This window comes from Vidua chalybeata, chromosome Z, assembly GCF_026979565.1.
Source record: "Vidua chalybeata isolate OUT-0048 chromosome Z, bVidCha1 merged haplotype, whole genome shotgun sequence".
Lineage (NCBI taxonomy): Eukaryota > Metazoa > Chordata > Aves > Passeriformes > Viduidae > Vidua > Vidua chalybeata.
The window spans coordinates 43746114-43888407 of NC_071570.1; the positions used below are offsets into that span (position 1 = coordinate 43746114).

At 39.9% G+C, this 142294-nt stretch overlaps 1 protein-coding gene across 1 annotated transcript; it reads right to left on the reverse strand.

The window, feature by feature from the left end:
* Positions 1–28414: 28414 nt before the first annotated feature.
* On the reverse strand, positions 28415–95812 carry SLC44A1 (solute carrier family 44 member 1). Its single transcript, XM_053931547.1, has 16 exons — positions 95727–95812; positions 78934–79023; positions 76720–76862; positions 69151–69287; positions 56151–56244; positions 51208–51377; positions 49309–49398; positions 47077–47204; positions 45869–46055; positions 43748–43913; positions 39257–39413; positions 38729–38812; positions 37523–37660; positions 34856–35092; positions 33225–33305; positions 28415–31027 (listed from the first exon to the last, which is right to left on the reverse strand). The coding sequence occupies exons 1-16, from the start codon at positions 95751–95753 to the stop codon at positions 31004–31006; spliced, it is 1953 nt and encodes a 650-aa protein (XP_053787522.1). The 5' UTR covers positions 95754–95812; the 3' UTR covers positions 28415–31003.
* Positions 95813–142294: the final 46482 nt, after the last annotated feature.

Below are 142294 nucleotides of genomic sequence, written 5' to 3' on the forward strand. Positions count from 1 at the left end.
ATCTTCATAGTAAGAATAAAGCCAGATGAGTGACCAGACTTTTCTCTGGGCTTCCTGGAGCTCTCTAATATTATCCTTATTATTAGAAAATAATTATGTCCTGGGCTGCATTAGGGGAAGTCTTGCCAGCAGGCCAAGAGAGTTTCTCTTTCCCCTTTCCTCAGCACTGCTAATGCCACACCTGTAATGCTGCGTCTAGTTGTGGGCACATGGAGAGTATTTTGGGTACTGGGGAGAGTTCACACCAGCATGAAGATCTTTACAGATCTTTATTTCCTACGAGAAAAAGCTGAACAAGCTGGGCTGTTTAGTCTGGAGAAGAAAAAGCTCAAGAGGAATCACCTCACTGTGCACAAATACCTGGACGCAGTGTGTACAGAAGGTATTCTACTGTATTATACAGAAGTATAATATCACTGCTGTGAAATTATCAGCAGTGCCCAGTGACAACATAAGAGGCAATGAGCACATACTGAAACATAGGAGGTTACTCTGAACACTAAGATGTTAATATTAGCAATAACAACATCAGGAAAATGTTGGCAGTTTTTTTTTATCTGAGGGTGACCAAACACTTGTGGACATTGCTCAGACTGGTGTTGAGTCTTCCTCTTTGGAGAGGAGATTCAAAATCCATCTGGGTAGCTGGCTCTAGGTGTTTCTGCTGGACTTGAGGGATTGGACCAGAAGACATCCAGAGCCTTCCAACCTCAACCAGTCTGTGATTAAAAATCAGGCTACTGCTGTTTTATAGAAATCTGTGCATGGAAGTACTAGAGAAGGCAGCCAGCACGAGTAATGTTCAGAAATGCTACCACCTTGTGGTGGCTGAAATGACTGAATATACTAACAGTGCTCTGAAACTCATCTCCTTACCCGCATGGTCCGTGATTACAGGTAGTGTCCACACACCTTCTGAAACAAGATTTCAGAGTGCTTTTTTGTTCCTCTGCACTATTGAAGTAATTTCTTTCAGTAGATTAGGTTGTTTTAGTTTAACATTATCTTCTTATTCATATGGTTTAGATAGGCCTGCAATGAACAGGGAGTTGGACTCAATGATTCTGAAGATTAGTAAATTTACATGGATTATGTAGCAATTAGTGTTCTTTTATAACCTCACCCCAAATTCAGAAACCTCATATCCTATAGGCGACGTCAGTGTACCCTAGGTGAAGGTAGTTTAGCAATTATTATTATTATTATTATTATTATTATTATTATTATTATTATTATTGGTGTTTCAGTGCATTATGACAGTAGTGGCAGTATTAGTGACAGCACAGACTGAAAACCAAGAGAAAGTAAGTGTCATCCTTGGGAAATATCTAACCAAATACTTCTGCAAAATGGGATCCAAATGGGGCAAGAACTAGGTTAATTCAATAACTATTTTATCCATCTGTACAAAAGATCACACAAATTCAGGGAAATACACAGTAGAATATACAGCAGACCAGTTTTCCCTCATGTAAGTGTGGAGTTGTTTAATTTTTAAATGCAATCAGCTATGTGCAGTGAAGGAAAGTAAATCCTGCAGATGTGCTAATGTTATATTCCCTGATCGACTTCTTCCTGCAAGACTTTATAGCACCTTTTAACAGGGCGTAGGTGTCCAATTCCAGAAAAAGCTGGAACTTGCAGTCATTTCAGGACAGTTTTCATGAGAACTCTATTTCAGCAATATATCAACTGATAAGTAAAGGAAGAAATTTTGTGCCAGAATTGATTAGTTTTTGCAAATAGTTTGTGTTAATTCTGGTGTAAGTTGTGGAAAATAATGACCACTGAATGCTTCAACTGTATTTTGACATTGAAAGTTTTTTACACAAAAAATCTGATACTGAGCATAACATAAAATATCGTAATTAAATATTACATCATATATTAACAAACATTGAACTGTAGTCTATATGCAGTGCTTGTGCAGGATTTTGGTTATGTTTCCAACTGCATGTTTTGTATTTTATTAATGCCTAGGACATTATTAATCTAATAATTTATGCACTTTAAAAGCAGAATCAGTATTATGAGCTAAAAGAGTAAAATATTCAACTAACTTAAGATACTGGTGGCCTAGACAAAAATAATTAATATCAGTGATAAATGTAAAATAATGCTGTGCAAGCAATTGCTGCACAGCAGATTTTCAAGTGCCAGTTTATGAGCAGGTTGTTATGCACTCAATAGTCAGTGTCTGGGAGCAGAAATGGATATAAAATAATCTCATTTAAATGTGGCTTACCTTAAAGGAAAAGTTCAAAGCAGAATGTGCTCAGGCATTGTTACCACTTTTACAATATTTTTAATGAAGCAAACACTGTATTTTATTCTCAAGCTGAAACTAGCTATGGTTTAGCTGTTTTCTCTCTTGATCTGTAACATGCCTGACTTCCTCTTCATACTGCTACTCCCATTTCCCCAATTCCCAGATCATTTTGGTTTTGGCTCCTGAGCTCAGTCAGTCCGCTATTAAGTTTGCCAGTTCATACTCTCATTTGGCAACACTTGTGATAAAAGCACACTTGGACAACCCAGTCATTTCACACTGATGCTGAGTAGCTGCCAGGTGGCAATAGCGTACCACCATTACCAAGCAAGACTGTTTCAAACTGAACAGCTAGCACGAATTTTTCTTGGTAACTGCCTAAAAACTTGCAATAATTGTATTAGAAGTTTAGTAAAAAGCTATTAGTTATTTTAAATGTATTATGAATACAGGTTCCTGAGATTTTCCATTTAAATGATTCCTTGATGTTACTTCAATAAAGCCAGGCTTTTCTGTGCAGTTTTCTATACAAGTCTGGGGGAAAAACAAAACAAAACAAAACAAAACAAAACAAAACAATATACCCAAACCAAATACAAGGACTTCTCAACATAACAGAGTGCAAGTAATGCAAAAATTAAATAACTCCCTGTTATTTAATTACTCCCTAACTCTTAAAAGCCTCTTCCTAATGTCTTTCTGCAAACAAGAAATTGAGTCCAGCAAAATCAAGTGAAAAATACTGTCTTGGAGCCACAAGGAATGCCAGTTCTTTGTGTCATTGTCACTGGGCCTCTTCATTTCTTCTAGAGTCAAGTCAGAGGTTAAGAAGAATGACTTTCAGTGTGTCTGTTTTTCACAAACCCAATTAACCATGGCTGGAAGTCATATTAGAAAGAGCCTACATGTGGTCTGCTGGAAACCTTCAAGACCGATTTTATCTTATATCCACGTTTGTATGGGAATTTTTTTTTTTTGTTGTGGTTTATCTCTTTTGATTAGGATGAATTTTTTCTCAAGATGGCTTTCCAACAACCACCCCCCACCCCCAAAAGGGACTATATTTTTTTTAAGTTTTGGGTTTGGTGGTTTGTTTGTTTTTTTTTTTTTTTAAAGAAAAGGTGGGTTTTTTGTTTTTTTTTTTTTTATTTTGAAGTTTTATTTATATTTTTTAAAATTGATTTTACCTTCTTTGAAAGGAATTTACACATGTCCAAATATTAATTGATTAGTACTAACAGATTTTATGGTAGTAAGTCTCTTGAGTTATCCCTTGGCGCTGTCTTTCAGATGCACCGATAAACCCTGGGAGACAGGAATCGCCTGGCACTCATTGCCACAGGAAAGGGAATCAGTGTGATCGCTGGTTCCCATGAATGGCATAGCTCCGCCAAGCCCCAAGTGAGAGCGGCCGATCCTCCCACACCTGGCATAACGCTGAGACACCGGACAGAAAACACTTCCCTCTTTCTACCTGCGCCTTCCAAGGGGCTTCAACCAAAAACACGTACACACACACACTGCCCGCAGGAATGCCACCAAATCTGAACAAATGCTGCTCCAACAGGTAGGGGCTTGGGTCCACCCTTAGGACTGATACTGGATCTACTCAAGAAATTGCAACCACGCTTTGGCTCCTCCCTGCTTCGAAGATCCCAGGTGAAACCGGGGACTGTCGCAGCTGCACACCCCACACTCCCCTGGTCAGACCAATTGCTCTCACCAGCTCGGCCACAGGTTTTCCACAGCACATTCCCAGACCTCTCGTGTTTTGGAGTGTTTTTTGTCGTGCTGCAGCGACACGAGCACAGCTTGAGCCATTGTGTGCATTCCAATCCTGGTGTTTAGTCTGGGGTCTCTTTGTGTCCATCGGCTCCTGCAGAGTCTCGGGATGATTTCCCCCTCATCCCCTACCCCGCAGGGCCCGTGCCCTTCCTTAGACGCAGAATCCTCCCCTATTCCCGGCTGGCTTCCTACCATCCAGGCCACAGCCTGCAGCTAGCACCTTGCACACCGAGCTACCTGCACCAAAGGTGTTTGTTGAAAACTCCAGCACGAAGACTCTGCTTTCATACCAACACATGCAGAGCAAAAAGGGGATTTGTTCAGCATCACGATGTAACCAGCTGTTTACTACAACAATAGTAAACAAAGACTTGTAATGGAACCACAGCCGGTGTAATTCCCATCCGTGTTGGCAGGCCGGGGCTACATTTCTGAATGTATATTAGAAATAAATCACAACAAGCTCCATTCAAATGAAGCAAAACAGTGTAATTATGAATTAATCAAGTATGAAGGGCCAAAAAAAGGCTGCCCTGAAGTCTCCACTTGTCCTCATGTGAAGAAGAGCTACCTCCTTCCACAATTACACTTAAAACTATGTGAATTGCTTTTGCTTGGAGATATATGAGGAATTTTTTACTGAAAGCAGCTGAAATTAGTCAGGAGAAGGGGAAGAAAACAGCCCTGCAGTCTGCACAAAGTGTGCCCACAAGTGTGGGCACAACCAGCCTCAGCTTGCTGTGTGTCTTTAAAGGATTTCGATGGTAAGGGTGGTCTGTGCTACCCGGGCGCGGGGGTGGGTCAGTCAGCACGGTTGGTCACCGCTTCCTCGAGTACTATTTTAGGGACCCTGGGGTGCTGTGCCCCAGTGATGGAGCCGGGTGATGCTTGTCAGCCCCGCCGGGGAGCGAGAGCTGCGCGCGCAGCGCTCTGATATTGGCGTCCCTGTCGGGCAGCCCCGCGGCAGCCTCGATATCCTGCTGGGAAACAGCAGAGGGCAGCCCTGCCTGCGCCGCAGCGCGCCTCCGGGAACCGCGCGTCGCTGCCGCCACGGCCAGTCTCGGGCGGCGGGGACGACCGGGCCCAAACGCACTGCACTGGGATCTGTTCTCGTCGGGCACGGGAAAAGAAAGGTAGTGTAGAACTCAACAATCCTGTGTTTTGCTTAGGGCCTGCAGTCCGTTGGTAGACGGGCGGTTATTTTTATTTGTTTTAATTGATCCTTGCTTTTTGAAGGTTTAGCCTTGTCTTCCCTGGGGGGTACGCAGGACAAATGATAGGGAGTTTATAGATTCAACTTCTTATGAGTTGTACAGCTCTATTGTGTGCATATGTTTCTCGGGTTTTTATTGCAAGGATTGACGTTGCTTGCTATGTCTGCTTACACAGTTTATCTACTATATGTATTTATATATAAACTACATTTATTTCTGTAATTCTTTATTACGTGAGCAGTGGATGGTGTTTGTGATGAGCCAGTCATAAAATGACATGTCATTTTACTCTTCCCACAGGACAGATTTTTTTTTTTTTTTTTTTTTTTTTTTTTTTTTTTTTTTTTTTTATGTTGTGATTATTTTTTCCTGTCTGTTTTGAAGAGATTCAGATTTCAGTCAAAAAGTGAGTTGGGCAAGATACTCCCAAAAGAAAGGTTTAGGATCATGACCCCAATGTCGGCTACAGCTAAGAAATAACCATGTGAGGCTGCAGGACCAGGTTGTACGTTAATCCGAATGTACAATTACAGATCCCTGCAACAGCTACAGTCCTTGTGCCATCACTGCCTGATATACTTGCCTACACAATGCAATGGGAAGTTGGATGTAAAACTCTAAAACCAAAAATAACAGAAATTTTAAAAGGAACAAATCTTGGTGAATCCTTTTGTATGAAAAAAAGTATGCTTATATTTATATACATCCATTAAAAATACTTAACCTACAGAAATCTTTATCTTTTGCATTAATTGAACATGCCGAGCTGTTGATTGTTACCGTTCTCCATCTCCAAAATACAGTTATACCCTGACTGGGGTTTTTGTTATATTATTCCATTAGGAGTGATATCTGGCCAGCTGCACTGCTCAGGAGAGATGCCACTGGACTGCCTGGAAACAAGTAATTGAAAGTGAGAAATAAAGAGCAGTGATGCCATCAGCTCCTGGAACATGTGCTGCCCTTGGGTCTTTGGAAGGAGATAGGCTTGTTCAGATTTTTTTAAAGGCAGTGAAAAGTCTTGTCACAGATAACCTTCACTGCCAAGTACAACACCTCTGAAGATGCTTTGCAACTACTTTAAATGAGACACATTTCTGGTTTTGAAAATTTCCTTCCCACCTAAAATCAAAATTCCATACTGTAGAGCAGTAGTCCCTAGTCCCTCAACTGATCTCTCAGAGAACCAGGGGACTGAATCCATCCTCAGTAGAAGCCACATTGGCTAACCAGGCTATTTCTGCAGTTACCAGGTATCTCTCCGTCATCTGAACAAAAACCCCACAAAACCAGTGCCAGCAGTAAGCATCACACTTCCACAACAAGTCCAGAGGAGTGCCACAAAACTGGTGAGAGGGATGAAAAAGCTCTCCTATGAAGAATGAGAGAAGTGAGGTTCTTCAGCATGGAAAAGAGAAGGCTCCAGGGAGACCTTAAAGCAGCTTTCCAGTACCTAAAGGATACCTACAAGAAAGGTGGAGAAGAAATCTTTACATGGGCATGTAGGGACAGAACACAGGGAATGGCTTCACACTGACAGAAGGCAAGGTTAGATCAGATATATAGGACATTTATGACTCTTAAAGTTCTAAAAGAATCCTAGGGTATCCTGAGTTGGAAGGGGACTACAATGATTGAGTCCAGCTCCTGGCCCTGCACAAGACACCCCAAGAATCACACCAGGTACCTGAGAGCATTGTCCAAATGCTTCTTGAGTTATGTCAGGCTGGTGCTGTGATCAGCTCCCTGGGGAGCCTGTTCCAGTGCCCAGCCACCCTCTGGGTGAAGAACCTTTTCCTGGTATTATGAACCTAAACCTCCCCTGACACAACTTCCTCAGGTCATTCCCTCAGGTCCTGTCACTGGTCACCACAGAGAAGAGATCAGTGCCTGCTCCTCTTCTTCTCAAGAGGAAGTTGCATTCTGCTGTGTCCTCTTCTCTTGGCTGATGTAAGCAGAGAACCTCAGCTGCTCTGGAAGGGCTTCCCATCTGGACCCTTCTTAATCTTCATAGGTCTCCTTTGGACACTCTTCAACAGCTTTACATCTTTTTTCACACTGTGTAACCCAAAACTGCCCCCAGCACTCGAGATGAGGCTACACCAGTGCAGAGGAGAGTGTGATAATCCCCTCCCTTGCCCAGCTGGTGATGCTGTGCCTGATGCACCCCAGGACAGAGCTGGCCCTCCTGGCTGCCAGGGCACTGCTGACTCACGCTCAACTTGCTTTCGACAAGGATTTCCTGGTCCCTTTCCACGGCACTGCTCTCTAGCAGCTCATTTACCAGTCTGTAAACATACCCAGGGTTGCCCCATCCCAGGTGCAAAATCCAGGACTTTCCCTTGTTAAACTTCACACAGTTGGTGATTACCCAAACCTCTGATTTGTCAAGGTCTCCCTGGAGGACCTCTCTGCCTTCCAGGGAGTCAGTGGCTCCTTCCATTTTAATATCATTAACAAACTTACTCAGTATCTCTTCAAATGTCCAGATCATTAATGACGATGTTGAAGAGCACAGGGCTAAGGATGGAGCCCTGTGGAACCCTACTAGTGACAGGTCACACCAGTCTGATGCCACCCCATTCACTGAAACCCTTCGTGCCTGACCCTTGAGCCAGCTGCTCACCCACCACATGATGTGTTTATCCAGCTGTGAGCTGAACATTTTCTCCAGAAGGGTCCTGTGAGAGACAGTATTGAAAGCTTTGCTGAAATTCAAAAAGATCACATCAACTGGCTTCTCTTTATCAACTAGATGGTTAATGACAACCTTTGCATTACCCTGGGAATCCCAGGATCCATGTCTGTGTAGGATGGGCTGTCCCATTACTTGTTCTTGCCTCTGGATTTCAGAACCATTTAGAGCCATTATTTCAAACATTTATCTTTTATTTTAGAACTGTATTATTTGTTAGTTTAAAGTCTGACTGCAAGATAGTGGCAAGTGCCCTGACTTACACAATGGTCTGCCCTTTAAAATTTTGTGAGGTGACAGCCCACATTTGCTATTCACAATGCTTCTTGTTTACCTCACTGGTAAAATCCAAATGCATCCAGACATATCAGGCCAGTCTCTGCACCATTTTTTTTCCTGTTTGGTTTTACAGTCCGAGTTTTTCCTCTCTACAGCCCCACTAGATGGGGGAGATGGGCACAAGGACATTTTGCATTTGCAGGGCCCAGTAAAGTGTCCCCTTGGTCCTGCCTAGCAGTAGGAGAACATTAAACCCAGAGGGAGTTCTCTTTGCACTTTTGCTTTGCCAATGGTTGTTTCATCTGCGTGTTTAAAAGGATGGGCCTCCATACTGAGGAAAAAAAATAACAAGGCATCATGGTTTTACCACAGCCAGCAGCTGAGCACCACACAGCTGCTCACTCATTTCACCCTCCCACTACCCTGGTGGGAGGGCAAGGAGAATCAGGGGAAAAAAAAACAGTAAATCTCATGGGTTAAGATAAGATACAGATCATGTCCCTGGGGTCCCAAGAACACTGTACCCAGTGGTGGCACTGACAGGGCCAGCAGAACATCTCCTTTCTAAGCAGAAGGCTATGGTGTGATACTGGGATCAGGGGCCTTTTGGATGAGATGATTACAAGCATCCCAGATTTTTTTTTTTCTGGGGAAATTTTCAGCAGTAAATTTGGGGGAAAAGCCTTGCACTGGTTAGGACATCCAACATGGGTTGTCCTCTTACCGCTTGTCTTCTATGAGTGGGTTTTCCATAATTTGCCTATAAAGCCAAGAACCAAACTAACCTTGTGGCTAGCATTGATAAGTTCCTGATTTAAGTCATGGTTGCAAGAGAGTGGAATCCACCAAGTGAATTGAGCCCTTAAAAAACAGCCTTCTTAGATGTATGCTGTGCTGGAGGGAGGCGTGACGGGGACACGCAGGATGGCAGTCAAAATTCACAAGGTCGCAGTTTAACAGAGTCACCTACTCAGAGCAGAAGCAAAACAAGCCAGTTGTTATGAATACATATCTCTATCTTCCTACCATTTTAACAGGAAAAAATGTAAATGCCAGGAGCTTTCAATAACTGTGCTTTTCATAGTGAGATGAGGAAACACAACAATCCTGATTTGGAGCAGATGAGAAGGTGTGTGTTTGTGTTTTTTCCTATGCGTGCTTCTAAAATCTGAGAATGCACTTCCCCTTCTCACTCTCCAGCCGCGAGAACGATCTCCACAAAACCGGATTTCTCTCCACAAGCCCAGTAACTACACACTCAAGAGAGGTATTGGTTGTTTATTCCAGAGCTGCGCAAGCCTGGTGGTATTCCAGAGATGGAGCGCGCCCTGCCGAACTTTCCCCTATATTATTTACACGGACAAGCTCGGAGTCAGTGACTTTCCAAGTATAGCCCCGCTATCTCAATTAGTTCGGAAATTTCCATACACTACATACCCCAGATAACTTCTACGCATGCTCAAAAGGAGGGTGCTCAACTGGTCAGAGCTTTTTTGCTCTACAAAAAAAAAAAAAAAGGCGTAACTTTAAGTTTTATAATGCACATAGTTAAGCTATAGGACACATAGACCTTGAGCGTATTGCCAAGTTATCAATGTATACAACAGACATACATTAACATCCTGATATACTACATCCTCAAATCTCGTCAGTTCCCAGATGTCCTGAACTAGGCTATGCTAGCCGCTCCCTGTTCTACTGATTAGGTCTCCTTCCTTGCTGATTAGCCTTGAAAGTATACAAAGATCTTACACCAAAGCACATCCTGACTTAAGGCGGTCTTGATACATTCCACATTCTGCGACAGGAGGGCAGGTCCGCCCTTCCTCCGGAGCGGCGCGGGGATGCAGGCTCCCGCAGCCGGCACAAGACGTCCTTCGCTCGGGATGCCCGCTGGGAATGAGCAGTCGGAGCCGGCAGCCGGCAGCGGGGGCGGGCTGCTGCCCTTGTGCCGCTGGTTCGAGTTCGGGGTGTCCCGGAGCGGGGAGCCCGTGCCCACACCCTGGGTGTCATGTGGGATCGCAACAGCTGCAGTCACATGTGAGGCTCGGCTGTCCTGCCATGGGTTCTTTGAGGTCCCTTCCAACCCCAGGCATTCTATCTCTAAGTATTGTGTATACATGTTTACTTTGCTTAATCACAGAGTTCATTAATCCAAGTTCTAAAAAGGAAGTATGAAAACTTAAAAAAAAAAATCCAACACCACAGTGTTGAAAGGAAACTGTAATTTCATAATGATGGTGTTTGACACAGACATAGCCGCAGAACAGCCACTGGTGTGGAGTGCTATGGTGTTACAGCAGCTTTGAACATGGTGCTGGTATTAAAATGCATCACCACGCTTGTGCCATCTTTGGGACGCTGCCCTGCTTGTTTCTGTTGGGTAAGTTTGAAAAGGACCCAGCTGATTAGAATTTGGCCTTTCATTTCACTTAACTACTGTGAATTTAATTCTCTGCCTCACCCATGCAACTTCTGCTTCTTCCCCATCTTTGACAGAGGGAATTCTTCAGTGCCCAGGATATATCGATATAGGTAGGATAAATCCCTATGCACCACTCAAATAAAACAGAGTCAAGGGAGTTCATAAGAGCTGTTGGAAAAAAATAGAAGATCTATTATGTGGAAAAAAAAGTATATTGCTCAGGAGTCATCCCCCTCTGAAGATGAAGGCTGAGTTCTTTGAACCACATAATTTTGTCATTTTCTGAAGTTGCTCCTTTCATGCCAAAGTGTCTATTGGAATAACCTTTGACCATGTCAAAAAGCAGTGAATAAGTACATTTTCTCAGCCACTGCCTATGAAAGCTTGGCCCAGAGCCACACAGTCCAAAAGTCACTTCATATTTTAAAACCAGATTTTGAGAAGCCCTGCAGCCAGCCAGGACCGGAAAGAAGACAGGCAGAGTTAGGAGATAAACTGAGAAGTAGCAACAAGAGAAAGAGCAAAAAGGGGGAGGTTTTTCATGTGGCATAAAAGCAAGCACACCTGTGAAAAGGCTCTGCTGCTGCCTGGTTTTTTTTTTTTTTTTTTTTGGTTTTTTTTTTTTTTTTTTTTTTTTTTGGTTTTTTTTTGGTTTTTTTTGTGGGGACTCAGGGGGCAGGAGTTAAGTGGGGAGGAAGAAATATGAGCTCTCACCTCCAGGGAGAGATGTGCTGGCACACTCCACTAGAAAGACCAGTTACAGTGTGGAAGAGAAGGAGCATAATTACTGAGGCTTCCAGGGCTGCATGCACTTTGCTGGGCTGTACAGTCAGTTGTAGAGCCCTAGCTGTTAAAGCTTAAGGATTATTGTTCATCCAGCCTGCTACCTGCACCTCCCCTTTCATTATAAAAGGTTCTCAAATCAAATTGCAGGCAAAAGCTTTTGTCCCCATAACACACTGCTGCTGGTGCCAGGGTCACTGCTGCTGCCATGCCTCTGCCTTCATGTAGCAAATAAGTGCTGGTGGATGGCAAGGTGCAGAATGGAGAACAAAAGGCTCCCTAAAGCTGCTTCTTAGAAAGAATTAGCTGCTGCCCTCTTAAGGGACTCAATATGTTCTAATCCTGCTTTTGCACCGCAGACTGGCTTGCCCTCCTCACCTATGACAGGCATACACACTGCATGCACTGCTCTCTGCCACTAAAGGCTCGTAGTCACCAAAAGGTGTGGTTTTATGGAACCCCTGCCTTTTGGCAGGGAGGTGGCCCGAACTCTGGACAGGTGGCTGCAAATGCCCAGCTGATGGCACTGTGTCTTCGACAGTCTGCCTGTCTGGGGGAGAGCGGTGGGTTACCTGCCTGTGATCAGTGCCTAAAAAGATTGCTGCAGCATCAAACATAGTCCATGACCTGCTGGTTTACCCTCTAATTGAACAGTGAGCTGGCATCTGAAAACTTGGCAGAGAAAGATGCTCTTGTGCATGCAGAGACCCTAGCCTAGGCACAGTGGAGTTGGAGGCTGTAGCAAGGACAGTGTAGGGAAAAATTCATGTCACCAAAAAGGAAACAGAAGAGTCCTGTAACTTTATTCCTGAACAAAAGGAGAGGCCATGGGCATTTCCCCATGGGGTGTATCAAATTGTTGGAGGATGCAGCCTCCTTTTTTTCCTAATTTTCTGGCTGCATCACCCTCTTCCTTTTCCCATTGGCTGAGGTACATGCAAGCTACAGACTTCCAGATTCGCCTAATGTATGTCTCTCTTAATAGGCAACCCCCTTTCGTACATTAAATGATATTCATATTCTATTAAGTCTTCTTTTTCTCTCACTTACAGGAATTCTCTCAGGAATTTAGCATGACATTGGCTGAGCAGCAGACCATGTCAATTAGTCAATTTTCTGAAACTGATCGTTTCTCCCATTACTTCCTTATCTAAAAGTCCCTGGCCCTGCCTACAAGGGACAGTCTGTTTGTAAAGACACAATCATCTTATTCCTTTCAACAGCAGTCCTGGCTCTCCTTTTGGGAGATGTGGGTGGTATGAAAGCCTGAGAAGCAGCTGGTGACAGCCCCACACTCTCCTCTCCAGGACAGCCAGCTACAACTACAGCAGAACACCATCAGCACATTCTAGGAAATAAGGAGATGCAGCCATTCCTGATCCACTTCTCCATGGCATCTGCCTGCTTTCTGGGGGAGAATGAACCATGCTGCACCTAGCTGGAGACTTCCCATAGCCATGGTGGCCACCCTGATCAGAGAAGAAGCTCCACAGTGTGCTCCTCTAGAAAGTGTAGCTGTTGCCAGAGCCTTGAGGGAAAGATCAAAACCAAACACACCCATAAGAGAAATCCATAAACCCTCAAAACTTGAGATCCCCTCTTGGTCTGAAGTTGAGTTCTTCAAAAACTCCTGTTGAGTTTGAGGATATCCTATTGCGTGGCTCCATGGACTGGGGCTGGGCCCAAGCAGTGACCTGAGTATTTGGGGGACTGGGAACAACCTTCCTCCCTCTCCTCCAAACAAAACCCAAAGTGAACACTAAATATGCAACAAGTCTATTAGTTGTGTTTGCTACATATATTAGGCCATGAAATCCATGTTGTTCCTTTTCTGGGGTAGGCAAACCATAGCTCTGCTCTCAGATGAGCTGGGACCTTGTACTAGAATCTCAAGTTGTTTTGCCCTGGGGTCAAACTCCTCTTTATTGCTGGGGGCTGGTAACTGCCTCTGATTTCCAATGTTGTACAAAGCTGTTTTACTCTGAGGGGTGGAGAGACAAAGTGGGGTCCATGTCCACTTTGTGGATGGCAGATGATGCCTGGGCAGACTCAAATCTTACTTCTGTAGTTATTTTAGCAGAGAGCTGATTCTGTAAGTACACTGATTCACAGATGGTAGCCAATGCTCTGTGGGGATGGCTGGAGAGGTGGAAAGAGGCTAATTGGCAACATAGAGGAAAACCAATTTGGGCTGCTGAAGAGTGAAAAGACATTGCTACGAGAGTAGGAAGGCTACCTGTGAAAGTCTGCCACGTGGATGCCCATGTCCCCAAGAGCAGAGCCAATGAGGAGCACCAAAACAATCAGCAGGTATACCAGGCTGCAAAGATAGGGGTGTCAAAGATAGGCCTAGATTGGGAACACAAGGGAGAGTTACTGGGTCCATGATGCCTCAGGCCATCAGGGTAGAGATACCACCTATAAGTGGGCATGAGACCGAGGGGTGAATTTAACCATGGACAGTATTTCTCAGGTTATCCATGACTGTGCGACATGTGCTGCCATCAAAGAGGCCAAGCGAGTGAAGCCCCTGTGGTATGGTGGACAGTGGTCCAAGTACAAGTATGGGGAGGCCTGGCAGATTGACTACATCACACTGCCCCGGACATGCCAAGGCAAGCGCTACGTGCTCACAATGGTGGAAGCCACCACAGGATGGCTGGAAACCTACCCAGTGTCTCATGCTACAGCCCGTAACACCATCCTGGGCCTTGAAAAGTGGGTCCTTTGGAGGCATGGTACCCCTGAGAGGATTGAGTCAGACAATGGGACTCATTTCAAGAACAGCCTTATCAACACCTGGGGTAGGGAACATGGCATTGAGTGGGTGTACCATATCCCCTACCATGCACCAGCTGCAGGCAAGGTAGAGAGGTACAATGGACTGTTAAAAACCACCCTGAAAGCATTGGGTGGGGGATCTTTCAAAAATTGGGAGCAGCATCTGACAAAAGCCACCTGGTTAGTTAACACCCGAGGTTCCACCAACTGAGCAGGTCCTGCCCAGTCTGAGTCCCTGAATATAGTAGACAAAGTCCCAGTGGTACATGTCAGAGGTTTGTTAGGGAGGACAGTGTGGATCAATTTTGCCTCGAGTACAGACAAACCCATTTGTGGGGTTGTCTTTGCTCAGGGACCAGGGTGCACATGGTGGATAATGCAGAGAGATGGAACAACACGATGTGTACCTCAGGGAGATCTGACTGTGGGGTGAGACTCGTATGCAAATATCACTGTTTGCTGGATGTTGTTACTGACATTGTTTGTACATTAAACCACACAGACATGAAATAGAAGGAAATGTCTGTGTCGAAGGTCTGAGCAAGTGAAAGATGGAGTTTTGAGTGAGTAAAATGAAAGTGGGGAATCCTGCAGCTCTATAGTTGGGGGCCTGGATTCAGTGGTTCTCTGTGGGGACGCTACAGGGGCATGATAGGTATTACTTGTAAATTTTGGGGGGAACAAATGGAAGTTTTTAAAATGCATGATATTTGGTAGTAAGTTGATGATATGGGGATAAGGGGTGGAATGTCCCAGGGTGATGTTATGATGCTCATATCCCCCAGTCATGTGTTCTGTTTATGCTGGATATTCTATTCTGTGCCTTCAAGATGGGCTCTGAGAACGAAGGTGGGGAGAAGAAGAAGCACAGAGTTTGTTATCAGCCTGCACTAACTTCTCCACAGTCTGCTGGACACAGAACACTGTGTTGTCTGGGCACGGATGGGACAGGACACCGCGCTCCTTCGCTTTCTAGTTCGTTTAGCTAGCTGAGGCAGTCCAAGTTTCCCTGGACTGGTTTTCTTTCCCTTTTCTTGGATCCATTCAAACCTGCTCCAGACTGGGGCCTGGGGAAACACCGAGAGCTTGCACTTTGTGGCCCACCAGGGCCTACTGTGGGCAGCAGCAGCCTTTCCCAGTGCCGGAGGGACTGATAACAGAGCGACCATGCCCCAGAGAGATTTTTTGAATTTGTCATCTCTTCAGAGTGACAAATGAGTTTTGTCATCTGGCATTGTTCATTTTTTTGTGCTGGGGAGTGCTTTGCCTGTTAAATAAACAGGTTTTTCCCACTTCTCTCTGAGGAAATTCTTCCTGAACCAATTGGAGGGAGGGGCTGTGTGGGTTTGCTTTCTGTGGGGGGCCTTTTTGAAGGTTTTCTCCTAAATTTGCCATAAAAATTAGCCCTAAACCAGGACAAATAAGTGGTGCCCAATACAGGGCCCAAACTCATGCCCCTGAGATTAAGGGTCCCATGCTCTACCGACTGACCTAGCCAGGCCATGCAAATCAGACAGTCATAGGGCTCAAGAAAGCATCTGTGCACTGTGTACACCTTCCTTCACAGGAACAGTTGACTACTACTGCTGTGATTTGGACATACCTGGCTTGAAAAGCCTGCCATTGCTGGCCAGCTGGTCAAATGGGTGGCTTTCTGATCACTGACAAGCATTTATAATTAATAGCATTTTTACTGAACCCTCCTGTGGGTTCAGTAGCATGTCTTCTTTTGAAGTAGTTGCAGTTTTGCTCAGGCAAGTAGAATTTTACTAAAGTAGCTGGGGACATTTGAAATACTTTGTAAAAGGTTCAAAGAGCAGAGAGAAGGCAGGGTGATGGAGGTAGCAAATTTGCAAGCACTTTTGCTGGTTTTGCTGTGACCTGTGTTGTCTCAGGGCGTCTGCCATATCCCCACAAATATCCCAGAACTGGGTACCAGGAGCACTCATTGCTGCACTTCCTGCCCCCATCATGCCCCAGTGTCCCTCAGTACCTGCCCCTGCAGGCATCTCTCTGGCCCTGAACTCCACAGCCCTCACCCACCTGGGGATGCTGAGGGTCTGTGCAGAAGAGGACACCATGAGATGGCTGCAGGGACACACGTGCCATTAGAAGAGCCTGCACGTATGTTGGTCTGTGTGCCCAGGGTCATGGGGGTGTGACATCTGCCTCTTGGAGAACAAGCGGGTAACAACACATGGCACTATATTCTGCTAATGTCACTAACTGAAGGAAATTTTAATTTAAAAATGTCATGTACTGAAAGCACTAGTCACTTTAGGGCATTCTTGATTTTAATTTGAAAAGTGCAATAAAATCCTGCAGAAACCAATGTCAGTCTCCCTGTGTTACTGGAGCCAGTGTGGAGTGCCTAACTCCTCATGTCTTCTCAAAGTAAGCATGCCAAATAAATCACAGTGTTTCAGTTATAAGTGGGCCCAAGACAAAGCACATTATAAAGCAAAGTTTTAGGTTTTTAGATCTGAATCCATCTATCTATTCTATCTCTGAGTGCAACGTAGACATTGCACATTGTAGACATTATGGGTTTGTTGTTTGTGCCAACAAGGGACCCTGCAACTAGCAAATCCATTTAAATGCTTCTTGAAGAATCAACTAAAACACACCATGCATAAGTCCTTTGGGTCCTTGTTCAACTCATTTTAGGGTGACATGGTCAAAAATACTTGATTGTGCATATCTGCTCTCCACTCTGCTTGTAGTGCAAATAAGTGGGGGGGCAGAGTCAAGTGCAGTTGAAATTCCACCATAACATTTTATATTGGAGTCAAACCCCTGGTTTACCAAGCACTACACCTACAAAGACAGAGGAACTGCAGGATGCACATGCAAGCAGGTAGCAACACATCTGTGTCTTGTTGCTAGCATTAGGGACAAAGCAAGGGGATCATAGTTTAAAATAGCAGCAGAACTACGTGGCCATTGATTGATCCTATAAAAGGCAGTACAGAGATTGGAAGCTGTTGTCCATTTGCCTATCTTCACTGAAGTTACTGGGGCAAGCCAGAGCTGCAGAATGCACACAGCTTCTATTTTCTGTCCTTGAGGATGTTTAAACTGTGAGACACTCAAATTTGATGTCCAGCTTGGAAAAACAAACAAACAAACAAAATAAAAAAACTGAGACAGAGAGAGAGGGAAAGATGGGTATGTTTGTCCCAGATGGCAGCACAACTATGACAGTGGGACACCTTAGGTTCCAGGAGATCTGGAAGAGGAGAGAAGTATTATGGAGGCAAGGTCTGGGTCAGGGAGAAATGTAGATTATGCACACAACTCGAGGCTCGGAGCAAGGGCTTGGTTTTGGATAGTCACAGAGAACAGCAGAGAACTGAATGCAGACACAGCTGGGCAATGTTTGGATGAGTGAAGAGAAGGGTTTAAGGTAAACAGGTAGAAGGGAAGTGGCTGAACATGTGGACAGCAGAAGCACAGGGTGAGTTTTTTGTGTGACATGAAGATCAGTGGTCTTTTCAAAGAAGAGAAAAAAATAGGACCACAGTGATTGATTGAGGTGAGGTAAAAAAGGTGGTTCAGGGATGTCATCCTGAAGGAAAAAAAGAGTTATAAAAGGATTGAAAGCCACATTTCTGCACTTCTGTGAAGGCGATGTTGCATATATTTGTTGACCATTTCAGGGAGCAGTAATGGATGAAGATCTGACCCTTTAACTTCTCAGATCTTGCAGTGAATTCTGGCTGCACAACAAAACAAGATTCACAGCAGGAAAAAAAAAATACCCATAGCACTTTTTGGGCTTGATGAGCCGTAACTCTCCTTAAGCTCAAGAAGCTGGGGAGCATGAAAGGGTGTTCCAATCCTGTCCTACACTTACTGTAACTGAAACTCAGAGGCAGCAGATCACCTTTGCCCCAAATGCCTATTTTCTGCTACCTCCTGGAGAGCAATAACCTCTGGTGTATCACCTTTGGTTGCAGTCTGATAAGCCAGCAGGAGGAGGCAAGGACAAGAGCTGGGAGAGGTCAGGTACTGCCAATGCCAGTGCTTTGTGCACCATCTCCTGACTCTGGGCTGGGCCAGTCAGGAGGTGAGCTTCTGATCTGTTCATGCTTCTGGCAGCACTCATAGGCTGGCTGTGTCCAGTACAGAAATGATGTGAGGTGTGTGCACCATGGGCTGTGGGGAGGGGACAAATGCTGACACATGTCAACCCTGCCTTGGAAGAGGAGGGAGGAGGGGCACAAAGGGTTGACATCTGTCAGAAGGTCATCAAGCTGGAAATAACCCTTTAAGGCAGGAGGCTGGCAAAGCTCACAGCAATGCTGGCTCATCATGAGCCCACCCTCAGGACAGGCTCAGAAGGCAGAGGGGGGACTGAGAGAACACGTCTCAGGAAGGGTCACTGGAAATCACACCACCCAACTGTAGCACTACATCTCATCTCAGAACAAGGCTCTCCAGAGCTGGAGCTGGCCCAAGACGTGCCTTTGAAGACTGGAGACTTCATTGCACTGGGATTATTTTAGTGGTGAAAGACTTCATGTTGTGTACTCTAAGGAGATGAACTGCCCTTTGCTGGTTTGTTAAAAACCTAGACTAGATAGAAAAGAGAGCAGTTTGTTCTTACAAGAGAAACTAGAGGAGAAAAAATGCTGCCTTTTCCTTTCAGAGAGCTGCTCTCAGTCTCCAGCTGGGACCATGAGAGAGAGCACCACTGCTGGGGAGCTTCCAAACCCAGAGAGTGCTGTGCATCCATGTATGCAGTGGGAAGCGGTTGTACATTGTCAGGGCATTAAAGGACGTTAAATTACATTCCCTAATAAGCTCTGAGCTGCTGGTGAGATCCAGCAGCCCAAGCTACCTTCATTTTCTAGGAGCTCACTCAGTTGAGCATGACCCATTTGGTCTCCTGATCTTCATGAATAGGGGTAAGAACAGGCCCAGTGCCCCACAGCTCAACACACACTGAGTTGAGCTGAGCTGAGTTATATATGGAGGATATGGCAGAGTGAGTGTGCTGCTGAACAGCTGTGGTGTTTCTTCCAGCTGAGGTCTGTGAGGGAAGCTGTGGGCAGCCTAAAACCTTCACAGCTGGCATGTGTAACCATGCCCTTCTGGCTCTGCTTAAGGGAAGGGGACATGGAAAATTTTCTCGTCAGCATGGGTCTGAGCAGAGAAATTGCTCCTGCTGACAGCCCTCAGTGAAAATCTGGCTTCTTTGTAGTGTTGTAGTGTTGCTTAATAAAAGGGACAATGACTTGCAGTGAATATGCATTTCCTGTGATGCTATTTTGGTGTCAAAATTACTTTATCAGCAGCCTATTTAAAATGGGGTTATGATGGAGCACCACTCTTATTAGCCAATTGTGCTTGCTAGTCTGTAGCTCTGTATTTCACAACCACATTACAATGGTTGGCTGATGGGCTCTGCAGCCAGGATACTTTTAATTCCCCCTGGAGTTCATTATTGTGACTGCAAAGGAAGGAACAGAATAGCAGATGAAGCTATTGCTGTTTAGGCTTATAATGCTGCCTATGCCTTCTACTGAGCTGTGCCCTTAGGCTGAATGAGTTGGCAGGATTCATCTGGAAGAATGAAAACAAAGATTTTGTATTTGTCTAGGTTTTGTGATACAAAAAAAATTTAACCCTTTGACTCAGGAGCAGTTGCTCTTTCTTTTCCAAAGAGTAGACTACTTCAGTGTAAAGTGCTAATCATTTTTAATAGCTTTCACCTGCACAAGCACATCATAGGTATATCAGGACATATGTGACATACTCAGTACCCCATGCCTGATGTGTTACTATTATCACACCAAAGTGCTCTGTGTCCTGGCCTGCAGCACCGCATCATTTCTTACCATGCCTTCTTAATGTTTTTAATACCAGAACAGGCAGCAGGGACAGTTTTGCCCCTTGAAAAAAGTAAGACACTCAAGGGATGGTCTCTCCAAAAGCTTCTTCTGCTCCAAATCCAGTGATGCTCAGACAGCAAGGGCTCATTTGTCTTCATGTGACTTTTCAAAACACCTCCATGTAAATGCTTATTTCTAGCCAAAGCAACTTTTTTTTTTTTTTTTATTTCCAGTAACAGTTCATTACAGCAGTTATAATTGGTAAATGCAAGCACAAATACCCTGCAAAGAAACACTCCCTTCTCCATTGCCCTCCCTCTAGTAAGCATGGCACAGATAATGCTCTTGGATCCCCTCTGAGCTTTCTAGAAGCCCACTTCTGAGAAGGGTCTCTGAGTTCTTGCACCTCATTTACTACTTATTGCCCCTTCCATATTAGCTTTTTCCATTGCATTTTCCCTACCTACTGATTTTCTAGCCTGATCCCTCCAGAAAAGTTAGCTGGAAAACATCTGCAGGACCACAGTGGGGGTGGCAGAGCTACAAGGTGCAAATACAAGGCTGCTCCACAGCAGCCTGGACAGCAAACAAGGTTTTGCCATTGCTGAGACTTACCCCAATTGATGTCATGCCTCTGTCTTGGCAGGTCATCAGTCCATTCCCTCCTTCCTCCTACTTCCTTCACTGTGTCATGGCTGGAGCCTTTCTGGAGCCCAACTCCAGCTTGTGGCCACATATACAAATGTTTAGCTTATTTCAAACAAGAGTTTGTTTTGCCTCCATGGCTCAAACCTTAATTTGTGCTTTTTACTTGCCTTGTTATGTGCTGTTCTTAAAGTAAGTCCAGATAGTGATTATGGAAAGGTGGGGGGCCCTGGCCTATGAACACAACAAAGTGAACAGAAATTCAGGTTTGTGTATAGTTCTCCTACACTCTTCATTCAAGCTTTGATTACTTATTATTTCTTTAAGAAGCTTAATAGCTTTTCAAGCTGTTCATCTTCTGGGAAATTCAGACCTGCAAGTGCTTATGCTGGTTTTTTTGGGGGGAGCAAATTACATTTTTATAAAGCTGTCAAGCTTCATCTTCATCATAAACAACATGAACCTCACATGCTCTTCTGGCAGGCTGGTCTCCTGCTGCAATGAAATACAGACTGTTCTGAGGTTTTCTTGTCCTTGTGTTATCCCATAATGCACAGATACAACACCACAGCTTTCAAAAGCAAGCCATGATACTCCTTGCCCGGAGGCAGTAGGGCTTCTGGGCCCATAAGAAGGAAGAATTCCTCTGCAGACCTCTTACCCAACCTTTCAGAACAGGCAGAAATCCCTTTACTTCATTCAGCAATGTTCAACATTAGGTACTAAAGTTAGGTTTGTTGTTGTTACTAGGGGCAGTGCAATTTTAAGAGATTTGAAAGGCACTCGGCACGCCTTCCAACAAGTGCATTTTTCTTCTTGCAAAAAGCAGGCACAGTGAAGTACTAAGACCCACTAAAAGACTGGAGGGGATTTTCTAGTGGAGGATTAAATTTTCAGATATTTTAACTATCAGAAGAGCAATGAGTGTGAGGTGTTCATGTCTGTATCATTTCTCTTGCTTAGGATGCAGATTCTACCCAATTCATTGCCTCTTGCAACTGCAGAGGCATTTTTACATCCCAATTTCACACACAGCCCCTTACCTGCCCCTATTTCATTAATCCATCCTCTTGCAGTATCTGTGTACTAACTGATCTTTAATGTACTCAGCCTTCACTGCATCCCCATCTTTGAGGAAAGGGAGGCACAGACACAGAAAGTGAGAAGTCCCAGATGACACAGGAGGTCTTTGGTGGATAAGCAGTGTGTTGGCCCCGGGCAGGTCTCCAAATCTTTGAGCCAACCCTCTCCTACCTGAAAGCAAAGATGGGGGGACATGGAAGGTGCTGCAATCAGAAGTGGCCAGACCACTGTGTCCTATCTGGCATTGCCAATGCCTAGCAAATATTTTTTGTCCAAGGTTTGTATTCAGGACTTAATATTTAAAACTAGAATACAAGTAAGAGCTATCAGAAAAACAATTAAAAACAGGAGACATCACTATTTCTGGGACTATGACAGACTTTTTTTTCCTAGGGCACAGGGTTCAGGTCTGTGATTTCTTCTTCAGAGGCCTGCAGTGTGAAATACCTGCTCACCCATTGATCTCCCACTTGATTACTGTCAGCTGAGGTAGTGAGATACAGCAATTCAATAGCTTCTATCATAGGCTTTATTTGTAGCTTTGACTGTTCTGGTAAGGGTCTCAGAAAATCTGCTCTGGTGCTGGATTTTCTTCCACTTTATTTTTAGTGTATTTAAGGTAAACAGGAATAAGCACTAGAATAGGATGATGGCAGTAGTTGTCAGAAAAACAGTCTTTTTATGTTTTCTGTGTGCAGGAGTGCGAAGTCAATCCATTTCACACATTCATAATTTAATAGTAATTAGAAATTCTAAATAATTGCTCCCTGGACACTAGCTAATCTTCATTAAACATCTAAATATCAGTGACTAAAACTGGGTCAGTGGCCCACAGTGGAGGGAAGGAGCCATGCCAGACCCCAGCAGCACAGGATTTGGGCTCCCTGGCTTGGACAAGGAGCCCATTTGCTGCACATTAAGTGCTGCATGCAGAGGGTCCCATCCTCTACAGCAGGAGAACAGGGTTTTCTTCCACAATCCATCACAGTAATCTGATATTTTCCTTCTAAGTCCCATGTCCCATTCTGTTCTCCCTGCATATGCTTCTCTCACTAGCCTTCTGCAGCCCACCTTTAGGTGCTTGCTTTTTTTTTTTTTTTTTTTTTTTCTCATGGAAGTAATGAAACTTGTTTCAGAGCATTGATCTCTGCAGGCAGTGCTTCAGTCCCTCACTGCTAGAGAGGGTAAATAAAGCTAAAGAGCTCCTGTTCTGCAGCTCTGACAGAGGCAAAATACAGTGGAAACTAGACAGGATTTATACAACCTATATGTTTCATGCCTCCTGCCCCTAACACATCTACTGATGAAGGATATCTCTGGAGCCTCTTTTGCTCTGTGCAACTAAACCCATCTAGCCATGCAGCTTCACTGTTAATAAACCATGAAATAGACACTCTGAGCCAAGGAGACGTACCTTCAGTGGAACTGCAGAACACTGACATGCAGCAGAACACTCTGGGTCCACATCATGGACCCTGCCTGTGTGCAGAGGTCCTGCCTAATGGGCTGTCTGGTCCTTTTCCTCCTGATGGACTGATGATGATGACTGATTAGCCACAACAGCATCAGTCTCTGTTTCAGAAGCAGCAGTAGTCCAGATAAAGTAAACCATCTCATGCAAATACAGTGCTGAAGTGGTTTGCAGTAAAGAGCAATAGAAACAGAAGACATGGTTCAGCTTGGCTTACTTGTGCATTAGTGTATTAGTGTAAGAAAAAAGTCAGCAAGAAGTAGAAATATGCTGCGCTATGGGAGAGAGAGGCGAGGGGAAGAAATCTTTGTGACTGTATATGCCTCTGTTATTGCATCTACTCACCATCCATCTTTAGATATCCAAGCTGGTAGAACAGCTGTGCAGAGTGGGGAGTGTGTACAGGTCTTTGAAGAAAAAGGTAATGGTGCTACAAGAGGTGCTGTGCTGGGATATGCAGCTTGCATGGCTTAAAATGCATAGCAAGATCTCTTTCATGCCTCCCTACTGTTCATTGCCCCACAGCTGTCCTGGTAAGGCAAAGCATCTTATGAGCCAGTATGCTCCAGATAGCTTTATGAGCCCTGACAGTCCTGCTTCCTAGGTATGAGCAAGGACCCTTCTACATGTGTGACCACAACCTCCCCTTTCACAGTGAAGAACTTTCCAACTGTATGTGACTGACCTTCAGCACACCCTGCAGCCTATCAGAGAGGCTGAGGAATGTGGTGATGGGTGTAACTGTTAGCCTAAAGGGGCAGTTTCCAAGACACTGGAGAGAATCTGAGGAGCAGATGTGAGAGGATCAGTGAGAAAAAAGATAGCAAAAAATATCCTGCGTTTCCTCTCCCAAACTCCATTAACACGCTCATGTCAGAAAACATTACCATCAGAATGCTTTTTTTGGCACCGGAACAGTATGTCCAGTGTTACTGTGGCCACTCAGCTAAAGAGCAGGCACAGAACAAAGTAAAACTTCAGCAAAAATTTTACTTGCTTCTCAGGAACATGAGATTGAATTGTATTGAGTAAGAGCATGTCTTATACACACCACATGGAAGATACAGAAATTTCTTTCTTACTTAAAAGGAAAACTTTATTTTGATACATTAAAAAATCTATACATTTCGTAGACTAAAATACAGTTTTGCATCAGTATCCTGGCACAATGTCAGTTTACACAGAAAATCTAAGATTAGATCAGCACTGTTAATTTCTTTTCTCTTCCTGCATTCACAGCTTGCAGTATAAAATAGTTTAAGTTCTCAAGACAACAATGAACAGTGTCACATTTACTTTCCCCATTCTCAAAGGAGGTGGCATTGCACTGGAAAAAGGAGCACTTGTTAGTTGATCTCGATTCAATGTAAATCACTAAGCCAGTCCAGGGGTTTGATTGCCCTGTTAGAAGTATGAGTAAAGGAGGATGAAAAATTCATTTCCAGATGAAGCTTTGATGAACTATGACAATGCAAGTACTGTCAAGCCTTTAAAATCTGTTCAGAAGATTTTCCTTTTTCCTTAGAGTAGTTTCTGTAATCAGCAACACCATTCATTATATAGAAATAATTATTTTCTATAGGTATAGTATTCCACCTTCATTTTGCTCTGAAGAGCTCCAGAGTAAAATTAAAGTGGGACATGGGAGATGTTGCTGTGAGATGTCTGAATTGGAATGTGAACTTTCTTAACTATTGTGAAGATCCTATGGAATATTTTTTATCTGGTCTCCATGGCTCCACCTAACTTCTGGTAGCTGCTTTCTGTTCCTACATTAGAAATAAAAGTACCTTTCTGTTGTCTCTTCCCTCACTCCCCTGGGAAACATTATGAAATTGTCTGTGGTGCTGTTTTTCAAATGAGAGGTATTCTCCTGTTTCAGCCTGAGCAGCAGGGAGGGACCTAACTAATACTAACATGGAGGGCGCATGGTATTGGAGAGTTAAAAAACATGTTTATAGCAGGAACTCCAGTCAGTGCACAATGTCTGCTGGGTTTCATAACCAGTCAGCCTCCTAATTTCACCAAACCTTTGTGAAATAAGCTGCCCTTGTTCCCACTAACCCAGCTGAGGAATGGTATCCACCTATGCTGCTAGCATAAAACAGGAATGCTGTTAGGTATCTACTTATAAATCACATACTTAGAGAGGCCATAGGTGTCTTTAACATTACTGAAATTAGGCTAGTTCTGTTAAAGTCAGCTGGTACTTTTACTCTGAATTTTTGGAACTTTGATTCTAAGGGGAGTTCCTGTAGAGAAGTACCAAATGCTTATAACACAAAAGTCTGCTCATCATATTCAAATATGATGACTTGACCTCAGTGAGACAGGGGAATACAATCTGATGGGCATTTGCTAGTTTTCTGCTCATTCCATTTTAACAGATATCAAATGAATGCCAGATAGCTTAGCCTCCAAATAGGTATTTTCAGATCAATTAATGCTATCAGTTCTCCTTAGAAATATTTTCATAATCCTGGTCTCAGAGGAGCTTTGGCTTGATTGTATCAGATTGCAAGACTCATCACAGCTCCATCCCAGACCAGAAATTTTGCCTTTTATACATGACCCACATCACAGGAGATGAGTTTCATCTTTTCTCTCATATCTTTAAACATAAAAGAAAAAAATACCTTGAGAACAGTATTTACTACAGAACACAAAAAATATAGATTTACTAGTCTCCATAATCTTGTTACATGGTTGACATAACAGCAGAGATGAAATAGTTGGAAGAGCATTTGAAAATTAAATATTTAGAGTAAACTTTCATCATCCTAACAAAGAAGCTGAGGGCAAGAAATGCTTCAAATAAGCTTGTTGGGTTTTGTGTTGGGAAACACAAGTGTTGTTTTGTTGTCTTTTTTGTTTTTTTCTCAAAGATGCAATAGAATTTCTATGTTGATAATGTGACACAAGCTGTTCAAGAAACAATGAGCTAGTGATATTTAGATTTAGTAAACGGTATCTGCACAGGCCAAGCCATGATTTAAAAAACAGGAATGCTGTAAGTTATCTACTTATAAATCTTAAGACTGTTTCTTTAAACTACTGTGCCATATTCAATACAGCATGTAATATGCACTCTGAACTATATGCTCACTAGATGGTGATGAGTATATGTCTGCTACATGCATTTTATTCTGACTCTATAACATACATTCATAGAATACATCATAACCACTCAGAGCAAACCACTGAAGTGCATGTCCTGAGGGCACATAAAGTATATTGTTTCCAACACTGGCTGCTCAATTGCCAGAACACTGACACAGAAAGGGCTCATTTTTGCTTTATATCCCCATTATGTGCTGAAAGTGTAAGAGCTAACATCCCCTGCTCCCTCCATGAAAGGGAGCACTGTGGAGCAGGCTAATTGCCTGCTGCAAAAAAAGCCCTTTCAGAAAGAAGTAACCACCCTGAGAAGATGCTGTACAGAAATGCAGGGAGCAAGTATTGGATTAATTATTGGGTAGGTGGGCCGGTGTACTGGGTTAGGCTGGACAGAGTAAATTTTCTTTTCAGCAACCTGCAAGATGCTGTGTTTTAGATCTGAAACCAAAACAGTGCTGTTGACACAAAGTTTTACCTGCTACTGAGCAGTGCTTGCACAGGGTCAAGGCCTTCTCTATTTTCTACTCTACGACCCCCGTGGTTGTTTGGGGTTGGGCAAAAGGGCACACAGCCAGGACAGCTGACCTGAACAGACTGAAGTAATATTCCACACCATGTAGTGTAACACTCAGCAATCAAACTGGGGTGGTTCCCAAGCAGGTAAATGATTGCCTTTGCTGGTTTTTTTTTTTTTTTTTTCTTTTCTTTATTTGCTTAGTGAACTGTACTTATACCAATGTTTTTGTCCCTTCACTGCTCTCTCCAATTGTGCTGCAGGGACTGAGCAAGCAACAGAGTAACAGTGTATGTGACAGCCATGGCCAACCCACCACAACATTTTACTGCATTTTACCATTGTAAGGTCTCCCTTCTAGAAAACACTTTCCCAATGCAAAAAGTCCTTCATTTACTATGCCAATGTAAAGCCACATTTAGAAGCCCATCCTAGTTCTGGCACTGGGAGCTACTGGAAAGCTGAAGATGCAAATCTAAGCTGGCCATCTTAGGTGTTAAATCTACCTGTGGAGCAGCAATGAAACTCTAGAAGTGATTGGTTGCACTTCTAACCACAGTGATGGAGTAATACCAGACAAAAAAAGAAAAAAATTCTACCTCAGAACTTTAGCTTAGCACATACTCTCCCTCTCATTCAGTACAGGTAATATCCTGAATAATTTCCTAGGGAAGGTAAAAAAGAATTTGGTGAGATCAAGGGATAAAGGGGAGCTGACACTGCCACTTACCACTCTTTTACTCAGAGAGCAATATGGAAATGAGACCCCAAAGAACAACAACAAAAAACATTCTCTAGGGCCAGAAGAAGCAGTAAAGATGACATGGTGCTGTTCAGCTTCCAAACAGAAAAAATAATGTGAGAAAACATTTAACAATTTAAGGAATGGTATGCTTTTTCTGTTGAAACTTAGCTGGTCAGAGGCTATGGTGCAGAAACCAAATACTGGGAAGCAGTAATCCCAATGATTTTTCCCTAAATCCAAATTGTCCAGCCTAAATCTCCTGTCTTTTAGCACTACTTAATTCAATGGACTTTCTGAGGAGATGATTTCTCTGGTTTAGCTGTCTCATTTGGTCCTCCTGCATTGTTATTCTCAGTGCAGCATCACTCTCTACTTAGTCTAGACTGCTTCCCACAAAGCAGACTGGCTTTAATAACCAACAGTAAAAAAAGAAGTATTTAATCCCTCGCAGCTGGCAGACTACTGCCAAAATTTATGTACGGGATTTACATGCCAAAATGTCCTGACACTCCACTATCCCCACTAGAAAAAGAAAGCAGTCTAAATTTGTCCTGAAAAGTTGTCTTTTCAGAATTCTGTCTTCTGCTTATCTCTGTGCACAAGACAGAGCTGGAAGATGGCAGCTTGTAGTTTGGTTGCAAATGAACTTCAATGGACATTCAAAGCTTTAAAGGGCCACTGGAAAGCCTATGTGTGGATGGAATGCCTTTTTGGCAAGACTGAAAAGCTCTGCATGCTGGATATACACTCAAGAATGGTGCACACGTTTTTATTAAGAACTTTGTAATGATATAGGTTTCTCACTTAAACATTACAACTTCCCATAGAAAAGTGTTGCCTGTATCTTTTAAACACCATGTAAATAAACAAATTTATTTTTAAGACAGAATAAACTGCTATAAAAATGATGCACAGCCAAGTCATACAAAAATACAAAATTTGTTACCAATTGCTAGTTGCAATTTGGTACCAATTGTTACCAATTACTAGTTGCAATTACAGAGAACAGTTCCCACTCAGGGCTTCCAGTGAGTGGAGAACGCAAACTTGTGGAACCAGTCATTGTAGAATTTTTTTATGAAAATGAGCAGAATACAACGCTTCTTTGATTAAGCACTTCCAATAAACTCCAAACAAGATGAAAACTAGATTCTCTGGAAGCAACTGGGTACTTGATAAGTCTTTTAGTCTTGAAAACCAGTTTCATCTAAGCTAGTTTTTAAAATTGTGTTGCTAAACCCCTCTGATCTACACAAATACTGGTGTTGAGTACAACTGCTATCTTAGACACTGGTACTGCAGGACTATCTCCTCTCCACAAAAGTGAGGCTGCTCCAGTATTTCTTCTGGGCAAGTCTGATCTCTAACTTGAAAAGAGAGGCCTCATGTGTGCTCCAGTTTGAATCCCTAGGCTGAAGCTCTAGTCCAGTCAGCACTTACACAGATGTGTGCATTACAATTTCCATACTTAGAGAGCCCTCCTGATACTAGTAGAGTTACAGATATGGTTCACTTAAAGAGTAAGTGCTTCCAGGACTGGATTATTCTCTTTGTCTCCCCAACAGCTATCCTTTCTGAATGTATCTTTATTTTTGTACCATTCAAATAGTTTGGGTTCTGATATGAAAAGTGTAAATTGCTTTAACTGGCTTACAGGGAAAAAAAAAAGTAACAAATTTAAGTTATCAAATTACTTCTGGAAGCAAAAGTGAAATGTTTTACTATTGCCAAAAAGATAAGAGCACTAGTTAGCTAAATAAGACTACATAATTATTTAAACCTTCAGCAGCAATTTAGAAGTCTGATAGTCTGAAAGGAAGCACAGTTAACTGCTTACCTTACTAAACCTTGATTACACGAGTTGTGCATGTCTTTACCTAGACATACCTCTCTACTCCATCATAAAGCTTCTATAGAAAGGCTCCTACTCTTTCAAAAGATTTTCTCGAATGGAGTGATTGAACCATTGAAGCATCATTATTTGTAGACAGCTTGTATTTAGTGCAACAAGTTTAAAAATTCTGCTCTGAAATATTAACTTTACAATAACAAAAATAGTTTTCTTAAAAAAATGTTAACAAAAAGAATATATAGCATAGACAGATCATTAATTCTTAGCAAATACATTTATGCATTTACCATTTCACTATGCTGAATAATTGAATATTAGCATTCCTATCTGGTGAACTTCCAGACTGAAAAGATATTTATGTATCTAATAATAATAAAAAAGCATGTTCTCTTGTCATTATTTAATAATTTCAGATAACTATCCTGGCAGCTACACTTCCAAAGGAATGTTTCTCTGCCCTTTCTGGCTTTAGCCACCCATTACAATATGTACAAATATGGATCAAGCAACAGGCAAAGAATGATCCTTTCTACCTCCCAGAGCTCTCTCATTAGATGAAATTAAGCATACAATACTTTTTTATGTACAGCAGTATAATTCATTTCTCTTCCCATCCTCAGCATCTTTGTATCTAGTCATGAATTAATCATGAGTATGGCTAAGACTGAGCTCTAACAATCTGTTATTTACTTGCCTGTATGGAGAATCCATGCCCTTCAAAGGAACACTGCTGAAGTGTGAAGGAGGCTACTGAACTCAGGGGGAGGATAGAGGGCAATGGGTATGAGGGGTAAAAGTAGGGTAAGCAGGAAGTCAATTGCATATAAAAATTATCTGTCCCCATTTTGTAGGTTCTGTTTAATAGGAGATGCAAGGGCTCCCACACCTAAATACCTGAGGAGTTGGTTATTGTGATATCTGATACTGGTAAACAGAACTATGCCCTGCCAGGGCTGTAAAGTAAAATAAGTGCTTACAAACACATTTCAACTGAAGAAATTTTTGCTGATACAACCTCTTGAAAAAATAAATTAGAGACTTTTCTTGATTTTAATGTTTTCTGTACATGTCACTGTCCCAAATTCAATGCAAATTTTAAAGAAATTAAACAAGTAAAACTCTCAGCAGATTAGCAGTGTCATGGGAAATCTGTCTCTAAACCCAGTCATGATTTTAGATTATCTTTACAATGGTATTTCCTCCAGATTTTAAAATATCAAGCAGATATGAATCAACATTTCCATGACCACAACAAATAATTTAAGAAATGGAACAATGATAAAGCTGCTTGTAAAAGCCACCCGTATGAAAAGAGTACATGTTTCACAAAAATAATTGTTAAAAAAAGTTTTAAATCCCTGTTCCTTTTCTCTGATTTTGGCTGTTTATATACATACATATATATATATATATATATATATATATATATATATATATATATATATATATATATATATATATATACACTGTTTTGGAATGTCAATGTGTTCCAATATGGCTGGCTAGTTTCAAGATGAACTTGCTCCAGAGGCCTAGAAAACAAAGTCATACAGTACAGTCTTAGACAGATGCCAAAGGACAAGGAGAAATTGAGTCAAAAGGGTCACTGGAAGCCATAAAGAAAGAAGCATGAAAACGTGGGTTTTTTTATTGTGCCCTGATGCAAGAACAGCACTTCCTAAAGTGTTTTCTCATCTCTGCTACTAGTATCTATTTTAAATACAACTGTTCTTTGGGCATTTCACTTTAAGAAACAATTGTCATATCTAAGAAATGTCTGCATTTCAAGGAAACTGAAGCAAACCAGTAAAGACTCTGTAAAAAAAAAGAGAAAAAAGTAGTATTGATCTAATTTTCAGACATGCAATTTTGGGACTACAGGCAATACTGTTACACAACAGACTTATGAATGATCCTATTCTAGCTGTAACTGAGGCCCTCTATTTTGGGGAAAGGTCTCAGAAATTTAACTGCTGTGTCCCATCTTGATCAGGAAGTGAGATCCTAGTATTCATAATCAAATCAACTGGAGCTGAATGCCCAAAAATGGAAAAGCACAAGGCCCAAACAAGACATTCACATGAGCAACAGAACTGGGAGTAATTCAGCAGGAGACTTCCACTATGAGCCTCAAGTGCTCAGCATTTTCTCCAGCCATCCTAGGAGGACTTTTAGCCAGTAGCAGGCTAAGAGTCCAGAAAAAAATTCCTCTAAGAATAAAACCACCCTTGGTTTGCACTTTTACAAGGGGTGAGGGTGAATAAAGTTTTTTAACATCCAAGCTTCAGGCTTTTTAACATCCAAGCTTCAGTCAAATATAAAAGTGTAAGTGCCAATCTGTGCCAGCTCTGACAACAGTGTAAGTGGAAAACCACTTAAGGTTAATCAAATATTTGAAACAGAGTTTAACATAAAATTTTGAACTGAATTTTTTGTCCATATGACTAGAGAGTTTGCACACCCAATTCTCAATCATTTTCATGCCACATTTGCATTTATAGCAATTAGCCCACTCTGAAAATCTCAATGTTAGTGTCTGCTTGACCAGCTAGAATTACTCCCAGAAGAAAACAGTAAATGAGCATAGAATTAGTTTTTTATATGTATAAACACAGCAGCATTTAGGCATAAGCAGATCTAGAAGTTGGTAAGCCATAATGAAATAGCAAAACACGCAAAGCTACACATCTATCCAGTCTATAGCAGGAACCCATTCCAGTTTAGTCAAAAAACGCTCATGCAACATGGCTTCACATACATTGTTGAAAAAAGAAATTCTTCTGTTAGCATACACTTATTTAGATTCCATTTGGTTAAAAAATGATCCCCATGGTACGGAAATGAATAAGACCCCAAACATTCTGAGAAAGTGATGATGGAAAAATATTCTGTCGCACAAAGTCATAATGTATAAAGAAAAATCATACCTTGCTCAGCCTGGCTCTCTGCTATACGCCCTCTTTTCTCCACCTTCCAAATTTATCCTCCTATCTGTTATATGTACCATATATAGTGTTCTTATTCCAGGCTATTCAGACATGCAATGCCTTCCTAACAGGCCCACCATAAGTAAAACAGGCTGCAGAAGCATAAATGATGCATTGTTCACTGTCTGTGCATCTGACAGTGTGAGATGGAAAGAGCACACAAGAGACAAGCAACATAAGTAGTTGGCAATAAAACAAACAACTGGGAGAAATGTCATTTGAGCAGGTTGAAAGGAATCACTGTATCCAATTCCTTGGCACTGTGTAAGATAATTTGGTGAGGGCTTTTAATACCTGTTCTTACTTTGCAACAATGGATACACACAGTAAATGTTCTTCATTTCAGGCTTTTGCAGCGAATGTAAGATGAGCAAAAATTATTCATCTCAGGGCTGAGAAGAGCCCCAAGAATCTCAGAGCCATTGTATTTTTAGACTGTTCAGCAACTGAGGCTGTCTGCATATACCACATGGCATGCACCACTAATCCTAATGAAATGATACTGCATTTGTTTCATATGAGACAGTTCCTTTCATCTTACTTTTACAGGAGATGGTCTCAGCTGTGACAAAAACTCTGCCATCCAGGTGATAGGCAAGCTCACAAACAGAAAAAGCAGAACATCTTGAGTGATACAGAGAACAAAAACTTCTCCTGAAGAAGTGCAGTCAGTAAAGACAAAGAGGGAGAAGAAGTAAAAGTAAAACTCTTGGAGGATCGCCACCTCCTCATCTGCACCTACCATTAGTTTTAGCTCTCTGCCCTCAGCTCCACTTCCCCGGCCAGCTTCTTTCATAGATTTCCTACTATTCTCCACAAACTCCTGAAAAACAGTAATGAAATGACAAGTGCTTTCATAGAGCAGGCTCCAAACATCAAATCTCAAGACAGAACTTCAAGATGTAACTACTCAAAATATCTAGGTAATTTGCATCTCCCATTTATCTTGCTTAGACTTGACCACAAGGTATCAAAAAATGCTGCTAAATAAACTCAAAGGTCTCCTTCACTTAATTCTGGAAGCCAGACAGATGTTTGCCTTGTGTGCTCTTACAACTTTCTTATTTACCATGCAATGCTCTCCTTTATGGGGAAAGAAGGTAAAAGGCTGATTTTCAAAAAACAAACAAAAGTCAAAACCAAACAACAAAAAATCCACAACAAAAACCCCAAACAAACCAAAATCTCATTTATTGCCTTGTATTCTGTGCCTCATGTTAGAACTCCATTAAACAAAAGGACTTGGAGATAATTACTTGAGATTTGGCTGATTTCCCTAACTGTCCTCAGTTCAACCTCTTACATGTTTCACAAAATTACAATCTCCTTTTCATGAAGATTAGAAAATGTCCTATAAAATTTTAAGCAATTTTTTTCTCTTAAAGGCAAGAATTCTGAAGAAAATGTTGGTAAACTTTAGCTGCTGGGGTTTTGTGATATTGACTGTTGACTAAAGAAACCCACAATGCTTTTACAATTTATCAATGCTTTCTTCTGAGAAAACTTGCTGCATTTTACTTTTACTCTGTTAAAAAGCAACTAAGCAGCAGCTGATTTATTTATTATATACTCTAGATTCCATAGGGGTTTACAAAAAATTAGCACTAAATTCTTGTCATGGTTTTCCCACAAAAAAAAATTGCTAAGAAGTCATGAGAACCTTCCTCTAGCCTACAAGAGGGTACATTTTACAGAGACATATTATACACCTGCCACTTAAAAACACTGTCAAGAAATTTCCTACGCAACAAAAAAGTGAGGCACTTGACAAGCAGAATTTTTATGTCTTGGTTTCTTCTTATCGTGAACAGAGAATAACATGGAATAAAAATGGACAAAATGAATGAGCCTTGCAAAAGGCCTTGACAAAGCATGTAGGCTCCAGGATAGAACATAAAGCCTGGTATTTCTATGTGTGACAAGAGTCAAATTCTGGTTGATGCCTATATGAAAACTCCACTGTGGTCACTGTCTATGCATGAGGTAGAATACTGATATTTTTTCTCTCTCATATCCAAAAGTCCTTCTTGGGAAATTAAAAAAAAAAAACAAGTTTTCTCCCCTTGTTTTGCTTCTTTCTATTCTGCACTGTGTAATTTACAAGACATGATATCCAAGAGTATGATTATGCAAGATCACTGCTCATCTAACAGCTAACAAATGGAAGCCAATACCATGGGAAGGAAGAATCATTACTTACTTGATCCTTATCAGATGACACTGTTTCCTGATCAAGCCATGAAAAATATATCAAGGTAAAAAAAACAACCAAAAAACCCCCATATTGAACTCCGCTAGTGCATTAATTCCATTGTCAAAATACCTATTTAATGGAACCAGATCCTTAGACTTTGAGAGTAAGGGAAAACTTACCATGAGAACTTTATCCATGTAGAATTCCCTGCCAGGGCTCCCATCATTGTATTTTGTATCGATGGCAAAACATAAGAAAAGGACATCAACAACCATTTCATAAATGGAAAGGAAGCAGTGAGCAACCAGGAATGCAAAGAGGCAGACAATGATGAGTGGCAGCACCCAGATGGTGTAATCTCGTTGGTAATTCAGCAACATAATGCCAATCAAACCTGTGCTGCAGACAATCAGGACCTGAAGAAGAAAATGGTAGACAACTCTAATGGCAGAAGCCATTTGATATTCATTATTTGATTTGTTTGTTTTAAGGCAATATGCTTCTTGGTCTGCCAGGGTTAGAACTAGAGGTAACAGATAGTAGGGAACAAGATCTTTACCTCCTGGATTCCCCACATCCCTGAGGATAAATGTCATTTAATTCATTTTTCAGCAGGTTCAAGTTAATTGTTACACATCCTTCATCACAAAGAGTATTTTTCAGAGAATTTTACATTTATATCTGCTGTCATCATTCTACCGTTATACAATATTCCTGTAAGAAAGAACTTTATCCTGTCAATTATATAAACCCCACAACCAGATGCCATGCATCAACTAACATGCAGCTGGATTTTTTTTATTTGGAGTGGAGGGAGAAGTTAGGTATTAGGAGAAGTCAGGTATTAGGAGGTATGTTTTTCATTTTGCTAGTGGAAACAACTTCAAACTTGTTTAATATCTATTTCGTCTCCATACAGGAGAAAGTAGATCAGAATTCACATGAGCCACTTCACGTAACAGTCTCCACAGAACTACACTATGTGTGAGACCCTAACTGGGTACCAGCGTAGTTTTGGCAAAACCAAAAAGACTAAATTGGTGTTACCAATTAACTTTTTGAATATTTCTGAATGTATTATTATGAATAGAACTAAACACAATCATAAAATAAGCCAGCTTTTTTGAAAACACCACATTGAACTGGTAAAGGAGTGAAACATAAACTTTAAGGGATTTAGAGATTTTAGAGGAGCTAAGATTTTAGTTAGAGATAAGCCTTACTAGAGTTAATTAAAATAAATGAGTAGGTCTCAATGAAGTTAAGAGTTAGTAGTTAACTAATAATTGATTTCTTGTCAACACAATGTTTAGTTAGCTGGGTTTATAATGAAGAATACAGAAACTGACAAATAGCTTTTAGGAACATAAGACAATTGTGGGCCTCCTCTGTTATGAAACCAATTGAAGACAGGGAATGGGAGTTCTACCAAGGTTCATTTGTCATATTTGCATTGAAAAGGTAGAAAGGTCAGAATGAGGAAGACTTCATTTACTTCCTCATTGTGGGACCTCTCCCCATGAAAGGGACCAGCGACCCATTTCAAGGAACAAACTACGCATGCTTAATAGCTTTTGAAATGATTAGCATACGAAGCGAGGAATGGGATGTACCAAAATTATGAATATGTATTTGTATTTTGGGTATTCAATACATGTGTGGATAAAAGGACTCTGTAATCATTTGAAAGGTGCAGTGTGTATTTGGGAGCTATCCCACACGCTGCCCGGCATCGCAATAAACATACACTTTCTAACTTTAAACTGTTAGAGAGTTTTTGTCTGTCACAGTTAGATATCAGTACTAGATCAATATCCATATTTCTTTAATAAATCAGGAGATGCTGAGAGTGTAGCATTATTTTAGCTGATACTGATTTTTATGTGCACAGTTCATTTGAGCATTCCTGTCACCTGAACATTTTTCTAATAATCCGAGATGTCTTTCCAGGGGGTGTTTCCTAACATTTTTCAAATTCCTCAGTAAAACTATGTTATGTAATTTCAGGCTCTTCGAAGCACCTATATCTCCCTTATGTATTTATTCCTTCTCACATCTTACTTAAATTATGGATTTAAATGGATTAAATGATGGATTTAAAATGGATTCAAGGTCCAGCCCGCTGAACCTCTGATTTAACAGAAGTAGAGGAATGAAATAAGGAATACAGATCAGTCCAACCAGTGTCCAGATACTTAGGCACAGGTGATTTAAGTAATCTGGTATTAATTGTTTCCGTAAATTATAGCACTTCAAAGGATAGAAATAATTCACTGGATTAAATTTCCATACAGTATATCTCCATTAGCTATATCTCCAAAGGGCTGACTGATCGCAGAAATTATTCCGGTCTCCTTTTAATTCTCAGAGTAGAACTAACTTAGTTGCTTAAACTGGCAGCTCCTCATAGCAGGCTTCTGTACTCTTCCAGTCTGATTTTGTTATAAAAGGTGATCAGCAATGTGTCAAATTTTCAACATAAACCTAGAGAGTCCATACTAAATGCAATTTAAAAGAAAAGCTTCCTTTCTTTACAATTCTATGTCTTAACTACAAAATCAAAACCTTAGACTTTCTAATCACTTTTCTCTTGACTCACTAAAAAAAATGCATAAAAGTGTCATAAACTTCAGCTATTCCTCTCTAGTCACTTTTAATAAATTTAAGTGGACCATCTGTTTATGCTCCCTGTACTGGATGATCCCTTCCTAACATGATACAGCTAGATGCAATAAAGTGCACACTAAGAAACAGGATGTTTAAGGCGTTTTGAATTAGGGTTCAAGCCATTGCTAAAGAAAGATTGCTTCCACATAGTCTGTAACAGCTGTATGTAGCAGACATACCTTTCCTAGAAACAGCATAAAATCCCCAACTGTGTTTATGGCAGCCACTCGCAAAGCATTTTCCACTAGGATAACAAAGGCATCCTTTGCTGAGGTGCAGAAATTGGTGCTGTTGATAGCTGTGGCTGTATAAGCATTCTGAGAAAAGGAAATTAAAGATTTATTCATAAAATGATCAGGTATTTCAGATGGAGGAGGGGGGAAGTAAGGGGCAAGATACATCTTCTGAGTAAGACACATTCATCATATGATTTTAATGAACAAAAATTCCCTTGAGACTTGTTGAATCAAGCAATATGAACCAGCTGACAGAAGATTATATGAGGTAAAGAATTACTATTCTTCTCCCTTCTTGCTCATAATTTATGCATTAACAAGTTTGTTCAAAAAAACTCATTTGCAATTTCTCTGCAGGAGGAGGTGAACAGTAGCATAGCTACAGAAATTAAATAGTTCCAAAAAAACCAATCTGGAAATATAAAAGAATCTGAGTGTCATGCAAGTCAACCAAGATAATTTCTAAATACTTAACTAGACCGAATTCAAGGTTAGTGAGGACAGTTTTCAAGGATTACATTGGGGCATTTAAAATGCTTTCTTATGGTTTTATTTTCTACATTTCCATAAGCAAAAAAAAAATTAATAACAGTGAAAGAGATATTATGTGCAAGATATTTATGTATCTGATTTATTTATGTGATATTTATGGCACATAAACCCACTTTTACAAGGGGTCTTTTACAAGGACCAGCTAGTGTGTTGCACTTTGAAACTCTTTTTCTTCTTTGTAGATGATTATGACAATTTGCTGTTTTGTATAGTTTTTACACTGTGAGATTCTTAAATATTACACTTAGAAAAGCTTAATTTTCTTTTCATAAACAAAAATATTTTGAAACCCAGATGTAGTTTGACTGAATAGACCTAAGGGGGAATGTCTCCACTAAACCACTAAACAAATTGTTATAAAGTTGAGAAACCATGTTCACAAAGATGAATATGGACTATTTTTTAGTTCTTGTTTATTTTCCAAAGATCAACGTAGTGATTTGCAGTGTAATTTCAGTAATGGAGACAAGACTGAAGTACTGTCATTCAAGTTCAGTTCCAAAGTACAATACATTATGTCTTGGCATCAGATTGCACTCTGGGAATATATATATTAATATCAGCCCTTACATAAAACTTAAATATGGAAAATCTTACCTGATTTAAATATGTCAGGCACTGTTCTAGACACCAAAGGCAGCAAATGCAGGCTTTAAGCATACAGCGAGCACAAGCATTTTCCTAGAAAAACACAGAATGTGGGAAAACATCTATAAAGAGTTTTTATGGATACAATATTCCCTTGTGCTTCAGTAACTGATATTCAGCCTGCTAACTTAAGCAATTTGTATCAGTCTCATGGTCCTGTAAAGTCTAAATATTCAGAGAACAATAGGATGGTTTGGGTTGAAAGGAACTCCCAACACCACAGGCAGGGACACCTTTCACTAGACCAAGTTGCTCAAAACCTCATCCAGTATGTCCCAGAACACTTCTGGGATGGGATATCCATAGCTTCTCTGGGTAACCTGTTCATGTGCCTCACCACCACCCTCACAGTGAAGAATTTCTTGTTACCCTGATCTATTCCAAAACAGGAGTTCCATCCTCCCACATTGACTAAATAAACAGGTAGACATATCAGGCCTTGAGTTTCGATTAAAAAATGGAATCTATTTCTCTTACCTTTCCTTTGAGTTGTGTGTGAATATACAAAAGAATCATTCGTGGTATCTTCACCAGTGTGATAATGAAAGACCCCTTTGCTACTGTTCCTAGGTGGTAACAAACAAGGCGATTAACAGATGCCAGAATAGGAGTAAATGGCAGATTTCTTTTCTCCCTGTTGAAAAGAGAAAAAAAAATGAAGTAGAATGATCAATATTTATGTGGTATCATCTAGAAGTGCTACAAATTCTCAATAAAATATTGGAATAGGAAAAGGAATATATTATCCTCATACTTGCTTTCTGGATATATTGCTCACTCCACCCTGACAAGCTGTGTAACTCACAAATTTGTCTCTAATGCAGGACTACAATTAGGAATTGGTATGTCATACTGTCAGAGACTGCAATATTATTGTTTATGGCTTAAGCATTTTTATGAAGCATTTTTGCGTATTATACCAAAACTTCATAACAAAAGCTGTATGGAAGATCACCACACCCTGAATGAGCCTCCTGACTGAGGCCCTGGACTACAAGTTGATGGAGGTAAGATAAAGTGACTCAAATCTGGGCTGGGGTAAAAAATACATTCACAGGAGGGTTAAGACTCACACCTTTGGGCTGGAGACCACTGCCCCAGGGCTATCAGCTGCCAGACTTGCACAGGCCCTCACACCAAAGGGTGGGGGTGGGAAGGAGAGGTTTTGGGTGTGTGGTGAAAAAGCCTCTGGTGAGAGGCAGTGAATGCCAATACTCTGCTGTGCAGACCCACCCAGCTGCCATCACCTCTTCACCTGGGAAAGCCACATCTACAGGACATCCATATGAATGACAGCAGAGGGGGTGTTATGGTCCATCAAAAGTTCCCCCCAGAAGGGGCCCCAGGTCTTGCACTGGAGCACAACAACATGATGCAACAGATCCACAGTGTTGCAAGAGACAGTGTCAAACTTGCCCTCTAGGCATTCCTACCTGGCCCAAATGTATATTAATCCATTGGATTCTATACTTTTTGTGGTGTGGGGGACCCTCACCACCAAGAAGATCAGATGGAAGGAAGCCATGAGATGTCATTGGGACCCTTGGAAGGATGGTATGTTTCTACCTGACCCCCGTCCCTCTCCCTGTTCTCCTCCCTGCTCTTTTTCTACATCTTTCTTTCTTTTCTCTTCTTTCCCTTTGTCTCTTTTACTATTAAATAAAAAATATCAACATTTTTGTTTGACACCAACATCTAACGTCCTTTGGTTTTAATCAAGTTTTGGAGCATATTTTGAACCTTTCTGGGTTTGACCTATTTTATTCACAAAGACTTCATTTTCTTTGTTTTTCTGTGTTTAAATTGATTCGTAACATATATGAGTGATGTGCTGGTGCATTCCCGTTGTCCCTTCCCATCTTGGGCTGCATTATGATCTCAGAAATGCTTGTTAGGCCCTTGTCTTGATGAAGAGCACCTGTGCTCAGCTCCTCAAACTTATCAGAAACACAGTCTGCTCCCAAGAACTTGCCATGTCTATCAAGGTCCTGTTTTTAAATGAACAGCCTGGTAAACTTTTTTTTTTTTGTGCCCAAATATCAACCTAGGTAGAACAACATTTCTGTTATTGAATTTTCAAAGAAAGTCACAGACATGAATTGTGGACAGGATGGAAAATTACTATGACTAAAGCCAATTCTCTTGCAACCCCGTAAACTCCTGGACCACAGCGGGCTATGACAAGCACCTTCTTCTGAGTGGGACCTCACTGAGCCACTGAACACTCAAGTTTGTGATACTCAGAGGACCAACATCAAATGCTGCTGACAGAGCCTGTGCTGACACCCCATTCCTCAAGCCTCAACCCCTTGCCCGTTGAGAAGGTGCAGAGGCATCTGACCTGAGCACTTCACTGAACTTGAGAGGAATTTTTACGGGTCTATACCTTGTACCTACATGGGTGAGTGTGAATGTGCTATGGCAAATGTACTGTGAACATTAGGTTGGTAAGTAAGTCAGGTCAAAATAACTGAGTTACTGTTGTGCTCATAGTAAATTAATGATTCTACAGACTTTGTTAAATTACGCTATTGACTAAGTGATACTAAGTTTAAGTGCTGTTTAACTCTTTAGGCCTAAACTGTTGGTGAAGTCTTGGGCTAACAGTGGCAAGAGGGCCCACTCTTGTGATTCAGTGAGAGGGTCTCCCTCATTCCTTTTTATCCTTATCCTTTCTCACCTATAGCTTTTTCCATCCCCAGCTTCCACATAAATAATTTTAGGTTTAGTCTTAGATTAACTTATTTTAGTCCTACTTTTCCTTTTTAAAGTGTGCTTTAATCATCTACTAAGTAGTAGAGTGAATCTTGTCAATGAACTTGATCACACTTTAACTTCTTTATTCACCAGCTTTTGCCAATACCTTGGCTGGTGATTCTCTAAGCAACCGGAAACATTCATTGATGACAGGTAGTCTTACTGGCAGTTGGTTGCATTACCACTATTAACAACTGGCAATTCCCTTAAAGTTACATCAGATGGTGTGCAATTCAAAACCTTCCGAAACAGTAACAAACTGTGCTAATACTTTTTCAGTCAGACTACTGATAAACTTGTCTTCTCCTCTCTTGTTCTTTTGGAGATCTTTGTGTACTTTGGACAGGATATTACTAATTGATCAGGTTAACTCTTTGCTCAGAATTTTTGTGTTTATGATTTAGCTATCATATCCTCAAGGTACCAAGAGCTGAGCCTTAAAACAAGTTATTAAATGCAATGTAGCTATAATATTTTTAATTTATCAGATAAATACTCACATTCATGGTTTCATTTTTCTTTTCTACCAAGAAACTCACTTATATATCTCTCTCAAAGAATAACACTAATTAAACATTTAAAGAATGGCTCTTCCTCTTTATTGGAAATAAGAACATGATAATAAGCATGTTAAGAAACATTCAAAAAATAAAGGATCTCCCCAGCTTGGGAGAGATGAGAATTTCACTCAGAAAAGATAACAAAAGTAGATTCTTCATTCTACAAAACTAATATCTGCATAATGTAATCCTGAGATGTTAATGATTAAAGTAGATTTACCCTGTATTTTATTCCAATTAGCTTTTAGAGGAAGACACATTTTACTCCCTGTTAGGCATAATCACATAAATTGCTTGAGTCTTATGCCCAGGCAATACTTCCTCAAACACCAGACACTTCCTCATTTTCAGGGCAAAGGCTGGAACACAAAACACTTTGAGGCCTGTTATTGCCGGAGTTGAAAGGAATCCATCTGGCTACGGTGAATGAGCAGTGAACATGTATAAAACATTTCTCCATGGATAACTTCATCTCATTTGATTTGGAAAGCTTCGCATATGCAAAATAATGGATAAGTGCAAATTAATGCCTTTTCTGTTTTTACAAGTCACTTTTCAAATTATGATTGTACCTTAAAATGCAAAAAGAAAGTAACAGTAGAGAGAAATGAGTATTTATTAACTTAAAATAAAATTGATGTTATGGAATTATAGGGTATGGATGAAATAAATATCATTCCCCCTCAGGTGACAGGAAATACATAAACTTACAGATGAAGCATGCACATTGCTAAGCAATCTATTTCAGTGCAGAGTAATTCTCTTTCCTCTGTGTTTTCCTCATTCCATACTCAATCGGGTTTAATTATTCACAAGATTACATCCCTGTGACATCTTGTAATAACTTCATAGATGTATTTCATTCGTATACTGGAGAATTTCATCATTAATAAAATAACAAAATTTCTGACAGCACAATAAATTGATTCTTTGCTTTTGATATTATTTTAAAGACTAGGGCAGAAAAGGAGTCAAATGTAGTTCAGGTAACAACCTCAATTAAAAAGACAAAGCAATTAAACATTTGTGATCTGAATCATGCACTTAAAAAATATCTGCATACATTACTCAAAAAACTGATACACAATTTAGTTCAGAAATACAGCGATAAAATATGGAGCTTTAAAATTTTACATGAATTTTTATTTTGGTAAGATCTTGTCAGAATCTATATGTAAATGATTAATCTAATAAGATCTTAAGTAATCCTGTGAAAGAAAGATTAATGAAGATTAGTGAAGCACTGTAAATAATTTAAAGGGCACTGTTTTGCAATTAAGATAATAATAAATTGCTGTCATTATTTGTTTAACCTCTACAGATCTTACCAGCATTAATTTTTTAGTAAAACAGATGACCTTCCAGACTCATCCTACTTTGTAAATAACCCCCCATGCCTGTAGAATGGGCACAGGTTACAAGGCAAATAATATTTCAAGTCTTGTATATCAAGAATACCATCTATAAATGGCAAAACAAGTAGTGCAGGACTTTACATTACTTTAAAAGGGTCAAGGCAATTTAACTGTTCCCCAGCTTTCACAATGGACACAAATATGCTCCACAGAAACCCTGTTACTCAGTATTTCTGTTAAGTCAATGAGTAGCCTGTGTAGGCTACTCATGATAGAGCTATCTACATTATCCTTACCTTGTAAAATAGTACGTTACAACAGCCCCTGCTACTGTCATCTGCTGACAGGCTAGGATAAACTCACTGATCCAGATGAGCCCCACTACATGGTACCACCACATGTATTTCAAAGGACCTGCCATTCGAAATTCAACAAATCCTTCTTCATTTGGGACAGGACTACCTAGAAATAAATGAGGGTAAAAAAGAAAATGATGCTTACATCAACTCATAATGAAGGAAGCATATGGTATTAGCAGTTCCTAACCAGTTACAACAGAAACCTCTCTAGTTTCTGCTTATAATTTTAAATGCCACATTTAGGAAAATTGTTCTTAAGAAAAATAGAGCTTTTGAGACAATAAGTATAATGCTATTTGAAAAAAAAAAAACTAAAAAAAATTCCAGAACTAACCACCATCTCATAGCAAAAATTCATATAGTTAAATATAATGGAAGTCTACTTCAGTCATTCCTAATTTGAGTTTGCTGCATTATCAGTATTTTTCATACAGCAGGAATCAGTATCAGCTCTTTACATCTAGATGTCAACATCAACAAACACTTTTGTTTTCCCTGTGGTAAGCTTTAAAGCTAGTAACACAAATATGGAGCAGCCTTAGAAATTCTAAAGATACAATTTCATATATTCAAAAATTCATTGACTCTTTGTCTAATATGAATAGCAATATCATGTACTGAGACAGACAGCATGTCAGAACACTCCTAAGATAAGCTCTATTTCAATGTTTTAATGCACAGCAAGATGTTTCATAATATACAACATTTACATGAACAGCTGATGAGATTGAGAAAAACACTGCAAGGAACTTTGTGTCAAAACAACCGTTGTTTTGACTTAGCACTGACAGTACCTACCCACATTCTTAGTTATGGTTTTATACTTAAATATAAAATGAAAGTTTTCTTGTCAATAAGTTAACTATTGAAATAATTCTCGTTTCAGTGAACATGGATTTGGCCTTATTTGCACAAACAGTTTGTTTAACTGATAATAGTGATGATATTGAGTACATACAAGCTAAAAAGATAAATTAGTTCTTGTAGAATCAAGGCAGGTTGAAGGATTCTGTCAGTTAACTATAATATCAGACTACATTCTGCTATAAATTTAGTACCTGTGCAGTGATCTGACTCAGAAAGTGAAGCTCAGGGCTGAGACTTTCTGTGGTGACCATTTTCTGCACATAGCACAGCATGCAATGAAAACTAAAAATTCCACCAGTAACGAGAACAGGAACACATGATTTCTATTGCCTCCAACCCTTGCTAAGAACTCAGGATATGAAAAATATTTTTCTTGTATTACTGTGAAATAGCCTTGTGACTTGAAACACTGCTACTTTTGGGTCGGTAGCAAACAACACATTTCAAAATTTTAAGAAATTTAATAATGAATGGCAGTCTCTGTTGCCTACAATGTACTGCAAAATAACAGACTTTTTAAAAAGTATCTGCTGTGGTGTTTTTTTTAACTGAAGTAACTAAGATTTGGACCCATGGGATTGATTAATTCTAGAAGCTCTTGTCAGACCCTGAATACAAACAAAGCTTTCACCTTCTGTGTACTGAAGAGCAGGCAGGAATTAAGAGTACATTGGCTGCTCTCAAAATACAGTGTACAAGCAGCAGAAAAATCTCCCTAATGATTCTGGAATAATACTGGACACCTAAGTTACAAACAACTGAAAACTAAAATCACAATATTTATATTGTGGGAGATAGTAATTGTGTGCAATGGCCCTTCCCTTACTGTGTACTTATCTGTGTGAATACTGTCTGCAATACTTGGTGACTCCAAGATTATGCTGTCTTTAACTTGTGTGTGTAAAATTAAAGGGAATTATTTGAAAAGTTGTTATAGCAGTTTTATTATTAGAGTCTCATGGTTTGCAGCAAGCCAACTTGCATCGAATCAAAAAGCCAGCCTAACACAGAAAGTACCATGCTGGGAATGAAGACTCAAATGCACAATAACTTGAAGTCAGTGAAGCAGACAGGAACAGAAGCATAATATGTGAGCTTTTTTCTTTGAGATTCCCACAGGCTTTTTAGTCAACTCTGCTAGAAATCATACAAAAATGAAATGAAAATTATTTAAAGTAAATGACTGCTTACCTGTAGTACCAAGAAAAAGCAAGACTGTGATCCAGTATGTCCAGAAGAGGATAAGCACAAAGAATGTCCAAAATGGCTGGAAGACTAACAGTGGCAGGTGAATGAAGACCTTGCCAGCCACGTGAAACAAGGCAATGGTGAGAGCTACTCTTTTGCGCATAATTAACATGATCAAGAACAAGATAACCTAGAGGGGGAAGTTTCCAAATTACATTTTAGAGTACTGAAACAGAATCAAGCTACTCTTTTGCACAGCTAGGATATTTAAACCCCCTAAATTAACACATACTCTATCTATAAAATCACAAGATCAAAATGTAAAACCTCTATCAGCTCCTTCTTCTGGTGATAAATTATTTTCCAAATTATACTTTTGGGGAATTCCATTCTCATAATTATGTATTTGGAATCATTATCAGCCTTAAGCTAATGAGACAAAACCAGGTTCTATCCTCAATTATGTTTTATAAAGCAGTGAAATCAGCCAGTTTTAACCTTCTTATCTTTAAGAAAGGTAATTTAAAATTTTTATCTGACCATGGCATGGTGGTCTTATAGGATATATGTATGTATGTGTATAATAACATAGGGAATAAGAATCTAGGAGAGGGAACAGAGAGGAACTTTTGGATTAGGATGTGAAGCAACAAGAAGAACATAAAAGGGAGTCTACAATTCCTGTGAAGTTAGTCAAACATTGTCAGATTCCAGTAGTAAATTCAGTGACTCTGAAATTAACAGCAAGGCCCAAAGAAGATTAATTGGTTCAAATGGTGTTAGTATTTCAGCTCACAATGATTTAAGAACAACTTCTTTCAGAAGTAGGCTAAGGACTTTTAAATACACTGAAATGACTAAGTACCTCTGAACTGAGAACCTAAGAAAAAACTCTTTGGATTGGCAGTACCTATTCTTGGAAGTCCCTGTGGACATTTTACAGTAGATTAAAGTAGCTGCAGGCTTAGAAAGTCTCTCCTGACTCAAAATCAGATAATAGAGAACAGTACCTAGAAAGTCTCCCCTGACTCATAATCACGTGTTAGAGAACAATTCCTAAAAGTTAAAAAAATAACATAATGAAAGAAAATCACTTTAGCAGAAATAAACTGTTCCAAAATGTGTGCAATACAATGCTTTCACCTGAATAAAAAATAGAGACCAACAAGAAGACAAGAACAGAAAATAATACAGTCATTAGCAAAGCATACCGTGAAGACTGTAGCTGCAATGGCATAGATCAAGAGAGCCTGAAGATTGTCTTTGGCTATTTGGGTCTCAAGAGCACCGGCAGATATTCGTTGTTTAGCATAGAGCCACCACAGGACTCCTGTACCACCTATGTTTTAGTGAGAAAACAGAAAGGATAAATAAACGAATCTTCTGTGTGATACATACTACCTAGTCCCAGAGAAATAAAACAGTCCTTTCCTTTTCAGTCTAGACTGGTACTGAATACTCAAGAGCACTGATGCCCAACCCAACAGGAACTTGAGAGGAGGGAGAAGTACCTAGTTCTCCTTTGTTGCCCTCTTCTCAAGTGAATAATCTCTTTTCACAGTCTCACCATACTATGGCCACTTAAGAGACTTGCAGAACCTTGACTCTGTGTTTTAGGGTAAACTGCATTGAAGGACTACTTCATGGAGAGCCCTAACAGTGAACAGCACTAGCTCCCACTAGACAGGCAATAAAAGAACAAAAGGAAGAATAAATAATTCTGTGATAGGCTGTATGTATGAATGTATCTGTGTGTACAATAATGCAGGGAGTAAGAATTTAGGAGGGGAAACAGAGACGGACTTTTGGATTAGGATGTGAAATAACAACAAAACAAAGAGTCTACCATTCCTGGGAACACTAATCAAAAAAACAAGCATCAGCCTGATGCTGGAAACTGCTCCTTAGTAATATGTAGCTAAACTTGCTTCAGACAATATCTTGGACACTAAGAAAAAACATTAGTAAAAGGCACAGGAGGCAAATACAATGTGAAGTACTATCTTCTCACCCCTGCTATGTTAATCCTAGCCTAATAGCCAGAAAAACAGTCTCCTAATCTAGCTGCCTTTCCAAGGTAGAACTTTTCTTGAACACAGATCTCCAGCCCCTCAGGGAGATAACCTCTCCTCTCTGGTACATTTCTTTTCTCTTTTAAGTGTCCTTCTCTGTTCTGCTCGTATTTCTGAATCAAATGCATAAGCTTAGTATGGAGGTTGGACCAGATGAGCCTCTGTAGTCCCTTCTGTGATTCTGTGATTGCATGTTTTTGCTGAACATACTGTGTTCAGGTCTAAATTGAGTCTTTTGACATCTCCTAAACAAACAGTCAAGGCAGAATAAGCAGTATGTGTCATAAAAGACAGGGGTTTATTCAGTCCATTATTATAATGGATGAAACTTTTTAGAACATAGTAGCAGATGCCAGTCAACTATTTCACTCAACATGGTTGCTCAGCTTCTAAAGAGAATATAAATGAAAAAAAAAATCCATATTTTTCCTTTTTTTGGAAAGGAAAAAAGGAAAAATATTGTGAGGCCATTAATCAGAAAACCAAAGTGATCCTGAAAAAATATAGATGGTCTGCTGATTTTTTTCCATCCATTGCAGTCATGAATTGCAAGAATTAAATCACTAGTGCTTCCTAATGTGATTATTCTATTTTTTTTCCTTCTGTGCAGTCATCTGCCCAGATATTTTGGCTTAGCTACTCAGTAATAAGTGTAGAAAACTTTAGTTTTATTAATTTAAAAGTTAATGTGATAAAATAAGGCTATTTTCACAAAAGCTACATCATTTTGGAAGAGACAACCTTTGGTCATTTCCAAGATAGCATGGCTGGTAGCATTTCACATATGATCTATGTCATGCAGTTCTTCCTGAGTCATATAGAAATACAAGGATTGAATAAGAATTGCTAGACAAGCACCTTTACTTCCTCTCTTCAAGAACAGGTCTTAAAGAGCTACTCAAAGAACTGAAGGGCTGATGAACATGTCAGAGTTGTAAATATATTCAGCTGCATAAGCAATAGTTGCCCTTTAATTTCTTCATGCACCAGCCACAATGTGGAAGTACCACCAGACACACCCAGGCTTAGCTGCCTTGCTGATCTGTTTGGAATGCAGGTTAAGAAGTAGGGTTTTGTTACAAGTGCTGTGAGGAATCTCCTGCACTGACACCTGTGTGCTCTAGTGAGCTAGGCTGACGTGAAGACTGACTGCCAAGCAGGGTGTGCAAATATTCAAGGAGCAATGTACTCTCTGAGAGAGATATGCAATTACTAAGGTGGCACTTTTGATGTACATCTTGAAAGAGACTCAAAAAAACAGGCTGAAGGGAAATGCATGATCCAAGATGTGTGTGGGATGTAGCTGGGCTGAGGACATGGAGCACAAAGATTAGAACTGGGCACTCAAAATGGGAGACAAACAAAACTTACCAAGCGATCCCAGAATGACAAGAATTGTTAAAATCCAGACAAGTACTCTTGAAATGTACCTTATTATAACCATCAAAATCATGGACAACACTGCAAAGGAAGACAAATAAAATAAGCAGACTAATTACTTCAAGTAGATATTGCCTTCCTGATTTTACCACTGCACTAGGATAACTGCCTTCCAATAGAATTTTTACAGACAGATTTCTTTTTTGAGGCTTACAAACTCACTGAATAGATAGTTAAGAAAATTAGGCACCTCTACAACTTCTGCTTTGATAATGTTGATTAAAACAAAGAGAGCATAAATACATTTACATGATACATCAAACACAAGACACAATGCACGCATACAGACAGAGATGTACTTAGACAATGACCAAATAGACAGCAAGACATGGCAGTACTTTGAGTCTGGTAATATCAGCACACCTCCTGAGGACTAGAGCAAAGTCTGTACTCAAATACACATGTCAAACAAGTGCAGTTAATATGATATCTGCGTATTCCAAAATGCCATGCTAGTCATAAGTCACAAACTATACAGCAGCTAAGGCTAAGTGAGTGGTATGTACAAGTGCAAACTTGTATTTTAACATATGACACATTTGTGTTCAGCAGTTACATGCAAGCCACTGGAACCTGGCTTTTTGAATCACAGCCTAACCCACTGTTTTAAAACAAATAATTTCTGTTTAACTATGAAATTACAAAAAATGCTTTTTAAATTAACTATATAAATTCTGTACTAACTTCTGACTCTAACTGAACAGTAGCACAACAAATCAGCCACTAGCTTTCAGATTTCAAATGCTTTTCTACCATTATTACCAAATACTGAAGCTGTCAAGATGTAAAAATAAACAGCTTTCCAGCTACAGTTGAAAAAAATACACAGTGGTCTTCTGTGTGTGTGTAGAGGGGGTTAATGGTATCTAGCATCCTCTTCTTTTTCCTTTCCTTTTCTCTTTCTTCTCCCCTGCCCTTTTTTTTTAACCACAAAAGCAAACTGAAAACAAAGGACCCCCCATATCTGATACAGCTTTGCAGTGTTTCTTTCTAAATAATACACCACCCATAGGCATAGCTAATATCATGATCTTGTCATTTTAGGATTTCAGATTTTATACTTTGTATGAGTAAAATGACTCACTAGGAAAGCAATTTATGTCCGTGGGCAACATTCCACCTCAAACAAGAGGACTTTGTTAAAAAAGCTCTTCAGTGTAGTGCCAAGTGTCATTTAATAGGCTAGAGGCATCTCGCAGCTATAGAAACAATTAGCACCTCTGTACTAATTGTGTATTTCCAGCTCTTCAGAAAAGGCTGAGATTTTCAAAGACCTGAAGCTTTTAATTTTGAAGGAAGGGGAAGAAGGAGGTAACATACAATGCAAAAAATGGGCACCTAATTTTCTTGTTTTCACTCTTAAAGTTCTCATATCTTTGCGCAGGTATGTTAAATGAAACAAAATCCCTACATCCAACTGGTGTGTGCTACTTTGCATTTCTCAACCTGTCCTTTCTATTTGTAAAGGGTTTATTTGGACTTGAGTTGGTAGAAGATGACTACTGCAAATGGGAAAGGGGAATACTATTTAAAAAAATTAAGAAAAAACCGATGCACTCTTAACTATATCAAAACTAATGTTGGCTAAATAGCAGCCATATATCCTCTATCTCATAATCAGTGTAAGAAAAACAAAACCAGGAATGCATATGTATATTACTTAAAACAAGTTACCCACCTCTCAAATAAAATTTTAAAAAGCATTCTGAATAATTTTCTAAGGGATTGTTGCTATTATACAGGTTTTTTGCTCATATTGTGTTTAGAGTGTGTTAACAACCTCCTAATGGAGTACACTAAGAAATAGCTAATAATGAGAAAAACAATTACCTAGTGATAACAAGCAAAGTCCCATTATAATCTTTTTGCTGGTCATAACTCCACTAATCAGCCTGTGTAAGACACTACTGTCACTGACAAAGGTGATCAGGGCCTCTGCAAACTTGGCATAGCAGGAAATGTTCACAGGAGCACAGCGATGGAAGAATGGAATAGGTGCACTGGTGACACAAGAAAAAAAAATCAGAAAAAAAATTACTCCTACTTAATATAAATGCCACATCAACACACAAATGAAAGGTGAATAGATGCAATCATTCTACCCTTATAACATCATAACCAGAAACCATGTGTTGAATGCACAAGTGCTGCTGAAATGAGGATGATCATAATGAAAAGTGATGCAGTTCTTACAAATAATCCTGTGAGGCTGGAGTGTACATTCCAATAGGATATTATTACCCTCCCACCCTTAAATGACAAGGCGCAGAAAGTATATGTTCCTATTTCCACTTAAATGTCTTTCTTTCAAGTGTCAGGTGGTGAACCAGCAGCTGAAACAATGCGTTTCACTCATGTTAGAATGGAATACTGGTCCATATTTGCAGCAAAAGAAATTGCAGAATAACAATACTCTTCTTGAGAGTATATATTTTGTGGTAAAAGACATCAGCATTCTCAACTGCTGCCAAGCAAAACAAATGTATTTATTCCTAGTCTTTCCCCATACTAAGCTTGTTCTTGCATTGAATATTACAATCACAGTGTTTATATTCATTAACTTTGTTAAAACTATTGAGACTATGCACTAAACTTTGCAGAATGCTCTGAAAAACCTACTATCAAAAGAAAGATACAAGAGAGCATAAACTTTCCTTTAAAAGTGGGTAATTTTGTTTTCTAAATGTCTCCCATTTAGTAGCAGTCTGCCTTGGTCATAAAAACTATGTCAGATCTCAAAGTGGCCTATTACATCATTTGGTCCATTCCCAATTACATTTCAAATATGAATTACATGTTCCTTCCTGTAATTGGATCCAATGAAAAAAATGTATTTTCTATTGTTTCGTCTGCCCAATCTTCCTTACTTGAAAGATTTCAGTGGACTATACCAGCAATGAACATAATCTTCTGCAGTTTCCCCACTTCAGCAATGACCTATAAATCAACAATTTTCTGTCCTCAATAACTATTTTTAAGGTCGTGTCTTTCTAAAATTCTAACTACAATTTTAAATACATAGTGAATAAACCAGCTGCCTTAGGCACATATTTCCCATCCATTGTTTTTCTGGGGAAAAATGATGACATGTTGAAAACCATTAAAGTGTAACTATTCTGTAAAGAAATTGGGAGAAATTATGATCACCTGCCATTTCTAGGTAATTAATTAATAGGGCCTAGGTTTTTGTTTAAAGTCACTGATGATTGCAAATTTTATGGTTCTAGGAGTGCTGTGTTGAGTAGGCAAATCCATTTGGAGATGCTCATATTGATGGTCTGCTTTTGTGTAGGAATGAATACAGCAGTTAAGCACAGCAAAGTAATTGTGTATTAGTCACAGTTGTTAAAAAACAAACTTATAGTGATGACTGCCCTACTTAAAAGGCAGCCCAGGTATCCTCTTAGCCTCTTAAAACATAACCTATTTTGGAATACTGTTGGTTCATTATATGCCATATTACTGAAAAAGACTGAAATTTGAGAGGTTTATTTAATTGTTAATTGCTACAACTTTACAGAAAGCCTAGAGCATTTGTAAATTGTCACTACCAGAAACACTAAAGCCCAAATTTTGAAGTGGGAGTAGGCAAAAGAATGTTATTCCTGCATCCAAATACAAAAATATTCACTTTGAAAAGGGAACTAATGGGATTAAAGTATTCTTCCAAAATATATCCCAATGAAAGAAAATATGCTTTTTGCATCAGAGTTTGTAGTAGTCATCTAATATCTCTTAACCTAAAGCAATTTCACTACCTATTTTAAGTTACCTATTTTTATGTGCAGTAATTAATTACTAAGTTTGTTTTAATTAATAAAAAAAAAAAGGCTAATGGTTCCTACAAGCTTTCTTAAGTAAATGGGATTCCTGAGAATCCACTTTTGAGATCTGCTTCTGCTCCAGTGGTTCTGACTGAATGAGTAGGTGAGGTAAAGTGTCCCAATATAAAACACAATAATGGATCTATTCTCTATGACCTGTGCTATTTTATATGAACTCTTGATTATATCTTGGTATATTACCTACTGAAAGGAATTAGAAATTTCTAAGAATAGCAACATGATGCTTAATCATAAACAAGAATGAATTAAGTTCAAGCCAGCAGATGATGGTCTCAGAATCTGTACTTTTAAAGCATTATTCAAATGAAGTTAGGAGATCCATCTGATTACTCAAGTATTAGATTTCAAAGAATTTTTTCCTCTCACTACTACCCCTGTGTATGTACAGGGATAGTACAGCAACCTGTGAAAGGGGAGGGAGAGTCCAGTTGGAATAACACTACTAGCTGCTCTTTATAACCTCTACAGGGCAGTCCCTTGGCAGAGCTCAGCACAGCTGGTTTATAGATAAATGCTGCAGGGGACTGGACAGGTTCTCTTCCAGGGTCCTCTAGACATCCAGTCATGTCTACAGAGGCTCTAGATCTAGATGGGGTGTGGAAGAAACACATATTGCTAACTGCACTCCTAGACTGTACTGCTCTGTCAAAGCTGGACATAATACCTTGAAGATGGATGATAAGAGTCCATTGACAACCTCAGCTGAAGGCTGTGAAGAAGCCTGGTCATCAAACAGAAAAGATCAAGGGACAATCTTCACACCATATGCTACTTCCATCCCATGGAACTAATGGGATTCAGAGGGTTCATAACTCTTGACAGACTGCACTGGTTTTAGCTGGGATAGGGTTAATTTTCTTCACAGTGGCTGGTATAGAGCTTGTTTGAATTTGTGTTGAACACAGGGCTGATAATGGAGAGATGTTTTTGTTATTGCTGAGCAGGGCTTACACAGAGCCAAGATTTTTCTGCTTTTTGCACTGCCATGATGGCAAGGACATTGGGGGTGTATGGGAAGTTGGGAGGAGACACAGCCAGTACAGGTGACCTAAACTGACCAAAGGGATATTCCAAATATGGCATCATGCGCAGGATATAAAAAGGGGGAAAGAAGAGGAAGAAGAGCATGTTTGAAGTGACGGTGTTTGTCTTCCTAAATAATTGTTGCACGTGATGGGGCCCTGCTCTTCTGGAGATGGCTGAACACCTGCCTGCCCATGGCAAGTAATTAATTAATTCCTTGTTTTGCTTTGCTTGCATGTGCAGCTTTCCTTCCCCTATTAAACCATCTATATATCAACCCACAAGCTTTTTACCTTTTACCCTTCCAGTTCTCTCCCCAGACCTGCTGGTGGGGAAATGAGCGAGTGGCTGTGGAGGTCTGGGTTGGTGGTTAAACCATGACACAGATCAAATGTGACTGTTAGGTAAGTTCTTCCTGAATGCCTCAGTCTACAAGATGTTGGATTTTCATTTGGTTATCTCAACAGGATTACATTTCTCCTTCAAATTACACTTACTCAAATAATTAAACTATAGAAACCTGAAAATCAGTGGTTTACAGATACAACGTTGGCCTTTTTTGCCTTAGGGCATTAAGTTCAGACTTTTCAATTTCAAAAATGCTCAAACGTATCATACATTTAAGTAATACCTTATCAAAAAGGGAAAATACTCCACCTACACAATAGTTTATTTAAAATAACATGAGGTAGTTTTTTATGAGGAATTTACATAGCATCATTAGAGCTCTGATACATTGTTCTATCCTTCTGTTTTCTTACTGAGCTATATTCATTGAGACTGAATGATGTGAGAATACACAATGAGAAGTCAATATAATTCTGGCAAAAATTAGGACTAACAAGCCTTTTCAGTATGCAAGCTGGTACTGAAGTTTTCATTTGTTTTTGTATTACTGCTGTAACAGCTGGCTAGCTACATGGAATATTAATCTATATTGGGAAAAGTAAAAAATTGTTAATATTTCAGCTGCCATTAATTGTCACTATAATATTAAAAAAAGATTCAGTGGAGAGGCTACCATGTATACAAGAAAGACTTAAAATCAGAGTTTGTAGAACTGACACAAATATAACATTTAAAAAAACATAGCAGAAAACTATGCATAAGAAAAGACTCTGCATTTACCACTCACTACTAAGTATATTTGAGAAGCTAAATTTTGAGAAAACACAACATGGGTCTTCTCAAGTTAGTGCAATAACTGACAGAAGACTGTGTACAACAGCTAACAGATCACTTCTTTTCTCAGCAATGCTCATCTCCACAGGTCCAGGCAGCACAGCTAGAAGAGTTTATGAAGCTATGATCTTTCCAATCCTATTTCACAAACAGCAGTCTAATGTAACACTTAAAAAATAAACCTCAAAATGATCTGTTAATAAAATACAGCCCTCTTTTTGGTATTCAACTATCCTTATATTAGTCATTTGCAGACTGAAAGAGTAAAAAATGAAGCAATTTGCATCTATCTGACTGGCGGAGATAAGGTATAAGAAATGAATGCTGCAGAGAGCTGTGCATCCCTACATAATTTTTCCTCCCAAAGATTAAAAATGTTCCACGATTGTCTCAGATCTGCATTGCCCATAGACAGCTGGCTGTAGATAGGGTAAAAGGCAGTAAAACAGCTGATACTTAAAACAGTGTCAGTCACATCAGGTAAGAGAATTTGAAGATATCAGTTCAATAGTTTCAGTAATACATACATAGATAATTTGGGGTTTTCTTTGACTATTATTTTCATTACCTTTTAAAAAATAACATTTTAGAAATATATACAATAATACACTAAAACATATATCTGGTAAGAGTGAACATGTGTTGGTATTTTCTAAAGAACTGTCATGATCAAAACAAATCTCTGCTCCCTCCACCCCAAATCAGAAAACTTGATCATATTACCTCTCTGGAACAGGATATTTAGGACATAACTTGGCAGCCCTTGGGTCTGTTGTATATTCTGATGGCTGTAGTTCATAGCTACAGAGCGTGGATCCTGTTGAAAAGTAAAAAAAATATTGGTATGGAAAACAAATAAAAAACAAACATGAATATTCTTTGTAAACAGCATTAAAATTGATACAGGTGCTAATTCTGTACCTCCTCATGTGATTACCATAAAGCTTTGCTACAGTTCCTCCTGTAATGTGGTAAATCAAGTCCAACACAGTAGTCAGTAGAATACAATTGCACTCTCCATCTAGCTTTGAGTTTTTCAAAGTTTGAGTATTTGAGTGGAAAAGACTAATTCATAATGTGGTGTAAAAGAGGACACAAAATGCTTTCAAGCCCCCCTCCCCTACTATTCCACCATGTTTTTCTTGATCATTTTTAGTGCATGAACATTGCATAACACAACATTTATGATAGAAATAAAACATTCCTGGGTTTGCAGGGTTTTTTTGTGTGCGTGTATTCAAAATATGACTGGTCTATAGATTTCAGGGACAGGAACAAAAAACCCAAATTGATAAAGTTAGAAAGTTGGCTGAGAAATAACAGAAGAACTGCATTACATATCCAAAGCTTCTAAAAAGCTGAACTCTCCCCATAAACAAATTGGTACAGCACAGTAAAGATCAAGTTGTCTGTAACAAAATTCAAACTTAAATTAAGTTTTCCTTTGTACCTGACACTTGCCTAATGGAAGTGCCTTACCCAGGAGAGATTTCTTTCAATTTATCTATAATGAAGACACTGAACATCTGACCCAATGCTTCAACCTTGAAATCAACAACTTCCAGATCATACTGGAGCCCTGGTATATCAGCAACTGCAGAGGTAAGGAAGCCTCCAATGATAAAAGCTGCCTATCCAAAGATGAATTTCCTTTCAAGCTTCTTTCCTAATAGATTGCTTACTTCTAAGTGCAAGGGCTTTTAATACATAGCTTTCAGTGGCCTTTACCCCTGTGCAATACACTAAGGACTTAGCTGAATTTTGATCATCGATATAAATATTAAATTCTTTCCATTAATAAAGTCCCCTCTTCAGAATAGCTTGTAGAATACAGTTCTGCAATACAGTTTGTAGAATACAGTTCTGGATCTGGATAATACATATACACTATTACCCAAAATAAACCAAGAATTTTGACAAACAGCTTTATCTTGCTACATTTCTACCTCTATGAAGAGACCTCTTCTATTCACAGACTGAAAGAGCAAAGAGCCTACTTATCTGCCTCAGCTGCTCTCTGTCTAATGCAGTCTCTGGAACACTATTTAAGTACCACTTAACTACTACCAAAGTAGTTTTTTGGATGCCAGTCCAAACAACCAAATGTACGATTAAAGAAAGATCTCCTACAAAGAGAAGTTATGATGTGAAACATCTGAAATGCATTTTTAATTATACTGTCAATATGAATCATTATGCCTCTGTTTGCTTACGTGGAAAACATGGCATGATATAAACATAAACAGACATCACAAAAAACATTCCTTAGATCTTAGTTGTAAATGAAACATCTAAAATGTATCTAAATCTACAGGTTTTTCTTACAAACAGAAAGAAAAAGAGAATTGCAGATATTGTCATTTATTTTGCTTTGAATATAAGTCAAAGGATAAGTTATAAACATGGCTGACAGCCAGCTGAGCCAGCTGTGCCCAGGTAGCCAAGAAGACCAATGGCATCCTGGCCTGTAGCAGTAATAGTGTGGCCAGCAGGACCAGGGCAGGGATTGCCCCTCTGTATTTGGCACTGGTGAGTCCATGCTTTCTATCCTGTGTCCAGGTCTGGATGCCTCCCTGCAGAAGGACGCTGAGTTGCTGGAGCGTGTCCAGAGAAAGGCAATGGAGCTGGTGAAGGGTCTGGAGGGTCCTATGAGGACTGGCTGAGGAAGCTGGGGTTGTTTAGCTGGGCGAAAAAGAGGCTTGGGGTGACATTATCACTCCCTGAAAGGAGGCTGTAGCCAGGTGGGGGTTGGCCTCTTTTCACAGGTAACAAGACAGAGGGCAAGAGGAAATGGCATCAATCTGTGCCAGGGAAAGTTTAGACTGGGTATTAAAAGTAATTTTTTCACCAAAAGGTTTGTCAAACATTGGAACAAGCTGCCCAGGGAAGAAGTTAAGCCCCCATCCCTGGAGGTAACTAAAAGATGTGGAGATGTGGAGCTTAGGTAAATGGTTTAGTGGTGGACTTGATGATCTTAAGGGTGTTTTCCAGCCTTATGACTCTCTGGTTATGATTCTATGGTGAGAATAAGGAGCTCTATAGGAAGAAGAGGGATATGTGTTACGTGAACAAGTGTATCTAGATTCACGATACACAGTGTTTGGGGCCAGCTTGGCCATTCTGCCAAGTGACCAGTGTGAACTACAGTTTAAGTATCTTATGTGAAGGCCACCACATCTAAACAAGCCTAAGGGACAGGGCTGGTCTGTGGATGCCCATGCTCCCTTTGACTTCTAGCAGTTCAGGCATGAGAGAAAAAGGGCAGGATTTACTATGGGGAGGAAAGGAAACTCTTTGTAAAAATGCGCATCTGAAAACCTGCTTGGATCACAAATGTAAATGAAGCAAAATCAAATTACAGATCCCAATGTGCATACAGGTCACAAGCCATTCAAGTAAGACCTGTAGGGTAACCCAATACACTCCTGGCTGTAGAGCAAGCTGGAATCACCTAGACAGATCCCTCTGGAAGCCAACAGTATATTCCCTCCTGTCATGCCTGACAACTCAGGCTGCCACTACCATGTCTTATCTGGGAACTGCTTTTGGACTACTCTGGATCTTTTCCCTTTAAATGACTACCTCACAGCACACTTCTTTACTCACAGTCAAGCAGAAAAATATTTTCATGGAGCTTGTCAAACAAAGCATAATAACTACCCTGACTTTAAAGAAACTACAAGTCCCATAGCTGAAACAACGTCCATGAGATTATTTGTCCTTTTATCCCAAATAATTAGAAACTCTACCTATTCCCATAAATATTTATTTATTTATAATCTGAAAACCTTCTGACTTCTCTAATACTGTGTAGGAGACCTTTAGAACTCAGATGTTTGCTTGAATTATGTCACTTTACACTTAAAACTGATTTCTTCACAAGAGTGTGCATCACTGAATAGAAGTTTACATTTTCTTGGGTGAGAGAGAAGAATGAACGGCATTGTCAAACCTTCCACTCTATATTCATTACTCTGGGTTAGCAGGGACTGGCACAGCCAAGCTTTTCGTTACTGTTCAAGTTGGTAAAGCTGGAAAGAGTTGAAGGAAACATTTGAGTCGTCTACCTTGCTGAGATAATTAGTTCACCAAAGACACTACTTTTATTCCTAAATTAGTATCACTCAAATATTTCAAAACCAGTATGAGCAGGATACAGAGAACAAACTAAAAGATCATTGATATAATACACCCTTTCTTCCTACAGCAATTTACATATTTCTTCTGGAGAAACCCTTAGGCAAATGACATCAAACTGTCCTACAAGGATTGGATTTCAGATCCCAACATGTTGTAACATTAAGAAAAATATGCAGAGGATGAGTGTTTGGGCTATTGGTGAACACACAGTAGTGTGCCCGACCTGTGTGCACACTTTGGTCCCACAATTCTGTATTTGGTGGTTTCACACACTAAGTGATATCATGGAGACATACAACTGTTTCTGTTCCATGGTTTCTTTTTAGTAATTAGAATTGCTCCAGCTACTAGAATATATTGGAGCCATAACTGGAGCAAAGTACCTCAAAAGACAAACTTCCAGCCTAGCTGTAGAAACAATTTTCTACAGTTCTTTTAGAAAACTCTTAGAAACTCTTAGAAAACTCTTTTCTAAGTCTCCTTTCTATTTTGCTGAGGCTTGGATTAGTAAAGGGCTAAACAGCCATTATCTCTGGCACTCATAGAAACAGCTATATTTAGCCCAAGTTTATCAATAAAAATGCTGTAGAAAGCCAGGACTTTTACTTCAAAGATTCTTTCTAAATGAGAAAGCAAAATTTTTAAGGTCTTGTGTGCTCAGAAGACACAGTGCACAAAAGACATAACACTCTGCTTTCCACAGCAATACAGTGAACAGTAAGGTCCAAACTAACTAAAGGTGGTTAGATAAAAATACTTCTAGAGACCAGAGCTCCAGTACAGCTTTCATTCCTGTATTTGCTTTGCTGTAAACCAACAAACAAACCCCTGCTAGAGCAGCATTACTATTCAAGAGTTTACAGCTTGAGAAATGGCAAGATTCCTAAGTCATCCAATAAGAGGAGCAGTCCACAGAGTATACCAATGACATTTACATTCCCTAACTTATAGTAGTGAAAAGTGTACCAGGGGTTTTGGATTCCATTCTGAGAGTTCAGCAGTGTCTATCCATCTATCAACACTTATTAACAGCAACTAAAACAAGGACTTCCAGATCTAGAAACATGGACTCATATTCAGAGTCAAGGATTTAAGCATAAAAATACAAAACTATGCAGAGCCAACAGGGATAGCTTCAGTACCAGGAGCAGCACAGTCACCTTAGGAGTTTAGGAGTATGTTCTTTTAAGTTACAAAGACCTCCAAGCGGCTCCACATATCCCTTCTCACATGCATGTGGCAAAGCACAGCCTGAGACTATAAACCACAGTTTTGATAATCTATATGAACTTCCATTCTTATATTGTGCATGTATTGTGCACTTACATGGCATGACACATGTAATATGTTTAATGATTTCTTTGCCTGTGTCTTTCACACTGGTGATGAGCCTAGAAGGTCCCAGTGCCCAGAGCTGGAGGACCATGACTGGAAGAATGATAAACTCCTAGCTGACCCCAAATTTGTGTGGGATCTGCTGCTCAAGCTGGATCCTCATGTATCTATGTGGCTTCATGATGGCATTCATCCAAGAATACTCAAAGAGCTGGTTGATGTCATTGCAAAGCCTCTATCAATTAGTTTTGAACAGTCTGGGGAGTTCCCAGCTGACTGGAAGCTGGCTAAGGTTGTCTCAATGTTCAAAAAGGGCAAGAAGGATGACCCTGGAAAGTACAGGCCTATCAGTCTCACTTCAGTGCCCAGTAAAATTATAGAGAAGATAATCCTGGGAGATCTAAAAAACACCCGAATGACACCACAACCATTGTCACAGCCAGCACAGCTTCATGAGAGGAAAGTCCTGCATGTCCAACATGACTGCCTTCTAGGACAGGCTGGTTGATCATGGGAAGCCAGTTAATGTGCTCTTTTTGGATTACAGTTAAGTTTTTGATACTGTCTCTCAGAGGACCCTTCTGGAGAAAATGTCCAGCCCACAGCTGAATAAACACATCATGAGGTGGATGAGCAGCTGGCTCACAGGTCAGGCACAAAGGGCTACAGTGAATGGGGTGACATCAGAGTGGTGTGACCCATCACTACTTGGGTTACACAGGGCTCCATCCTTAGAGCTCTGTGCTCTTCAACATCTTAATAAACAACTTGGACTCAACACTCAAAGGCCCAAAATAAGTTTGTTGGTGATACAAAATTGGGAGGAGCCTCTCTACAAGCAGAGGCCTTGTAGAGAGGAGTCAATAAACGACAGGGCTGGGAAATTAGCAACTGTATGAAATTTAAGAAAGATAAGTACTGGATTCTGCACATAGGACAGGGAAACCCTGGATGTATGGACAGACTGGGGAATAAGACCCTGAAGAACAGTGCTGCAGAAAGGGACCTGGGGGTCACTGTCAAGGGCAAGTTGAACATGAGTCAGCAGTGGCATGGCAGCCAAGGGGGCCAGCTCTGTCCTGGGATGCATCAGGCACAGCATCACCAGCTGGGCAAGAGAGGCAATTGTTCTGCTCTGCACCCCAGCCTCACCTCAAGTGCTGGGGGTAGTTTTGTGTGCCAGAAAATAAAAAAGATACTAAGTGCTGGAAGAGTGGCCAAAGGAGGGCAACTGAGATGATGAAGGGACTTGAGGAGAAGTTGTGTGAGAAGTGGCTGAGGTCATTCTGTCGTTTCAGCCTGGAGGAGACTTCATCACAGTTTGCAACTTCCTTGTGAGGGGAAAAGGAGGGGCAAGCACTGATCTCTTCTCTGCAGTGACCAGTGACAAGACCTGAGGGAATGGCCTGAAGTTGTGTCAGGGAAGGTTTAGGTTAGGTTCACCCAGAGGGTGGTTGGGCACTGGAACAGGCTCCCCAGGGAAGCGGTCACAGCACCAGCCTGACAGTTCAAGTAGTGTTTGGACAATAATATCATGTACATGGGCATGATTCTTGGGGTATCCTGTGCAGAGCCAGAAGGTGGACTTCATGGTCCCTCATGGGTCTCCCAAATTCAGCATATTCTATAGTGATTGATAACTGACTTCTAAAAAGCCATATGATGAAGCAGACCTTTCATTTGAAAACTTCTTATTTCATTGCCTCCTTTACAAGTAACATCCTATTAGTTCATTAAGTTCTCTGACACAGGAATAAAACTCACAGACAAGAAATGTGCAGAAATGTTAGCAGCAATGAGACTTAAAATCACAACTCCTCACCTCTGGACTTTCAGCCCAGTTCTAAACCCCCTTGAGTTCTCAGTTTTATGACTGAGTTCACCAATTTAAACTTAGTTAACATTGTGAATACATGACTCACAGATGATTATGCTTGACCAACCAACCCATGAAATAAAGGCTAGAGTATGATATTGATACTGACAGAGGTGAAGCTCCCAGGCTCTCACAAGGATAAAATTCTCAACACTTCTCTACATTTCTCACCCCAGAATTTTCCTGAAATCTATCTGTCAAACTCTATCAGCTCTAAACTGTTAATCTGAAACATTCAAAGCTTCATGCAATGAGGCAGCTTGGTACACTATCAATAATTGGATATTACCTTAGCATATTATAGATTAGCAATGCGGCATAGAAAAGTGGTAGCTTAAAATACCATCTCATGTATCTGGTTGCTGCAAATTCCAGAGCCAAAAACCACAGAACTGGTAGGACGCCAAATACTACTTCCACACAAGGTGGTAGTTACTATCCTTTGCTGAGTTCTGTCAGTAAGAGAACAATGCTGCTGACCCCAGAAAAAGCATGCTTATGGCAAGAAATTACATGATCTCTCTTCACTGACTCCTGTCAAATGGAAAAAGGTTCATATCACCATGAAACAAACCACATTGTGTTGACCAGACTTTCTTTATTCTTTGACTGCTAGGCCTGACAATAGTAATTATAACCAATCTACAACTATAGGAAATAATTCTACTCAGAACACAAGCACTAAGCACAGAAGTTTAGGATTGTATAAATTTCCTATTTACCTATTTTAGAATAAAAACATTCCAAGAGCAGACACATTTGATGCTTCATTTAGGAATGAAATAGCATTTAGTTATGCATATATTAGCATCAGAGCTGGAAATGATCGAGAAAACAAGAATTCCACTTAGCCAGAGATTTAATGGGGTCTAAAGTATCAGATAAAGTGAAAGCCCCAGAGGATTGCACAAACATACCTAAACATTGCTGCTATGCCTTTTGCAAACTGAGCAGGAATAGAGATAGAAGACCAAATAAGAATAGAGCTGAACCTTGACACCGAAATCTGATTTCTGGACCCTAGCAAAATAGTGATGCCTTAGGATGAGCAAAAAGGCATAGAACAGACCACTTTGCAGTCAAGACTTCTCAAATTAATATGACAGAATTGTTCTAGAAAAGAAAAGCTTCATTCACTTCAGCTACCCACTGCTGCCTTCCAGAAGCACAACATGTTTTTTAAAGAAAGAAAAGTAAGGTTTATATGTATCTTTAGTTCTAGTTGTTGCAGAGAGACACACCACCACTTGTTTAAAACAATGAGCATCAAAGGGCAGGAGAAAGTACAGGTGCTTTTATAGATAAATATGGAACTGAAGTGAAAGTAAGCATTCTCCAATGCTTGCAAGAATATTCCAAGAAAGATCCATCACAAAATCCCATTAGTTAGATCTTCAAAATCTCTAGAATTGAAGACCACAAAGAGAACTACTGTGATAGATATTACAACATGCTATTACAAATAAGAGTATGGAAAAAAGAAAATCATAGATTCAGGATTTATGTATCTATACATATATGTATTTTGAATTGTAATTAAAAAAATAAGACAACACTCTTCACTTTATCCTATTCTTATTAACAGTACAGAGAATTGAAAAATATTAATTTACCTATTCCTTGACTCGTATTTCTTCCAGTGTTAAATAAAATCAGCTACTCTGGAATCACATTAATCCATCTAGTCTAGTAGCACATGTTTCTCCTACTGTATCTTTAGCTCTGCACAACTTAAAACTTAAGGATGTTCTTCAGTGCTAACTAAATACCCAAACAGAGTTTGTATTTTCTATTCTAAGATAATTATTCTAAGAGTTTACCTTTTTTGTTTTTAAAACATCCTCATGGCAATTAACCCTAACTTGTGTACAGAAAAATCTGTCTCTTTGATGCTTAGTGATTTCATTTTGATCTCTAGTTTCACATTACTCAGGTTATAAGATGAAGGAACAATAATTTTTCAACCTTCTCTAAGATATTCCTGCTTTTAATGATCTATTCTTCCTGATAGTTTTCTCTTTTACAGACAGAGGAAATCACTCGTCCTTTTATAATGATAATGCTTGTTTCCCTTCTCAGTAAGCATATATATATATATATATATATATATATATATATATATATATACACAGTAGGTGAATACATGCTGAGAATATACATATGCATGTTTGTGTACAAAAGACTAGAACACAAGCATTTATGATGCCAACATAGCAGGAGTTTACACAAAATGCAGTCCCTCTTCACAATTCATAAAAATTACACTTTCAGACAATGCTGTGCCTCCAACTTAATCCTCTGTGAAACTACTGAGGATCACAAATTTCTCCCCCAAGTATAAATAACCACTTTGAATTAAAACACTATATGCATAACAATAGGTTCCCACCCCTTCATTCTGGGGGCATTCCTTTAGATTTGACATTTTATTCCACTGCATATTTATTCCACATAATTCTAAATAATTCAGTAGTCACAACAAGATTTATAACCTCACTGTTTCTTCCCCTTTCCAAATGGTTTATTAATGCAATCAGTAACACAACACAGCATTATTGGAGGACTCCACATGCTGGCACTTTCTGTTGAGGAAACAATTTCATTCTAACTAAAGGATACATTTCCAATACAATACAAACCTGATGGACAGGTCAGGTAACAAGATAGAGTACCAACAGATGACTCTGTATCTCAAAACTGCTCATAATGTACTTTTACTCTAGTTGATTAAAAAAATGACACTCAAAATTAACATGCCCAGGTTTCCAAAGACCTGTGGGTGCAGAATTGCTTTAAGCATAAGGTAGCTGTAACTAACACAGTACCTCGTACTTCAAGAAAATCACGAGCAAAGGATTTAAAAGTTTTAAACAGCATACTTTCACTGAAAACAAAGGCAGGGGGAACAAGACCAGACAAAAAATGTCAGAAGCTCACAGCGACCCACGTAACAGCTATTTCTAAAGCAAAGTGCCAATAGAAACTGCAAAGGTGTCAAGGGACACATGAATATGTCATTATCTTCAGACAAAAGAAAAATCCTTTTGTTTCCCCTGTGGTTCCTTCTAATAGGTCAGAGATATCACCTGCTCTGACTTAGCAGACTGATTTCCTGTATTGATCTCTTTCAGATCAGTCTCTATAGCAAACTTAATGGAGCATTCCCTCTGGCTCTATGTCCACACAGACCACTAGCCTGGTCTAGCTACAGAATTCTGACAGCCAAGATGCAGCAAAATAAAAATTTCATTTTAGGTTTCTAAATATGCACCCAGTTATTTAAACAATGAATAGGAATAGCAGTTCCCACACTGAGTAGACACTATAGTTATCACTGAATTAAACACAACAGACATTATAGCCACCTGTCTAGTGTTTCTCTTTAATAATGACATTTTATTATTCATTTGGCACAGTCATAGATTAATTATATCTTCAAGGATATTTCAAAATGCTTTAGCAAGTCCTTGAAAACATCACTGCAGTATTTCATGGATGTTTAGTTTTGAAGCATCAATTTGGTTTCTGGGGAAAACAGCTTTCAGTCACACTACTCAAAATACATAATTTTTTAAGGGTGAAGACCAACAAAAACACTGAATCACAAGTACTCAGTGCCTGAGGTGTTCTACTGAGTGAGAAAATCCTGGGGAGAGCAACAGCAGTCAGTTCACAACATATAACATTCTCAGATGTGTCCAACCGTTAGCTCTACAAACTCAAGTTCCAGCATGGCTGTTTGAGATTTAATGTTTGAGATTTAACGTTTCTCAGGTAATATTGCACCTTCCTGTGCCACTTCCAGGAGTTGTACCAGAATATTTCTATATTTTACAGCTTGCACGTCTGTACAAGTCAAAGGTCTGAGTGGCCAAGTGCCCAGCTTTCTCTTTCCCTTTTTCCTCCTCTTGCAAAAGGTCCCAGTTGGTTCCAGTTTTCTGGGTGTCGATTATTGTGAAGAGATTAAAGGCATATGCTTTCTTCTTTTCTTAAAATCAGCTTGGCTTTGCAAGGGATAGGATTCTTCTTTTTCTTGATGGAAAGGTACTGCAAATGCAGGACCTGACTGTGAGAGGACAAGTGAGGTAGGGGTGGGAGTGAAGTTACCACCCTGAAATGGTGCTGTGTTATTCACAAAATCAGCTCCTTTTCCCAAACTACAGCAGAAGAGCAAGGGCATTATTACTGATTCAGAAAGCTAAAAGGCTGCTTTGTCATGAAACGGTCTTCTTTCCTCAAGCAAGCATTTTCCCTGCCCTAAATGCTTATTTATAATCTCACTCGCAGAACTGCACAACAAACATGAGCTCTGAAACATGTGTTCTGAATCTTTGGGATTGGTAGTTCTGTCCTTTTGTGTTGAGGCAATCAAGTGCATGCCTCACTTTAGTAAAAATACTATAAATGCTAAGCTAGTTGCAAATTGATATGTGGTATTGATAAAATCACGAATCAAAACAAAGGTGTTTTAATATGTTTTACAAGTTCCAGCTCTTGATAAAAATGTTTAGATTAAAAAACACATTTATTTGAACTTACCACACCACCTCTTGATGGGCAACTGAGGCACAACAGGTGATTTCTTTGGGTTGAGGAAGGTTTCTTAAGCCATAATTCCTTTAAGAATTTCAAGGTGCATGGACAAGTAAGGTGATTTCAGGGATGGCATTTGAGCCAGGTGAAAATGGCCAACTCTACAAAAGCAAATGCCACAACCTACACAGTCTGTCTCCAGACAATTGCTGTTTTCAGGATGCAGGAAGGGTTCTGAAATCTAAAGATTTCAGAAAGGCTCAGCAGAACAAAATTAAGAACTGACTGCATTCTTTACCTATGCATTTAAAACATTATGAGATGGTTTTCTTTTTAAATGTTAGAAGTTGTGAGCCTGAGAAAATTTATTACCAATTATCACAAAACCAAACAAATATACCCTCCTCAGAACTTGACAGTTGAACTCTATTTTCTAACTATACATCATCACAAACACAAAAATTGAAGTTAAACTCTTTGCAGTCATGTTCAAAGTCCTCAGATTTCATTATTACTATTACTATTTTTACACAGGAGTCAATGGTTACTTAAAATGGACTGCCAAACCTAATCCTAGTATTAATTAATTTAAATCCACTATCATAGTTACAAACTGAATCTCTGAAAAATTATTCTGCTTACTGAGCATTAGAGTTTTGCTACTAATTCACTGTTCTTGCTCTGCTAAAAGGCTGAGTCACACTTGAACTTTATTACTATATAAATGCAACTGTTAAAATAATCAACAATTAAGCTGTTCATTTGCTGCAAAACATCATTTTTTTGGAACTTCCATAGGTTGGTGAAAATTTAAGCAGGAATATAACCATGACAACATTTCAATATTGAATGACAATATGTCTCTGAATGGTGCAATTTCAGTTATGCAGAGACTTCCTCTATAAAAGGAAAGCTCAGTTTAGTCTAATACCCGTCTTTGACAAGCCAAATATATAATGAAAATTAGGAATTGAACTCATTCATGATTTTGTCCTGCTCTAGCACCAATTTTCATACTTTTGACCAAACTTCTGGAAACCAAAAAAATTGCCTGTCATATTAATTTTTTAAAAATTATCTTTAGGTTTTAAAATCTAAAGCCCTAAGGAAAATAGAATTAGAACAAAGACTCATGAGGACAAGATATAGCATAGCATCTTTCAAGAGGAGTAGTTTTTGTTGTACTTTAAAAGATAGTTATACTGAACATACGTCAGGCACAATTAGTAAGAGATCTGATTTATAGAAACAATTGGTTGGTGATAAAGAAAGACATGTCTGGATTCCATTGCTTCAAGAGGTACTTAAATTCCACCACAAATGGTCTTCACTTCATACTAACAAAGAACTGGTCTGCATTAGTTAAGAAAAACACAGCATGCTCAAAGAAGAAGTAAAGAATGCAAGTGTAGATATTGACTATTTTCACTTGTAATTGACAACATTGCACAGATCACATGAGGTAGCTGTTTCTGCAGCTCTGTGAAAGCTGTGATGCCTCACAGTAGTTCCCACGCATTAGGAAAATGTTCCCATTTGAATAGCTAAAAACTGCTAAAATTTCCTCAAATTAATTTTATATCTTTATTTTCTATGTCCAAAGGTTGGTTACTTATAGACAGACATTCCCTCAAATGCTTGTTACACTTTGTACTTCTATTTTAAAAAATAATCTTTCCAAACTGCCTATCATACTATAAGATACAGTAATGTTTTAGCTTAATGAAAAGAGCATATTATTTCCATTCATATTTCTTAATACATATTTCATTTTTAGCTCACTAATGCATGAGTATTTTTTCAGATCCTGCGAAAATATGAAACCTTTTTTATTCATACCATTAGTTTCTGCAAATTTCTGTATATCAGTCAGAGTTTTCAGTTCTTTCCTTGGGCAAGCTGATACACACAAGGCAAGAGACTTAATCTTCTGATGTACTAGATCAATGTTGCATGGATCCAAGAAGAATACATACCTATGGAAGGAAAAAAGGTAAATTACTTCTATATTAATTAACAATTACACTGAACAAAATTTCAAACTATGGGATTCAGTCAAGACTGAGTGATCCAGTCTACCCAGAAACATATGACATTTTATATTATTGTAACTGTGTGGATCAAAAGAATTTATGTACTCAACATATGCACAACAAATGTATTGGCATTCATATACCTGTGGGTCACACAAAAAGGATATTTAACTCTACCTGATTCAAGTCCATTCAAATGGTGCTACTCATAAAAACAGCAGTAGTCCTACCATGCCTCTTTGCAGATATGAGTCCAAACATTGAAAAACCTTTACTCCAACCTTAAACTTGACTTAGAGAATTCAATCTTTTTAAAAAAAAAGACCCAAAAACAAATAAAGTCACTCTTATTCTGCAAAAACAAAAGGTCCACAGCTATATTAATGAATACACATAATACTAGTAATCAAGAACAGCTTTTTACTATAGATTGATTTTCCACATCATGCCTGAACTGATTATTTTAGTATTTACTTAGAAATAAACTACCTTCAGATACTTTAAGTAGAATTATCTAATATTTAAGTGCAGTATTTTAAAGATATTCCACTTGCTAACTTTTTACAATGAATGTCATTTAAAAACCCAATGTATAAAGTATATATTATAGATTCTTAACTAACATCTCCTGGCTATATATACTTTATGACAAACACTAACCCTACAGAATTTCCACTGATGGTATAATAGAAATTCTTTTCTCTTTGAAAGTTGAACAATTCTTCAATCCCTACAATTCTGCTGATGTACAATGCATTGAAATATTCCCTTCATAGTACCTAACATCATCATATGAAAACACCAGAAATCTGCCATATAAAATGTAATTTCTATTTTGTGTAGTCCTCATGATGGGAATTCATTCTGTAAACAGTAAAAATCCCTCTTGCTCCTAGAAAGACTTAGGTCCTCTTGCTGTCTACTTTTCTATTACCCAGTGTCAGTGTACAAGAATGATTACTACATAGTACAGTCTTCCTTAGAAGTCCATCAAAACTCATGCTGTCTAAATCAACTGTAACATGGTAATAGATTACTTGTATTCTTAAAACATGCCTTTTTTTTTTTTTTTCAACATCTTGGTGAAATTATCCATCCCTATTTATTTTTTACTTATTACACACTACACATCTCGGGACTTCACAGACAGACCACTGAAGTCTGAGAAACAAGTGTAAACATTAAAATTCTGTCACGCCCACACAGTAAAAGTAACCATATGCAAGCAATTTTCCCCTTAACTTCAGTTTTCCCTTAATTTCAAAGAAAATACTCTTGAGTTGATACCAGGACATAAAATAGCTGTTTTAATTGAAGTTCCTCCAGTTGTTACCCCATACAATAAGAGTACATGGCAGGAGAGTGTCTGCTTCTCTAAGGGTATTTGGTCAAAGGAGCTACAAAGCAGAACATACAGAGTCAAACTTGACTGATATGGCAAGGGAGGCTAGGATGGGAACAAATCTGGTCAGTCTCACTAATTGGTAAGGATATGAGGATTATGAAAATGGTAATTTCTCAGTAAGAATATCTGGTTAAGGACTTTGCCAAATTGAGAAAAGGAAAAGGAGGGAGATAGACAGAAAATGTATCCACTTAATGTTAATAAAAACAATAATCAGAAAGAAACCCAGTTAATTGCAATAACTGATGGGCTGTCAAGAAACTGCAGATGGGGACTTCGTGATTGATAGGGATGCAAACTTGTAAGTGCAGAATGTAGGAGGGGTCAGTGGGACCCTGCCAGCAGCTGAGAGAACATGCATGGGAAAGGGTAGCAGACGGGGGTGTAAAAGGGAAAACTTACATGCAAGTTGATGTTGGTCAATACATTATCTAACCTCAGCACCTGATCACTGCAGTCTATCTTGTCCTATTACTAACATTTTTAACTCTCTCTCTGCATAATTCCAGTCTCTATCCCATGTGCATGGAAGCTGCAAGTGCTACAGGGATTAAATGGCAGCTACTGGGGGGACTGACATGGGTGTGAGGGATTTGGTGCCAGCAGCTGGAATCAGACCAGGGGTTTAGGTGCCACAGGACTGTGGTTTTAGCTACCAAAGTGAGTGGGGTCTCAGTGCCAGTGTCAGGGAAGGGTCTTCGCAATGAGCTGCCGGGGTGGGAACAATGTGTGTCCACAAAAAAAGCAGCTATAGAGGTAAGAGACTCAGCATAGGTGGTCACTGCTCTTGTGATGCTGGCTGTTGATGGAGCTGAGCACCTGTACCTTCTCCAGAATGATCTATGCAAATTATAGAATCATAGAAAATCCTGAGTTGGAAGGGACCCACAAGAATCACTGAGTCCAGCTTCTGGTATAGCTCACTAGCAAACTCCAAGCCATATGAGATGGTGAATAGGGAGCTCTAGGTGAGAAGTGTTGGGTGGGCAGAGGGTCTGTGGTGTTATCTGGGGGAAACTGTGGGTCTGGGATGCTTGTGGAATGAGTGCGTAAGTGTTTGGTACTTAGCACCAAACTGGATCAACTGATGAGAAGGGGGAACCCATAAGGTAGATAAGGCGCTCTGCTAGTACTTGGAGAATCTGCAAATGTATGTGAGCTTGTGGACCTGAAAAGTGCCACGTGTGTGCCTAGTGACCTTCTGCCACTGTCAGCCCCTCTTTTTCTGTCACTGTGAGGAGGAGGGGACATGGTGGACTGTGCTTGTGAGTACCACTGTTGAAGGCACACCTTATCATTGCCAGTCTGTGTAACCAGCTACGTCAATGTCCCGTATGTTACTGTCCATCCACATCCCTCAGCCTAGGAAGAGACCCAGGGCTCAGGGAGCTGTAGGACTGGACTCCAGTTCCTGGACAAGAGGGTCCTCTGAATTTCCCTAAGGAAACCAAATCAGGAATGTCACTATTAGCAAGTTAAAACTCATCCCACTTCTACCATGATTTCAATTCAAGGGTCAAGCTATCATTTTAATTGCCAGAATATTTTGTAAAATAAATGCAACAATTCTAACTCAAACCTGGAAGTTTAGAAATACAATGCAATTACAGCATCCTATACAGTTTTGACAGAAGTGTGGACATAGCCTTAAACAGCACACGTAATTCAAACACTGCATTGTATGGTGCACTGAAAGGAGCTGCACAGAAAACTCCAGGCTATCAAATCTGTGGCCTTGGAAGACACAAGTAAGATAAGTAAGATTATTTTTACTTCATTGCAGCTAAAACAAGAACCAAAATTCAAGGAACCAGCATTACAGAAGAAAAGTTAATTTTTTTTGTTTCTAAAGCTTACATGTAGAAAATAAGTGATTTTACTGCAGAAAATTTCATACTGTGTCACCACATGACATGTTTTGTTTCCCTCTAGAAGAATATCATTACATGCTTTGTGCTGCAATTTCAGTTATTTGCAATCAGCAATAGACTAGTTTTCTAATAAGGAAATAACATATCAGCAATACAAAGACAGACATAAACTAAGTAATCATATTGTTAGAGATGCTTCAACACTGCAAATGAAAATATGCTTGCTATTTGAAAATCAATATAGTAGACTTACAACATATGCACGTTTATGCATCTTTATGAAGTATCAGTCCTGTAGAGAAGGACCTGGAGGTACCAGTGCATGAAAAATTGGACATGACCTGGCAATGTACACCGGCAACCCAGAAAGCCAGCTGTAACCAGGGTTTCATAAAAAGAAGCATGACTAGCAAGGCAAGTTTTACTCTGCCCTCAGGGGGGTTCCCCAGCTGCACCCAGCTCCAGGATGCCTGGAGGAAAGTATAGGAAAGACATGAACAGTTCAGAGAAGACCCATGAAAATGATGAGAGGGATGGAGCATATGAAGATGTGCTAAAAGAGTTGGGACTGTTCATCTGGGAGAAGAGAAGGCTGTGGAGACACCTTTTGGCAGCTTTCCAGTATTTATAGGGGGCTTCTGTAAAAGACAAAGTGACTTTTCACACAGGCAAATAGTGAAAGGATAAGGGGGATAGCTTTAAAGTAAAACAAGGCATAATTAGAATGATAGAATAATTTTTGTTGAAAAAGACCCTTCACATCATCTACTCTAACAGTAAATACACTGCCAAGTCCACCACTAAACGTCCCTAAGAGCCAAATTGACACATCTTCTAAATACCTCCAGGAATGGTGACTTAACCACTTCCCCAGGCTTGATAACCTTTTTGGCAAAAAACTTTGTCATAATGTCCAATCTAAACCTCTCCTTGCACAGTGTGAGACCATTTCCTCTCCTGTCACTTGTTGCCTGGGAGAGGAGACTGATTCCTCCATCCTTTTAGGTAGCTGTAGAGCAATAAGGTGAAACTGAGAGCTAGTAATCTGAACATTAATAACACTTAGCCAAAGCTAGCATCTTAAATATTAACCTAAAAATTAGCAACTAGAGTGTACAGCCCATGGGGCATGTTATATGAACTGTAATGACCATACTGCAACATGGAGTAGAGAACCAAGCAAAACTCCCCCAAAAAAACAGCCCAAGAGGGTATGAAGATGACCACATGGCAACCACCTGGTAACACAACAGCAAACCAATGAAAAGCAAGACCACTCCAGGCCCTAATAATGCTCATATTAATAATTCCCCAGGTATTTCTTTGTTCAGGCTCTCTTTTTTCAAGGCACACAGGTTGAGCTACCAGACATCATAATTGACCTGTGCCATCTAATGGAGATGAGAGTCTAGTGTCAAAAATTTCTTCATCAGTAAGGCATATACACTTTCACTCAACCAAATTATCTGTGTACATGCTGCAAACCATCCTGAAAACCTGGATTTTCCCATTACCTAAAGTTCAAGCATTTCCTGGGGTCAAAGGCATGTGCTCAGGCAGAATGCCACCCTAACTATTCTCTATAGCATCATATGCACATCTCCTAGTACTTGAGTAGACAGCACAAACTGAATTCTGTCCAAATAGCAACATACTGGTGATCAAAAACCAGACTGAACTAGCACTTCAGAGATTTGCTTTTGGGTGCTGTGATTATCATTTATTTGCAAATAAAAGGCCATTTTTAAACTCTTTTAACTACCAGAACTTGTAAAGCAAGGAGCTTACTTGAAGCAAATAGGCTTAATTAGAATTCATTGCCAGATCTAGAGAATTGTCTTATGTCTGACTGTAGAAAACAGACTATTAAAGTGTATTGTGGTTACTTTGTAAAAATAAAAGGATGCTTGATCCACTCTTTGTTCATGAGACCAGGCTGTAAAATCCTCCTTCCCAATACTTCATCTCACAGGTTTCAGCATATCTGATGTACACAGAGCAAATCACATCCCTGTGAGAACTCTGCTCTTTACCACTGGATTTCCGTATCCATATAGACCACATCAATTTCACTTCCACATTACAGTGCTTATGGGTTGCTGTCATATACAAGGAAGATAATGTTACTTTTACAGATGATATAGCTTTTCAGACCTTGGACTAGGAAATGAAAATGGAATTACCCTGCAAGTAAAATGAAATTAGAATAACTTCATGTTTCCAGAGCCCCATTTGTGGAGCTTTAAAGTCTTTTCTTTCTCTACACAAACTGAAATGTACAGGCATGAAGAAGAGTTTATTTTTACTGTCTGTCTGCTAAGTGCTCCTATAAAAATAGCATTAAATACTCCCATGAACTCCACCTCAGACACTGTAGGAACTCCATCTGCTAGACACAGATGCAAAGCAGATAGCTTTTTTAATTTGCTTGGCAATTTTTCAGAAGGAACTATGAGGTGTGAGAGAAGGAAGGATCATCACTTATATTAGAACCAATCACTTCAAAACTGGACACCTTGGACTATACCAGGCACTTCTTGTGAACGGTTAAAGAGTAATCTGCCCTAGGGGGCTTTCTCTTAACCAAATAGAGATGATTATAGCACATATCTGTGTATCTATTAACTTACTTAGATCACGCCTCCAGCTATAATATCTTTGTTAGAAAAGCATAATTCTTTTGAACCTCATTAAGACATCTTGACAAACAACAGGCTCTGTCAATTAGCTGTGTTTAAAACAGTCTCTTTTTTTATCTGCTGTCTTTTGAGCTTGCATTTAAATGATGAATTTACTTAGTGGTAGATGTCTCCCTACATGATGGTCTGACTTATGTCACATGTAGAAGACTGCCACAATATTAATTATTAAATTTCAATAAGGTGTCTGAATTTCTCTACCTTCACATGAACTCAGACACCATTTCCTTCTAAGGGTAAGCTTAAAATTATGATGTTAAAATTTGCATTTTTTCTCAGAACACTAGAATCACAATTCTGTACTGTATACACATGGGTTTAGAAAGTGCTAAAATGTTTCTGTAAAAAGTAGCAAAATTCTGCTGCATAATCTTTAAGCCTTTCAACTTTCTTGAAAGATCAGATTAGATTAAGAAATTATTTTTCTGACAGAAGATATCAGTAAAAAGTTCCAGACATTTTATTTATCTCAAACCATTCTGGTAATCACCAATCATGTAACTGCATTAAATCTTAAATGAGATAGAAGTCTTTAGAATAGCAACTCAAAATAAGCAGATCTCAGGGAAGCATGCTTCCAAAATAACTTATGAAAATCATCAATTTTCTGTTAGTCTGAAAGTGTGAAGCAAAAGGCTATCATACTCAAAAATTAGTAACTTTTTAGCTCCTTGAAGTAATTGATGGTGAAAAAACCACTTTTTTTGGTAAGTTAATATCACTGTACTAAGCTAAACAGAGTCTCCCAAGTCTCTGAAGTCTCCTGTCTTTGGCCCCTCCCAAATTGTACAGAAGGACTCTGAGCTTGTCTGAGTACAGTGTGATGTCTTCCTGTACAACAGATAGGAAGTACCTGAACTTTGAGTATGAGATTTAACAGGACAATGCTTAATCAAAGCTGTGCACACCTCTAAAGTTTTGTGCGTTTTCTCCAAAAGTCACATACATACATTATGCCTACAGTTTAAATTTTAAAGTCTTATTCTAATGCGCCAGATATATCTCATCTCCCCTTACACCTAGTAGCAGAAACCGAGCATACAACATCAAAAGCAAACACTGATATCAAAGCCTGCTCCCAAATCTGAGAATACTTGCCACACCTAAACTCTAACAAGCAAGATTTTTCATCAGCCTAGTACAATATCCTACATGAAATGGATACTGAGAAAAAGTAATTTCTCAATGTCTTAGCTGTATTCATATTGCATATCTGCCAACATATAGTCTAATGTTGCTACTTGTTACAAAAGATTGCTGTCATCTAAGTGAGAAAAGTTTCAAAGGACAAGTAGGAATGAGTTAACACATCCCTTTTGCCACCTTATTTAAAACCGTTTTCAAAGAAAGTTTTTGCCTTTCCTGGTTTAGACAATGCAAAAATTGTATCACATACTTACTTCTTGTGTGTGAGGTCCAGACCACTGTTAACTATTCCCTCCACCTTGACATTTTTCTGTCCACAAATATTTCCATAACTGTCATATCCCGAAAGCAGTCTTGCAGCTGCTCCTGTAGCTATTGAAAAGCCACAGACAAAACCCTGGAAGAATACAAAAACCCCACAGTTTAGCAATATTCTGTTTGAAAGATGGGAAAAGTCAGTTTTATTAATTTATTTCTGAGCAGAGGTTGTCGAAAAATTCTTTCAGACTGGAGAGGGAAAGACAAGGACTATCAGAGAGAACTGTTGTGCAATAATAAAACTGAAAGCAAGCTAAAAGGGGATTCAGACATCTAATACTGGATATTATACAAGCAGAGTTATGACTCCTCTATGTGGTTTATTTGAAAGTCATACTGTCAGCAAGTGGGCATGAAGTAGAAGTGAGAGGTCAGCAAGTGCACAAGGGCAGGAAGTGAAGGAGATCTACAAGCAGAGATGGAGTTGTGACAGATTGCTATGCATCTTAGACAATTCCACACAATCCAGATTTTCTTGCTTTCAGAGTTTTTTTCTTTCCTTTAAATTAAGTACTTTCAAACATGAGCTGGAATGAAGAGGCCTATCTAACACAAAATTCTTTTAAAGAAATCCTCTTAAAGCAAGTGACCAGGTCAAGGCCACTATGGTTTCAGACACTGGTTTTAAATGCAGGAAAGAAACAGATGCAAAGCAAGATGGTTCAGACCATCCAAGTAATATGGAAAATACCCTAAGTAGGTAGGTCTTGCTGTGAACTTTCAGAGATTTTTCACAAGCAAAACCAAGATTAAGGCAATGATTGTGCAAACAAGAGACTAGACCAAAAACTTCATTAGCAAACCACTGACAGGGAGAAATGAACTATCAGTTCACTCCACTACCACCAAGGAACTGATTTTACATGTGAGACAGGCTAAGATTTGACAAGTAGAAGTGGAATAAACAGCTGAGACAAGTGCATGGAACAACAGATGGCAGTGGCAGGATCAGATGAAATGCTGACAACAGGTAATGACTTTGGCATGGAACAGTGAAAATGTAGGTGGTTCACCTTGCAAGTGAAGTCTCCTAGAACGGTAACTATGTGACCCAGTCAGATGATTGCTCTGTATATTACATTGCTTAGACAGGAAAATTTGGGACACTCATGCAAGAAAACTAATTTATAATTGGGGGAACAGGTAAGTATAACCGAATAATCAGGGAACATCGACAAAACCAGAAAAGAAACCAAATGCAAAAGAGTTGTTTCAGGAAGCGCTGTGCTTTTTGCAATTTTAATATATTCACATTACAGTGACAACATAATTGATATGATTTTAAATAATCATTATAACTTTTACATTTGAAGCCAACCATTGAAAAACACCCTGGGGAAAGTAGAAGAAATTTTTCAGTGGAATTATTCCTAACACCAGAGAGCAAGGGAGAGCAGAAAAGAAATCTGAGAGCATGTTAAGTCCCAACCCCCCCCCAAGGACACCTGTTTGCAACACAGCAGTACAAGACAGCAATGGACATTCTCTGTTTAAGAAGAGTAGCAAACATAGGTCCATGAAACAAAACAAGATGGAAAGAAATGTACTTCTACATTAATCTGCAGGTTTTGGAGGTTTGGTCCTTTAATAAAAAGGGTAGAGTTGTGAGGCTGACTTGAAAAAGGTGATGGTTTCATCACAGAGGACAGAACTGTTAAAACTTATAAAGAAAGATCTTATAATTAGTAATATGGTTTTTAACAATAGCTGCTTCTACTAAGCATACAATAAAAATAAATTAATTAACAAATAAACAAAAATTCAGTTAACTCTTTAACAGTCTTTAATTTTTGTTTCTCACAAAAAAGAGTTTACTGTGATTCACAGAATTGCTTACCAGACACCCAGCTCTCATTTCTGGGACATGCATAAGGAACATGAGTCAAGTGATAATTCACCTCACTGAAAAAACATTTACCACTGAGACCACAGTTTCAGGGGAAGAGAAGCTGAAGCAAGAATTGACACCAACAATAAATTATGGATCCCCACCAAAGGCCTTTGATATGTACCCATTTCTGTTCTACAGATGATGCTTTATCCTGATTTTTGCCAGTGATTAAGTTATTGACAGGTTTTAAAATTCCTTTCTTATGAATGTAAACTCTTTAATGATATAACATTTACAAAATCATCTGAGTTTTACTTACCATTCCTATGCAGAAGAGGATGAATAAGAACAGCCATGGTACATCTGTGCAGCTGTGGTCATCCAGAGGCTTCCACTCTCGCTTGGAACTCTTGTGTGAGAAGAGAGAGATGAGGTTAACAACACTTTAATTGTCTGTTCATAATAGAAAAAAGCAGAAAATTATTCTACAGGTAATTTACCTACAGCAGGAGCCATCTTTAAATGCCAAGATAGTTGAAGAAGCTTGATTGAAAGACCCAAAGAGTAAGGCTCATGTAAGATTCCAAAAGAAGTGCCTCCACAGGAGCTAGATCACCAAATAGTTACTTACCCAGAAAATAGTTAATTTATCTAGAAATTTACAAATATTTATCCACAAAACAGGTTATTTTCACTTGTCTTTTTATTAACAGGAAACAGAAATCAATGGCATGAAACTGAAAATATCTCCTATTGCAGTCTTCCACAGCTACCTTTCAGTAATCTGATTTCCAAGAAGGATTAAACTTTTCAAAGAGCCCTATATTTTCAAAGAGTATTGGCAGGCTGAACAAGAACTGTGCATGTAGAAAGGAGGCAATAAACTGCTGTTTAAGGAACAGTTTTCTATCTGCCATAAGGCAGCTGAGCTTAACACTTCAGTGAAGAAATCTTTCATCTGTATTGCTATGGTGTCAGAAAGGAAAGTTGTATAATTAAATGTTGGAATACACAATGATGGAGGTAGTTGTAAGCAATTCAGATAGTTCGCTGCTCATGAGGTAAAAATTCTCAAGTATGTATACATCGCTAAGATAATTAGTCTTATAAACAGTCATTTAGGCAAAAAGGTTTCAGGAAAAGAGTAAGCACTAGCTATAATACAAAATTAACCAGCAAATCAGAATTTGTTATAGCAAAAATACTGATTACAGCTGCTTTTAAAAATACACAGTTACACTGACGAGTTTTTTCAACAGCTCCCAAACACTGAATTTTTAGATATATTGACTGAGATCCAAAAACTGTAGGCACTGTTTTAATCTGTGAATAAGAAAATGAGATTGATATAAGGAGAGTACATACACAACTGTCCTCTGCAGAGACAAACCAAAGGGTGTAAACTGTTCAAATTATGATTTTAGTTTTTTTTTTCTCTTAAGACTCTGAAGTGTGGAGGCCTGTGACTCTACTGGGGAAATACAACAACAATTTCCTGGAGAGATGCACCTTAGGCTCTGGGCATTCCTCACAGCTCAGGGTGAGGAAAGAAGCTTCCCCCAAGGTGCTCTGCAACAAATGTTAATTTGTCCCAGTTCTGTCCTCCCCATTAGCCCATTGGCCTTCCTTACCCCTTTTACCCTTATATGTTCATGTTCTAGTTAGTTCTCCCTTCCCTGTCTTCCCATTGGTTTATGTCTCCACCTATCCACACTGGCATTCCCTATTGGTCTCTTCCCTGTGTACCACTCGTGAACCCTCAGATCACTGGATCCCTGAGCTCTCCTCTGTCCCCTCTTTCTTCCTCTCTCTGTGTTTATATCCTAGACCCTCCTTTATTTCCTGTCTTTGGCTCCTGGATGACTTCAGCGTGGCCTGAAAAAAAGCATGTTGGAACTCCATGCCTGGACCCTCCTGTGTCATCACTGTTGAGTTGTTTCGTGTGTGTGTCTGTGTGTGCTGGTGCCCTCATGGCTCCTACCCATTGGCTCAAGACACTCTCAGGGAAGGTTGTGTCCACTACTACCGTGGACCGCAACACTGAAGAATCTTCAAGATTTTACTGACAAGGTAGCAAATGTCAATACTGAATTAGAACAGAATGGCTGGATGAAATGTCAACAGCTTTTATCTCCAGTATGTACTTTGAATATTTTTAATTTAAAAAAAAAGCAATAGCATGTAACTTACATGATATTAGCAAGGTAATTTTCTTGGTATTGATAACTTTGGCTTTTTTAGGCACAAGCACAAAGCAACCTTTTCATATACTACCATTAGAAAGCTAAAAACTGGGTAAATAAATGAAATCCTGCATGCATCACACTTCAAAAATGCAGTTTTCTACATAGTCCAACTTTGCATTAGGGAATTCCAAGCTAACTTTGCAATCTTTTATTAATGAAGTTCCACTTGCAGCTGTGATAAATATAGTTTTACAGATGTGATAAATACTGTTTTAATTCAAACTGCAAATTCACTGTAGGTTCTGAACAGTAAAACTTCTTTAGATTTTACTCAATAACCAGTAGTGAGAGGTGCTAAAAGGTCACATTATGCACTCTACAACCCACATACAACAAAACTGAACCTTCTGATCCTAGCGGTTCACACTTATAACTAACACACTCTTTGAACTTAACATTTACAACAAGATTGTGACATTTATATTGTTATAATTAGCATAATCATAATTGCATTATATATGTAAGGCTTCATGATTCCTATTCCTAAATTCATTCCAAGAACTTGAGATTCTTTAGAAATTTATTTTTATTTACAAAAAGCAGAGAAATTTCAGCTACAGCTGCTGTCTTAAGAGCAAACTGCCTTTGGCATGCTTTGTTGGTTTTTTTTTTTTTGTTTTTTTTTTTTGTTTTTTGTTTTTGTTTTTGTTTTTGTTTTTAATCCTCTCTCTACCATCTGCATACAAAATCTTTTAATAGGATTTTTAAAAGTCTCTAGAATAGCTCTGGCAAGGATTTCGGTTGTCTGACTAGTCACAGTTACCATAAGTAATCCATTTTACTTACTAAGTGGACTGCAATTTAGATGTTAAAAAGAAACATAAAATGCTATAACGTAGAACAGTCAGAAAGTTACACAGATATATTAATTTTCTGCCTATGGTTCTTACTATTGCTGAAAAAAAAGGCCAACTTCAAAAAAAAAGCTTTAACAAAACAAAATTAAAAAAAAAAAACCCACCAAAAAAAAACCCCACAAAAAAAAAAAAAAAAAAAAAAAGGTATTCTAAACAAAAAGTATCCTAGGAGGAAACTCAACAAGTACTAGATACTTACTAACTTAAAATCTAACCGCCTATCATGGTAACAAGGTATGAAATGATACATGTTTAAAAGAACACCTCTCTCCTGTAGCCTGTCCAATCTTTCTTGTCCTTAGATCTCACTAAAACCCAAGCTAGCTACCATTATCTGTCTACTATTTTCTTCCCAGTTGCTTCCTTGTATTCTGAAGGATTCCCAATGAATCCTAGCTCCTAGTTCCATAGCTTCACAGTCCTTTATCCTTGTCTTTGATGTTGGTGTCTGTGTCTCTCCAGTGATTGCTCCCTGTGTACTCTACATCCTTAGGCATTTACTCAGACTGATTTTCATCCTTTGGCGACATAAATTGTTAATCTATGGTCAATGTAAGGTCCAACAAATGTTGTTTGTTCTGCAATCTGTAAACTATGCTGTGTATCCATTGTGACTGAAACGCCTTAACATTTTAGCAGACGTGCTTTGCCTGAAATCCTAAATCAGCACTTCTACTCATTTCAGCTTTTCTTCCAGATAGATTAGGAGCCTGTTGTGGGTTGGTTTTATTTAGACAGATGTTTTATTAATGTTAGTTAGGTTTGTTCCTTGTACTCCCCTATTCTTCCCCTCACTTGGAACAGTGGTTTGTTCCAAGTTGTTTACCCTGGAAGTTCCTGCCACTCGGATCCACAGTTACCTGTCAATCTCCTCACCTCGCCCTGTTTTCTCCTTATTTAGTCCCATCAGTCAAGGTTTGTCACTCCTTGACAGGTGTCAATCCTGTAACTACCCCCAGCTTCTTCAAGGAAGTTCTGTATCAATCACCCACAGGCTTTCTATTCGTCCCAGGACTTTATGCTCACCTCTGTTATGTTACCATTGGTTGTTATAATCTATGTCATTTCTCTATCGTTTGTCCCCATTGGGCAAGCCAGGTTTCCACCCCCTATTCTGCTCACCACAAAGGCTCACAAAGTCTGCTCACCCCCTATTTAACCTGTTGCCATCCTTTACTTCCTCGGCATTTTCTCACTGCATCCTCGGAGAGCACTTTGTTCTGACCATGCCTGGGGGAATAAAAGCTCTTTGGGCTCGCAAGCAAGTGTCCCTCTCGTCTCTTATCTCCTCTTAGCGTGTGAAGCTACCAAACTGCGGCACTCAGCACTACCAGGGTGGCAGACGCCTTTCCCCTGGGGTGCCCACACACGTGGCGGCCACCTGGCCTCACAGACAGTGCTAGCCGGCTCATTTTGTCTGCTTGAGGTCGTGGCAGGTAGCTGCCGCAGGAGCCTGCAGTGCTTGCTTATGCAAGAAAGCTAGAGAAAAAAAAAAAAAAAATGGAAATTCTTTGATTCATTTCAAGTCTTCCCTTAAAACAGAGTTTCCATAATTTACACTATGCTCTCTAAGGGTATTCTTGCCATTAACAAAGCATGTACTGTCATGAAAGCACAGAGAATCTGGAGCACTATCCGTCAGAAGTGAAAGGCTGGCAAATCAGTCTTTCCCGCCAAGACAAACTTTCAGGTTGAGAACATTTCCTGCTCATAACAGCTCTTCTGTGCTGATTTTGTAAGTCATTTACTCAAAAATGCAAATAAGCATGGTCATAAGTTTACATCTTTCCATTTTGCACAAGACTTAGCAAACTCAAAACCAAATCAAAACCCTCAGGTGCTGCAATTTTAAAATAATGTTTTAGTACTACACACTAGAAAACTGGACATCTACAGTTAAGACTTCTCTTGCAGAAGAGGAAGCAGGAAGAATGTCAGGACATTAACTACTGGTTTTTCCTAGCCGAATTCAGAGCTATACATTCTCAAGACTAAAAGTACTTGCATGAAAATACAAAATAAAAAGAAGTTATTTTCTTGGTATTCATTGCATATACCTTCGCAGCACCAAAGAGCAGGTCTCCTCGGCATACTGCAATATACTTCTGTACAGGAATTGCCAGAACCAGCATAGCCATAACCACTTTCACTGTTAACTGTAATAACAGTACTGGATGCTGCCATACAAGCACTGATGTGCCATAACCAGAGTGAAACCCATATAAGACCATAAAAAGATGGGAAACACAGCATTTTAACAGGAGATTACAGATGCAGGGAGCTACAGAGAATTTATTTTGAACACAACATGTCTCATGCAATGTAAAATTTGGGAGTGATGAGACTGAAGCAAGAAGCCCATTAGAGAACATCTGCAGCGCTACACATACAGATAATCAAGCTGTAGGTAAGTAGCAAAGATGTGAATAAGGTAAGGATAAAGATGGAATCTGCTATCAATTGATGATGTTGCAACATCATGATGGTACAGGAAGCAGAAAGAAAAAGTCTTGCGGTGGTCAGATGACATGTTTCAAGAAGAAGAAAATTCAGGTGCTAGTGAGGCAAGTGGGCTGAATTAAGGACAACCCAGTGAATAACTGGCATGAGTTACAACCACTGGATGAAAAGGAGTTGCAGCTCAGAGCCTAGAGGTTAGACTCTAGGCTCCACTTTAGCTTGTGAGTGTAAGTTAGCAGCTGGAGAGTATAGGGCTATTCCAATTTGTATATGAACTTGAAGGTTGTAAGAATAATGTCACAACTTCATTCAGATAGTTAAGTACACTGATATTAAGATAATTTATTACAAAACCCTATCCCAGGAACCATATTCATCTAACTACATCTCCTTTAAATTCTCTATTGTTTCATCACCTTGATGTAGCATCCTGACTCAGAATACATACAACTGTGATTCAATACAGAAGAGTAAATAGACATGACTGCTCTGTGTTTATTTAAATTAAAAATCAGAAATTATTGTGTAGCTAACTATCTTCATAGAAGACAAACAGCTACAGTGTGCACAGAGCATTAATAAATGGCCTTTAGAGGTAAAAAAGGATTCTCATCCCGACTGGCATCTTTTGTGGAAACTGCTGAAGTCCTGCAACATCCACCTTTCCTAGAAGGCAGACTGGTTCTGATAAAGTACCAGTTATTCAACTGATCATATAAATAGCATTTAGTTTATTTCGGTAGCATTTTGAGTAAAGAATACATAAATTTTACAACTATGATGCAAGTTCAACCCTTCAAAACTGAAGGGTCCATTTGCAATACTGGTGCATACCACCAAATGACATATAAGAGCATGCCTCCTTGGGAATTGGGCAAGCCAGGTTAAAAAGGCGATGACCAAGAAGTCATCCAGTTCCGAAGTTGTCCTGCAAGCCAAGTTTAACCCTGCACCTTCAAATGCTATTGAAACATACCCACACAGAAGAAAAAGAGAGTTCTTGAAACATTTATCAGTGTTTCCTAACGGCCATTTAAGGAGATGCTATTTTACCCATTTTACATCTTTACAAGCTAAAAAAGATACTAATCACATGTTGACCTTCACTGTGAAGCATTCTGACTACAAATAAGATAAGCCATAATTTACTAGTTTAGCAAACTGTTTGCAATGCAAGAGGTTTAATAGATATGGCATTTTTCTGCCTAAGACATGGTAGATTTTTCTACACTATGCACCTGTTTAAAAGAGGAACTAGCAGCAGACCTCGATCCTAGAGCCTAAAGAGACCACCAGTCCTGACCCTAAGCTTACACTCAATTCCCCACACAAGTGCACTTCAGAGAATAAAAATAAAATGCAAGTAAACTAGTTTTCTCTATAAAACTTTCATGTGGCGAATATGCTGTTTAAGTGTGCACAACAAAGTCTTGAAGAATGAAGCCTATTTTCAGTTCATGACATTACCAACCATGTTACATTTTTATAAAAAACCCTTAGCTTACTCCACCAGGAAGTCTAAGAACACTGTATACAGCTGACTTAGTTAAAATGTTCACCATTCCCTAGAGACTTCCTATGCATGATCTGTAAGGTGTTCAGACAAAGCACTAAACAGCAGCTTACAGCACTTTATCATGAGTTCAGACAATCTCTCCTGTTCACAATAAAACTTGTTTACTATACAGCATATTATTGGTACACCTCCATTACTACTAGAACAGGAACTCACACCAAGTGCAAGTGCAAACTTTTACTCTACTAAATGATACAAGCTCCCTGGAAGAATGAGCTACATTGTATCAATTAGAATACCTCCATAAACACACTAAAATAATTATTAGTGTAGACTTGACCTGGATCCACCTCTGGGAAAGAGGACTATTGCTCCAACCTCAAAGAGCTTGCTAATGGTTGCATTCTCATGGGAAGCAGAAGCTTGAGTTGCCAGAGACTTAGAAAACCGAAGCAATGTCTTCCACTTAAAGGGACAAAAGAGCTTGTCACTGTAGCACTACTGCAGCGTGTCCCAGTCATCTCTAGAAAGAAGCCAAAACACCTTGGGATAATTCCAAAAGGGACTCCCTAATAGGACATGTAACTCACAGTGAAGTCCAACATTCCGTTTTTGTGGAATTTCTGGTTCAATCTCATTACAAAACAGTGTATTTTTCAATTTACTGCAAAGCAGACACTAGTCACATTTTGTATCTACTGTCATATTTTATTTTATTGTATTTTTATTGTATTTTATTGTATTTTACATATAGGCACCCATATCCTTATTTTCCTAAGAACTTCACAATTCACCACCGGTTCTCCAATGCCCTGTCCACCGAAATGATGCACCTGCCCATTATAAGTATGAAACTCAAAAATAATGCTAGAAGAAGTTTTCGGATGGTGTAATACTGCTTTATCCACCAAAAGGTAATGAATTTATCCTTTGCTTCTCTTCAGAGATTAAGAATACCATGAATTCAATATGTCCACATCTTCTATTTTGCTAATAGCACGAATAGTATTTATAAGTTTTTAACATAAGGTAAACAAAATTGAGATCACATAAGGTATCATTTACAGTATTACTAATGGTATAATATAAGGATGTTTACCCTGAAAACTCATACATGGGGACTTCACTCTTGAATGTAGCATATGTTGTGTTGTAGATCATCTTCCATTCATCTTTAGTCAACTCATACTAAACATCATTTCAAAGCTCCTTGATTACATACCTCCACATCAATCAACAACTTAAATATTTATCTTGAAACATAACACAGCTGATTAAAAAAAGCTGACATGATCAGCACACCTGCTGCAGTTTTGAAGTTTAGAGGTCAGGCCATCTACAGACAAAAGTCCTATTTTTAAGTCTCAAAAGTATTTAGTTGTGGTTTCTTTTCTTCATTATACATTATTAAGTATTTATTTCAAAAAAGCAATAAATAAGTATATTTTACAAATATCACAGTAATATTTTTCAGGGGCTTAAAATACCCATTTCAATGCAATTTTGGTACTTCCATAGTTCTTAATCATTAATAAAAAATCAGTCATGCAAAAAAACCCAAAACAATAACAATAAAAACCTAAAGCAACAAAGCCAAAACAAACCACAACCCCCCCTACAAAAAATCTACAACTCCCCCCTCCAAAACCACAAAACCAAAAAATCAAAACATTTCTTCACTTCTGAAGACATTTTGCACATACCAAGTTACTGCACTACATTTGAATTTTCTACTTGCTTATCACAGAATTTCAAATTTTACTACTTCTACAGACTACAAATCCCAAATTACAAAATCCTTTCTGACTTACAACTAGTAAAACATGCAATTAAAAACACACTTTACTTTCAAATGTTAGCTTTATCGCAGGACACCCAAAAAACCTACCAGGAACCCCAGGGCAGAACTCTCCAATTACTGGTCTCCACGTGAGATGTGGAGTATATTCCATAGAAAACGCTGCCCGTGTTCTTTGCACTGTCTTCAAGTAAATCACAGCTCATTAGGAGCTCATGGCCTGCACACCACTGCTGTGAGAACTAACAGTGTTGCCACTTACAGGGACATTCATAGCAGTTTGATACACATTCCTTCAAAATGCATCCTATATTCCAATGTATTTGGCAAGTTCAGAAAATCAAAGCTGCTTAAATACAAACTCCTGACTTACAGATTCAAAATTCTGGCATAACAAGAAAGAAAAACACTCAGGATTATATAATAAGAGGGCAGCGCTTGAGGACACTGAAAGTATATTAGATTAACAGGAACTAATACTAAGAAAGCTCTATCTGATTTATGTAAGAAAAAGTGGGAGGAGAATGGAAAAGAAAATATGTCAAGCCCTTAGCTTATTGCACAAGCATACTTCCTTATAACTAGGCAATAATTTTGCAGTTTTTCACTGCAAATTATGGGAAGTCTGACAAAGCATTTGCAGGACATGATTACTGTGACCTTGAACAAAGTACTTAAATGAGTTTCCTGTTTTGTTTCTGTAGATCTGCATACAACATTCAGAGGTCTCTTCCTCAGTCAAATAATATATCTGGAGAGCAGCAAGAGTGGCTTAAATTTAAAACAAAACCAAAACAAAAGAGGCCTGCACTCATTTCTGCTGTAGACAGTTGTTTTAACTGCATTAATTAAGAGCAGGCACAATATATATTATCAGGTACAAGTCAACATAGTCCGCTCATCATGCTCTCCACCATAGTCTAGCAACACTACTGATAAAAATAGCAGCTGTTAGAAACTAGCATGTAAAAATGCAGTATGGAATCAGCTTTTCAACATACCAGCAATCATATTCTATTCTTAAAGTGCATTGCTTACTGGGTGTTGAAATATTAAAGCAGAGAAAACTAAATTTTTGGACTGTAAAGCTGAACCTCAAAATTAAGTTGGCACTTTTCTCTTCTGAAATATACATACAGATGCTTTTGAGGCTGTTGTCATACAAATATACACTTCTATTCCACATTAGAAAATTGCTTACCTAGAAGATTTAAAAGAACAAAACAAAAAAAAAAAAAAAAAACCAAAACAACCCACAAAAAAAAAAAAAAAACAACCTAGCAAAAGCAGGCCAATGAATGCAATGATATTTTACTGCGTAAGTCTGGGAAACATCAAAGTGATAGAATGACCTAAAAACCTAAAAGAACCTTATTAGATATTTACAAAGTCTTTCTCTAAGAATTATAGCCAAGCTTTCAGTACAGTTTCATAAAACAAAGGTAAAAATTAGTAATCAGTTTAGTCAACAGGGAGAGGTAGCCTGACAACACTATATAACCATTTTTTAGAAGGTAAGCATAATATTTACACAATTTTCTAAAGGCTGCTTCAGAGGGGGAAAGATACAAAATACCAAAGACACAGTTTCTGTTAAATTGGTTTGCAAGTTCTACTTTTCACAAAAGAAATCACTGAGCTAGGTTCATAGGAACAAAAATTACAGTCAGCCCAAATACAGAAAAGGCATGCACAGTTAGTGCCAAAGCTTGCCTTCAGAGTAAGCAGCATAAAGACAGTTAACAACTTCACTACTTAACAAACACTCATTTCTTCATAATGACAAATAAAAGCTATCAGCTGGATGATACTTGACATACCCTCACAATTATTAACCTAAAATTCTCATGGCTGACAGCAGTCTCGATGCCAAATAGATTACAATAACAAGTTCTGGATTTAGCATTCACTATTAACAATGCAAGATAATCAGTCTACTCCAAAACTGTTCTCACTTCATCAAAAAAAAAAATTTTGCAAAAATTTTGTAATTTTTGCTATGCGCTATGCTTGTTACTAGTACAAACTCTCACTTCCCGAAGCTCTTAAAATGTCGATGTTTGAATTATCTAACAAAGTAAAAGGAAATAACTCACTACCTACAAATTTTAAGAAGTGATACAACTGAAGGGTAGTCTGAACCTCAGATCAGCTAGTCCTCAGTAGGAAAAACTCAATGAACTTTTATAGAGTACTCTATAACTTCTATAGAGTACTCACAAGTATCTATGTAATTTAAATATTTCTATGTTAAGATCAAAAGGAATTATTTGCACAGGTTGTGCAGTTGCTTGTGACAGCATTTATAAAAGGACTTCTCATGCTTCATAGGAAAGTAACAGAGCTTACAGACCAGAAATACAGAAGTGATTCCATGAGATACCTTATCATTAGCATGTTCTTGGATCCAGCTTGTCCTTCTTACAATACCTGCTTACCAGAGGCTAAAACAGAAGCCTCATCTATTGTCAATATATTGAAAGGGAAATCAAGCTTTCTATCTCCTGGAAGGAGAAGTAACAATTTATTCTATTTCCCTTCATCAACACCATTATTTGTCTGGTCTTCTTCCATGATGGTACCCATGCCCAGAATGAAGCAGGCATGTTTTGATGCCTCTTAAACTCATATGACTGCAAGAACCTCTGACAACTGAAAATATATGGCTGATGTATAATTAGCAATCTGTATTGCCCATAATGGTTGGAAGAGCTATTCCATCAGAACATACTCAATTTTGCAAAAAATTAGGATCTCCAGATTTATTCAATGTTGTTTTGATAGCAGATGCTCAAGGGAAAGTTAAGGGATGATCTCTCTTCATCTCCTTTTATAAAGGGACGTTCTTACAGCTTTTCAAAAACCAAGGTCAGCACTAAAACCACCAAGAATAACATGTGCTTTGTTTTTCCCAGTGATGCCTCCAGTTTCCAGTAATACTTCAAGCTTCTCTTACACATATCGTAGATTAAGTCCCTAATGTAAAAAGCTGTAAGTTTATTTTAAACACAACAGTATTTTCCAATTGCAACACAAACACTAAGACTTGAATAAGTTGCCTTGTTTCCTATAACATGCTGCCAAAGCAAACACCTTATAACTACTATCAGCTACTACCATTGTAGAACAGCAGGAAGGAAGAAGAGATTTTGTGTTCCAACTGTTCCATGAGAAGGCAGTTTAAGGTCTGTTTCTCCCCACACCTCATCCCCTTTCATGATCTATGAATTTCTGTCCCTCAGATATAACAATGCAAACATTACAGAACTGTGCTATAAACTAGATCATGGAGCAATTTGAGTTATACTGTAAAATAAGTTTTCTTGCTTAAAAAGAAAAAAACGAAGAACCTGTACAGATTAGTTCAAACAGATTTACAGGACAGCCTAACAGTTGTGGCAACATAGGAGTGATGAACTCCAACAGTTGCTTCCTTAAAATCTAGTTTTAAAATGGATTGATGCTGTGACATTGAAGAAAATACCACTGGAAAAGGAGAATAATGAAAAGCCAGGGAAGAGAATATGAGTGCTCAACTCCATTTTTCTTCCTCAGTAAAAATAAGGATTTGAAAGAAATGCAACTATTTTAACAACTCAGAACTTCTGCACCATTTGCTAAAAAGATACCTACATTTAAGTAGAGAAGATAATTTCCAAAACAGCACAAACATACAAATAAAAAAAAAAAAACAAACCACAAACTCAAACTAGAGTTACTGCCATCAAAAGTAAGAAGAAACTTAAGCTTTGTTGCACAGCAGATCCATGACAAAAGAGATGCATCCAGACAGAAGCACCCTTCTTGTGAAAACACCAATCTCATGATAAATATATGGCCAAGAGAGGACAGTGGGCAGAAACAACATGAAGGTACTGACAAGTAACAGCAATACTAGACAGGAGATAGAAATCCCACCTCAGTATTTGTTCCTTCCTTTGCAGGTTTTCATCTCATATACATTAGCAAACCTTGGCTAAACAACAATTCAAAGAAATATTAGGAAGATCTGTTCACGATAACTAACAATAGATAAACAAGACTGCTTTAAGACAACTGCTAAGATGTAGCTGACATTGCACAAGGTTTTCTCTACAAGATCAAGGTTCAAGATGGTGATAGTAAAGAGACAGCAAGTACGAAAAAATGACAGCTTAGTGATCCTAAATAAGTACGGAATTGCACAAGCCCTTAAAGAAAAAAAGATGAAAACACCCTGGTAACACCAAGAAGAAACAACAGGTAACACTGAAAAGGAACAAGAAGTAAAGAAGAATTCTAGTTGGGATGATAAAGAAGTAGCAGAGATCACAGAAAATGTTACACCAGGGGAAGTGAAAGAACTTTGTGCAACCATGGAATACCAAAATGAAAATAAGAAAGAAAATGGAAAAGAAATACTCCAGTTCTAATCACCTCAGCAGACAAAACAGCAGTGGAGCAACAGAAAGAATTAGCTCATCTGGAAGAAAGTCTGGTATGGTTGTATTAAGTTTAATTTAACATTACTCTTAACAGATAAAGCTGATAAATTTGGTAAAATAAGAAGTTAACAAAAGGAGGGGAAGGCTGGAAGTATAACCACAGACAGAAGTAATGGCAAATAAACAATAATCAGAGAGTAGAAGGCAGTGAATAATTGCAAAACAACAGCACTATCCCTGTTCGGACCACTCACTTAGGAATTAGATTCAATTATACTTGTGGGTTCCTTCCAACTCAGAAAATTCTGTGGCAGTATACACAACCCAGAGAGAATAAGACATGTGGTAGAGGATTACATACGCTATTGAAAGCAACAGAGACCAAGGAGGGTAAGAAAGATGTGGAATCCTTTCACCTTGGGCACAAGAAGTCTGTAGAGATACTAACTGGAGACAATTTCAGCACAACACAGAATCTGGACTGGAATTAAGTTAATATGAAGAGGAAAGAATGTGTGGCAACAAACATAAATTTCTCTGTTCAGGAATTTGGAAAAGAAGGTAAACAGACTAGAGTGCTGTTATTTTCAAGGATGCAGAATAGCAACTCAGAATAAAATTAGGAAGGGAATAAGATGACAGCAGGATGTAAAAACCTGTGAAATTAAAACAGAAAAACTGAATGAATGGGGCTTTGGGTAGTTAAAAAGGCAGAAAAAGCAGAAAACATCTCTTACAGAGAATACATCTCTGTAAGAAGCAATCAATAGTGCTGAATAAAGGTAAACATGTCAATTTCAATCAGTTTTTCTCTGGAAACCTTTAGATTCTGCTGGAGAAGAGGCACAGGAAAAGGCCTAAGACAGAGACCTTTAGACAGTCTGCAAAGCAAAGGAACTGGGAAACATACCTAGGGGGAAAAATGGATAATTGAGTATGAAATAAAAGCAATGAATAAAACTACAAAGAAATCTATCCAGTTCAACAATCAGTCACACGTAGATGCATTATCAGAAATGAGAAGAGAAGGTGGCAGTCATGAGAAAGGGACTTGGAGATGCAGTAATCAGATAAAATGGTTGTTAGCATCAAAACAGAAGTAATCATTTCTGTCAGAAACAGAAACGGGGATTAGCAGGTGAAGATCAAATAGGCTAGAGCACTGAAAAATAAACTTAATGAGAAATCTACTTGAAAAACAAAGTCATAAGGAATGAGGGCATTCACAATAAGAGGAGCAATTATGTCAAAGACAAATATGAAACTACAAATGGAGAAGCAAAAAGAAGGTGAGAAAATGTGAAGGAATGTCTGATGGACCCCTAACCAGGAACAATGTAAGAGGAGGAAGTGCATAAGACCATAGTAGATGAGGAACACAACAATTTTTTCATTATTAAAGGGATGATAGGACAGACATTAGGACCTAATGTAGTGCTGTATGGTATGTATACAGCAAGGTTTCTGTAATCCATATACCAGACAAAACTGCTGATAAAATATTCAGCAACTACCCTTTGATTTGGATTTCCTGAGGAGACACACCATTGCTTACGGTTAGGAAATTAAATAAACTGCCATTCTTTATACTTCAGCCATGTGTATATGGGGCACAAAGCTCAATTGTTGTATTGTATCTTGCCATACATTAGGAAGGCAAATGTAAAGTTTAGTAGAGTACTGTTATCATCATACAACCTGTCAGCAGAACACAAATTTCACCAAAATCAGTCAGCTGAAACCCATGAACAGGCTAGATATGCAAGGCAACTCATCCTCTAACATTACCCACAAATAAGCCTGCATTTTCCTTTAAGAAAAGAAGAGTGAACGGCGATTCAAATTCATACAGAAGAGCTAGAAAGGGCCTAGAAAACACTCAAGAAAAGCAATTTGGATAGGAATCACAGAAAATAAGGTTGAAAAAGACTTGAAAACATTTCTTCAAAATATCTACTTCACTCTCCGTGCTCCAAGTCTGTATCAGCTTTCCTTATGCTGTTCCTGACAGATGTTTATCTAACATGCTGGGGTTTTTTTAGCAAACCTCAAACAATACAGACTTCCAAATATCCTCTGGCAGTCTACTGCAGTGACTGAACAATTTCAAAATCTGCCCCTTACATTTAGCATATAACTCACTCTTAATTCAAACCATTTGTTCATGCACCATAAAGTTGATTGCCTTCCCTTTGCAGCATATTTGCTATACAGAAAGGACGTTTCCTATTGCAACTGGACAGCTCTCTGCAGTGTTCTTCATTGGAAGGACAGAGCTCTTATATAAAAATAAAAATCTGCCTGAACGGATGAGCTACAAAAACTCATCTCTGTGATGACTCATCTGGGACAGCAGAAACGGAGTTTCCCACATAAGCAGTCTGCTGTAAGCTGGATTCAGCCACTGCAAGTGATATAGCCAAAGGAAACTAGCATTTGCAAGCGAGCAAAACACAGCCAAGGCATCAGTCATGACCGTTTGTACTACAGCCTTCAGAAAATCAGCAAAAAACAGCATAGCTTTGGCTGTGTTGTTCAAAGGCAACATTAAAATGGGTAGCAGAGCCACAAACTGGAGCATTGGGTGGAGCACCCGATTGCACCTTGCCTGGCAGCACCACTCTGGGGGAAAAAAAGGAGTCAGTACGGGCAAAACAGATCGAAGGGGGAGGGGGAAGAAAGAAAAACCGACCTCGGAAACAAGAGATGTGCAGGGACCAATCACACACAGGGAAATGGATGCAGAGAGGCACCTGAACCCTTGGCCATAGAGTGAGGAAGGAGGCTGGGATTAGGACTGTCTCCCTTTCCAGGGGCAGTGGACTTGAGGGATGCCCTGGGCCTGATGATTTTTCTCCCATGGAATAGCTTCTCTCTGTCGGGTAGAGTAGTAGGGACGTCAAAAAACATGCTGCAGGGAAGGACAGGGCATGCAGAGCTATCTAGGGAGTTGTACTGAGGTATGGAAGGGGGGAGCTGGGGTGGGGATCACAGGACAGTGGTGCAAGGCTCTACGAGGATGGCAGGTGAGAACTGAGAGGTCTGCAGCTGCAGCCATGGCAGGGAAGTGGAGCAGCGTATGCCACAGATTGCAAAGCCAAACAAGGGCTGGGGAAGAAGGGGCAAAGTGAAAAGGATCCACCGGAGAAGCAGCACACAGAACAGTAGGCAGAGGGTGGAAGTGCATAGCATGGTAAGGAGTAAGGCTATGGTGGAGGGGTGCACAGCCATGTGCGGGAAAGCACAGATACAGAGGGAGCAAAAAGATGCACAGTTCATGTGCATGAAGGCTTTGGGCGAGTGGATGTAAGGGGGTGGTATCCAGCCACGAAACAGTAAGGCTACGAGAGGGGAAAGCAAGGTGGTCGCAATCATGGGAGGGCATAGCTGTTGGTGGAAGAATTGTTGGTGAAGTGGGGAGGGAAAGCAATGGGTTCCCAGCAATCACAGAATGTGGTTACAGACTGGGACGCAGGAGAGAGCGCAACCACGGGAGAACGGCGCTACAGGTGTAACGAGGCGGGTACACTGCCACAGGAAAGCGGGCCTCCGTGGTGGGAGGCAGCAAAGCGGCGCTTAGTCTGAGGCAAGCTGTGCTGCGAGGGGCACAGGGGGATGCGCGGCCGCCAGAGAGCGCGGCTGTGGAGGGAACAAGCGGCTGCGCAGCCACAGGACAGCGACAAGGACAGACGCGGGGCCGGTGCGGGGGATACAGCCGCGGGGCGGGCAGCGGAGCCGGAGCCAGGTGTGGCAGGGCCCTGCAGCAGAGGGCGGCGGTGTCGGAAAAGGGAGGGGAACACGGGCCACCCACCTGCGCGGCGGAGCTGCAGCAGCCCATGGCGTCCGCGGGTCTCTGCCCCGTGGGTGCCCGCTAGGCATCCACTCTCCGCAATTCCCCCGCCCCTGGCGGCGGCGGCGCGGTGCGGGGCGTATGGAGGGCGGCACGGAGGAAGCGGTGGGAACCGCGGGGCCCGGTCAGACGAGCGCGGCTGTACCACAAGCGCCGCCGCGGCGCCCCCTCATCCTCCTCCCCATAGCAGCCGCTCGGGGGAGGGTGGGGCCTGAGGGGCGTGGCCAGTGCACTGCGATGCGGGGGGTACCTGCCGGAGGCCCCGCCCCCACACCGCCTCCCCGCGCTGCGGCCGCTTTCGGTGTGGTGATGGCGGTGGGGTGCCGCTCCTCCGGAGCTGGCCGAGCTCAGCGCTCCTCCGTCCCTCACCAGTCGCCCCACAGCAAGGTGCGCGCCGCGGTGGGGGCTGCTGCATGTGGAAACCAAGCTCTGCTCAGCAGGGCTTCCCAAGAGTCTGAGACCCCGCCCGCTGAGAGGAAGAAAAGACCTGCTTGTATAGCCTGGTAGTACATACGCATTTGCAGCCAAGAATTTGTAAGTACAATCAAGCGCCATTTCTACACTTCTTTTAACGTTTCCAGGGATAGTGACTTAACCACTTTCCTGGGCAGCCTGTTCCAATGCCTCGCCAGCCTTATGGTGGAAGAATGTTTTGTAGTATCCCCTATAAACCTCCCTTGGTGCAGCCTGAGGCCAGCTCTTCCTACCTGAGAGAAGAGGCAGACCTCCACTGGGAGGCAACCTCCTGTCAGGGAGTTGTAGAGAGTGATAAGGTCACCCCAAGCCTCTTTTTCGCCCAGCTAAACAACCTCAGCTTCCTCAGCCACTCCTCACAGGACTTGTGCTCCAGACCCTTCACCAGCTCCATTGCCCTTCTCTGGACACACTCCAGCACCTCAGTGTCCTACAGAGCCCGGAGTTGGACATGGAGCTTGAGGTGTAGCCTCACCAGTGCTAAGAACAAGGATCCACAGTCCTGCTGGTCACACAATTGCTGATACAGGCCAGGATGCCATTGGCTTTCACGTCCAACTGGGCATGCTGCTGTATCATGTTCAGGCTCTGTTCCTGTTCAGCATCCCTGGGCCCTCTTCCACCATACAGCTTTCAGCTACTTTTACCCCAGCCTGTAGTGCTGGCTGGGATTATTGTGATCCAAGGGCAGGACCTGGCGCCTTGTTGAACCTCTTACCACTGGCCTTGGACCACCAATCCAGCATGTGCAGTTCCTTCTGCAGAACCAGCCTACCCTCAGCGTGTCAACATTCCCACTTAATTTGATGTCATCTGCAGAGTGACTAAAGAGGCACTTGATCCCCTTGTCCACATATATTAATAAGTTTAGGTAGGCCTCAGTACTGAGCCCAGGGGGAATACCACTAGTGTTCTGTTGCCAACTGAGTGTGGCGCCATTCACCACCACTCTTTGGGCTCAGCCTTCCAGACAATTTTTTATCCAGCAAACACACATGTCCATGCCATGAGCAGCAAAGCCTGGTCCAGATAGGCAGCACCCACAGCCTTTCCCTTGTGCACGAAGCAGATCCCTTTGTCATAGAAGGAGATCACATTGTTCAATGAGAATCTGACTTTCCTAACCCCATGCTGGCTGGGCCTGATCGCCTGATTGTCCTGCACAGTCTGTGTGATCAAGAATGTCCAGAACTCAAGATTATCTGTTTCAAACCTTCCTGGGCACTGAGGTCATGCTGAGATGACCTGTAGTTTCCCAGATCATCCATCCTGTCCCTCTTGTAATTGAGTATCACATTGGCTAACCTCAGTCCCTTTTAAGGTATGGTCCAGCAGCTGTGTTTGAACACAACCTAAACATACGAAGCAATACTCTCTATGAATTCAGGGTTTTTTGCTGAATCTTAACTCAGTAGCAGAGTTATCTACTATTCTATTAAAATAGTAGAATATCCATAATTAGAAATAATGTTGCAATTACTTAAATATGACAGGCAGAATGAGGCAAAAGAGACCTTGCGACTAGAAAAGGAGTTTTGTTAGGCTTCCAAAAAAACTCAGAAACTGACATGTGGGTGAGTTGTGAATCACACTGGGGTTTTTTTAGCTCTTGTTAGTTTAATGGCAAGTAGAATCAAGGAGTCATTTTGTTTGGAAAAGACCTCTAAGATCATTGAGTCCAACTATTACCTGGCACAGCCAAGTCCACTGCTAAACCATGTTCCTTAATGCCATATCTTCATATCCTTTAAATACCGCCAAGGTTGGTGACTCATCAGTAACATCACAATTTTCTAATTTTATAGTATCTGGTTAGTGTTTTACCTTTTTGCATATATCTTGCTATTATTTTCATTGTTTCACCTCATTCGATCCAGATATTTCTCTGGTGTTCAAAGATGTGGCCATGAAAGAAATGTTTTGCAGGAACACACTCTAGCAGGAATGATTATTTTGTGACTGACACAGTAATTGATAACAAGAAATTTGTAGCCAATTCTTGTGTAACTTTGGAGCTATCAGAATCTCTGTTCCTCCACTTTGCCATTCATAAATTTGACTTTTGTCCCAGTATTTCTCTTTTCCATTTGCTTGGGTATCAAAAGCACTAGGTCTGTGCCAGAGATTTTATTTAGTCAGTCTCTTAAACAGACCAAATTCAATTTTTTAAAATAGTCTACTCATTTAGGACTTGTGCTTCAATAGTTTCATTAGGACCTCAACACATTGTCATGGAAATTAAATTCTGCCTCCTACTTTTTTGCATGTAGACTACACATATTCGGCATGATTATCAGAAGAGGGTAATGCATTAAAACACAGTGTCTGTCCCCAAAAATTGTGGACTCTTAAAAAAAACCCCACATTCTAGCCAATAATGAAAAGTTTTGTGCAGCTGCAGAGAGGCAATAGTAACTTTATAGTGATTAAAAAGTGCCAGTCCTTAATTAGCTAGGGGAACCTTTATGAGAAAGCTTGTAAAGACATACCAGCTGTAGCATAGGTAACTAGAGTTTAGTGCAGGTACATGACAACTGTAGAAATTATTTGAACAGATATGAGTGTTAGAAATAGCTGCCTCTGAGCTAAGTAGATTAGTTATGTCTTCAATAGGGATGCAGTAATAGCAGCAGCAGTAGTTGCCTGGCTCTCACTAGTTTTACTGTAGTTTGTCTGATCAGTCACACAAAGGAGGGAGAAAGTTAAAAGATTCTGGCTTATTCATAATTATATGAGCTTTTATATTTATTTAGATTAGCATTTAATGAAGGAACTGGACTGAGACTTGCTGAATATTAGTTCAGTAATACAGAAGTTGAACTTTAAGCATATGTCTAAGTGCATTTTTTGAATTGTGCTTTTTGGATACCTTAGTGAATCTGAATGTAATAGGCTGTAAGGCATGGTTGCATCACAAGCTGCTAAAGAGCAAATCTGACTGTCCCAATTTACTGTTAATAAGAATCTATCTATTTTTCCATAACAGATTTGAGTCTGCCCTTCTGCTCTGGATAAGAGCTTTAACTGTATTTTCATTTCATTTCTAGACTCAAAATGACAGGTAAGAGTTTTTTAAGTACCATCTAATACTGAGACAACAACAGAGAGAAGGCCCTAGAATGACAGAAATGCCATTAGTACTTGAGGAAATTGTAGGTTATGTCCAAACTGCTTCTATTCTGAGAAGAAAACATTAATTATATGGTAATATTTACCTTTTCATGTCTCACCAGGTACAGGATCTTGACCTTACTCAGCCATATTTAAAAACCTAAGGATTTTACAGAGTAAAATATAATATACATCTTTTATTCCATATTAATGAGAGAAATACCTTTAGAATACTATTCGATAAAATTCTATCCTTTTTGATATGTTCTTAAGTGTGAATTTTGGGAGGGAATTTTTGAACAGGCTCAGTTCTGAACAAAGTGCTCAACCAGCAGGTAGGCAAAACTTGGCTTTGTCATTAATGAAATGGGAAGCAATGCATTGTGCAGACTAAAAACTGAATATTGCACCAGCAAGGTGTCGTTGCCAGTGTGCTTAGCCTCCATATTCCTGAGGTTGTTTGTATTTGATTTTGGCTTTTTTGTTTGTTTGGGGTTTTTTTTTGGGTTTTTTTTTTCTTTTTTTTTTGGTTTGGTTTTTTTTTGTTTTGGTTTTATGATTTTTTAAATTTATTTAAATACAGAACTACACATGTTCTCTTCATAATATGCCCAGTGAATGGACTTAGTTCTCATACACATGTATCGATGCAGGATTAGGGGTGATTCTGCTAATTTCAGCACAATACTAATGGAAGCACATCATGAGAAGGAATTGCAGCAAACAAATGGTAAACAGGCTGTCAGCCTGTGTCTATGAGCAGGGGATAAAGCTCACTGACTTATTCAGACCTCTGTGGTCCTACATATCTCAGAACTCACGTGAAATTGATCATCTTTATGAAAAGTTAAACCATGCCATTGCACATTTTTAAGTGCTGTGTGTTACTATAAGACACCAGAAAGCAAGACACCAGCCCCTGCTATTGTCAAGGTAAAAAGGCCAAGTTTATTTTCTGACTTTAGTATTTCTAGTTTTCTAAAAGTGACAATGGATTGGAGGGTGAAAGTGCCACCTCTCCAATGACACTGGACAAACTAGTAGTCAATCAAATTTTTCCTCTTTTATGAAGGAATGCAAAACAATAAGTTATTTACAGAAAGTGTGTGAGAAAGTTTGCTACAAGAATGTAAACTCAGAAGGCTTTAGAAAATCTTAAAAAAATCAAAGCAACAGCTGTGGAACTACAGCATAGAGGCTTGTGTCAAATCACATAGGACACCAGATAACAAAACAGTGAAGCTGTATGTTATTGTTCTGGTTTGCAAGCAAAACCAGTGAGAGACTCCAAGTCAGAAATACAATTTATTGGGAAAAAGGAAAAGAAACAAAATGCATGCAATAACTCAAAAGAAAGACCACTGACAAAGTCAGAATACAACCTGACACCCCTTTGGCCAGTGTGTTGGTATCTGTCTAAATTGGAGTGACTGCAGTCCTCCTGGAATGGCAGATGTGGTTTCTGTTGGAGCAGTGATCCTGTAGAAAAGATGTAGCTGTCCAGTGGAAACCCCAGCTGCACCCTCTTGGAAACCTGTGGGAAGGCTGCCTGCCTGTCCAAAATCCCAGAATATATCTAGGTGGGAATGCTTAGCTGCTCCCCCCTGGGCAGAGTATCTCACAATGAGCTGATGTCATTCTGAGTCATGTGGTGGGTCCTTGATCACCTGTTAAACAGAATTGGCTCCTGGAGGGAGTTATTTCTGAGTCATGTGGCAAGACATTGATGGGCCCATTAACAGGAGATAAGGAAAACTGCCCAGAAGACAACTGCTACACAGATGGTAATAGAAAAACATCCTGCTTCTCAATCTCAGTTATAAACTTCAGCTTGTATCCTGAAGATCCTGTCAGTTTCAAATTTTTGTCAGTCAAAATAAAAACATTCAAAGCATTCTTCTTTGAATTGGAATAGTAGGATTCTTGCAGACTTTTTAATTGCTGACTAAGAAAATATTAACATTGCTCAGTAAGTCTGAACTCTCACCGGTTAAGGCTAGGATTTTCTTCTTGCTGCATGTCTGATCACAGAAGAGTTCAATTCAATAAACTCTCTGAAAAAGTCAGAAAACCTATTGTGATTCTACTTTTTACTGGAGCCCCATAAATTAGTCTTAATTTAAATGTAATTAATTTAAAACTGGAGACTCCAAGGAGGGAGAAAGAGCATAAGGCTTTTTGAATGAATCAGGAAGGTGACATTTTCTTTCTCCAGTCCTGAAACAAAATTTTGGTCCATTATACTCTTTGAGATGTAACTTTGAGAGGATAGAGGTGTACAGTGGAGATCCTGTCTGTAGGATGCTATCAAAAATATTCAGTACTCAGTTAGAATATTATCATTTTACTGTATTAGGAAAATGGCTTTCTAAACATTTAGTTTACATACTGCTTTATATCTGTGGTAGTACATTTATGCCATAATGAAAGTTAAATGGATATTCTTTTTATATTGAAGCATGGAGGTTTTGCCCTATTTAATACTTGTTGGACTTCATTCTGATGTCAGATCACCTGTGCATGAAGAACTGTATGAATAGACAATTTAATGCAAGCAAGACACCTGTCACACATTTACATCGTTACCAGCCTGAGCCAGAATCATGCTAGTAATTTGCAGCTGAAATGTTCCATATCCAGCATCCAAGCCCCAAAAAAATCCAAACATCCAAATCCAAAAATTCTCAAAAAATGTTCTTTAAAATACCTATGATGGTACTGTTCTGTCTGTGTGGAGGTGTGGATGAGGTGTGCAATGATGGCATGGTAGTAGTCAAAACTGTAGAATTTATTTCAGGCTTTTGAGTAAGTTTTGTGTTACCCAAAGGAGAAATATAAAGCCAAATACAATCCTTCCTGTAGAGACTGTACCATCATAATACATGATGAGCTATTACAATCACCTGTCATTTCACTCCAGGAGAGTTATGGCTCCCATAGTGAGGATGTAAGACTACAGATGGAGAACTGCCTGCAACAAATCTCTTACAAGGCTGCTGCTGTAAATCTCTTGGAGAAGAGTCATTGTCTAGAAAAAATTATGCTATGGGGCCTTGCCATTTGTTTTCTTGGGGAAGATGGGAAGAGGGGCTATAGGAAGAGGTACTGTTCCATTCTACACTCTTTTATGTTATGCTAGGAATCACTCATCAAGGAAGGTTCAGCTGTTTCTAGGAGAAAGAAAAAAAAAGACATGGCTATATTCAAAGTTTAATAGATTGGCTTTCTGCATAGTATTTTGTATGAGAGAGGAGTAGAAATCCCTCTCCAGAGGCTGATTTTTTTAGTTTAGATATAGTAATTTCCAGCTAATGATAGATTGGCACAGGTCTGGACTATTGGTTGTGCTGAATATTTGCAGTGGGCTCAGAAGTGGCATTCAACTCAGGTGCAGACTTAAGACCAAAGAGTGCTTTACCATGGACACAAACACTCATTCATATACTCAGTGTAGGTGAGTAGACACTGACAGAGCTTAAAATACTGCTTTATATCCTCTGTGTGAATCCTTGAAAGTAGTCTTTTGAGACTTTCAGATTGATTTAAACCAGAAAGGTGGATAGAGATATGGGACTGTCAGGGGGTCTGCCTAATTCAGCTCCATTCTGCAGCTGACAGTGTATATATGGCCAATACAGCTGGCAGTGACAGCTAACAAAAGAAGATAATAGGGCCTTCATGTTGAATTTCACTGGATTTTTTTCCTTCTGGGGTGGCTTCTAAAGGTCCCAGCCTCAATGCTTGATTCTTTGATGTCACTCATATTTACCTTTAAAATTAGGGTAATAAACATTTGAAAAGCAATTCCTTTTAATACAATGGCCCCACCACTTCAGTTACAAAAAGAAGTACATAAATGTACATTGAGATCTATTTGAAATTGACAATCTCAGCTTGCATGTTTCCTCCACATATAGACATGCTTATCTTTAACTTCATAACAAGTACTTTGCTTAGTGAAAGCCTGTCAGTGATGAAAAGGATGTTTGAAAAATGGTGTTATGTTAATTTTTCTGGCTTACAGAAAATATGGTGACTTTCAGAAGTTCTACATATTCATCAGCTCCTGTTAATATTGAGTTTCTTCTGGAAAAAAGAAGTGCATTGCTTATTTAAGAAAATAACTGCAGGTGGTAGAGCTTATGTGACCTTGTGGGCCTAGATGGAGGATTTCCATCCTTGTTGGTCCTAGAGAACAGGATGGTATTGTGAATGGTGTATTTTCTCCAGTGAATATAGGTTCCATCTGCTGAGCAGTATCATCTGTCAGGCTGCCCATGTCCTTTGAACCAGGCATATGTTAGCTGATGCAGTCTCATACTACTAGCTCTGGGGTCTAAGGCCACAAATAAATTGGATGGGAGGAAAAATCCCTGCCCATCTGCAATAACCACTGTAGTATAAACCCCAAAGAAACTACATTGGCTGACAATATTCTTAAGAAGAGTAAGTTCTAATAACTCCTTTGAGCATTTTTTCTTGTCAGCACTTTATCTTTGATTAACAGGTCTTTGATTATCTAGAGGCTATGGCTCACCTGGAGAATTTAGAGAGGTACAGTTCTGATTAAGTTCAGAAAGTATACTCAGAAAGTATTTTATAGGAACACAATCAGCCATTGTGATTTTTAGGTTTATTTTGTTTCATTTTGGTTACATCTTTTTCCTTTGATAAAATATCCTCCTAAATACTGTCATAATATCCACCAAGTAAGTTGTTTTGTAGCACGTAGGATTTGTCAGCAGGAATTCAATTTCCCTGCCTTTCCCAAAACTATTTATTCAACAGTATTCCAGGATGTTCTTGTTGCTCTTTGCTTCTACTTGACACCATTTTAACTCCAGCTTCTTGTCACCTGCACCAATTTTTCCTGTTATTAATGTTTTTGTTGACAGTTGGTATAAGTTCCTAAGTGGGACAATACTTCCAAAATAAAAGCAGAAACAGTCTGCTTGTAGGTATTAGTCTGACCAGCCAGACATATTGCTGTTTCGCTTGAAGATACATCACTCTTGAGCAAGTGACACTGAGAAATAGCTCTTTTGCTGTGGTGTCTTCACAGCTGTGGCAGACAAGCAGAAGTGTTTACTGTCTGCTGCAGGACTAATGAACATGTGATTAATGACACAAAACCGAGACATTGGGGTGAAGGGACACTGGCAACAGGCTTAGGAGATGGAGGAATGTGAAAAGAGTGCTAATAATTGACTGAAGAGGATTTTGTTATTTTCCTGTCACTGTTCTTGTTATCTCTCTGACCTTGTTCCAGAAACCTAACCAAGTCAGCTAGCTAGGCATAGACCACAGAGTCCCTGACAGACCCTGGGTACAGAAGTGCAGTTTTATCAATTTTCATGGCACTGGAAAAATTCTGGGGCAGGATGCAGTGTCTGGTACAGACACTTTTGTAGCTATTTCTGGTTTTGGAGGTTTTTCTGGAGGTATTGTGGAAGAGTGAGAAGCGTGTCACTTTGAAATTCAAAAGATTTCATGAAACAGTTTTCAAGCTGAAAGATCAAAAAAATTTGAATGTGGAAAACCATTTTTTAGCAGTGCTGTGGGAACATTGTACATTTTAGAGAGGTGTCATCTATCCACCAAATCTGTTGACATGGATGCTTGCAATAGCTTATTACCAGAAATCCTCCTGTTTTAGAGGTAGATGAGGAAATCTCTCCCCTCTTGAGTCAGATCCTCGATAGGTAGGGTCCAGCACACATCCATATTCCAGAAGTTTAGTTGACTGAGTTAAGTTTAGCTGCCTGAGCCCAAGGTCAGCTACTTCCTTAGTGAGAACTGTTGTAGAGAAGGCCAGAGGTGAGGGCCTGCCCCTTGTCTCCCTTGGCCGATGCTCTGCCCAACCTGATCATTGTTTCTGTCCCTGATCCTGACTAAGACTTGCCTTTCTGTGTCTCAGCTCCTTGTTGGTGAAGTCCTCACTCACAGGAGTCCTGGCTACAAGCCCACCTCCCTTACTGTGTCCTAATGTGCTGTGCATTTGAGATAACTGGAGGGTATAGCCAGTCTGTGCTTGCAAATAAAGGAAACAGTGAAAGGCAGGAAGATTTATGAGTAGATAGAGAAAACACAAGTTCTCAGAAAATTTACATTAGAAATTGTACTTTGCATAACAAAACCTCACCGGTGATAAACAGTGCCATGCCACAAAGACAGATTTCAGTAGCTGTTTGTTCTGCAGTAGGAAAAAAAAATTATTTCATAGTTTTTCTTCTAAAAAGATAAACCCCCATGCTTTTTTAGTTAATCATCTAATTACTGAGATAATGCAAATGCTGGAAGTAGTGCACTCTGTTCAGTTGTTTTTCAAATTAATGCCTCATTCCTGGAACAGTTAGTTCTGTTTGGATTAATGACCAAGGACAGACTCTAGTATAAATCAGAGTTTGTCCTTCAGATATCAAAATTAATTTCTGACAGATTTAGGGAAAGATTTCTGCATTGCGAAGAAGTTTCAGTTTCAAGGAACTTGCATTTTTCAATGAGGAACTGCGTAGTAAAAATATTTCTTAAAACAAGAGAACTCAATTGCAATAAAGTGATGGTAAACTAATAGCTTCAGGTAGGATTGAGAGACCTGTCCTTTTTTCAGGTGTTATCCTATCACATTTGCCAAACAGGTCAACCTCAGAGACTTTCCTGAAATAAACGTCTTCCTATTGTAAAGTTTTCTTTCATCAGAGACATCAGAGACAATTCCATAAAAGTTTTCTTTCATCAGAGACAATTCCACAAAATGTCCAAAGGACATATTCTGCTGCTTAGCACTAGTGGCAGGGTACAGGGAAGAGGGGGATTTGTTCCACCTCTCTAATGAGTGGTTCTACCTTTATTGGGGGGTTAGGCTAACTTATGAAAGAATTAAGAGAACTGATTTCATTTTATCCTTCTTTGGAGCAAGTCTTCTGTGGTAGTGGATTTGGGATGTATTTTCCTGTGAAATTTCTTGGAGAAATAGATAATCTCCATCTCAGCTAGTGAGCTTGCAGAAGGAACCATGCTTTGTTTGTAGTGCAGATCCATTCTATTGTGAGGAGGGTTTGATCTGTAAGTCATCATGGAGGTCATTAAGCAAGTTTCAAAAAGTGTGTAACACATTGGTAAAGATGAGGTAGATGAGCTACCCTCACTATAAGTAGAGAAGGTACTGGCTTCTGCTGTTCTTGTATTTTCTTTTCTTACATCTTACTGAATATCTCTTGCAGCATTTCTTCCTCCCTGTGAGTTTCTGGATGGGCATGAACTATCAATCATTAGCACTATTTCATTAGGGTTATGGTTGGCTTTTTTTGTTACCATGTCTGTTTCTATCTGTTCTAGTGTGCTTCCTCTGGAGTAGGAAGGTTGTACCCAATCCTGAATTGTGGCCTAGTGACTCTTACACCATGTGAGAGTCTACAAATGTTTTAACTGTGGTACTGATTTTCAAGCCATCAAATTGTCAAGTTAATTGTCTGTGTCAGGGACAAAGGGTTTTCAAGTCATTAGAACAAGGAGGATGAAGATGGCAAGCCTGGATTCTGTTATAGTCTGCCCTTGCTAAGATTTTAATGATTAATTGCAGACTTTATTAATTAGTAACACATCCTTTAAAACAGCATGGCTTTTTGCCTGTTTGTTATTTCAACTGTAGTTTTCTATGCATTTGCCACCCCTTTTACAAAAGCTTGAAGATCAATTTCACTGTAGGTAAGCACCAAGAAATGTGGCAGCTAGCAATGTGGCAGGAGTTTATACCTATGTAGCTTAGGAATGCTTCCAGGGCAGATATGTAGAAGGTAATATTTTAACCCGTATGATTTTGCTCTGAAATCACATTTCTAAACACCACACAATTTGCTATTTCCCTTTGTAACAGCCGGCACAGCAGCCTTTACCCTAAATCCTTCTCCTCCTAGAAGTTGTGCACAAGACACAAGACAATGAAAATAAGACGAGAAGATTTTGGGCAGAGATGAGTACATACATTTTCACTGGATGATGATTTTCACTGGTTCAGATGATGTCCTGTTTGTTTATGGCTCAGTTCAGAGCCATCTGACATTTTAGGAAATTGCAAAATGTCATTAAATCACTGTGGCTGACACACTTTAAAGATGGAGAGTGCTGATTGTTCTCCAGTAAGCCAAAGGACTGTGAAAGAACATCAGTGTCTGCTGCCTTTCTCTCTTCCCATACCGTGCTTCTGTGCAGCCAATAGCTGAATCTGCTCATTGAGTTCTCTGAAGATAAAATCCAGAGGCAGCAGCAGTTCCAGCGTGATGAATGAACTGGGTTTGTACATACTGGCTTGGTCATCCTTCTCATGCACTGCTGCGCTGCACACACTCATCCTCTTTTATGCTCTGAGCATGCAGATAGAGTGCCTGGGTGAACCACGGGTGCCAGAGGAGTTAAGGCACTGCCCACCCGCCAGCAGCTGTGTGAAGCACGCCTTTCTCAGCCGGTTTGTAAACTGCAGGTTCAGTTTCGTCGTCGGTAGGTGGCAGAATTTGCGCTGTCAAACCATGCCGGTTTGTTGGTTTTTTTTGGTTTTATTCTTTTGTTTGTTTTTTTAATGCTTGCAAACTTTTTAAGCTCTGTTCCTGTAAATATGTATCTAAGTCCTGATAGAGGGAGCTGTGCGAAGGAAGAAGCAGGACACACTCTCAGGGACTCTGCCCTGTAGCTGATGGATCACTTGCATTTATGCTGGATTCAAGACATGAGCAAATTTGACACACTCTCCTGTTAATGCAGTCTTTCAGGGCTTTTATTTTCCAGTCTCAAAGGAGGTTCAAGTGTGATTCCAGGGGGGTTTTGTATTTGCTGAATAATATTTGCTCTTTTTACCAATAGGAATCTGCCTCTGAGATGTGTCATTTAGGGTTTTTGGTTAACACTAGTGGAAATCAAAGCTCAGACTACATCACAAGGGATCATAAGGGATATATTTTTTGAGCTAAGCCAAAACACTTGGAAAATTCATTTTTGGTGAACTTTTTAAACTGTAACCTGTTTCTGTCAATGTGCTTTAGGTTGGTTTGAATCTTTAGGTCACAAAAAGAGAGAATATTTGAATAATGTTTCTTATTCCAAGCACCCTTCTAAGAAATGAAAAATGTCCCGGGAATATGTTAACAAGACTGTGATTTTACAGAGAAAATTTAAACTTAGAGAACTGCAGAATATGAAGCAGCTCCAGATCAAATCAGTTTCTAGTCTGACAAATTAATGTTTAAGTATCTTCTGTGTTTGACCATAGCACAGGTCAGAATAAGGACCAAGTGGTGAGAGCAAGATCTCTGGCATAAGACTGCTGTTTCTTGTTTTGGTAGATGTGGAAATACTGAAATGTCTGAAGGACAGGGCAAATAACTTCTCTGCACTAGTGCTTTCATGCAGCATAGAGAAAAACACACTCCTGCCACTCCTGCCAATCTATAATAGGCATTTGTTGTCCTACATACTTTGGAGACAGAGTCTTGCTTAATTCTCCAATCAGAATGAAACAGGAAGGAGCACAGTTCACCTATTCACTGAAGTTTCTGCTTGTCCACAAGGAAGTATAACATTCCAATACATGGATCTATATAATATTCCAGTATACAGATGTATGAAGGAATGTCTGTTTCCCCTTGCAATTTTTTTTTTCCAAATATGCAGACATCACATTAGTAGCAGCATTTGAGGAGAGATCGCTGGTATGAAAACTCTTTTCAAATATTCACAGAGGTGAATAAGTTTTTAAGACTTTGAAACAAAATCCTTGGATTCTGGAAGGGAAATCAACTGGAACAAAAAGTTATGGTATTACCTAGCATAATTTTTTATTTTTATTACACCGTCTTCATAATCCTCTGATATCAGAGGATATCCTCTGATATCAGAAGATATGTTCCCAGATGTCAGTGTCTTCAGACTTGAAACCTGATTCCAACTCAGTGTCTTGAGCACACAGAAAATTATTCTGTATGCACAACTCAATGCTCTTAACTTTTATCAGCTGTATTCCCCCTAGCTAAGAGGCCCTGAAGGAAAATGGTTTGCTATAGTGATTCAAGTGATTTTGTATTTGCTTCCTGCTTCCTTTGGGTCTTTGTACTCAAATGTGTTGTTACCATTCTTCTCTGATTTTTCCTAATTTGTCATAGCAATGAGAAAGGGGATTTCTTGTATGTGAAAGTATATTACTGAGGTATTTAATGCCTTCATTGCTGCAGTCTTTAATAGTAAGATCACTTATTCTTGGGGGAGTGCTTACTGAGTCGCTTTCAATCATTTAACAGCAGTTCTGGCTAACTTGGGAGGTCCCAAGGTGACTGGAGGCTACCCAGTGTCATGCTCATCTACAAGAAGGGCAGGAAGGACTATCCAGGGAACTTCTGGCCTGTCAGCCTGACCTCAGTGCCAGGGATGATTATGGAGTAGTGACAGCACTCATCTTGAGATGGCAATCAACTTCTGTGCCATCATGTGACATGTACAGAACAAGCAGGTGATGAGGCCCAACCAGCAGAGGTTTAAGAAAGTCAGGTCCTGCTTGACGAACCTGATCATCTTCTGCAACAGATTCTGAATTCTCCCAGAGAAACTGTCTGCTCATGGCTTGGACAGGTGCACTGTTTTCTGTGTTGAAAACTGAGTGGTTGGCCAAGCCATGGTGGTGAATGGAGGTAAATCCAGTTGGTAGACAGTCACAGGTGACAAGGAATATGATTAGAGGAAGTCACATCAAGTTGCACCAGGGGATGTTTAGATATGATATTAGGAAATTTTTCTTCACAGAAATTGTTGTGAAGCATTGGAACAGATTGCCCAGGACAGTAGCTGTATCTTCTTCCCTGAAGATATTAAAAAGTACATTTTGAATGGGGTCCTTAGAGATTTGGTTTAGTGGTGGACTTAGCAGTGTTAGATTTATGGTTAGACTTCATGATCATAAGGGTCTTTTTCAAGTCAAATGCTTCTAACATTCATGGAAGTGTCATCTTTGGTATATATTAAGAAAACTCACATGAATACTTGACATTGTCCCTCCCCCAGATTTAAAACACACATAGCAAAAGATGAAATCCAAACTCTAGTCAAATCAGACACCAGCTTTTCTTGGTTTCAATGGCTTGATGCTTCCATTGTGTCTCTATAGTCAGACTTCCACTTGTTCTAGTCAAGGAGCCCAAGGCAACATATAACTGTGTTATGTTCCGAGCCATCACTTAGGTTATTGAAGAGAGGGAGGGAGGGAGGGAGGGAGGGAGGGAGGAAGGGAGGAAGTTGTGGAAGGAAGGAAGTTGTGGAAGGAAGTTGCAGAAGGAAGTTGCGGAAGGAAGGAAGGAAGTTGTGGAAGGAAGGAAGGAAGTTGCGGAAGGAAGGAAGAAAGTTGCGGAAGGAAGTTGCGGAAGGAAGTTGCGGAAGGAAGTTGCGGAAGTTGCGGAAGTTGCGGAAGGAAGGAAGGAAGTTGCGGAAGGAAGTTGCGGAAGGAAGGAAGTTGCGGAAGGAAGGAAGTTGCGGAAGGAAGTTGCGGAAGGAAGTTGCGGAAGGAAGGAAGTTGCGGAAGGAAGGAAGTTGCGGAAGTTGCGGAAGGAAGGAAGTTGTGGAAGGAAGGAAGTTGCGGAAGGAAGTTGCGGAAGGAAGTTGCGGAAGTTGCGGAAGTTGCGGAAGGAAGGAAGGGAGGGAGGGAGGGAGGGAACCTTACTGTTGTATAGTAAGTTTGCTTTTCTGTCCTTTGAGATAGGGAAGAATCTTTGTGCTTCAAGTCATACGGTGTTTGTTTCTGTCATTAGGAATCAGGAATATTATCTTTCTCTACATCTGAAATGGGAAAAAGGTTTATTTTTGTCTGTGACATATATGGAAGCTGCTGGAGAGAATTTGACTGAAATACTGGAGTTGTCAATTGTTCAGTTTCTGCTGGCTAGGGGAATAAGTGCCTTTTATAAACATTGTTGCTTAATATGAGAAAATATTTTGAGTCTCATTTCAATATTCAAATTCTATGATACTTTTTTCTCATTAAGATAGAAGGGTATCTTACAGCATTGTGATCAATGTATATACACAGGTTGTAAAAATATTCTTTACTCTCATTTGGAATTTGCAGTGTCATGCTGTCTTGCCATTTTGTATATTCAAAGATCTGATTTGCGACACAACTGCAGTAACAGTGTGTAGCAGTCAGAGGCCTGGCAAGGCCTCCATGGCAGTCACTACCTAAGATAAGAAATGCAGAGTCATGATGAGTGGAACAGAACTGCCCCTCTTCCGCACATCAGACCCCTGTTATCTCTCTGTAAGGCTATAGGTCGTATTCTCCTCGACCTCAGCCATAGGACAAATCCTGATCCCTCAACAGCCTATATAAACCCATACCATTGCCCAGTTCAGTGGAAGAGCTGTCACTGGAACCCTTTGCAGAAGCTGCCAATATAGATATCTCTGCAGAACTCCACACAGCCTTCACCTCTCTCCTTCCCTGTGTCTGCTGAGGCACTTTGCGAGCACAGAGCTGAAATCACTTAGAGCTGAAATCACTAAGAGCTGAAATCACTCCACAAGTGCTCGCAAGGTAGTCAGCGGCTCGGAGCTAGCCCCGGGGCCCAGGCAGGCTGCGCCTCATCAGCACAGCGCTATCCGGGACACCTACAGCGGTTGCTGCCCTGGGGGCCAGACGGACCCTTGGGGACCACCAAGCTGTAATAACAGTGTATCTAATTTAGTATAAAAGAGTAATCTCACAGCCCTGGGACTCTGCTTTTTTTCACTGTTTAGCCTTAGAAGTCAGACCTGTTTTGTGTTTGAAGAAGACAGGAGCTATTTCTTTATGCACACAAAATTCTGCTCTGAAATAGACAGAAAGTATTTTTAGTATCCAGCACTTGGATGTTGGCAGAAATGTTGCTAACTACTGTACTAAAAATAGTTTTTCATGGCAAAGTTTTAATATCCCAATATTATATCTGTTCTTGCAGGACAGGAGGATTTTTAGCTTAGAATGGAGTAACACACAACTTTGATTGATAGGTTTTGAAGACCATGTTTCAGAACTTTTGATGACTTCTCAGAGGTGATTGTTGTCAAAAATCATTGCTCACAAGTTTTTTGATTTTTTGCTCTCCACAAATTGTGACTTTATCTTTACTTCTAGTAAGTAATGAAATAACTATAGGAGAAGGTCTTCCCACTATACATTGCGGCCGACCGGTCTTAGTAGGACAACTCAGTCTCAGACCTTGATGGATAGAAGGCTGTGATTAGCAAAGTGCTTTACACAGGTAGTCAATTTGAATGTGCTTGAATGTATGACTGAATGATGATAAACTTCAAGCACATGTGAAATGTTGACTGTCTGCCTAGTTAACCTAGTGCTTCAAGGAACAGCCAAAAGGCCTGAGGTTCTGAGCTTCAGTGGTTGTTTTTTGGAACAGCCTACCAAGTAGATAAACTCAGAATACATGAGTAGTGTTGATATCTTTTGTGATATTTTGAGTATCAGTGAAAAAGATGACTCAAGCCTCTCTTCTCTGAGGAGGAAATTTGTCTTTGGAAGTTCCCTATTGCAGAACCACTGAACTCTTTGTCAGAACTACTGCTTCCTGCTAGTTACCATTATTTTATCTGAAAATAATGATAGGACTTGCAGAGCAGTTCAGTATAAGTGGTTTTACTGCGCTGCAAATATTCAGTTGCAATGCATATTGGTGTAGCTCTCACACACAGGACTGTTGGCTCTGTCTTCTGTCCAGTCAGCAAAATGTCATTGCCTTTCCTCTCTTTCCTGTGTTTTGCAATGCTTTTGCAAGTCAGCACATAGAAAGCCTTTGCATGTGTTTAGTTTAGTGAGCAGTGCTTAATGGGCAAGCTTGCATGGTGTTAGTAATGAAGAGAATCTTCTCCTATCCAAGCACTCTTCTTATCTGCAGTGGTGGCATTGCTGAGCTACAGGATAAAGCATGTAAACAGATTACAGAGTGCTAAAGAAAGGAGACATGCATGCATGGCATTAAAGCAGGAGAAAGCAGCACTCCATACCCCTGTATGAATACAGTAAAGTGTGCAAGTGGGTCAAGAAGTGGGTATTTTAAACCTGTGATGGATCTGCCCTTTTTCAAAGATGGACAACAGCATTTCTCTCCTCCCTGCCTTATTCTGTAAGAACAGGAGAAGGGACATCTTTCAGATCCTAGGTTTATGTTTTCAACATAAACCAAAACACACTGTTTAGGGAGAAGTTTAGGAACAAGCAAGGATGTATTAGCATCTTTAAATACTCCCCCAGATTCTACTAAGAGAACTTGATGTGGCCATTGGGATTTTTCTCCTACAGATCTTTAACTATTCTGTGTTTTCTCTGTGGCCTAAGTTATTAGTCTTGCTAGACAGAGTCAGCTTACAGTTTTTGTTTCATCCTACCAGAGTGGAGAAAAATATGAAGTTATGACTATCTGTGTTTCATGGAAAGATAGGAGACTACTGCTCTTGGAACTGAACACACATACACACACACACACACACACACACATACACCACATACACTCCTTCAAACTGGTATATGGTCCTTGTAGGTGCTGAGAAAGGACTGTCTGGAGTGAATACCTTTGTTTTGAAAGTAAAAGTGACCCTAATTGGAGAAAAATAAAACACCTAAAAACTTAAAACTACAATGCAGACAGGTAGAACCAACATTTTTAAGTGTCATAATATTTTAAGCAAATTAATCTTTCAATATTTGCAATTGGAAATACTGAGCATTTGTGAAGGCTTCCCATTATATGACAAATGATGTAAAAGAAGTTCCTTAGAATATAACAGAGAAAGAGTAACCTCTTTGCTTTGAAACTTGCAACCCATTTCCTGTAGTAAGCTCTGTCTTTCTATCTCAAAGCACAGTTTGGTGTGGAATTTGTTCCATTTGAAAGTGATAGTGTACACATTCAAAAAGCCTGAATAATATTCAAGCAATAAGGGCTGGTGAAATGTAAAAGAAAGGTCATACTTCAAAGGCAAATCAATCTTTCAAGAATAAGTTTGCTAAATTCTTCAATTTATACAGACATAATCTTGAATTATTTTACGATAACAGATGAGATGCTACCCATAAAAAATTGGCTGAATTATTGTCAACAGACAACACAGAGTGATGAAGAAATACATTCTTAATTCACAACAAACTCTCCCTGATTTTGCTTTTGAAGTGGGGACAAAGCCACTCTGGAAACAAGCTATGTCCACTGATTTCAGGAGATATTTGTGTAGAGAACTTGCAGATATTTTTAGGCCAAATTCTCCTGTTTCACAATACATGTAATATTTACTTCTTCCAGAAATTGTCAGAGGTATTGAGGACAGACTATGTGAAAAAGGGATATCCCAAGATAACTTGACTTTTCATTATTTCCTTCTGCAGAAGATGCTGAGGGCAGGCTGTGCTCCTCTCAGTGCTTCTATGCAGAGTAGAAATGCATGCTTGTGGTGCTCCTGCTAGACTATGGCCACAGGTCACTGAGACAGAGGCTTGGGGGAATTCCTCTCCTGTGTCTTTTCACTTGTCCACTAATAGTGCAGGCATTTCCTGATGTATTCAGCTGATACAGCTCCTATGCCAGAGAGCACTTGGTGATAGTTCCCAGCTCTGAAGTAGTATTGGAAGGATTCCAAAAGAGGAAAAGGGTTCTCCATCTTCTTGATTAAATACTGGCTGCAAGCTGAAGAGACTTGCAGCTTCTCAGAGGCCTACCTACAACCCGTCAGCATGTGATAGGCCTTTCTCACCACTAAGGAATTTACCCAGCACGACAATGCTTTTAATTTCTTATTTGGGCATTTGTTTTGTGGATCAGAATGCAGGGATCATTTGCATAGAATGATACAACTGAAATTGCCTAAGATGACCCAATTGTAATAAATTCAATTACGCTTTCTCTCAGTTTATTAGATGCAATTATTTCTGGCAAGCTGAGTTATAATTATATCAGCAGTGGAAGCTGAGGACTGGGTATATGATTCTTCTTTCAGCCATCATTCTGGCTTTTCATGTAGTGCTGTTCAGACTGAAGATGATGTGTTACCAGATTTTTTATCTCCCAATAAATCTGATTCTAACCACAAACAATCCACAAAGAAGACAATACTGCATAGTGGCTGTGAAGAAGATTGGGACTTGAGAAATGTTTTTTTCTCTCTTCATTATTTATTCCTCAATTTTGGCTGTTAACTCTACATCAAAGAAAAAGTTTTTACATAATGCTTGGCACTGAGGGTGTCAGACAAGGTCTCCAGAGGCAGTAATGGCAGTAAGATATATATGTCAGTGGTTCTGACATTAAGATTTTTTTGCTTACATTAATCTCTTGTCTACGCTGATTAAAGTTGAGAGCTAAGATTAAACTCTGTAGGTCAAGTTTGACTTTGTTATTATTAACAAAGAGTCATTAATCAGTTTGACTCATTCAAAAGGTGACTGTGTAGAGTTAGGAAAGATTTTCACATTTTACTTCCAATTACATGTGTGTTATTTCAGTTAATAGTAAATGTTTTCTCTTTCTCTAAACTATCTTCATTGAGAGTTTTGCTCAATATTTTTGTCTCTTTGATTCAGATGGAGAAGCACTGGTTTTTGGCATTCTTATTAACATTAACTTTGCTGTTACTATCATCATCATAGTCATCAAATAGTCCGGCTTTTTTTCCTCTATTTTCATAGCTATATGCACCCAAACTCATCTTTACAGCGAGGACAAAGACCTTAACAGGTCTCCTGCCTGTCACTGAAATACTAGCATAATATTATTCTGAAATTAAATCTGTGTCATTCCAGAAAGGTTTGCTCAGTACCAAACAACGTCTTTAGCTGGATAAATGCATTTCAGATCAAATCAAGGGTTCCTTTAACAGTGGCTTGATAAACTGTTTTCATTGTTCTCTGATAAACTAAGAAGCCAACAAAATACTGAGAAGAAGCCATTTCACAATAGGCAGCGGAGAGCTCCGTTGAGTGAGAACAAAATAACAATGTCGCTGTTAATTGTCATGATAGTTATTCTGTGACTAGTTCTGTAATTTCTTGGAAGATGGTATTTTTAGAGCTAGTCTATTGTAGCTAGCTGTCAGCATATAATAACAATGTAAAATGATCTATTGCCCACAATAGTGAAACTGATAAGGATTTATTGAGATTATTGTATACATTGAATACCTTTATCTTTTGCAAAGTGCTTTGCCAGCTCTGGATGAACAAGATCCCAAAAGTGTCAACAGTGCTTTTTTATTTGTGTAACCAGGAGAATGAAGCTGAATGTTGGGTGCCAGATAACAGTGCCATTCAGGACCTTAAGTACGTGAGCTGCAGCCTTGTTGGCAGGACTTTGTAATCTCAATAGCACAAGTCATCACTCTTTCTGCTTTGAAGCAGCAGGAAACTTCAAATAACATCAAAGTGATAGGGACCCAGTGCCAAACATCATAATATTTACTTTCCCCATCTAGAATGAGATTATTCATCAGTGCCATGAAAATAATGGTAGACTCAATCTGACTGTGCCATAGATGCCTGAGTCAAAAGTCTTGATAAAGAGGGAAATGCAACAAAGACTTGAATATGACAGCATACTTTTAACTGTATTGTCTCTGTGTGTTTTGGCTTATTGTTCTCTTACCTTGTTCACTATGCTGGCATTTAGACAAAGAATGACTATTCATTTAACAGTAATAGTAAGTGAAGAATGTCCTGTTCACCGCACAGTTTCAAAAACGAGAGAGGAAGGCCAGTAAAGCATTCATAACCTTGGACTGAAAAGTCTGACATGAAATTGGCAGTGGAGAGCTGAAGGACGAAATTAACAAAAAAATATATAGAGAAAGAACTGCACTGCAAAAAAAGAGCTGTGAACTATCCACAGAGAAATAAAAGAGACATTTTCCTTGTCTTGGGATTGCAGGATAAAACTAAAGTCAGGCTTGCTTTTGGGTGTAAAATTCTGGCTTTTAATCTGCAGCAGGGAGGTATTGAATTAATTGTTTATGCTCCTTATTATACTTATGTCAAGGAATGGAATATGAAGAACAAGCTAGGTTTGACTGGCTCATAACAGATGCGCACAGTAGAGAAAATGTGAACTGCTTCAGAGCTGTTGATCAGCTCTTTAAATTCAGACAGCAGAGAGAGAAGAACTACAAAAAGTGATTTTTCCTTGAGTCATGACTGACTGCTTTGCTCTTCTTGTTCATAAATCTCTTCATAGATTGATGTGGCATAACATAGCTGAAGACCTCCTCTGTTCTTCCCAGTGCCTTCATGAAAATGAGGAAACCAAAGTTTTCCATGAGATAATGGGTATCTAGGAACAGAATGCAGCTACTAGTGCCTTAGTAGTTTAGAGTGGATTAGAGTATCCATCTAGGCATCTCATTTTTTAAATCATCCACCTCCAGTTACTTTCCCAAAGTGAAATATGCTTGTCTGACCAATTACTTGATGGAGATAGTTACTGACTGAATGACACAAGAGGACTTGTCCATCCCTGGGATGGTTGTGTCCATGTTTCTATTTTCCATCTCTTCGTATTTGTTTCTACCACAGTCTTTGACAATACCAAGTATGTCATTGTGAATTCAGTTGTAATATCCATTAAGAAAATAATGGATAAAGAAAAGGATGTTAAAAACTTTAAACTTGAAAAAGAATGAATCTCATTTTATCTTATGATGCCCAAACACATAAATTTTCATGTAATAGCACTTTAACTACTTCAAAAACCTGAAAATGACAGTTACACATTAATTTATGCCCAGTCTTGGCTGTAGACATAAAACTCTACTTCATAACTAACTCTGATGAACACTTGCAAGCTTCTGCCAGTGCCAATTTTGTGCACCTGCCCACTGAGTCAACATGTTTTTTCAGGAAATAGATTCTTTTTTGCAGTATTTCGAGGTGGAATCCATTCACTGAATTGCTGGCTGCTCTGAATCCCACTTATGGTAGCAGTATCTGGGAAAAAAATATTCCAGCTATAGACTGGAAAGCAATCAAAGCAGAAGGTCATTCTCAGAAGGTTCCTATGCAAATTAACTATGCAATGTATCTTTTTGTGACATTTGCCAGTTTATTATGCAAATATGTGTCTGCCACTGAATGCCTTACAGTTTGTCCAGTATTTTTTGCCAAGTCTAGTCAGGCCAGTGTGAGTGCTTACCTGAATTTTGCATCATCCCTCCTATGTTCATGTCTATGGGTTTCTGCCAAGGTGACTTGTCAGTAATCAGTCAAATGTTACTTTGTGCATAATATGTATTAGTGATTTTCTCTTGTCCTGCCTTATTAGGAGTGAATGGGAACTTCTTTACTTCCTATTCAAAATCTTGGGATTTCATTAAATATTCAGCTAGAGCAAATAATGTAGTACATTAAGTACTCTGAAACTGTGGAAGAATTAGACTTTGAGAAACACACTCACAGAGTAGAAATTAACTCTATGTTCAGGACTCGAGTACCCAGTTAAGACAGTAAGATCATTACAGATGCAACAACTGTCATCTCTTGCTATAGCAAACATACAGGTTGGTCTAGCAGAGAATGAGCAATGGGAACTGTCTCTTCTTTGAAGAATAGAAAGGCATTGGGTCATTACATCTCACTGCTTTTATTTAGGTCATTAGTCTGAGATATAACAGAACAAGTTTAGTCTCAAGTTGGAGACTCAATTGACAGTCTTGTCCTTTCTTCTCTGTTTCTCATAAGACCATAATATTTCCTAATAGTACCATGTTAAGGGTCTCATTTCCCAAAGTCGAAACAATATACATTAACTCAATGTGACAGCAAAAGAAAATCTTTTCAGACCTTATTTGTAAAACAAAGCATCCTAGACCTTCTTTCAGTTTTATTTTTAAGAAAGAGCAATTCCTGATTATGGGAATTCTCCATATAATAAATTCTTCTTAGACTACAGTGAAGAATGCCATTGAAAGCCAGCAATTTATCTGTTCTTCTTCCAGTGGACAAGATTTATCTGACAAGATTCATGTGTGTAATGCTGGCTGATACAGCATGACATCATAGTTCTAGAAGTTCTTGCCTTAACAAGAGCAGTTAAAGGCCCAAAGCAGAGCTCAAAGCAGCTGAAGATCTCATTTACTCTTCTCCTTGTTTTCAACATACTATTACAATTACAATTTCATTAGATCAGAGAATTTCACAGAAGACTGTTTCATACTTCATCTGTATACAGAAAAAAACTATATACTGTTACTTGAAAGCTGGGCTACAATTCACAGGTAAGATTTTTTCTTTTCTTCTCATTGTGCTGGTTCTGATTCCTTTCCTAGTCATTCTCCTATTTATCTGGACAGTGACCTTCATTACATGGGGCAAATTTAGGCAAGCTCCATGGCAAAAGAGTAAGTAGTTTTGGGCTTCAATAGCACTGGTTTTTGATTTATAACTTTGATTTTGCTTTCTTTGCCTGTTTTACATTCCACTCACTTTTTTCATGAAAGAATGAAGCAACATCAGTAAGGATGGTATGTGTGATAAGTGCAGAATGTCTCTGATAATATGAAGATCAAACTCCTCATTTTATTTGGACCTGAAGCCAGGGAAAAGAGCAAAGCCCTGAGTTGCTCTGTTCTTAGCCATCTGTGTTGCATGAATAGACAGTCTGTTGTGTATAAAACCAGCTGTGACTGTTTTAAGGGGCATCTGTTCTGTACTGAGGCATAACAGTTGATGGTATTTAGACTTGGCAGTCAAGGGTGTCAGGTCAGTCTAGCTTAGTCTAGGTCTGACAGGATGGGTGTGGCTTCTTGCTAATCATTATCCTTTGAGTAAGGAAACAAGAAAACCTGTACCACTGTCAGCCTTCCAACAAAAAGGGAGAGCATCTCATAGGAGCACCCCACTATAGTTAGGAAGAGGAAGGATTCAGTTAGTTTAGTATCAGCTTCATTGTGTGACTGTCAAATAATTTGTTTCTTGATATTTGATAGATAAACTGAGCTCAGTTTTAGGCCACTGCTTCACTGAAAAAGGCAAACTGTGTGGTGCCTGTATAATACAAGCCTAGAAGGAAGATGGTGAATTGTGAATTATTCAAAGTGCTTCCTTATGCAGTCTGCCTTAGACTTCCTCAAGATGAGTCATCTGCTCTTTCAAGTCTGCGGGACTTTCAGAGATCTGGATGGTAGATTTAGCTGCACAGGATGCAACATTGGTGAGAGGAGGCTGCTGTCAGCTTATGAATGTGACCAACACTTTCATAATCTGCTACTGTAACTGCAATGTACTAAATACCTACTTTTGTCTTTTGGACTGCTTGCTTGGTGGCTTTTTTTTGTTCCTTATAATTTGTTCTAAAAGGACTCTCTTTCTTGCAGCTACTGTTGGTGAAAATTTATTGAGTGGTTTAATCACTTCTGAATGAAAAACAGCTGCTAAAAGATGTAAGTAGCTGCTGGTTAATGATGTGATGGCTTCTCCAAGAGATTAAATGAGGAATTTCCTCTCTCTCTCAACAGTTTGTACTACATAGCTAGTGTCCACACTACATGACTATTTAAGTCTCACGTGCTTACTCAGTAAGGGTAGCTGAGTAGTATCTTAGGTTTTTTGCACATCTGGCCTCAGTAGAACTACTAATCTGGTAAATCAACAGTCCCAGTCTTGTCTGGTTTCATTTCCATTGTGTAGATGTGTCTTCTGCATGCCTACACAGCAGAGCATAGGAAGAACCATAAACTCATTCTCTAGCATATTCCAGGTCTGTTGTTTCTCCTCAATGTTTTCAGAAAATAAAAGCCTCATTGGGAATTAAAGTGAAGCTATTTTCTCTCTGTGCTTACAGCTTTGGACATCTAACCCCAACCTGATTCTTTATTGTGACAACAAAACAGAAACTACTTGATATGAGCCATGACACAAAACAGTATTCTGGCTATTCCCAATTATTCACTGTGTTTGTAATACAGTAATTCTTGCTGATCTAGGTTAAGTGTTCTGTTGTGTTTGGCATTGTAGAGACTAGTAATAAAAACTGATTCCTATCTCAAAGATCCTGCAATGGACAGGCAAGAATTGGTACTTTCCATTACAATGTCATAGACAGATTTGGTGATTTCCCATAAAAACAGAGAAAACTAGTATAAAAGTTTGGGACTGAAACCTTTGAGTGTGTGGGAACACCCAAATCCTAGTCAGACAGTGGATACCAAAGAGCACTGCTCCCATTCTCTGAGGCTCAGCTTCTGATACACAAGGACTGCAATAAGTAAAACAGCTGAGGTAGTGTTCAGCTTTATTGATTCTGTGCCGTGACAGGACATGATTGTGGGGCTCTTGGATGCATAGACATTAAAATTCATCACGTTCCGAAAGCAGAAAAGTAAAGTGAAAAAAATGAGGTTGAAAAAAAGAGGTTGCTTGATTTGTATGTGTATTCATTACAGTCACCTTAGAAACAGATACTGCAAGATAAGTTGGAAATATAAGGGTCATTCAAAATAGGTTCTTCCCTAGTATGGAGAACGTTGTTGGCTTTTTTTCCTGCAGTTAGGCGATAGGGCAAAGACTGACAGAGTGGGAGTAGAAGTGACAAGTGATGAAAGAGAAAGAGAATGAAAGTGACTATAGTAACAAAGCCTTTGAATTATCAACAGATGAGAAAACCTTGAACTAATTCAAGATTAAAATACATGAGGATGTTTGTGTATGATAAGGCAAAAGCTATAACACTATGCAATTAAAACTGAACATTAATTCTGCAGGCTGGACTGCTCATTTGTTTTGGAAAGCAGGATGATAATTCAAGATGCACAGAAGGTATCTCAGGTCAAGCCTGCTGCTTAAGCAGTTTGTCTTCTGTAATACTGCAAGGTTCATATATGACAAAATGAACTCACTTCTTTTTATAGGTCCAGTCCACAAAACTGACAATACTTCTAAGAGAACTAGGCCCAAATTTGCCCTTGGATACCAAAAGCTAACAAGTATTAATACTAGCTAAAAAATGAACCAGAAAGAATCAGAGCATCATAATTTTCTACACCTATCTTAACAAAGTAAGGTCAACCTAACCAGATATAATAAAACCATTGAATGTTTACTAAATCCAACTTACATTCAGACAGTCAAAACCCAATAACTGACTATGTTTCTAATTTGCATTTCCTAGCACTGTGCCATTTCAGCTTTCAGCAGAGTAGTAGCAGCTCTAGCAGCAGCACTGTGCTGCGTCCTGGTCCCTTCCAAGCAGGTTAGCTCATTGAAGGTCTGGCTCACTAGTCCTTCTACTTGTACCTTGTATTATCCTTCCCATTTGGGTGAACAGGGCATAAAAGGCTTCCATTCCAGCTTCAGACTGTATCAAACCTACTACTTGTCATCTCTTTATGCATTTGAGAATTGCTAGCAAAAGTAGAAGGCAAAACAGAATAAAAATTTCTTAGAAGAACTTTTTGTGGCAATTCTGTTTCAATTCAACAAACCCAGAAACATTTAACTAATGCTACTGGGAGAAAAACATTAAATGTCTGGGAGGGGGCAGTTTAGGCAATGGAAGAACCTTTCATTTAATTTTTTGACTTACAGAGGATGGAAACAAAGACAGGGAAACTGTGAGGAATTGCCATCTAAGAAGCCAAAGATCACATTAGGAGATCTAAAGTCCTTACAGAACCAAATCTGGCAAGGGATGTCAGAGGGCTAGAAGAAAATCTTCTATAGGTATGTTGGTGATAGAAGGAAAACTATGAAAAATGTAGGCCTTCTCTGGAAGGAGACAAGAGACCTGGGATGTGGAAAAGGCTAAAATTTTCAACAACTTTTTTTGCCTTGGTCTTCACTGGCAAAGGCAGGGACTGTAAGAGTGAAGAAACTGCTGTAGGAAAAAAGTCAGGTTTGAGACCATGTCAGGAAAGGTGTACGAGTTCAGGGAACATGATGAATTGCAGCTGTGAGTACTAAGGGAATGGGTGGATGAAGATCTCACTTGAGAAGTTGTGACAGCCTGGTGAATGTTCCACTGACTGGAAAAGGGGAAACATGACCTCCATTTTTAAAAAGGGGAAAAAGGGAACACCCAGGGAACTACAGGGTGATCAGTCTCACCTCTGTGCCTTGCAAGATTATAGAGCAGATGCTGCTGGAAACTATGCTGAGGTACATGGAAAACAAGGAACTGATTTGTGACAACCAACATGGCTTTACTAAGGGCAAATTGTGCCTGACAAATTTGGTGGCCTTTGATGGCGTTACAGAGGTGGTGGATGACTGACATTATTCTACCTGAAACTGTACAACATATTTGACACTGTCTTACATGACACCCCTACTCTTTAAACTGAAGAGACATGGATTTGACAGATGGACCATTCAATTGATAAGGAATTGTCTGAATAGTCACACTCAAAGAGCTGTGGTCAGCAGTCAATGAACAAGCAGAGACCAGTGATAAGTGGTGTCCCTTAGGAGCCAATATTGGGACTGATACTCTAGAATATCTTTGTTGCTGACATGGACAGTGGGATTGAGGGCACCCTTACCAAGTTCACTAGTGACAGCAGGCTGTGTAGGACAGTCAAGCTGAAAGGAAGGGATGGCATCCTGAGGGACCTGGACAGGCTTGAGAAATGGGTCTGTTTAAACCTCATGAAGTTCAACAAGGCCAAGTGCAAGGTCCTGTACCTGGGTCAGGGCAATCCCAAGCACAAATACAGACTGGCAGAGATTGAGAGCAGCCCTGGACGGAAGGACTTACGAATATTGTACAAGAAGGTCAACATCAGCTGGCAGTGGTGCTTGCAGCCCAGAAAAACCTGGGGCTGCCTCCAGAGCAGCATGGCCAGAAGGTTAAGGGACTGTTTCTCTCCTTGTACTCTGCTTGACTACTACATCCAGCTCTGGGGCCAACAGTGTGACAGAGGTGATGTTAGAGGGCTGAAGCACCTCTCCTTTGAAGGCAAGCTGAGGGAGTTGGAGCTGTTCAACCTGGAGAAGACTTCAGTGAGACTTTGGAGCAGCCTTTCATACCTAAATTTGTCTACAAGACAGCTGAAGAGGAACTTTTTATAGGGGCATGTTATGATACGACAAGGGGGAATGGATTTAAACTGCAAGATGGTACGTTTGAATTGAGGGTGGTGATGCACTGGAACAGGTGCCCAGAGAAGCTGTGGATGCCTCATCCCTGGAAGTATTCAGGGCCAGGTTGGATGGGATTCAGAGCAACCTGATCTAATGGAAGGTGTCCCCATGGCAGGGGGATTGAAAATGGGTGATCTTCAAGGTCCCTTTCAATGCAAACCATGAGTCTACGGTTCTATGACTTTAAATACTGTTTTATATGTTATGCCATGCCATGCTGCAACATGTAATGTCAGACAACAGAGATAAAACAGATCACTTCAAACTAGTCAGATACATATAATTCCAGAAGGGATATTTTCAGATTTTTTTGAAGAAAGTAACTTACTTATACTTTTGCTATTTGGGAAGAAAAAAATTCTAAAATATCAGAAGCTACTGTACATGGCACAGCATTTCTGCATTTTGAGTGCTTTTAATGGTGTAGAATCTTGTTGCTGAGACTTAGGCTTAGGATATCACAAATGCTACTAGATCAGTGCCAGCAAAAAAGACCAAAACATTTTGACTTCTGTGTTGTATGATTCTTTCCCCTTCTCTGAGGATATACCAATTTCGGTATTTTTTCTCCTCTCTCTGTTTCCTATTTCCTGCTAATTCTTTCTTCTGCTGGCACAAACATCTTACATAGATCAGAGATCTGAACTGGATCATAGCTGAGGAAAAAAGGTATGAAAATCACATATACATGCACATATTTCAAGAGATCATGAACATATGCTAAATTATAAACATATAAAAGACAGTCTGGTTTATCTTTCTTCATTTTCTAAATTATCTCAGGTTTACAGAGAGCATAAATCTTGATTGAGGCCATCTAAGCCACACTCATATTTGCATGTAAAGCAGAAGAAATCTAATAGCAAATAACTCTAAATAAATGTACCAAGATAGCACCTTGTGGCTAAACATTCATAGTCTTGCCACTACTCCTTGCTCTGTAAGACATGGGGTAGGTCTTATAGTACAAATGGAGTGGTAAAGTTGGAAGTGTTCTGAGAACTTAGTTATTACTATTACTAGTGGTTGTCCTAGCAGCATAGGGGGCACATGTGGGTCCCAGAACTATTGTGGTTAGATTGATGCAAATAGAGGACAAGATGATCTTTACTGCTCTAAGACCTTTCTGGGTGTCTGTCAAAACTGAAATTACTGTCTCTTTTATAGAAACTTGCACCAATCCTTTGTAGTTATTATTGCCATACAGATTTCCACCTTTTGGAGGTTTTCCTCCTGTATTGTAGATACAGCAAGATGTTGTAGCCTCCAAAAGTGGCTGAAGGCAGTTTGTTCTTTTGCTAAGTTGCAGCTCCTCTCTTTGCAGCTCCAGCTGTTATCTGGAAACTTGCTGGGCAGCTCCTTTGCTGGGAGCTGCAGCTTCCCCGTGTGCTCATGGTCTTCACACACAATGAGATAGAATTTTAATTCCCAAAGGCAGAAATGTTTAAATTTTTCCTCTTGTCACCCTACAGGTAAATCAGCATTGTACTACTACAGATTTCTGGCTGTTGCTGTGTGGGTTGTTACTGTGGTCTCAGGCAAGAGGCATGGCTTGGTTGTTGAAAATTAAAACTGGGTTTCTGAAGGCATGCAGGTGGGCTGCTTGAGCCTGGGACATGTAGTTCTGAGATTCTTGAAAAGACATGTTTCCATTTCACACTGGAAAACTTGGATACTCTCAGAAGGTCAAGTCATCCATATACGACAACCAGTACTGAAATGATACCACTCTTCTCCCAGTGATATTGCCACGTTTCAGGTCCAGTGCAATTGTACTTGTGGTCTGAACCTTAGATTGCCTTCAAGATCAGATTTAGTGAATGTTCACCCAACTAAGTCCTTAGCTTGACTCCCAGCATCTGCCTAGCTCTTCTGCAGGCTTTGCTTGACGGTACTTGTCATTAACCCCATCCACATCCCTCTTTCCCTCACTCCTTGGCAGGTGTTCTTTGAAACTTGCTGCTGTGATTTGTAGCCAAGCAAAGAAAGTCTTCCATGCACTACTCCACCTCCTAGCTATTCAGTGAACTCTCTTGTGTTCATCTAGAGCCAAGCCCTATAATGGGGCTGGTGTCTGATGACTTCTGTTCTAGAGCCCAACACACAAAGTTGTATGGTGACAGTTAGGTATGGAAGATACACACAGTTTATGTGGCTCAGAGAGAGAGAAGGAAATCTGTAGGGTAGTGCTAAAGAGATGATTTGAAATGCTGACAGCCTTTTTTTCTTGGTTCTGTTTTGAAAGAAACCATCCGTTCTGGCTGGAGGAAGAATACCAGCTCTGAGTTAGGCCTGGGAGCTTTTAGCTTTTGCTCAATTGCAAGAAAGTACAAAAGTAGATTGTGGCTTTAGGTCATAGGTACTACAAGGTTTCTTAATATTCATAAAACTCTGTTAAGAAAATATTTTAAGAATGCCACAAATCTTGAATTAACAACCATGCAGAAAATGCCTCCCTGCAGAAAGTTTTAAATGTTTTCATCTACTTTCAGAGAAAGTATTTTTTGCAGATGTCAAATCTGCATGTAATTACATAAGTAGATAGACTACCATGCTGGAAAATCATGTGCTTTTTAAAAAACTTTTCTAGTTTATCAAGTTATTTAACAAAAACACTATAGAAAGAGAGATTAGTGATGGCCAGGAATTATTGCGAAATGGGAAGAGAACTGTACTGGGTCAGTCTGCAAACTCCATTCACCTAATTGCTTCTTAGGCAGTGGGTTGAGTGATGCCTGAAGCATATTAGATGGGTACAGCTTGCATATAGACAACACCAGTGAAGTAAAGTAGGATTTTGATGAGCCTACCCTCTCAGGCCCCTGAATAACCAGGCCAGCCCAGATATACGGGGCCTTGAGGGAAGGCACATCAGGAGATGGGCACAGGTACAAAAGAGGCTCCAATTCCCGATGTGGTTCTCCAAGCTTGTTTAATCCATGAGATGGAGGGGGAAAGAGAGACTGAATAGGAAGGGTCATGGCCTTATCTAGGCTCTGGACAGGGAGGGCTTTCTGGCTCTCCACCAACCCTAGGGAAGCAGGAAGGAAGGGACCCTGTTTATCTGATTCCAGTCACAGGGGTCCCCAAAAGGGAGGAAAGTATAGCCTGAGCGCACTGTAACAGGATTTAGTAAAGAAAAAATGACACTGCTCTATTTTACTCCACCAGTAACATCCAAAGCTATAAATTCTCTGCTCCTTTGGATACCACATACTAGGAAAACAAGATGGAAAAACTTCAATTGCAAGGAAGTCTGATAAAAAAGCTGGCAACAGAAGGAGCAAAATAACCATCTTTTGTCGCCTGAAACATTGTTTTTTTTCCAGATAATAAATTGTGTGGAAGCCTTGTTAGGCCTGAAAGTTGGTCAAGGGCACAATAATCTCACAGGCCAAATGCAGACCAGAGGAAAATAAGTATGTCAAGGTTGCCTGGCTGCAGTTTTTAGTTTACCATATAGCTATATCTACAGGAACAAAATTCCTTCTGTGTGGATGCTCCTTTGCTATATCAGGCCCCTTCATGGTGGAATTCAGAGGTGTGCTAAATCTATACAACCCTTAGTACTTGTAAGTCAGAGTTCATATAGATAGAAGGCTCAACTCTCCTGCTTTGTGTTCCCTCCTATACCTGTAAACTGCTTCTGCCTGACCTGAGTCTAAAGTAGACTCTGTTCATCCTGTGAAAATTCCTGCATCAGGAGTGGAGGGGTGGGGGTGGGGGAAGTGGCGAAAACTGGTCTATTTGTTTTCCCCTTTGTTGGTGATAAGGGACATTTCTTTTTCTTATTTGTGTTTAAGCATGTGTGTTTATGCTTTCATAAAAGTAACCATTTCCTACTGAAACATAACTTTAAGGGATTTAGAGATTTTAGAGGAGCTAAGATTTTAGTTAGAGATAAGCCTTACTAGAGTTAATTAAAATAAAAGGACTCTGTAAGTAGGCCTTGATGAAGTTAAGAGTTAGTAGTTAACTAATAATTGATTGCTTGTCAACACAATGTTTAGTTAGCTGGGTTTATAATGGAGAATATAGAAACTGACAAATAGCTTTTAGGAACATAAGACATTTGTGGGCCTCCTCTGTTCTGAAACTAATTGAAGACAAGGAATGGGAGTTCTACCAATGTTCATTTGTCATATTTGCATTGAAAAGGTAGAAAGGTCAGAATGAGGAAGACTTCATTTACTTCCTCATTTTGGGACTCCTCCCCATGAAAGGGACCAGCGACCCATTTCAAGGAACAAACTACGCATGCTTAATAGCTTTTGAAATGATTAGCATACGAAGCGAGGAATGGGATGGACCAAATTATGAATACATATTTGTATTTTGGGTATTCAGTTCTTGGGTGGATAAAAGGACTCTGTAATCATTTGAAAGGTGCAGTGTGTATTTGGGAGCTATCCCACACACTGCCCGGCATCGCAATAAACATACACTTTCTAACTTTAAACTGTTAGAGAGTTTTTGTCCGTCACAGTTGGATATCGGTACTAGGTCAATATCCATATTTCTTTAATAAATCACTACAATTTATATTTCTATTTGCCACATTTGCAAGAGAATTAAGAAAAAGAAAGGTTAAAATGGTATCATGAAATCTTCTATATATGTCTTGGCCAATTCCTCTTTTTAATGGTCAGTAGTGAAAATGCATATAGAGGTCCACACACAGAAGAATTACCAGGAGCTTAGCCTACTACTTTGGAGCCTAACTTCAGTTGGTTATAGTTTTTAATTTGAAATATGTGCAAGTCTGTGCTGGTTTGTTGAAGTATGGTCTTTTGAGAGATCTTGTTATGCCCTTGTTGTCATAAATGTTTAATGAGTGTCAGCAACAAGCACCAGCTATACCAAAAATGTGGTTTTTTTCTGTTCCTTTGTATTCCTAATAGTCAGTAGTGACTGCTGTCGTGGGGACAGGACATTTTCATGCTCATTATCCCAATCGTGGTTTCTGCTCCCTGTTCTCAGTTTGTTTTGTCTTCCTTCCCCCCCCCCAAGCTGGCTGCTGGCTTGCTGCTTAGCTTGCTTGCTGCTTTTGCTTGCTGCTGGCTGCATGCTTTGCTGGCTCTGTTTTCCTCTCTTTTTTCTCTGCTTTTCGCTGGCTTGCTTTTTTGCCATTTTTTTCCTTTTTCCCGGTTTCTGTTGTTCCCTTCCCCCCCCTCCCCCCCGAAGACATCGGACCTACTCCGGGCAGGAGCTCCCCCGGGGTCTGCGAAAGAAGCTGCGTACCCTCTGCGGCAAAGAGAGATACAGCTCAACCCCCTTGGACTGGTGAAAACATCTGTGGTCATCTTGGGCTATTTCTCTTGTGCTGGGGAGTGTTTTTTGTTGTTCCTTAATAAACAAGTTTTTTTCCACTTCCCCTCTGAAGGAATTCCTCCCGAACCCGGTGGTGGGGGGAAGTTGCGGAAGGTTTGGTTTCCTATAAGGGGCTCCTTTGGAGAGGTTTCCCCCTAATTTGTCCTAAACCAGGACAAATAATTTTGGTGGCCCGTACGGGGAGGCCCAGACAAAGTGGAAAAAAACTTTATTCTAATAATATTTTTGGCTTTAACCGTTCTGCAGGAATATTGGTATGTCTCTTTTTAAAGTTATGATGTCATTTGGAGTGAAAGCCTGCCTCTATTTGTGGTCATTAGGGTTCTTTGAAGTTTTGATAGCTTTATGGTCCCTGGAGTTATTTTCTTATCCAGAAGTAGCTCCGGTATTGTCCCTAATACGTAGCTTTTGTAGCAGAGGGGCACTAACGAGAATATTTATCGGGCTGGGCTTGGCTGTGATACTTTGCAAGGGGCTTATAAAAATGTTGTTATCGGCTCCAGGAATGTATAATTCGTGGTTGTGGCTGTGTGCTAAATTTGTTATGGGGGAGGAGGTTTTTCAGCCTTTGCTTTCCTTTTCCTCCTCCGAATTGTTTATATCTCTATTAGGAAATGTCCTGTCCTCCCTGACTGCCAAGGATACCATCTTTCTGTTATTTAATTTAATAACCTTTCTCTATACTGTCCGCAGTTTATATAAGATGAAGGCTGAGATTTCTAGAGGGGCTGGTGAGACCTCTGATTTAGGAGTACAACCAAGGGTGAAAAATCCTGAGTGGTGTGGGAAATGGGAGGATATGGGCAAAATTTTAAAGGAGTTTTCTGATCCTGTAGTTTGGGACTTTCCATCCGAACACATCCAGAACCCAGCTGAGGTGGCGAAGTATCTGAAAGGGAAATGTCAGGATAACCCCAAGGAGAAAAAGATCATTGCAGTGAGCTGGGCCCTGGCATATGCTTATCGTACTCTGCTTGATACTGTAGGGCAGCAGACAGAGGAAGGGGGGCAGGGAGATAAACCAGCAGCAATCCCAGTCACTCAGGCTGCAGCCAACAGCCCAGGTTCAAAGCCAGCAGCTAAACCAGACTGTAAGCCTCAACCAATAGCTGTGGCTACTAGCACACGAAGTGGAAAGTGCACAGAGAAGACTGATCGACCAGTGGATGACAATGATGATTATGATGCAGGAGAAGGACCCTCAACACCCCCTGACATAAAATCAGGAGTCAAAGCAACTGGCACAAGATCAGAGGCTAATGTTGATTCCTTCTCCCTGAAGGACCTTCGAGGCCTAAGGAAGGGTTATCGGCGACAGCCCGATGAATCTATAATTAGTTGGCTGGTCCGCCTTTGGGATGCGGCAGGGGAGGCTACCATTCTGGATGGCACTGAAGCGAGGCATTTGGGGTCCCTGTCACATGATCCTGTCATCGACCAAGGCATGATGAGGGGGGCTAGCCCTCAAAGCCTCTGGGAACGGGTCCTGGACAGCGTAGCACAAAGATATCTGTGTGCCGATGACCTCTATGTCCAGCAGACACGATGGAAGACCATAGAACAGGGGATCCAACGCCTGAGGGAGATGGCAGTGGTGGAGATCATTTTTTCAGAAGACGTAACAATTAGGAATCTGGACCTTGTACCATGCACACCTGTAATGTGGAGGAAACTGGTGCGACTTGGGCCACCTGAATACGCTTCTGCTCTAGCAATCATGAAGCAGGAGGAGGTATATGAGACTGTACTCGATATGGCAAAGAAGCTTCGGGCATATGCGGATGCTGTACATGGCCCGACCCATGCCAGAATTGCAGCTGTGGAGACACGACTGCAGGAATTAGAAGGCAAAATAGAGGAAAGCCGCAAGAAACTCAGGGAAGAGATTAAGGAGGACCTCCTCCAAATCTCAGCTGTGCAAATTAGAGGCCCTGGCACCCAACGCAGACGTTCCTTTGTTGGGGAGAGAAGGTACACCCCACGAGATGAGTTGTGGTTCTTCTTGCGTGAGTCTGGAGAAAACATGAGGAAATGGGATAGGAAGCCCACTGCTGCTCTGGCACAACGGGTGCGTGAATTGAAGGAAGGTAAGAAAAGGAAAGCTGCCCCAGTTGCCCGTAGCCGAACAGCCAGGTATGATGATGACATGTCTGATCCTCTTGAGGGAACCTCCAAGATATATGCCCAAGGAAAGAAGGATAACCAGGCATAGAGGGGCCCTGCCTCTAGCCAGGTAGAGGCATGGGAAAACCGTGTTTTCTGGACGGTGTGGATCCGATGGCCTGGCGCATCAGAGCCACAAGAATATAACGCTTTAGTGGATACTGGTGCACAGTGGTACGCCACTATTGACATTGCTAATGCGTTTTTCTCCATTCCTCTGGCAGCAGAATGCAGGCCTCAGTTTGCCTTTATGTGGAAGGGAGTGCAATACACCTGGAATCGACTGCCCCAGGGGTGGAAGCACAGTCCTACCGTCTGCCATGGACTGATCCAGGTTGCACTAGAAAAGGGTGAGGCTCCAGAACATTTACAGTATATCGATGATATTATTGTGTGGGGGAAAACAGCAGCAGAAGTGTTTGAGAAAGGAGAGAAAATAATCCAGATTCTCCTGAAAGCCGGTTTTGCCATCAAGAGGAGCAAAGTCAAGGGACCTGCTTGAGAGATCCAGTTCCTGGGAGTGAAGTGGCAAGATGGACGGCGTCAGATTCCTACGGATGTCATCAACAAGATCACAGCTATGTCCCCACCAACCAACAAGAAGGAGACGCAAGCTTTCTTAGGCGCCATAGGTTTTTGGAGAATGCACATTCCTGAGTACAGTCAGATCGTGAGCCCTCTTTACCTGGTCACCCACAAGAAGAACAATTTCCATTGGGGCCCTGAGCAGCAACAAGCTTTTGCCCAGATTAAGCAGGAAATTGCTCATGCAGTAGCCCTTGGCCCAGTCAGGACGGGACCAGAGGTCAAGAATGTGCTCTACTCTGCAGCTGGGAACCATGGTCTGTCCTGGAGCCTTTGGCAGAAGGTGCCTGAAGAGACTTGAGGCCGACCGCTAGGATTTTGGAGTCGGAGCTACAGAGGGTCTGAAGCCAACTACACCCCAACAGAGAAGGAAATTTTGGCTGCCTACGAAGGAGTCCAAGCTGCCTCAGAGGTGATTGGTACAGAAGCGCAACTCCTCCTGGCACCCCGACTACCGGTGCTGGGGTGGATGTTCAGAGGAAAGGTTCCTACTATCCACCATGCCACCAGTGCTACATGGAGCAAGTGGATTGCCCTCATCACGCAGCGTGCCCGTATTGGTAAACTGAATCGCCCTGGGATTTTGGAAGTGATTACAAATTGGCCTGAAGGTGAAAACTTTGGTGTCACAGATGAAGAACAAGAACCAGTGACACGGGCTGAAGAGGCTCCACCCTACAACCAATTGCCAGCAGAGGAAACACGCTATGCTCTTTTCACTGACGGTTCCTGTCACGTCGTAGGGATGAATCGGAAGTGGAAAGCAGCTGTATGGAGCCCCACACGACAGGTCGCAGAGGCCACTGAAGGAGAAGGTGGATCAAGTCAACTTGCTGAACTCAAAGCCGTTCAACTGGCGCTAGACATTGCAGAAAGGGAGAAGTGGCCAAAGCTCTACCTCTATACTGATTCATGGATGGTAGCCAATGCTCTGTGGGGATGGCTGGAGAGATGGAAAGGGGCTAACTGGCAGCGTAGAGGAAAACCAATCTGGGCTGCTGAAGAATGGAAAGACATTGCTACCCGGGTAGAGAAACTACCTGTGAAGGTTCGCCATGTAGATGCTCATGTCCCCAAGAGTAGAGCTAATGAAGAACAGCAAAACAACCAGCAGGTAGATCAGGCTGCAAAGATAGGGGTGTCAAAGATAGATTTAGATTGGCAACACAAGGGGGAGTTGTTCCTAGCGCGATGGGCCCATGATGCCTCAGGCCATCAGGGTAGAGATGCCACCTATAAGTGGGCACGAGACCGAGGGGTGGATTTAACCATGGACAGTATTTCTCAGGTTATCCATGACTGTGAGACGTGTGCTGCCATCAAAGAGGCCAAGCGAGTGAAGCCCCTGTGGTATGGTGGACAGTGGTCCAAGTACAAGTATGGGGAGGCCTGGCAGATTGACTACATCACACTGCCCTGGACATGCCAAGGCAAGCGCTACATGCTCTCAATGGTGGAAGCCACCACAGGATGGTTGGAAACCTACCCAGTGTCTCATGCTACAGCCCGTAACACCATCTTGGGCCTTGAAAAGCAGGTCCTTTGGAGGCATGGTACCCCTGAGAGGATTGAGTCAGACAATGGGACTCATTTTAAGAACAGCCTTATCAACTCCTGGGCTAGGGAACATGGCATTGAGTGGGTGTACCATATCCCCTACCATGCACCAGCTGCAGGCAAGATAGAGAGGTACAATGGAATGTTAAAAACCACCTTGAAAGCATTGGGTGGGGGATCTTTCAAAAACTGGGAGCAGCATTTGGCACAGGCCACCTGGTTAGTTAACACCCGAGGTTCCACCAATCGAGCAGGTCCTGCCCAGTCTGAGTCCCTGAATATAGTAGATGGAGATAAAGTCCCAGTGGCATATATCAGAGGTTTGTTAGGGAGGACAGTGTGGATCAATTCTGCCTCGAGTACAGACAAACCCATTCGTGGGATTGTCTGCTCAGGGACCAGGTTGTACATGGTGGATAATGCAGAAAGATGGAAGAACACGATGTGTACCTCAGGGAGACCTGATTGTGGGGTGAGACTCATATGCAAACATCTCAATTTGCTGGATGTTACTGCCATTGTTTGTACATTAAACCACACAGACATGGGACAGAAGGAAATGTGTAAATGTCGAAAGTCAGAGCAAGTGAGAATGGAAGGGAATGTGTAAGTGTGGAAGGTTTGAGCAGGTGGGAAGTTCAGTAACATGTTCACGATATGGGATAAGGGGTGGAATGTCGTGGGGACAGGACATTTTCATGCTCATTATCCCAATCGTGGTTTCTGCTCCCTGTTCTCAGTTTGTTTTGTCTTCCTTCCTGTAATAAAAAGGTCTTTGTTCATTAAAACGAACATTGAAAGAAAATAAGAATTTAAACTGAATAGAGAATTTCAGACTGTGAGAAGAGAAAGAGGAGAAAAAAAAAAGGGGGGGTGGTTTGATAAACAACAAGTATTCTGCTTAAGAATTGTGCAAATGCAGCAAGCACAGAAGACTGTGTAACTAACTATATACAAGCTAACTTTTAGGCCAAGGACAACCGGCAAAGAAGATAAGGAGCCTTCATCCCTATGACCACCAAGGGCAGAGAGAAAAAGGACCCCCTAGCAACCAATTGCACCGGCACAGAGTACATCGAGAGAAAATACGTCAACTGAAAAAAAGGGGGGACTATAAAAACAAAAAGGTCAAAGGGGGAAGGTGCGCCGTGGCAGAGTGGAGACTCCCCGGCCGCCCAGCGCTGTTTTTTTGCCTAATAACGCTTGCTTAATAAATTCTTGTTAATTGATTTATCTATAATTAGCCTCCCCAATTGAATTTGTCCATAACACTTCCCCCCCCCCCGGCTGGCTGCTGGCTTGCTGCTTAGCTTGCTTGCTGCTTTTGCTTGCTGCTGGCTGCATGCTTTGCTGGCTCTGTTTTCCTCTCTTTTTTCTCTGCTTTTCGCTGGCTTGCTTTTTTGCCATTTTTTTCCTTTTTCCCGGTTTCCGTTGTTCCCTTCCCCCCCCCCTCCCCGAAGACATCGCACCTACTCCGGGCAGGAGCTCCCCCGGGGTCTGCGAAAGAAGCTGTGTACCCTCTGCGGCGAGGAGAGATACAGCTCAACCCCCTTGGACTGGTGAAAACATCTGTGGTCATCTTGGGCTGTTTCTCTTGTGCTGGGGAGTGTTTTTTGTTGTTCCTTAATAAACAAGTTTTTCCACTTCCCCTCTGAAGGAATTCCTCCCGAACCCAGTGGTGGGGGGAAGTTGCGGAAGGTTTGGTTTCCTATAAGGGGCTCCTTTGGAGAGGTTTTCCCCTAATTTGTCCTAAACCAGGACAACTGCTGTTTATGACAACTGAGAAAAGAGCAGGATGGCTAAAGTATATTATCTGTATCTCTGTCATGACTTCATTAGGTTTAGCATCAACTTGGCTTTTGCCTTTTTATTCTTTATATAAACTGGTAGATTTCTTGCATTTCTCACCAGATTAGTTTCACGAGTATCTTGAGGCCTTATAACTGTTTTATATTTTTTAGTTTTGGAGAGACAGAGTTTATAAGTGACAGGTTTGTCACTTACAGTGACATTCTAACACTTTTCTCTAAATACTTTTATTTTCTTTCAATACTGGTGTCCTCAAAAAGTCTCCCAACATTTCACATCCCAAATCTAATCACAATGGAACTGGAATACTTCAGATGAAGTCATAACTGTAATGCTTCTAAATGTTATAATATTATAACATTATGAATGTTATAGCTGAAATCGAAAGTGAGTTAGAAGCAAAGCTAACAAAAAAAGACTGCTTCCTTTTTTTACAGAGCTGAAGTTTTTCTGAACCTGGATTCTGCTTGAAAGAGAACTATTTTGGGAAGTTTGAGCAGAAACAGCTTGATGCAATGGAATTACTTTCTTTCTAAATTTCATATTTATAAACAAAGGTGTATTTTTTTAATGCACTGACTAAAACATCCCAAGAGGAAGAACCAGAAACCTGAAACCTGGAATGGATATAATCCATTAGACCCAATGGAAAGAAAATCCAGTTTGGTTTAGCCAAATCATACAGAATTAAACTGCATACCTTGACTCTGTGTGTATTAGCTGAGATGTTACTGAAAATCCTGGGTCTCATTTGGTGTCCAGCAGATGAAATGGATGTTGAACTAATGAATGAAGAAAACCTACACCGGGGCAGTAGCACAACAGTAAATGTAGCCCTCCTTTTTTCATTTGCTATGCGAAGAATGTGTGAATAGGTATTATTGTGTTGAAGACTGGCTTTCAATTGTACCTCTTTGGCATAAAGTGGCAAAGATAAGAGCTTTGCCAGTGAGCCTCTGCATTCCACATTTTGCCATCCTATTGTTCTGCCAGTAAATCTGAGCACTTGCCTATCAGCACTGTTTTGTTAGCTTTGCCAGGCACTCTGTCGGAGTTACATCAGTGAATAATCTACCTAACAGCCCTTGTGCCTTACCTGCCTTGGCACGCGGTATTGCACCTAGCTTGAGGGGCCAGTCTGAATTCCTTTTATCTGTGAGCATCTTTACTTGGTTTGATTTATGAATTAATCAAGCTTTGCCATGCTAAGCTAGGCACTCAATCAAGCGTATGTTTTAACTTGGAAGCATGTGAGTGATCCTGTTGAAGTGAGAGTTTAACACGTATTTAAATACCTGCCTAGACAGGGGTTGTAATTAAAGATCAAGAATGATATCATGCAATGACTTCTGACTTCTTGACTGATACGAGAATTGCATCAGATTGCAAATTCAGCTAGACTTAGAATGCAACAATTATGCACTGCCACATCCCTAGGAGAGGTCTTATTTTAAACCTGAATGCAATCCTTCCACTTCTTCCTTCCATTCTATAGAGAAATAAGAGCTATTTCATGTAGCACTCATTCAATCTCACTAAAATGTCACAAGTAAACTGCCTGTGCTTCTAACATGCTACAGACTTCTTGACAGATCTGTTGGTCCTTGTAATTTTTTCACCACCTTTGACTTATGCCAAAGAAGGAAGAATTATTAAAGATTATTTGTTCAAACAGAAAGAATGCATCAAAAGGAGTTTGAGTTATGCTGTGAGGATGTTTGATTTGCCATAGTATCTAAATGAATGCCTAATATAAATAAAATTTAATATTCAAGGTTCACCCTATTTTTGAGTTGCAGAAGCACGTCAGTGCAGCCCTGTATCGACATAACAAGCAACTCGTAACTGGTGTATAATGTGTGGCACATGGAAGATGATACACAGAATGAGACAAGGAATAGCTCCTTAGGGGATAGGATACTTCAAGCCTAATCCTGAGATGGTGTAAGAGGCATATATCTCCAGTGAAAGAACCAGAGCTCCACTGATTTACAGGAGTTTGGGTGCCAACTCTTTTTCATTAGTGAACAGAGATTATGTTCTCTCTATTGTACCTTTCCCTCTCCGCCTTGATAAATTTACTTCATTGGCAGTATTAAGATTTCTTCACTGCTAGCCATCTGCTCCTAAGGATCATCTTTCCAATTAGAGTGGTGCTCTACCTTTCTGCTCCCCAGTCTTCTGTGCTGAAACTTCACAAGCCTTTGGAAATGTATTTTGACAGTGTTTTCCAGGTGGTGGTCCTCAACAACTTGTTAGGGGACTATAGAAAATCACTACCTGTTCAGAAAGTTTAAATTTACTGTAGAGGGATCTGTACTTTCAATGGAAAAATGGAGAGACTGCAAATTGATAAGGGTTTAATGCCAGAGTCCTAGTGACTGATGTTTGCAACTTGAATGAGATGACAGAAATGCATGGCCGGAGCATGGGAAACAAGCATAATCCAATACAGGAGAAGTGCAGACTGGTCTAATGAGAAACTGTACCACCATGAGCACACCCAGCCAGTGGAGCAAGCTGCTCAGAGAAGCTGTCATCCCCATCCCTGAAAATTTCAGAATGTAACTGGACAACACACTGAGCACTCTGGTCTGATCCCATGGAAACCCTGTATGAGAAGAAGGCTGAACTAGGGATCTCCTGTGGACCCTTCAAATCCAAATTATCCGATGATCCTGTGACCCTCATTGGGATTTCTTTCATGCTGATTTTAACATCTTGATAATATTTCTGTGTTCAAAACCACAGTTAAGTAAACAGATAGATATAGATATAGATATAGATATAGATATAGATATAGATATAGATAATTAATTTCTGTCAACAAAAGCACACTAATATAGGCCTTTCAGCTCCTTTGTGTGTTGGCTGCTCTGACCTGAACAGTAGATCTTGCTGAACCACTTCTTATGTTAATTTTATTAATGTTATGTTGCCTAACTGCTGGAGGCATTGGAGCTGAATCTGAGTTACACTGTTGGTTCCTGTTGCCTCTTATAGTGCCCAGTTTGCATATTTGACCAAAAAAAAAATTTGATATTATTTAATGTAAATTTTATTTGACTAATTTAAAAAAATTAAAAATACAAATGGAAATCATTGCTTTGACATGTCCTAACACCCACTGGAAGTTACAGTATTTAGCTGCAAGCAAGCACTAGGTTAGTACATAAAATTTTCAGTAGATGTTCTTTTTTTAACAAAGACTCCAATATTGCTTGTGCATGCATCTACAATTATTGCTTAGCTTATGTGTTTACAACCAATGCAATGTTTGCAAAATCACAATTAAATGCAGAACATATGCTATTGTTGTGTATGTGGCTTCTCTGAGCGGGCATTTATCAATGGGTGTTTTTGTCCCAGTCATGGGGTTATTCTAGTGCAATGGAAGACACCCAGATAAACAACTGTTTGCAAAATTGTGGCTCTAGGCAGTGCCAGCCCACAAGAGAATTTTTGAACCTGCCTGTATAGTCCGTGACAAGTGAGCAGTGGCAGCTAGAAGGGTTACCAGAGTTCACCAAAGGCCTGCAGAAAGCATGGATTACTCAATTCCCACAGAGCTTTGGCTGCCAAATGAACACATTGCAGGATAATATGCACATTGTAGGATAAATAGCTGTTATCTGCATTTAAGGAATGCCTTCCAAGTGAGATGGAAGGTGCTCTGCCTTACAGGATTATCTGGCTGTTCATCCTGTCATGTGAAACAGCCATCCTCCAGTTGTTATAAAACATGGGCTGTCAACATAGGGGCCCAGGATGGTTCCGTAAAGTCACAGGCACCATTTCTATGGTTTTATAGAAGAATGCAGAGATCTTACTCAAAACTTTTATTCATTAAGGTCATATAGCATTTGGGTTCACAGACATAGCAGTTTAGAAGAAATTTAAGGTTTCTGATTCTAACCAAATCAAATTTGCAAGGTTGTACACAAAATTTCTGTTGCTCTCTACTCTGAAATTTTCTTGCTATCTATGGCTAGAATAATCACAGATTAAGAATCTGACATGGTTTTTCTCCTCTTCTTGACCCTATATTAATAAAGAATACATGACGGTTGTTTCTGGAAATAAACAACACTAAATTGAACCTGATGGGAAGTAACAGTTTACTAAAGTTGATGACAAATATTTGACTTTTGGCTCAGATATTCAGTTAGTGTGTACTTGAATAGCTTCTTTGGTCCTGCATGTTTTTGTTACTAATTTTTGTGGGGGTGGAGCATGATTGATGGTAGCAGAGCAGATAATGATGAAACTATGGCATTCACAAAAGCATCAACATGACTCACCCACATGTCTTTATCTATACTTATTATAAATGTTTGTTGCTTTAAACATATCTTCCTCAGCCCTTACATTTATTCTCCATGTTGCCCTATCCTATAGCTGTTTTATTTTTTAAACTTTCTTTGAGAAGATGCCAGAAGAAAATTAGAATTTAGATGTTGTCTTGAGTTAAAATTGTCAGTTGGATGAAAAGTCTCACAAATGAGGTTTTAGCTACTCCTGGCATCTTGACTGTGTTCAGTGAATGCTTCTTATTGACTTAGTCTGAGGCAGGAAGGGCACAAACCTTTGCCACTTTTCTGTAATTTAGCACTTCAGTAACCAAAACTTAGCAGACTTTACCACTTCCTCTTTTACTGGGCCAGCACATGTCCTTTCATAGGTCACACCATGCAATCCAGCAAGGTCTATTGCTTTCCATTAAGCAAAGAAGAATACTTCCTTATTCTGCCATTTCCACTTCCATGTGTTATGATTTCCACATGTAAGCCACTGTGAAAAGACTGCTAAAACTCCTGCTGCATACCCTTGTTACAGATAAAGAGAGCCCTCTGCCTAAGTACCTATTGCTCCAGCATAACATTTATACTGCTGTTGACTTAAAAAGCAGGTTAACTCTAGAGAGGCCACTTTTGAGACACTTTTTCTACTCATTTATTCTAGTGGTTTTTTGGTTGACCGTGCTCTGAACAGGACATTTGACTCAAGAACTCCAGAGGTCCCTTCCAACATGAACTATTCTGTTATTCTGTGATTAAGCAATGTCAGTGAAAGAGGTCATCACATTTCAACAGATAATCTTCCTTTTATGCTTTCACTGTGTAGTGCTATATAATCACTAACATAAGTAAAACAGTGTTTTAGTTATGTGCCATGAGTTGGTTGGTTGTTATTTTTTTAATGTGAAGTATTCTGTGCTTTCAATGATATTGTGTGTACTGTGGAAAACCATTTCTTATGGAAGTATTTAGGGGTTCCTGACAGTTCCAATTCTGATACCACTCGAGCTTAGAAGATTGACAGGCTCTTACTGCCTTTGAAGCTTTGCATTTGCCAAGGGAGAATCACAGAATCAGAATATTTCTTTTTTGTCCACGTTTTGCTGATGGTGTAACCACAGGGAGCTGAAGCACATTTTCTCTCATGACACAGCTAGTTGTTATTTTTAGGCAGTAAATAATTTATTTGGAGTTATATTCTCTCTTAATTATAGGCAATAAGGCCACAACTGACATTTTTAAAAGGGCAAGATCCCAAGCCTAATCAAGAGTGTTGGTGAGGCTTTTACATGGGATCACTATTCCTCTACAAGTGCCTTAATTCACGTTGTTTCTGCTAAAAAGGAAACCTAGGATCAATTTAATGCAAATGACTAGCCAAAAAGTCAAGAAAACCCTTTTCTCAAAGCTATTCTCCTTTTGGTTAAACTTATTTAAGATTAATGTAATGCAGGTAGCAAATCAAACTCTTGTCAACCAGCACCGGCTACGAGTAAATATTCTCTCCAGCATCAAGCTACTCCATGAACACAACATATAAATCCCAGGAAGGATTTCAAGGAAGAATCTGGTGACTCCAAAATACTAACTACATTATTTTACCAAAGGCAGTTAAATTAAAGGGTCAAATAAGGAAACCAATATAAATTAAGCATCTGAACTGCTGCATTACAGCGGTTGTAAGGTCTCCTGATAAGATGTATGGTCTCCTACAAATTTCCCCACTTCTTTTTTCTGTAGTTCAGGCCATCACTGATGAGAAATGAAGTTGGGCATCTCTTAGATGGCAGTTTATAGCTCAATGGTTTTTACTTTTTCAGGGAATAGAGAACATGGTTTATTGAGTACCTGTATGAAGCTCTAGGACTATAGAGTTTCTCCTCTATGAATTTTTTTATACTAGTTAGGTGTTCATATGACAAGTTCTATTTTTATACCTATTATATCTCCAATGGAAATTTGAAAACCAAAAGAGGTTGTGAAGGAGGTTGTGCTCACAATCCTCCACGGCAGCAATTTGGCTCCAGTTATCATGAGGTGTTTTCAGTTTGTCAGTGTCACCATCTCTG

What these genes read in the sequence shown, in the direction of transcription:
- SLC44A1 (XM_053931547.1), bottom strand. Translation starts at nt 95,753, where the DNA reads ATGGGCTGCTGCAGCTCCGCCGCGCAG. An exon ending in GCTGCAGCTCCGCCGCGCAG is followed by an intron (nt 79,024 to 95,726) that starts GTGGGTGGCCCG and finishes TTCTCACACAAG; the next exon opens with AGTTCCAAGCGAGAGTGGAA. An exon ending in TTGCAGCTACAGTCTTCACG is followed by an intron (nt 46,056 to 47,076) that starts GTATGCTTTGCT and finishes TTCCCCCTCTAG; the next exon opens with GTTATCTTGTTCTTGATCAT.